This window comes from Humulus lupulus, chromosome X (assembly GCF_963169125.1).
Source record: "Humulus lupulus chromosome X, drHumLupu1.1, whole genome shotgun sequence".
NCBI lineage: Eukaryota > Viridiplantae > Streptophyta > Magnoliopsida > Rosales > Cannabaceae > Humulus > Humulus lupulus.
This window is the reverse complement of record NC_084802.1, coordinates 64,008,933-64,153,111: the sequence shown is the minus strand read 5'-3', so window position 1 is coordinate 64,153,111 and position 144,179 is coordinate 64,008,933. Positions and strand designations below refer to the sequence as shown.

The following is a 144,179-nucleotide window of genomic DNA, read 5'->3' as shown; positions in this document are numbered from 1 at the left end:
GACAATAAAATTATATGGACCCGAGAAACACACTTGGCATCATTTTTCTGGGGTAGGTAATTATCACACTTTTTTGCCTAAGGCCCACAACCTTAGTGAGCATATAAGACCAATTTTCTTTTTTGAATTTTTTACGTGTAAAAATATAATGATTAAAAAAAAGGAATCAGTTTTGCTTTACAATATTGACCAAGTCAGAGTGTGGTGATGTAATATCTACGTCGAAGACTCGGTTGAAGACCGAGAGAGCTGAGGCCGCGCCAAACACGCAGCTAAGGCTCTTTCTAAGCTACTTACAATTTCGGTCATGGATGGTCTGAGTCGACCCTCCAATGTGACACAATCCACAGCCAAGTACCCCACATATACCACTGCCTCTATCTCGAATGGGGTCGGTGGTGGCACGTTTGGATCCAAAACTCTGTGTATCTCATCTTGTATAATAAATGGTACCATAAAATCTACCACATTTCTTGGTACACCATTTTCATTTTTATGAATGGCGTTTAACCCCGAAAGTAATTCAAGTAACAATATCCCAAAACTATAAACGTCACTCTTAGTTGTTAAAATTTGGAGCCGAAAGTACTCGGGATCAATGTACCCTACTGTGCCCGCAGCACGAAGCGAGAGGTGTGACACGTCATCTTCGGGGCCCATCAAGGAGAGACCAAAGTCGGACACCTTGGCAGTCCACGTGGCATCCAATAATATGTTGGATGACTTTATATCACGGTGTATGATTGAAGGGACTGCGTAGTCGTGGAGGTACTGGATCCCCCTGGCGGCGTCCAGCGCCACCCTGATGCGCTCGGACCAGCTGACAAGTGGCGAGTTTTCAGGTGGCCTGTGGAGATGGTCGTGGAGTGAGCCATTGGTCATGTACTCATACACCAGAACTCTCTCCTTGTTGTCCTCGTAAAAACCCAGCAAGCGAACCAAATTCTTGTGGTTTAACCGGGAAAGGAATTCTAGTTCTCTGACGAAAGCGTGATCTCTGTCCTCTTGTCGTTTGGTGGCAGTGGCACCCACAAACGACGAAGATGCCGATGCCTCAGCCCTTTTGATGGCTACTTCCCGGCCATCCTCTAGCTTCCCGTAGTACACCGAACCATAGCTACCGGTTCCAATTTTTCGCTCTTCAGAGAAATTGTCAGTGACTTCAAGGAGGACTTCTAAGGAGAATTCTTCCAAGTGAGTCCCATTATTTCCTAGACTTATCAAATGGCTCAGCCGCTTTTCAAGCACCGGACCAGAGTGGTTATGATGATCATTATTGCGCGGACCACTCTGTTGATGTCTGCTGGAACCGGCTTCTGCTTCTGCTTCAGTTGCATCGTCCAACCGGCCTGAGTCATGAACTCGACTCCCACTAACCTTAGAAAACCTCAACCAAATAAAGAAAAAACAAACTAATAGTAATGCCGATGTTCCAACACAGCCCACCACAAGAAAAGCCACCATTTTCTTGCTCCAATCCGACCTCACCGACTTCCGGGGAGGCTCCGGTGGAGGCTCCGGTGGAGAAGGCATAGAGTCGGGTGTCTCTGGTTTACAAACGCTTAATCCTTGTTGACAATAATTCCCAGAACCTGCTACTGAATGGAGACAATTACTTCTACATGGCCCAGGCAAGACTTTGTCAAACACAAACGTTTTCGAGTCAAGCACTTGGTTACCCCAACAATGCAAAGAGAAGTTCATGGTGAGAACTCCGCAAAAAACGCTGCGCTTCGCTTCGATAGCGATGAAGTCACTCTCCCGTAGAGACTGGGGCAAGGCGAAGTTGTTTTGGCCCCAGCAAATCACCGTTCCGTTCGTTCTCAAACCACAGCTTCGGTTTTCTCCCAAAGCGAGGGACTGGAACTTTTCTTGGGGTTGATTCTCTCTTATATCTCCCCAACATTCCAAGCTTCCGTTCATGGAGATTGCGCAAGCGTGAGAAAACCCAGCAGCTATTTCTTTGTATCTTCCTTTGGGCACACTCCTCACGACGTCATTGTTGCTCCCTAAGCAAGAAACGTTCCAAGTATCTCCCAATATCCCGCACACGAAATTCTCCCCAACTGAGATTTTGGAGAAGTTTAGTTGACTCCCGGAAGAGTTGAATCTGTGCCATTGCCAGCAATCAAGGCGATTAGTCGCGTTGACTATTCCACAAACGTGGGAATCTCCCGCGTCGGTTTCTCTCAGATCTAGACCATGGTAGATTCGCTTGTACTGTAAACCAGAACCATTAATGGTAGAGAACCTCCAGCAAGCCAAGGTCGATCGTTGAGGCGACTTAATCAAACCGCAAAAGAAACCGTTTCCGGAAAAAATTTCCGAAAACGAAGAATTGTTACCGAAAGAGGGAGCTCGAATCCCGGTAGGAACAGTACAATTAAGAGACGTAGGAGAAGATTGGTTGCCGGTGATCGTCAGTGCACAGATTAGAATTTGGTTAGAAGTTTCAGAAATGGAAACAGTAGAGAGTGAGTGAAGGGTTGGCACAAAGAAAAGAAGAAGTGGGAGTAGCAAAGAGAGGAGAGAAGAAGCGGCCATGGAAGCTACGAGTGTTGTTAGAATAGAAATGAGAAAATTTCATGGCGGGAAGGAAAGAGAATAGGATTTTTGAGGAAAGAGGAAGATGTTTTGATGAGGGAAAGGAAGAATGGAATATAAAGGAAGAATAAGCAAGCAAGAGAGAAAGGAAAACGCGGTTTGGGGCTTTTGGATTGGAGAAGAGTTTGTGTTGGGTTGTTTGTTTTAGGACCAAGGAATGAGGACTGAGTCATTTGTTTGACAAGTTTATATATATGGTGGTATTGCGTTTTAACGAGTACACATAACAGAACTAGCCGTGTGGAGGTCAAGCTTACTATCTACTATCTACCATCTACTACTACTACTAAAAAGACAACGTGAAACCGAACTCGTACGTTTGCTCACTCACTTACTCTCAATTCACAACTCCCTTCCATACCTCCTCACGTGTCTAAATAAAGTCCTTCATCCACTAGTGTTTTTATGTCCATAATTATAATCATAATTTTTTTTTATACAAAAGAGTACATTGTAGCTATTTAGTATTTTCTACAATTTATTTTAAAATTTTTAAATAATTTACAAACTGTCTTAAATAAAGTTTAAAAAGTATGTTGTGTATATTTTTTTTTATGTTTTTTTTTATAAGCGTGTGAAACAAACTATTTTTTGATACTGTAAATTATTTAAAATTTTACAAATTATCTTAAATTATTACAATGTACATTGTCATATAAAAAAAACAACACGAAGGTTACACCACTATAAAGGAAAAAAATGGTGAAATACTCATGTAGTTGAGTTTGTAGCACTTAAATGGTTATGTAAAAAAAATCAAAGTGAAATTCGTTGGTCAATAATTTGGTGGGATCATAGTTGTTTGATTGTTAAGTCACCTATGTGGTCATTCATAATTGATTAAAATTATTTTTAAGAATCTACATTATATAAATCAATTAAAAAATCTAAAAATTTAATTATTTTCAACTCAAATTTTTAATTAAATTAAATTTAAATAAAATTAAAATATTAAATAAAACCTAACATATTTAATCAAAAACTTAAACTAAAAAAAAAAAAAAAAAACTTTAACCTAAAAAGTATGGTGGCAGGAGCATGGCATTAGAGTGGGTGATTCGAGGGGAAGGCAATGGGGCTTGGGTTTGAGGGGAAGATGAAGCTAGGTTGGATGCCTCTAGGTCTGACAAGAAGACAAGGATGACACTAATGTTAGAAATGATATAGTAGAAAAGAATGAAATATATATTGATATATTTAATTGAAGAGCAAAAATGCAAAAATACAATAGAAGAATAAACCAAAGCCGAGGTATGCGAAACACGATTTCCTTAAAGCAGATAATTGCCCTCTCTACTTGAACGGTGCTAGAGGATTCGCGAGCAACCACTTCCCAGGATACAACATCTATCAAGCAGGGCGAAAAACACCACCGCGTCTGCTTAGGCGAACTCAAAACAAATATTCCCTCTATTACCAGAAAATAGACCAATACTGTTGTGTGTGATACTATGTATATGTGTGTCTTAGACAGAATTAATCACACTTATTTTGGTAATATCAGCTGTTACCCAAAGTGATTTTATGAAAATCAATCACATAATATTCTGATATCTCAATTTTGACCAAAGTGATTTGCTAAAATCAATCAGAATAAATCACACAATATTCTAATAATCTCATATTTAATCAAAGTGATTTGCTGAATCATTACCATTTTATGCATCAATTTCTTATTCACTCAATTTTTCCAACAACGGATAGGTGCAGACAGGGACTTTGGCTAGGGCATCGATGAATCTGATAACGTCGGCAAGGCGAGGACAACGAGCTTGGATTTGGCCAAACTAGATCCTTGTGAATGTGTGGGCATGCAAGGTGAGGCGGCATGATGCACGTCACAACATGTGGGCTTAGGTCGTCAAAGATGGGGTCTGACGAGATTGAACATGTTTTGGGTTCATTCTTTTGATGTTCTTCAATCCTAACATCTGTTCAAATTTTTATTTGTTAGTTGCATTAATATGTTTGAGCTGAGTTGTGATCCTTTGTGATTTGTATTGATTTGAATTTGAGTAATCCCTCCTAAATATCTATTTGATTGGTATTGATTTGCATACGACTAATAATATGAGATTACTTGGACCAAGATGCTTCTTTCATGTTCTTTTTTTGTAACTTAGCTTCATCCAGTCTCATATGAAACATTAATCCAAATGGTTCGATTTCAATAAACACACAAAATATAAATTTTGATATCAAAGATAAGGACAAATTGAATCTAGATGTTATTGAATTTTGTATTTTTAAGTATGGATTTTTAATTGAGAACAAATTTTAAAATTTATATTATTTTGTTTAAATTTAAATGTTTATTTATATATATTTGAAATAATTTTATAAAAATATTTGAATTTTTAAATATATCATTTATTATTTTTATTTAATTATTTTCGGTTAATCAAAAGCTGCCACGTAGGTCCTAGTCGGACTTAATACTAGAGTTATATTTATTGCAAGTTTATTTTAATACTGTTAGTCCTAAGGATGTTTTTGCATCTAAATAGGAAGTCTGGGACCAATTTGCCAAAAATGTTCATTAGACCAACTTGCCGTGACACATAGTTTGGGATTAACCATACAAATAAGCATTATTTAGTCTCTTTCTATTGATTAAAATTATATATGTAGTATACTAATCTAGGGTGATTCTATTGGCACCCATTTTTTTTCTCTCCTCATCGCTTTCAAATTGGGAAATTTCAGTATCTATGCTTGATAAAATGTACTAATTAAAAAAATACTAGGCATACTAAAGATTTCAAAATAATGCTATTTTTTGGCACTTTACCCAAAATATCATTGTCATTTTTCCCCATCACTTCTTACTTCTCTCTCAGTTCACTATCTCTCTCTCAGTTCACTTTCTCTCACCTCACGACACTACCAACATCACCACCACACTAAATACTGCATTTCGAACAAATCTGAACATGATTTTTGAGTTTTTTTTTTTTTTTCAGATCTGAAACTCTAAAATATGCAGAAAATCGATATTGCTCAATGGTGGTTCGATAGTGCTCGATGCAACCTCGATGAGGCCTTCAAAATCATGATTTTTCATGAAAAAACGACTTTGTTCAATGGTAGTTCGATAGTGCTCAATGCAATTCTTGCAAGAGACATGGTTTTTCACTTGGGTGTCCGTTTGGGGTGATTTTTTTTTTTTGTATTTTTTCAAGATCTACACGTTTGACATATTTATATGCACATTTCTGTAGTGTAACACTTGAAAAAAAATACAAAAATACAAACATACCTCATGTTTAAGACATGTTTTGGTATGTTTTTAAGTTTTAAACTCCTCAAATGTGCAATATGAGCATGTCAAACGTGTAGATCTTAAAAAAAAATACCCAAAATAAAAATAAAAAAAACAAATCATCACAAACGGACACCCGAGTGAAAAATTATATCTCTTGCAGGAATCGCATCGAGCATCATCGAGCCATAATCGAACCACTATCGAGCAAAGTCATTTTTTCATTAAATTTGGATTTTGAAGGCCACATCGAATGGTTGCTCGATGGTGCTCGATGCCAGCTCAATGGGGCCTTCAAAATCAAGATTTGTCATGAAAAAATGACTTTGCTCGATGGTGGCTCAATGATGCTCGATGGTGCTCGATGTGATTCTTGCAAGAGACATAATTTTTCACTCTGGTGTCCATTTGGGGTGATTTTTTTTTATTTTGGGTATTTTTTCAAGATCTACACGTTTGACATACTCATATGCACATTTGGGAAGTTTAAAACTTGAAAACATACCAAAACATGTCTTAAACATGAGGTATGTTTGCATTTTTGTATTTTTTTTTCAAGTGTTACACTTCACAAATGTGCATATTAGCATGTCAAACATGTAGATCTTGAAAAAATACCAAAAAAAAAAAAAAAACTCACCCCAAACGGAAACCCGAGTGAAAAATTATGTCTCTTGCAATAATTGCATCGAACACCATCGAGCCACCATCAAGCAAAGTCATTTTTTCATGAAAAATCATGATTTTGAAGGTCATATCGAGCTGCGCTAGTACAAAAAAGGCTTTCTAGGACTTGTGGGGCGCGAATCCTCTATTTGAGAGCCTTAAAAACTAAGATTTTTTAAGACTCGCAATTACGAGTCCTAAAAAGTTTTATTTTTAATTTTTAAAAAATTAAATGGTAGTCAAAGCTCCCATCGAAGCTCTGACGATGACGGCGACGCCACCACCCCACGGTGGTGGTTTGGTCTGATCCTTTAGTGGCTTTTGAAGCCCAAAGCACAAGTAATGTAGTGGTGGTGGTCATTCGACTCGGGGTGGTCAGAAAATGCCCAAAACGTTTCGGAAACCCTCATGGTCGCCAAAATTTGGAGGCTCCGTTGACTAGGCTAGGGGGCGCGTGAGGCCATGGGCTCACGGGGCTGGGGGTTTTGGAGGCCGGGGAACGCCGTGGGCCGGTGCATGTAGATGGGGGGTGGCTGGAGTAGCGTCGTTCGTGGCTGGGCAGTGGACATGCGTGAGAGAGAGAGAAAGAGAAATGAGGGAAGAGAGCAAGGAGAGAAAGTGAGAGAGAGAGATAGAGAATGGGTTGTTGTTTTTTTTTTTTGTGATTTAATATTGTTGACGCGGTTTTTCACCAACAGTGTATAAATAAATAATAAGGTTGATTAGTGCTTAGTAATAAACCGTAACGAAAGATGAAATGAACTCACAAGAACACAAATCTTTTACGTGGTTCAGTGGTTAAAATCCACCTAGTCCATGAGTCTATATTATTGTTGTTTCTCTCTCTATTTTGATAGAATTTCAGTATTACAGAATAATGGGCCCCTTCCCTATCCAATATTTCCAGTATTTATAGAGAAATTCCATGGACATGTTTGGGAAACTGCGCGAGTCAATCACGGATTTACATATTTATATTACATTTAATATAAACTATTCTCATTTATACCACGATATGATTTGATCACAAAGTAAATGGTCTCCTAATATCTAGGACATTAAATATGACAGGCTGGTCATAAATAATCGTATAAAAATACCCGAGTCTTTGGGGATCTGCGGGTATGCAATATTTTTTAGTTAACACAAGCTAGATATTTCTCCGAGCTCGTACTTTGGCAGCCATTTGAATATCATGAGCTCGTGCTTCACAACCTCTATATCCCTAGCTCGTATAACCAATGTGCAAACTAAGTTGCCCACATGGACAATAAATGGATTCCTTGGTTATTTTTTTCATATATTTATTTGCCAGCTGTACCCGAGCTGAGTGAATGACTAGTGTTGAAATTAGGGTACAACATTTGCCCCCCAAGCTCCTGCTTGTGTATGACGTCATCTTTTTTGACCTACACAGTAGGGGCTTTTAGTCTTCTGTTACACAAAACCATGCTTGCCCACTACTCGAGTACTGGACACGTGGTGTACTGCAATTGGCATCTGTTCGGGTTTCGAGAACTGCAATAATTGTCTTGTCACCTTTTTGCCGTCGTTTTGTCTATTTAACCATGGCCTTTGGATCTTGTACTAACCAAATCGGATGGCCCAAATTAATTTACGCAGTTTATGTATAAATAGGATAGGAAATTTTCAGATTTCACCACCTTTCATTTGAAATTTTTCCTCTTCTGCATTTCCGAATCCCTCTTCTTTCTTAGAAATCTTCAAAAATCATTCACTGTATCCCGTTACTAAGGAGTTTTCCAAGAACCTTCCTCTGCAAAATCTTACGTCTTACCGTCGAAGAACATACTGTAAGTACCTCTGATATCTTGGTTTGAAATTTTTTTTACTAGTCTTTTTTGTTCTTCACCATGCTCATCCGCACTATTCACTGTAATAAATATTAGGCTATTTCCCGAATGCCTTTAGCGAATAGGCCTCGACTTAGGTTCAATGGGTAGGTCCTAAAATATCTTTAGAACTACGACATTCATAAAACTGGGTAATTTCTGGGTAAACTTGGGTAATCTCCATGGTGAATTTAGAAAATACTCATTCAGGATATAGAAGATGAAAAGTTTTAGGGTTCAAACACGGTTGCTTAGGGGTCACGCTTCTTGGGTGGTTTTGCACTGAACCGCCTCCCAAGGAAAGTAGTGGTCTGATTTTCTGACATACGAATCCCTAAATATCAGGGGTCTTGTAACTGTAATGCCCCAAATTTCCTAATAAGGTTTAGGACCTTGATTAGGAGGCCGAGAGGGCCATAATTGATTTATTATGATATTTAATGATTATATGCATGTCTATGTGAATTATATTATTATATGATGGTGAATGCATGCATATGGGCTCATATTTTAAATGCAAGGGCATTTTGGTAATTTGGCCGTTGGGGGCGTGATTGTGTAATTTTATGCATATGGGTAAATTATAATTTTACCACATTATATGTGGATTGGTTCAAGCCATTCGACATGAGACGATCAGGGGAATGCAAGCTTTCGATCTAGTCATAACGGGATTTAGTTCGGGGCTCGGGGTGAGTCTCGGGGTCATTTTGATGATTAGAGCATTACCGGGAATTAAAGGATAATGGGATGTGAATTATTGGCATTTGAGAATGTTGAGAATAGCGGGAATTGGAGAGCATTAATTATAATTAACGATATACGTTGGAAATGACGAATTTACCCTTGGGAGTGTTTAGAAGCTTTTAAATTGGCCTAGGGGCATTATGGTCTTTTGACCTTAAGGATTTATATCAGCTTTTGGGGTTTAGAAAGCTGTGGAAACAGAATAAAAACAGAGCCTATCTTCATCACTTCTCCTTCTCTCCCGTACAAGGTTCCTCCTTCACTTCCCTTTGAATTTTTGAGAGGCCAAATTGAGGAGTTAAGCTAGGAGATCAAAGGTGGGAGCTTAGGAACTTGATTCAGCCATGAAAGGGGATTCAAAATCAAGTTTGAGGTAAGTTCCAGCCATGAGTTTCATGGTATACCCTGTTTTTCTATTAAGTTTTCAGTTGAGGATTTTGATGTGTTAGTTGTGAATTAATGGAAGTTCTTGAGTTTGGAAACTTGGGTTTTGATGAGGGTGAGATTTTGATGATGTTTGGAGGTTTAAATGAGTGTTTGGAAGAGGTTTTGAGTTGATTTGAAGGGCTGGTTTGAGAGGAAAAACGCAGGGGAGTTTGCTGGTGCGTTGCTGGTTTTTGGGCTGATCAGGGTAATGAGCCGCGGCCTGGCTTTAGTGTGCCGCGGCCTAAGGTGGTTTCTGAGGCAATTATGCCTCTGTCAGGGGGATGAGCTGCGGCATGGCTATGGTGAGCCGCGGCCCATCAAGGCAGATTTGGCCAAAAATGGGTTTTTGACTTGGGGATGCTAGCTTAAGGCCTCGGGGTCGATCCCACTACCCGGTTAAGTGGGGATTGATGTCCCGGAGGCTAGATATTGGTTTGGGAACCTATGTTGGTCATTTTTATTAATGGTATCCTATATGTTTGGTTATTGTAATGCCCCAAATTTCCTAATAAGGTTTAGGACCTTGATTAGGAGGCCGGGAGGGCCATAATTGATTTAATATGTTATAAAATGAATATATGCATGTTAATGTGAATTATATTATTATATGATGATAAATGCATGCATATGGGTGTATTTATAATTATAAGGGCATTTTGGTAATTTGGCATGTTGAGGGCATATTTGTAAATTGGGTGCATATTGTAATTTGTGAATGAGATTTAATTATTATGGAGATATATTCGAGCTATTCGACATGAGACGGTCATATATAATGGATTAGCGGTTTTGTCATAACGGGGTCAATTTTGGGGTAATAGAAATGTTTATTTGGTGATAGATTGGGAATATTTGAGATCAGGGTGAAATTCTGGAAGTTTTGACTATAGTGTCCCCGGGGGTGTTTTCGGGACCCCAAGCACTAGGTTTTATTTGAGGTTACTTAAGCTTGAAGTAGCTTGACAGATAAGAACATACGTTAGAAACTTCTCGTTCACTCTCAAAACAGTCCGTTTTACCGTTTGAGCCTTTTTGAGGGAATCTTGAGTTCTGGGAGTCGGAATCAAGCGAGGGTCGAGGCATAGCGATCCTAGGAAGGATTAGAAGCTTCTTAGCCGAAGGATTTGATGAGAAACAACCCAATCAAAGGTAATCTAAGTTTGAAGTTTTAAGTTTTTAAAGTTTCTAAGCTTAGAATTGGACTTTGTTAATTGTTGAGTTTTTGGTCGATTTGAGCTTTGGGTTTTGAGGGTTTTGGAGTATTGGGAAGCTTGGGAACTTTGATTTTATGATTGGGGAATGTTTGGGTATGTTTTTGGAGGATTTGGAGTGCTTGAAACGCATTTGGGAATGGCCCAGGGTTGGGGGCCGCGGCCCTGTTCTTGTGCGCCGCGGCCCTGGTTCGAAGAAGCAGGTGTCTGGAAGAGAGCCTTGCTGGGCGCCGCGGCCCTTGCCTCAGAGAACCCTGGGGGCCGCGGCCCAAGGTGCTAGGGCTGCAGCCCTTGCCCTGTTTTCACCCCGTTTGCTCGTTTTGACCCCGGGAACTTAGCTATGGGCCTCGGGAGTGTCCCTACTACTTGGATTAGTTTGGATTGATCTCTTGGGGGCTAGATATTGGTGTGAAACCTTTGATTATCATGTTATTGATGGTGTTTCATACTTGGTTATGATTAGGTGACCGCTAAGGGCTTAAAGGTTGATCGTTCTCAAGGATCGTTCTTATATTGGTACTAGCTCGAATCTGAGGTAAGAAAACTGCACCCTGTGTATATGTGACATGCATAGCTATTATGGATGCATGTTGGTTGGTTATTGAGCATGACATGCATGGCTATTATGATGCATTTTGATTGGCTATTGAGTATGACATGCATGGCTATGATTGATGCATGTTGGATGTTTAAATGTAAACATTGTTAGCATAATGAATGCTTGGCAAATCTTGCCCATTTGCATATGACTATTGTTGAGGCATGCTGGATAATTAAGTGTGATGCATGTAATGCACGAGAAACATGTGATAGGGCATGCCATGAACGATGAATATGAGATTGGTCAGAGCTTGAGTCTCTGAGTTTGTGCATGATCATGACTGTGCTAGAAACTGTTTAGTAAGCATGCTGAATGCCCTATTCTTGGATAACTGGCATATGATACATATTGATAGCATTGCTTACTTGTGTATGGTACTGACTAACTAGTCAGATCGACAAAAGTGTTAGTATCAGCTGTGACTTACTTGTCAGGTTCGGCAGTGATACTGGACACAGGTCAGGAAGCGCTGACTTACTTGTCAGAACGGCCTTAGCGTGAATCACGCAAGCCAACAGGGATTAGATCTAATCGATTACTAACATTGAATGACTCAAGGAGCATTAATGCCTGACTGACCCTGAGGGTCGATGAATAAACAGAGCTTGAAAGCTAGTGGCTTACCTATCAGCCACTCTCTTGCTAAAAAACAGAGCTTGAAGGCTAGTGGCGTACCTATCAGCCACTCTCTTGCTAGAAAACAGAGCTTGGAGGCTAGTGGCTTACCTAGTAGCCACTCTCCCGCTAGAAAAGAGAGCTTGGAGGCTAGTGGCTTATGTAACAACCACTCTCCCGCTAAAATCATGTGATGTGCACCCATTGGTTTGAAGGCTTTATATTCAGTGTGATTATAATTGTTATCCCCATTTCCTGGAAGGGCTTTGGGCCTTCGCGCTGGCCCGCGGTCAGTGGACCGACTCGGCATTCGGGCCTGGCCCAGGAACTCCAGATTGGGCCCGTTTAGAAGGGTCTGGGATGTCCCTCCGGGTTCATCTTCAGCTTGGAATGTCCCGAGGATGTCCGGGGCGCCCGGGGCGTCGTGGCTTACGCGTCCCCGTCTCGGAGCCTGGAATGATCCGGGCCCGAGGTAAAGGTAGCAGGCCAAAGGTAAACGGACCTGGATCGCCTCCTCCCCAGTTGAAGGGCCGGGCGCCCAGGATCCCGAGACCGCCTCAGTTTGCGTGGGCATTGTCCTCCCACTTTTCGCCTGCAGAAAAGGCAGCATTGGGATTGTCCACTGATGTGTCAGGACTGCGCAACCAAGTACCCTGGCCGGTCTTGTCTCCTGAATCAGCCTCGTGACTCGAAGTGATCAGAACCCAAGCGCCGTTTTGTCGGGCGAAGGCTGGTGTCTCAGGTCAACTAATTGGGCCTTAGCTGGTTTGTATTATGAGCATTGTATATCTTTTTGTATTGGGCCTTCACTAGAAAGGGCCCCTCTACACTTTCCTCTGATGGGCCTGGGTCGGATGCGGCCCAGACCCGATGACCCCCTCAGCTTATAAATATGAGCTGAGGACAACAGGAAAAGGGGGAGGAAAAATAAAAAGGGCAGAGACTCTGTCCAGATATAGCCAGAAAACTCCATTGTAAAAGCTTCTTCTTGCTCTAATATATGGACTCGTGGACTAAGGCTAGTTAATGCCCCAACCACATAAAAACCTCGTGTCGATTTCCCATTTTCATTATTATCACTACAAATAGTATTCATTAATATAGTTGCCGAAAATCTCGGTTAACAGTTTGGTGCTTTCATTGAGAGCAGAAGGAAGCTAGCGCCAACGTCAGGCCTTTTTCTGCGATGGTGAACACGCGTCACACCACCTTCGACCCTACCAACCCAGAGCAAGGTAACGGAGACCCGCTGCCTTCTCAGCACATTCCTCAAGACCTGCCTGAAGACGTGCCCCCTCAGACATCTCACCAAGATGAGTCGCAAGACTACGAGGGCGAGGCAGAGTACGAAGTAGAAAACGAAGAAGAGTACTACGAGGAGGAGAACGAGGGGGAGTATCACGATGAAGCCGCGGACCCCGGGGTCCCTCGCGACGATCAGCAAGACTCGGAGGTGACTAGACTGAGGCAGCAGATTCTGGATCAGGAAGCCAGGATGGCTGAGCAGGCGGAGGCACACCGCCGGGTGCAAGAGTCCCTGCGAGCCCTGCAAGCACTGATGGTCGCACAGGGTCCGGCAGCCAACCCAACAGCTGGCCCACAACCAGAGACGCAACCACCCGCTCCCCAAGCGCAAGCCGGGGGCCCCAGGGGTGCCAGCCCGATCCGTCCCCCAGAGCCTTTTCTCGACACGGCTCCGAAAGTCCCGGACAAGGGGCGATGAACGACTCGGAAAAAGACCACCCCCGTCAATAAAGTCGGGGCACGTTCCCGGCCGTTACCTAGGAAGGAGAAGGCGCGCCTTGTCCCAGGACGACGCCGCCCCATCGATCCGCAGGGAGAGCGGCCGCGGAACGATTAGCCCCGACACGCCCCAGGGGCGAGCGGGCGGGAAAGGTCTTTGCACCCAAGTGCCTCGGTCAACAAGAACCGCCGGGACCGGTCTCGCCACGAGGATCGCCACGCTCTCAGCTCAGGAGACGACACTTCCCGGGTAGATCTACGTGACGGACTGGATGCCCGAAAAGAGCGGGCCCGCAAGGAAAAAATCCTTCCTCGAGACGGCGACCTCAGGAACGACATCAATGACAGGAGGAACGAGAGAAGCCCCCTGGATGATAACACGGCCAAGAGGCTCATGGAGCAAATGGCCGCATTAAAAAAGGTCACTGACCGCTTGGTCCGCAAGCAGGATGGCGCGGATACTGACTCTGACGAAGAGGATAAAGAGTCGTGCGCGAGGCACATCCTGGACGCCGTACTGCCCAAGGGGTTCAAGATGCCAAGCCTCACCGCGTACACTGGAAGCACAGATCCTAGGGACCATCTGTCCCGGTACAACCGACTCATGACCGTGGCCCACGTCAGCGACGACGGAAAATGCCTCTGCTTCTCCATCACGTTGGGCGGTCCCGCCGAAGAGTGGTGGAAAAGGCTTAAACCGGGGTCCATCCAAACGTGGTCCGGGCTACAGTCGGCATTCCGGAAACAATTCGTGGCCGCCATGAGGATGGACATGCAAATCAGCGCCCTCGCCAATATTAAGCAACTACCCGCGGAGACGTTGAGAGCCTATATCTAGCGCTTCACTGAAGAAGCCTCCAAGACCAAGGTCGATGACGGACAGCGCCTGGTGGCACTGCAGTCTGGGATCCGGGCCGGGTCCCCACTCTGGGACGACATGCAGCGCAGTAAAGCCACCACTCTGGAAGAATTCGTCAGGAGATCCCAAGGGTTCATCAACTGGAAGGAGGCTCAGATCCAGGCCTTCGGATGGCCGCCGGCTCCTCACCCCATCCCTCAGACGGTTTCGAGTGGTGCGGGGCAGTTCCCTGCGCAGGCCTATGCAACGCCCCCCATAGTCCCGGGAACGGCCATCGCGCCCGGTACTAGTTACACGCCTACGGTCTACGGCCCTGCTGCTTCGGGATACGCCCCGGCCCAGTCAACGCATTTCTCTGGTTATGGCGTTGCGCCGGCAGGGCACAGTATGGCCCCCATCGTAGCCCAGCAATCGCAGGCCGGAGTAACCGAGGCAAGCGTGAATCCCTCCCGGGGGAAGCGGTCCGGCAAAGGCCAGAACCGGCCGGAGCTGGCCAAAAAAGGGAAGAAGGGATACGAGCCCCAATATTCAGAATACACCAACTTGGTGGACACCCGGGAAAACATCTACCTGGCTACGGAAAGAGCAGTCCACTACCGGAAGCCTAGCCCCATGTTTAAGGGGGGAAGGAATCCCAGAGATACCAGCAAACGGTGTGCCTATCACAAAGGTGTGGGTCACACCACCGATGAGTGTCGGCAGCTCAATGACGAGATTGAGAACCTCATCAAGCTGGGGCGTGGGCGTCTCGGGCGTGTCAGCGATCCTCGGACAATCCGCGGCGCCGGTGCCAACTCGTGCATACCTGCCCCAGGGAGGGTATGCACCAGGACCCTCAGCGCAGGTCCCTCAGGGAACCATCGGCGCGCAGGCCCCCGGCCCTGGCATGCCCTACCCTTCCGGAGCGGCGCCCCCTCGAGTGGACGGGCACGTCGCGACCATATCGGGCGGACCCCACCTAGGAGGACCTTCGAAGAAGAACCAAAAGCGCTATCTGAGCGAGCTGGACCACGACCAAGAAGTTTGCACCCTTGTCCAAGTCTCGGCTCAGCGCCCTAAACTGATGAACCTCCCCATCACGTTCATGGAGGACGACGCCCGCAACGTCCATTTCCCGCACCATGACCCGCTGGTCATAGATGCCCAAATTGCCAACAAGCTGGAATCCTGCGTGTTGGTGGATGACGGAAGCTCCATCAACTTGCTGTTCAAACCAGCATTTGCCGCCATTGGCCTGACGGAGGCCGATTTGGCGTCCTGCCCGACCCAAATCTACGGCTTCAACGAAGACGTGCTCCTCCCCATGGGAAAGGTCCAGCTGCCGGTGACGCTGGGGGATGAGTTGCAGCACTCGTTCAAGTTCTGCACCTTTGTTGTGGTGGATTGCCCAACCGCTTACAACGTCATCTTTGGCCGGCCTGCCCTAGTCGAGTTCGGGGCCATAACCTCCATCCTCCATCTATGCATGAAGTTCCCGTGCAGCAACGGAGGAATAGGGACTGTCCGCGGAGACCAAAAAAACGCTCGGAAGTGTTACCACGTCTCCCGTTTGTATGGTCCGGGAGGAGCCCGTCGAGCCTGCCCTCCGCCCGGTCGAGCGAGTGGTCCAGGATGAGGGCGATCTCGACCCGCGAATAGGAGACGAGCATGTCCTAGAGCCAATGGACGAAGTAGAAGAGGTACGCATCAGCGAAACCGACCCGACCAGGGTCATCCAAGTGGGAAAGAGCCTACCGGCAGATATCCGGGCCACCATTATCGCCCGAGTCCAGGAAAACCAGGATCTTCTGGCGTGGTCCCACTCTGATATGACCGGGATCGACCGCAATGTCATCTGCCACGCATTAAGTATTGACCCAAACGCGACCCCGGTCCGCCAGAAACGCAGACCTTTGGGGATGGAAAGGGTCGAGGCCCTCAAGCTGGAGGTGGAGAAGTTATCTTCCATCAATTTCATCCGCGAAACGATATACCCGGTATGGCTGGCCAACCTGGTCTTGGTGCCGAAACCCAACGGGATCTGGAGAACTTGCATCTACTTCACGGACCTCAACAAAGCGTGCCCGAAGGACTGTTTCCCGCTCCCCCGAATAGACCAAATGGTGGACGCTACGTCCGGTTACGAGATCTTAAGTTTCATGGACGCCTACTCGGGCTACAACCAGATCTCCATGCACGTGGCAGATCAGGAGCACACCAGTTTCCAAACCGACAAGGGCATCTATTGCTACATAGTCATGCCTTTCGGACTCAAAAATGCCGGAGCAACTTACCAGAGGCTCATCAATCGAATGTTTTGGAACCAGCTGGGGCGAAACATGGAAGTGTACATTGACGATATGCTGGTCAAGTCCAAGACGTCGGGGGACCATTCGGAGGATTTGGCGGAGGCTTTTGCAATTATCCGGAAGTACGGGATGAAGCTGAACCCTAAAAAGTTCACTTTCGGCGTAGCTTCCGGGAAATTCCTGGGCTTCATAGTGAGCATCCGAGGAATCGAAGCCAACCCAGAGAAGATCAAGGCACTGATCGACATGGCCTCTCCCCGGAAGCACAAGGACATTCAAAGCCTGACGGGGCGAGTGGCCGCCCTGAGCCGTTTCGTTTCCAAGGCCACGGACAAGTGCGTCCCCTTTTTCAACATCCTTCGGGGAAGCCAGCGGTTCGAGTGGTCACCCGAGTGTGAAGAAGCCTTCCAAAAGCTGAAAGAACACTTGGCCAAGGCCCCCATCCTGGCGAAGCCAGTCGAAGGAGAACCTTTGTACCTATACCTGGCCGTGACCGAGCATGCCATCAGCGCCGTGCTGGTACGAGAAGAGGAAAGGACACAACTCCCAGTATACTACATGAGCAAGCAGTTACTAGACGCCGAATCTAGGTACCCGCTGATCGAAAAGCTGACTTTTTGCCTATTGATGGCATCCCGGAAGCTTCGACCCTATTTCCAGGCTCACGCCATAAAAGTCTTAACCAACCATCCCCTGCGGCAGGTGTTGCAGAAACCTGAGTCGTCGGGAAGACTCCTGAAATGGGCGATGGAGTTGAGCCAATTTGATATATCCTACGTGCCCCGGGTGTCCATTAAGGGACAGGCCCTGGCCGATTTTATCATCGAATGTTCCGAGATCCCCCTAGAAGAGAGTATCCCCGCATCTTCTGCGGCGCCCGTTTGGAAAATCTTCGTGGACGGAGCCTCGAACGAGAACGGGGCCGGCGCCGGGATCATCTTGGTGTCACCTCAGGGGCACCAGCTACAAAATTCCCTCCGTTTCCAGTTCAAAGCCTCAAACAACGAGGCGGAGCATGAAGCTGTCCTAGCCGGCCTGCGTCTGGCCCGGGAAGTAGGGGCCGCGAACCTCGAAATTTACAGTGATTCTCAGCTGGTAGTCAGACAGATTTCAGGGGAATATCAAACCAAGGGAGAACGGATGGCGGCATACGTATCTCAAACGAGGGAGATGCTCCAAATTTTCGCGCCGCATTCCATCCGCCAGATTCCCCGGGAGAAGAACGTGTTTGCGGATACGCTAGCGAAGCTGGCAACCGACGCAGAGGCCGAACTGGCCGGACTGGTTCCCGTCAACCATCTCCCCGTCCCAAGCATCATGGCTCCCACCGTCAATACGGTCGACCACTCCACTTCCTGGATGGGGCCACTGATCTGATACCTGTCCACCGGGGAGGTTCCGAACGATCAAGCCGCGGCCAGGAAACTCCTATACCAAGCCCACCGGTACGTCATGATGGACGGGAAACTCTATCGCCGGGGACTGTCTATGCCTTACCTCAGGTGCGTGTCCGGGACCGAAATGGGAGCCATTATGTATGAGGTCCACGAAGGCTTTTGCGGAGATCACACGGCCGGGCCCAGTTTGTCCATGAAGATTCTGCGCCAAGGATACTTCTAGCCCACCATGAAGAAAGACTTCATAGACTACGTCCGTAAGTGCGAGCAGTGCCAGAGGTACGCGAATATCCCTCGGGCCCCCCCGACAGAGATAACCTTGATGAACAGTCCCTGGCCGTTTGCAGTATGGGGGATCGACCTTGTGGGATCCCTCCAGACCGGAAAGGGAGGGGTAAAGTATGCCATTGTGGCGGTAGACTATTTCACGAAATGGGTCGAGGCGGAGCCCATGAACACGATCACGTCCAAGAAGGCCCTAGATTTCGTCGTCAACAACATAGTGTGTCGATATGGCCTCCCCCACAAAATCGTGTCCGACAACGGGAAGCAATTTGACAGTTTCCACTTCACAGAATTTTGCGAAAGACATGGTATAGTGAAGAGTTTCTCGGCAGTCGCCAGACCGCAAGCGAACGGGCAGGCCGAAGCCGTGAACAAAATCCTAAAAGGGACGTTGAAGAAAAAGCTCCAGGCCTGTAAGAGCAAATGGCCCGAGGAACTCCCACGCGTATTGTGGGCCTACCGGACGACCGAAAGGACGTCAACCGGGCACACCCCCTACTCAATGGTTTATGGATGCGAAGCCGTCATCCCAATTGAAACGACCGTCCCGTCCCATCGACGCAACACGTATGATCCTGCCCAGAACCACACCTTGCTCCAGGAATCGCTGGATCTTATCGAGGAGATCCGGGAGGAATCGCAAGTGCAGTTGAAGATGTACCAGGGCAAGATCGCGCGACATTTCAACTCCAAACTCAAGAACCGCAAGTTCGAAATCGGTGATTAAGTCCTGCGGAGGGTCTTCACCGCCACTCAGGATCCGAGAGTAGGGGTTCTGGGCCCTAATTGGGAAGGGCCGTATGAGATCCAGCACGAGGTCTGCCCCGGAACGTACCGCTTGAAGCGACTCGATGGTTCCGAGGTTTCGCGAGCCTGGAATGCGGAGCATCTCCGCAAATACTACCAGTAGCCCGAGGGCTCGTCCCAGTTTAATGTTTACGTTGTAACATGTACGCCTCAGGGCTAATTCCCTTTTTGAACAATGTAAATGACGTGTGCAAAACGTCATAGAGGGATGTTATTTCCATGAAAACGTGTGCCTCAGGGCGAATCCTTTTCGAATTTCTTTCTCAAGTGACCCCAGACCAATCTCCGCTCACTTGCGGGGGGTGTCATCCCAGGCGCAAATATAACAAAAAGGGAACCGAGCTCAAGGCCGGTCCCACCCCGGACGAGCGACGTCCGGGGGTATGAATAGAGAGAACCGAGCTCAAGGCCGGTCCCACCCCGGATGAACGACGTCCGGGGGTATAAATAAGAGGACCGAGCCCAAGGTCGGTCCCACCCCAGACGAACGACGTCCGGGGGTATGAATAAGGGAACCGAGCTCAAGGCCGGTCCCACCCCGGACGAACGACGTCCGGGGGTATGAATAAGAGGACCGAGCTCAAGGCCGGTCTCACCCCGGACGAACGACGTCCGGGGGTATGAATAAAGGGAACCGAGCTCAAGGCCGGTCCCACCCCGGACGAACGACGTCCGGGGGTATGAATAAAGGGAACCGAGCCCAAGGCCGGTCCCACCCCGGACGAACGACGTCCGGGGGTATGAATAAGAATACCGAGGCCAAGGCCGGTCCCACCCCGGACGAACGACGTCCGGGGGTATAAATAAGAGGACCGAGCTCAAGGCCGGTCCCACCCCGGACGAACGACGTCCGGGGGTATGAATAAGAGGACCGAGCTCAAGGCCGGTCCCACCCCGGACAAACGATGTCCGAGAGTAAAAATAAGAGGACCGAGCCCAAGGCCGGTCCCACCACGGACGAGCGACGTCCGGAGGTATGAATAGAGGGACCGAGCCCAAGGCCGGTCCCACCCCGGACGAACGACGTCTGGGGGTATGGATAAGAGGACCGAGCTCAAGGCCGATCCCACCCCGGACGAACGATGTTCGGGAGTAAAAATAAGAGGACCGAGCTCAAGGCCGGTCCCACCCCGGACGAACGACTTCCGGGGGTATGAATAAGAGGACCGAGCTTAAGGCCGGTCCCACCCCAGACGAACTACGTTCGACCCGGACAGGTCGATCTTTGGAGTACAAAAGCATCCGGTCGACCCTAGGGCAAAGCCAGGACCTAAAATTTAAGGAAAAACATGCTCCGGGTTAAACAAAGTCCCAAGGGCCCCGAGCGGTGCCGAGACTAATCGTTGGGTCCAGTCCTGGCCGTTGGAACCAGGACAAAACCCCTGCAATCAGTTAGTCGCGACAACTTCTTACTGAACGGTGAAAGGAAAGATGTCTTAAAAACCAAAGGAAGAAGCAGTGTCTTAAAATTTAATTACAAGCTAAGAATGTTAACAAAAGAACGAGGCCGGGACAAGGGCCTACAGCGCGTCCGCCCGGAGATCCGCATCTTCCCTCTCCTTGGCCTCATACTCGGACGCTTCGCGTCGGGATCAGGGAAGATGAGGAGGTTCATGTTCTTGTCCTTGCACCAGGCCATATAAATTTCCTCGTCAAAGGTGACATCCACTAAGTTGTCGGCCTCCTCCTTCTCCTGACGGGTGGTTTCGTGCGCCGCCTTCTCCTGAAGAAGGGAGTCGCCCAGCTCAAGGACTCGGGCTTTCAGGATTCGGATCTCCTCCTTGTCCAAGACGGACTGTGCCACGGCCGTCTCCAAGAGAGTCACCCTTTCGTCAGCAACTTTTGTTTTCCGGGACAACTCCTCTTCCAACCCGGTCTTGGCGCGGCTAATTTCCTCGCGCTCCGCCTTCGCGCGGGCCAACTCTTCTTGGAGGTGGGCTGTCTCCCTGCTCAGAGTCTCCTTGACGGCTTCCCTCTGGTTCACGGCCGCCTCTATTTTCAGCTTGGCCGTCTCCATCTTAAGGGCAAGCTCAGCCACCAAGTCGGCACTCCTTTGAGATAGCAAGTCAACCTGGAGCAAACAAAAGTTAAAAAAAGAAATCACCGCCAACAAGTGACCAAGGAACATGAGACGAAAATTACCGTGGTAGCCTGGTGGCGGAGAGCCTGAGAGATAAACAGCACGTCCGGATTGGCTATCGTGGTGTACCTCTTCAGCTAGAGGTTGGACATAGTGCTCCCGACCTGATCAAGCAGGTCAGCAGCCATGGGGCAATGTTCTGGCCCAGCTTGGGGCGGAAGCCCATCTCGGCAGCTAGCCGATCCACGATCGGCTGAGGAGCGCTGAACTCGGCAGGACGATCCGAAAACTCTACCTGACGACGGATCATCAGGGCCTTGTAAGCATCGTCTCTCCAGCTTCGGCCGGTCTCCCAGGTCCGGTTGACCAGCTGGGACTGCTCGTCCCGCAGAGCAGACTCCCCCTCCTCGAGAAGGGTTGGGCGGAGGGGAAGAGCAGGCGGAGCAGGGATCTCCTTCGCGGTTAGCCTGCTCTCCCCATGTGACTCCTCGGTTGTCTCTGACAACGTCGTCCAAGGCCTCTTCCCGAGTTTGCCCTCCCGGGCATCATCTCCCGGGCCTCTCTTCCCTGAGCTCCGGCTTGCGGCTTCGCCCGTTTCCAAATCAATTACTGGAGGCTGGTCCGAGGGGCCGTCTACGGTCGGTTCCACGACCCGAAATGGAACCACGGCCAATGCCTCGCCTAAGCCGGGCGCTGTCCCGGATTTTTCACTGGTGGGGGGGAGCTCCGTGCCGGCCGCGACATTTGACCTCCTGGCCAAATTCAAGGTCGACCTTTCCTTGATGAGCCTCCTCATCTCGCTGGCCGGATCAGACATGTCGGAATCCTCTGCAAAAATCCAGGAAAACGAGGTTAGTATGATAAGCCAGACGGGAAAACACAGCAGTAAAAAAAGAATAGCCCCGGGCGAGACTCAATTCCCTTAAAGCGAATGAGTGTATCCAGTCTCCTACGTCATCCGGGGTTAGAAACCCCCCATACTGGAGGAACCCGGACAGGAACATTAGCGTCCCTGATCCCACAGGGACGGGAGATGAAGGCCTCATCTCCCCATCAGCCCCAAACGCGGGGTCCGGCGGCTCTAGCCTATCCCTAGCCAAGTCCCCGACTTGGGGGGCATAAGTTAAGATTAAAGGGGAGTTACCTCATCCCAATACACTAGCCCCGGGAGTCCCAACGTTTGGTAGGGCGTCTTCGAAAAGCTCCTCCAGCTCTTCCGTGTTGGCCTCTTCCGCCGGAAGCTGATTCTTCTTACGCTGGGCCGCCGTGGCCCGCGCCGCTTTCACCACCTCAGCGATGTGGTCGAGGGCCAACTGCTCCCGGACCTCGTTATCCTTCTCGCATGGGATGCCCCGGAAACTCGGGACGACGATGGTCTGAGTGGCCGCCAGCAACCCTACCAGCCGGAGGTTTTTATCAGTGACATAGCCCCCAACGTCCAGCTCCTCCGCGGTCAGCTTGGCATAGAACCTCCTCCTTTCCAGGAGGAACTCGGTAAGGGGGGTTTGAATGAAAGGACCTGCGACCCGGAAGATACGATAAGAGATGGAAGCAAAAGATGAATAAAAGAAGGGGTTCGGGAGAATACTTACCCACTCGCTGGAAGTCTAGCAGCAGCGTGGGGTTCTCGTCGATAAGGAACCCGGATGTCATGAACCAGTAATGCCTGACATTCGGAGGGTGCTTCCAGGTGCTGGTAGGAGCAGGATAGGCACTCCGCGGCTGAAGCCTGTAAAAGCCGTCCAAGCTCTTGTTTTTAACACTGACTTGCGGCACCAACTTGTAGAAGTATAAGACTTCCGCCGGAGTGGGCTCCGCGATCTCTTTCGCGACACAAAACACCTTCCACCCAGCAAGCAGACGGTACGCTTGCGGCAGCAGTTGGAAGGGTGCGATCCCCACGTATGTCAGGAACCGCACGAAGTAGGCATGAAGGGGAGCGTAGCTCCCACGCTAATGTGTCCGGTGCTCCAAGCCCCGAATCCATCCACGGACGTATGCGCCCGTTCCTCTAGCCTAGCCATGCGATTGTGGAAGAGGCCCGGAGTCGATTCGATGCCCAGCCTCGTCTCCAGGAGCAGCATCATCCGGTAGTTCCGAAACAAGTTGGGCGTCTCGTCCATTTCCCACCTGTTGCCTGCGGGTGTCTTGGATCCTGGAGCGACCACAGGGGCCCTATTGACCTCTTCTTCGGAATGGAGTGTAACACCCGTGGCCATGATTGACGATCTGAGAACAGAGAAAGAAAGACCAAGCAGTCAGTACCTAAACCCAAAGAAGTCAGTCAAGGTACAGAGAGTCTCCTAAGGACTGCTTGGAGTCCCGTCGGACCAGGCCCGGGACCCCAAAAAGCCCCGGGACCTCGATCGGGAGAGAAGGCTACTAAGGTCCACCCCTCATCCAGGAAGCATCCGCGAACGGTGCACCCCGAACCAGACAACTTTCCTAGCAAATTCTAAAGCACAGAGCCTAGGTACATGCGTCTAGAGAGCCTAAATTCACAAAGTTGGCAATAGTATTAAAAGAAATGCTTACTGTGTGGTGTAGACGGTTGAGGCTGGCAGTTGTCCGATCGTAAGGACGGCAGGACCTCGTTCTTGAAGTGGCGCAGCCGGTGCAGCAGTTCGTCGGTGGGGCAAATCCGAGAAGCGCCGTCAGGTCGCAGAACGAAGGTTGAGGCCCTGGGAAACAGGCGGTGGCGCAGAACTAGCAAACGGCGGAGTATTTCGTCGGCGAGGTCGGACATACAAAGCTCTAGCGAGCGTTCTGGTTTTTCTTTTTCTCAAGCTTGTTCGAAAATGGAAAAGTGTCAAACGTTTGTTCTCAGAGTCTTTATATCATCCCCCACATCCTAGCCCCCGATCCAACGGTCAGATGCCTCATCATCCGACGACCGAGGATCGCGCAGAGGACATTTATGAGCCCTTTTTGGTCTGGATCCTCAGCACCTCTAATCTGACGGTCCAGGAGTAGCGGATACCAAAGGACGCCCCATCCTACGATCCACCTCCTTCCAGGGACATTAATGATGACTCCCCCCGTGCGGATGTGACGCCTCGTGACGTGCGCTGATGCCCTAGTCTAGGCCTAGCGACCTTTGGGGGGCCTAGGCGACCCTTCGAGGCCCTTGCAACAATCACATGGCAACACGTGGGTCGCTTTTTCCCATAGCGGGCCAAAGGTAAACGTCCCCGGATCACGGCAAACGACCCGGGCGAAGCCACCTGCCACTGCCACGGCCGTTCGGCCAAGCTTCCTAGTCCGGACAGGAACTGGGGAGATGACTTGGCGAGCATCGCGAGGATGGTGCAACCCTACTCCCGGATAGCCCGGGTGAAGGCTTGGGGGTAAATGTTATCCCCATTTCCTGGAAGGGCTTTGGGCCTTCGCGCTGGCCCGCGGTCAGTGGACCGACTCGGCATTTGGGCCTGGCCCAGGAACTCCAGATTGGGCCCGTTTAGAAGGGTCCGGGATGTCCCTCAGGGTTCATCTTCAGCTTGGAATGTCCCGAGGATGTCTGGGGCGCCCGGGGCGTCGCGGCTTACGCGTCCCCGTCCTGGAGCCTGGAATGATCCGGGCCCGTGGTAAATGTAGCAGGCCAAAGGTAAACGGACCTGGATCGTCTCCTCCCCAGTTGAAGGGTCGGGCGCCCAGGATCCCGAGACCACCTCAGTTCGCGTGGGCATTGTCCCCCCACTTTTCGCCTGTAGAAAAGGCAGCATTGGGATTGTCCACTGATGTGTCAGGACTGCGCAGCCAAGTACCCTGACCGGTCTTGTCTCCTGAATCAGCCTCGTGACTCGAAGTGATTAGAACTCAAGCGCCGTTTTGTCGGGTGAAGGCTGGTGTCTCAGGTCAACTAATTGGGCCTTAGCTGGTTTGTATTATGAGCATTGTATATCTTTTTGTATTGGGCCTTCACTAGAAAGGGCCCCTCTACACTTTCCTCTGATGGGCCTGGGTCGGATGCGGCCCAGACCCGATGACCCCCTCAGCTTATAAATATGAGCTGAGGACAACAGGAAAAGGGGGAGGAAAAAGAAAAAGGGCAGAGACTCTGTCCAGATATAGCCAGAAAACTCCATTGTAAAAGCTTCTTCTTGCTCTAATATATGGACTCGTGGACTAAGGCTAGTTAACGCCCCAACCACGTAAAAACCTCGTGTCGATTTCCCATTTTCATTATTATCACTAGCAAATAGTATTCATTAATATAGTTGCCGAAAATCTCGGTTAACAATAATGATAATCATTTGATAATGTTTATGAAAAGTGTTATGTTTTCTTGCTGGGCTTCGGCTCACGGGTGCTATGTGGTGCAGGTAAAGGCAAGAGGAAGCTAGACCATCCTTGAGTTGGAGGGCTTAGGTGATGACGTGTACATATGCAGCTGCTCGTCCGTCATGGCCGAGGTTTAAAGTGGAACTAGGGTTGAACCCTGTTTTGCCGCTTAGAACGGCCTGTTGTAAATATTTTCTGTAATAAACTCTGAATTGTATTTTCGGGATCCCAAAGTATATGTTAAACTTTCTAGTGAAACGTTATATCTTAACCAACATGTTTAATTCCTAAACCGCTAATCATACTTAGATCACAATTTTGGCCAAATGACTCGATTAGCGAGTTTAGCACTATTTACAAGGCACACCGTAACGGTCCCAGGAGTTGGGGCGTGGCAACTTGGTATCAGAGCGAGCCAAGGTTTATGGTTCCTGAAGACAAGCTGGGCATGTACACTCATCACTGAAGATAGCTTCACTCAAGGAATGGTAATCATTTCCGTAGCTATGTGTTTAGCTGTTTGAATAAAATGTGAATGCTTTACCTGTACATTGTATTAGGGAGCATGAGATTTTGATAGAGCCTGGCTCTTGACTATATGATTATATGCTCCATGAATATTTATATGACTGTGATCATATGTTTGCCTGCTCCATGAATATATAATTGTGTTATTTGCATGCTGGGATTGGAGGCATGGTTTGAGTATTGGAAGAGCAGGGAATATGAGTAAAGTATGAATGCCATGGGCATGTTTGCAGCACTGCAAGTAGACTATGATTGTGGTGTGGTAAGATTTATCCCGTGGGGAAAGCCCTTGATATGGTTATTGTGACTAATGGGTCAAGTTATTGACTGCAGATTGAATCAGCAGGTTTATATTCAAGGCAGGTTACGAGGCCTGGTGATAGTTATACAGGGGCTGGGAGTTACAGCCAGGGTATTAGTTCTTCATCTGCATCTCTGAATGTTCAGCAGACGCTTACAGATTTGCAATTAAGATTGCAGAGGCAGGAGGAAGAGATCAGGTATCTGAAGCACCAGCGGAGTCTTCTGGGGAGTACCTCTTCCTTTGCTATGCCAGGGGTGGCATCAGTTTTAGCTCAGCCTAGGGTTGAGAATAGATGGGAATTTCTCTGTGGAAGATTCCTGAAGTTTTATCCTCCAATCTTTGAGGGAGGCCTAGATCCATTCAGAGCTGAGCAATGGATGGGTATGATCAGCTCCATTCTTGATAGTATGGGGCTGGTAGGTCATGATAGAGTGATCTGTGTTACATGTGTACTGTGGGATGATGCCCGGACATGGTGGGAGGTAGTATCCCAGACACGAGATACAGCTGTGATGGACTGGAAAGAGTTTAGGCAGTTGTTTAATGAGAAGTATTATTGTGATGTAGCTAAGACTGCCAAGATGAATGAGTTTATGAATCTTGTTCAGGGTGGTGCGTCAGTGACTGAATATGCTACTGAATTTGATGAGTTGGCCAAGTTTTCCTTAGACATGGTATCCACAGATATGATTCGGAAGAAAAGGTTTATTCAGGGGTTGAATCCTGGAATAGCTCAGGGCATTAGAGTTGCCCCAGTGCATGAAGTCTCTACCTATGCTCAGGTGGTAGAGAAGGCTCTTGCTGTTGAGAGCATCAGAGATGAGGAAAAGAGTGCCATGAGGCATGGAGCTCAGATAGTGGGACCTCCACTTAGTGGAGCAAGCAAGAAGAAAAGCTGGAAGACTGATATAGTATGCAACCGGTGCAAGAGGCGTCATCTGGGAGAATGCCGAGCAAAAGCATGTTTCCAATGTGACATGGTTGGACATCTCAAGAAGGATTGCTCAAGGCTAAGGGAGCTTGAGCAGATGAGGATAGACAGCTCGACTCCAGCTCGAGTGTTTGTTCCAGGGCAGTCAGAATCTGAGACCGAGACTAGTTCTTCGGGGATGACAGGTCAGACTTTTAGTTCTGAGTTGTGAATTATGCTGTTTGGCTTTGGTGCCATGTTGTTCTTTTGTTGATGTGTATTTGGAGAAAGGTATATGGATGATATATGTGGATCACATGGTTATGTTGCGATGGGAAAAGTAGCACGATATTGGTAACTTAAGGGATAAGTTGAGTTATGGCAAGGACTCATCGTTGGTTTAATGAGTTAGTTATGACTGGCTATGGTTGATCTAAGGTGTGGATTGGTTAAATAATTTTAGAACAGTTTTGAATAGCAAGGAAAGATAGTTGAGTGAGCCACAGACGGGCAAGATTGAATGGAAAGCTTTAGCTGGATTGGCTAAGGGTTGTGTAATGACAGACGTGGATATATGGTGGTATAGAGATCGGACTTGGGATCCGATGGACATTGAGATTAACTGAGAGATTCTGGATGAATCTCATGCTACTTCTTTTGTTCGTTTCATTCAAGCATATGTAAAGTTCTTAACCTGTTAGCAGGTCGAGACAGTGTGTCAGGAAACAGCAAGGCCATTACAGTTTTTGGGTATTTCATAGTGGGGAAATGAGTGAGCAGCGATGAGTTTTGCGGTGGGATTCCCAGGTTGATGGACCAGTGTGAAATGGCATTAAGTCATTGTGGACTGGTAGTTTAAGTGAATTTGTTTCATCAGTAAGGATAGGTGAATAGTACGGTTGATCAATATTTGAGTCTCTTTGTGAGAAGAATAGAGAGCCTTCGTGAACTCAAGGTCTATCTTATCAGATGAAGACTTTAATGTTACTTCCAGGTTATGGAAGGGTGAGAGAAGGCAATGAGTATATAGATAAAATTTTGTACAGACCTTTGTTCTTGGGCTGATCATAATCAGAGGGGGAACTGTTTAGTGTTGAAAGGGTACCTTATGAGATAAGGTATGGTAGAACATGTTCATCACCTGTTCATTGGAATGTGATGGGTGAGGTGTTACATCTGGATCATGAGATGGTTCAGGGGACCATAGAGGTTATTAGAGGTTGGAGAAGGGATGCTCATTTCTCAGATTAAATGGAAAGTGATACTAAATTGAAAAGCAGGAACATGGAGTTCCAGGTAGGAAGTTATGTCTTCCTAAAGAATCAACCATGGTAAGGGGTGATGAGTAAAGGCAAGTTGAGCCTAGATGGGTATAACAGTTTAAGTCCTGGATAAGACTGGTCAGATTATCTTTTGTTGGACCATAGTTTTGATTCCGACGGTTGTACATTGTTTTATGTGTCTCCATGCAGTGGACATGGATTAAAAGAACTCATGAGTTGAGTTACAAGGTTCTGAGGAACAAAGTATACCATGATTCAAAGTATATTGCAGAAACAGTGAGGTTAAGAGAATGACCTGGGAAACTGGAATCGATTGTGCGGAATTCTTATTCCGGGTTGTTCAGATAAATTTCGATGACGAAATTTCTGTGAGGAGGGGCTAGTTGTAATGCCCCAAATTTCCTAATAAGGTTTAGGACCTTGATTAGGAGGCCGGGAGGGCCATAATTGATTTAATATGTTATAAAATGAATATATGCATGTTAATGTGAATTATATTATTATATGATGATAAATGCATGCATATGGGTGTATTTATAATTATAAGGGCATTTTGGTAATTTGGCATGTTGAGGGCATATTTGTAAATTGGGTGCATATTGTAATTTGTGAATGAGATTTAATTATTATGGAGATATATTCGAGCTATTCGACATGAGACGGTCATATATAATGGATTAGCGGTTTTGTCATAACGGGGTCAATTTTGGGGTAATAGAAATGTTTATTTGGTGATAGATTGGGAATATTTGAGATCAGGGTGAAATTCTGGAAGTTTTGACTATAGTGTCCCCGGGGGTGTTTTCGGGACCCCAAGCACTAGGTTTTATTTGAGGTTACTTAAGCTTGAAGTAGCTTGACAGATAAGAACATACGTTAGAAACTTCTCGTTCTCTCTCAAAACAGTCCGTTTTACCGTTTGAGCCTTTTTGAGGGAATCTTGAGTTCTGGGAGTCGGAATCAAGCGAGGGTCGAGGCATAGCGATCCTAGGAAGGATTAGAAGCTTCTTAGCCGAAGGATTTGATGAGAAACAACCCAATCAAAGGTAATCTAAGTTTGAAGTTTTAAGTTTTTAAAGTTTCTAAGCTTAGAATTGGACTTTGTTAATTGTTGAGATTTTGGTCGATTTGAGCTTTGGGTTTTGAGGGTTTTGGAGTATTGGGAAGCTTGGGAACTTTGATTTTATGATTGGGGAATGTTTGGGTATGTTTTTGGAGGATTTGGAGTGCTTTAAACGCGTTTGGGAATGGCCCAGGGTTGGGGGCCGCGGCCCTGTTCTTGTGCGCCGCGGCCCTGGTTCGAAGAAGCAGGTGTCTGGAAGAGAGCCTTGCTGGGCGCCGCGGCCCTTGATGGAGGGCGCCGCGGCCCTTGCCTCAGAGAACCCTGGGGGCCGCGGCCCAAGGTGCTAGGGCTGCAGCCCTTGCCCTGTTTTCACCCCGTTTGCTCGTTTTGACCCCGGGAACTTAGCTATGGGCCTCGGGAGTGTCCCTACTACTTGGATTAGTTTGGATTGATCTCTTGGGGGCTAGATATTGGTGTGAAACCTTTGATTATCATGTTATTGATGGTGTTTCATACTTGGTTATGATTAGGTGACCGCTAAGGGCTTAAAGGTTGATCGTTCTCAAGGATCGTTCTTATATTGGTACTAGCTCGAATCTGAGGTAAGAAAACTGCACCCTGTGTATATGTGACATGCATAGCTATTATGGATGCATGTTGGTTGGTTATTGAGCATGACATGCATGGCTATTATGATGCATTTTGATTGGCTATTGAGTATGACATGCATGGCTATGATTGATGCATGTTGGATGTTTAAATGTAAACATTGTTAGCATAATGAATGCTTGGCAAATCTTGCCCATTTGCATATGACTATTGTTGAGGCATGCTGGATAATTAAGTGTGATGCATGTAATGCACGAGAAACATGTGATAGGGCATGCCATGAACGATGAATATGAGATTGGTCAGAGCTTGAGTCTCTGAGTTTGTGCATGATCATGACTGTGCTAGAAACTGTTTAGTAAGCATGCTGAATGCCCTATTCTTGGATAACTGGCATATGATACATATTGATAGCATTGCTTACTTGTGTATGGTACTGACTAACTAGTCAGATCGACAAAAGTGTTAGTATCAGCTGTGACTTACTTGTCAGGTTCGGCAGTGATACTGGACACAGGTCAGGAAGCGCTGACTTACTTGTCAGAACGGCCTTAGCGTGAATCACGCAAGCCAACAGGGATTAGATCTAATCGATTACTAACATTGAATGACTCAAGGAGCATTAATGCCTGACCGACCCTGAGGGTTGATGAATAAACAGAGCTTGAAAGCTAGTGGCTTACCTATCAGCCACTCTCTTGCTAGAAAATAGAGCTTGAAGGCTAGTGGCTTACCTATCAGCCACTCTCTTGCTAGAAAACAGAGCTTAAAGGCTAGTGGCGTACCTATCAGCCACTCTCTTGCTAGAAAACAGAGCTTGGAGGCTTGTGGCTTACCTAGCAGCCACTCTCCCGCTAAAAAAGAGAGCTTGGAGGCTAGTGGCTTATGTAACAGCCACTCTCCCGCTAAAATCATGTGATGTGCACCCATTGGTTTGAAGGCTTTATATTCAGTGTGATTATAATGATAATCATTTGATAATGTTTATGAAAAGTGTTATGTTTTCTTGCTGGGCTTCGGCTCACGGGTGCTATGTGGTGCAGGTAAAGGCAAGAAAAAGCTAGACCATCCTTGAGTTGGAGGGCTTAGGTGATGACGTGTACATATGCAGCTGCTCGTCCGTCACGGCCGAGGTTTAAAGTGGAACTAGGGTTGAACCCTATTTTGCCGCTTATAACGGCCTGTTGTAAATATTTTCTGTAATAAACTCTGAATTGTATTTTCGGGATCCCAAAGTATATGTTAAACGTTCTAGTGAAACGTTATATCTTAACCAAAATGTTTAATTCCTAAACCGCTAATCATACTTAGATCACGATTTTGGCCAAATGACTCGATTAGCGAGTTTAGCACTATTTACAAGGCACACCGTAACGGTCCCAGGAGTTGGGGGCGTTACAGTTATGACTAGGTGACCACTAAAGGACTAAAAGTTGATCGTTCTCAAAGGTCGTTTCTTTTATTAAGTCTCGCTCGAACCCAAGGTAAGAGAATTGCACCCCATATGTGACATGCATGGTTATGATTGATGCATGTTGGATGTTTAAATGTAAACATGGATAGCATAATGAATTCTTGACAATCTTTCCCATTTGCATATGATTATTGTTGAGGCATGCTGGATGATTAAGTGCGATGCATGTGATGCACGAGAAACATGTGATTAGGGCATGCCATGAATGATGAATATGAGATTGGTTAGAGCTTGAGTCTCTGTGTTTGTGCATGATCATAATTATGCTAGCAACTGTTTAGTAAGCATGCTGAATGCCCTGTTCTTGGATAATTGGCATATGATACCCATTGATAGCATTGCCTACTTGTGCATGGTACTGACTAATTAGTCCGGTTTGGCAAATGTGCTAGTATCAACTGTGAAGCCGTGACTCACTAGTCAGGTTCGGCAGTGGTGTTGGGCACTGGTCATGCACTGACTAATTAGTCAGATTTGGCAAAGGTGTTTGTATCAACTGTGAAGCCGTGACTCACTAGTCAGGTTCGGCAGTGGTGCTGGGCACTGGTCACATTGTGCTAACCCACTAGTCATGACAACCCTAGTGTGTAGTGCAAGCTATGTCGATTGGAACAAATCGACCCTTTGCATTGAATGACTCAAAGAGCATTAATGCAAGACCGACCTCAAGTTCGATGAATATAAACAAGCATTTATCTAGCCAAAGGCTAGTCATGTAGAGCCATTGCAGGAAATGGGCACTAGGCCCCTAGTGACCTGGTTTTCAGTCACTCAGTATGGTTTACCATAACCTCAAGTGATATTCACTCATCTGATCAGAGCTATGAGCTCTGCATGATCATTTTGATCATCATATGCATGGCTTGGGCACTGAGGCCCCAGTGACTTGCTTGTTGGTCACTCAGCATGGTTTATCGAAACCTCTAGTGTTACGACACTCATCTGATTAGGATTGACTTGATAGTCCTCCAATCAGAAGGCCAGGATTTCTTATCCTAGATACCCCAGCATTCGTTGAAATCCATTTGCATGCTGAGTAGAGCTATGATTGCTATGCATGCCAGATATGATTTGATATCATGATATGATTGTTTATGAGCATATGAGTTTTCTTGCTGGGCTTCGGCTCACGGGTGCTTTGTGGTGCAGGTAAAGGAAAAAGGAAGCTGGACCATCCTTGAGTTGGACAGCTTAGGTGATGACGTGTACATATGCAGCTGCTCGACCAATACTTGGGCGAGGTTTGAAAGTGGAACTAGGGCTGAACCCTGTTTTGCCGCTTAGAACGGCCTGTTGTAAACACTTTCTTGTAATAGCCTTTGAAATTATATTTTTGGGATCCCAATGTATACAGTAAACGTTCTAGTGAAACGTTATATCTTAACCAAAATGTTTAATCCCTAAACCGCTAATCATACTTAGTTACACGTTTATGGCCAAACGACTCGATTAGCGAGTTTAGCACTGTTTGCAATGTGCACTGTAGCGGTCCCTGGAGTTGGGGCATTACAGTAACGCCCTACTACCCAGGGACCGTTACAGTGTGCATTTTAAAACAGTGCTAAACTCACTAATCGAGTCATTTGGCCATAATCGTGTAACTAAGTATGATTAACATTTTAGGGTTAAAATTTTTGGTTAAGATACAACGTTTCACTAAAATATTTACTGTATACATTAGGATCCAAAAAAATATAAGTTAAAGGTTAATTACAACAAAATATTTACAACCAGGCAACCTAAGCGGCAAAATAGGGTTTAACCCTAGTTCCTCTTCAAACCCTCGGCTGTGGCGGTTGAGTAGCCGCATATGTACACATCGTCACCTAAGCTCTCCAACTCAAGGATGGTCGAGATTTCTTTTGCCTTTACCAGCACCACATAGCACCCGTGAGCCGAAGCTCAGCAAGAAAACTCAATATGCTCATGAACAGTAATAACATGTTACTAAATCAGTATAGGCACGCCTAGCAATAATAGCCCTATTCATTCATGCAAATAAGTCCAAATAATGATTGTGGGCCCTGCCCTTTGTATAGATCACTTTCAAGTCATAATGAGAATAGATGGCTAATGTGTCCATCTAAATTAAGTGACTCAAATAAGTGACAATTAAGTCACGCACTTGGGCTCTGCACCCTAATCAGATGAGTGAATAACACTTTATGACTTTGATAATCATACTTGTAACGCCCCAAACTCCAGGGACCGTTACGGTGTGCCTTGTAAACAGTGCTAAACTCGCTAATCGAGTCATTTGGGCAAAATCGTGTAACTAAGTATGATTAGCGGTTTAGGGATTAAAATTTTTGGTTAAGATATAACGTTTCATTAGAACGTTTATTGTATACATTGGGATCCCAAAAATATAATTTAAAGGTCTACTACAGGAAAATATTTACAACAGGCTGATCTAGGCGGCAAAATAGGGTTTAATCCTAGTTCCTCTTCAAATCCTATGTAGCACTATAGCGCCCTCTGATGGGCGCTGTAGCGCTACCCCCAGACTGATGCTCCCCTGAAACCTCCTTCTTCGACTCCTTCAATTCTAACTCGATTCCAATGCTTCCAAATCCCCAATTTTGATGCCAAATGAACCCCAAAACCATCCTCACATGCCCCAAGCATCACAACCATAAGAACCCTAGCCAAAACTCCAATCAATTCCCAACTTTCTAACTCAAAAACCAGCTGAAACTTAACGAAGAAAACAAAGCAAAAGCAAGAGTTATAATGGCTAAAAGCTCACCTCAATCTCAGCAACACACCCTCTTCAATGGTGGGGCATAACCTTAGCTTATCCCATCTTGGTTCCTTGGCTTGATTCCTCAAGAAGAGCTTGAAAATTCAAAGAGAAAAAGAAGGAAAAAAGAGGTACGGGAGAAGAGGAAAAGATGCTCTATTTTTAACAAGCTTCTACAGCCTTAATGGCTGATATCTATCCTAGGGGTGAAAAGACCAAAATACCCCTAGGTCAATTAAGGGTTTCTAAAGGCTCCCAAGGAAAAAATTGGTATTTTCCACCTATCTCGTTAATCATAATTAATGCTCTCCAATTCCCGCTACTCTCGATATTCTCAAACACCAATAATTCATATCCCGTTACCCTTTTATTCCTGGCAACGCTCTAATCATTAAAAACACCCCGAGACTCATCCCGAGCCCCGAACTTAAACATGTTATGACTAAACCGCTAATTAATATTCCATGATCGTCTCATGCCGAATAGCTCGAACAAATCCACATTATAATGTGGTCTCAACAATATGTCACCGACATGCATACAAATATACAATTACGCCCTCAACAGGCCAAATTACCAAAACACCCCTGTAACGAAATGTGGACCCACAGGCATGCATTTAACATCATATTATAATATAATTCACATAAACATGCATATGATTACTTAATAACGTAATAAATCAATTATGGCCCTCCCGACCTCCTAATCAAGGTCCTAAACCTTATTAGGGATTTTGGGGCCTTACAATACTGGGGCTTGTAGCCCTAATCAGATGAGTGATTAACACTTTGAGATTCTGGTAATCATGCTGGGGCTTGTAGCCTTAATCAAATGAGTGAGTCACACTTTGGGCTCCGCACCCTAATCAGATAGGTGACTAAAGAGTCACACTTTGAGCTCTGCACCCTAATCAGATAAGTGACTGATGAGTGAGTCACGAACTTGGGCTCAGCACCCATAGCCATGTGACGTTGCAGTCACCTGAGCCTTTTGGCCCTGGCTCTAAGTAACTAGCCTTTAGACTAGACAAGCGCTTTTAGTTTTCATCAAACTTGAGGTCGGCCAAGCATTAATGTTCATGATGATTCATTCAATGCTTATGTCAATTAGATCTAATATTTTCGGCTCTGCATTCATTATGCTTATGCTGCTCTTGACTCATAGGTCAATTCCATATGACCAGTGCTCAGTACTACTGCCGAACTTGACTAATGATTCACAGCTTCACAGTCAATGCTAACACCATTGCCGATTCTGACTATGGAGTCAATTCCACTCACAAGTAAGCAATGCAACCAGGCATATATCATATGTCAAATATCTAAATATAGGGCATTCAACATGCTTACTCAATATTCACTAGGATAATTATGATCATGCACATTTACAGAGACTCAAGCTCAGATCAATCTCATATTCAATATTCATGTCATGCCCTAATGACATGTATCTCATGCATCACACACATCACATACTGGGTGCAATTTTCTTACCTTTGGTCCAAGCACAGGTTACTAATGAATGAGCCACAAGCACGATCCTGATTCCAAGCCCCTAGCGATAACCTAGTCACAACCATAAATGGTGTTTCAATGAGTTCAAGTTCCAAAACCCAATCCCTAGACCAATCCCGCGCTCTCGGGACCTCCAATTCCACCAAAAAAAGGTGGTGGAATCATCCCCCGAGCCCTCGAGTCAAAACCCCAAAAAGTACCCAAAAAAAAACCATTATGAAGACTTTGTAGCGCTACAGGAAGAATTAAAATCCCCCAAAACCGAGCACCTAGCACTGTAGCGCTACAGCGCCCAAACCAGATTTCTGGTTTCTAACTTCGTGTTCTTCGAGCTTCAAAGCTCCAAATCCTACCCCAACCTATCCAAATCTCAAAATTAAAGTTCCAAACATCCTAATCTCCCAAAACCAATAAAATCCAAGCTTCAATTCATCCAAAAACTCATCAAAACACAAAATCCAATCCAAGCTTAAAAACTTTAAAAATTAAGAACTTAAAACTTGAATTACCTCCGATTATGTCGTTCCTCGCTAAATCCTCCGGCTAATAAGCTTTTAATCTTCCCTAGAATCTCTATGCCTTGATCCTTGCTTGAATCTGAGTCCTAGAACTCAAGTTTCCTTCGAAAAGGTGATTGGGTGTCGAAAAGGGAACGGGAGGAAGAGAGAACATTCTGAACGTTCTTTTATAATTCTAACAGGTTACTTCAAGCTTAAGTAGCCTCAAGCAAATCCTAATGCTCGGGGTCCCTGTAGCGTCCCAGAATTTTACTTAGTTAGCTAGATAGTAGTAGTTGTAGTATTTTAAATTCCGTGGATTTTGGTTCAAACCGGGACTTAGTTGGAAACTCATAGAAATAGTTATGAATTTTATAGGTTTAACCTATAGTTTAAGAATATTAATTATAACATAAGGTTTGATTAATATTGCTGGTTATCAATATGATAATTATTATAACCTAAGGTTTAGATAGATCCAATAAGAATATGACACTTGTCATGAGCATGGTTATTCCTAAGGCTTAGATTATGACACTTGTCATATGCATGATTATTAAGGAATTATTAATTTATGATAAAATAAGGGAAATATTAGACTTAGTCTTCACCAGAATCTGTTAGGAGCATGACATTTGTCACAATTTTATTTATTTGTGGATTAGGTAGTTATTTAGATAATTAAATAGATTTTTCGTAACTTTAGGGTATTGTAACTTCTGACCTATTTTGACCTAGTTATGTTATGAATTTCGAAAAATAGTATTTCTAGAAAGTTGTAGATAATTGAATTATCTTTCTAATGGTATAAATATTGTCTAAATAGAAGTGCTACAGCTCCAGTTATGTTGATTTTACTGCAGTTGAGTTTAGAGGTACGAGATTTAGGGAGTTAGAAGTTAAGATTTTATTTCTTTTTATTATTTTTGTTTTTAATTTTAAAAATCAAGCTTTGACTCCTTAAACCTCTCTCTGAACAATTTGACCAAGTCCCATGATGGACCCAAAACGGGTATGTTTTAAATATTTATATTACAAGCGCACGGATCGTTCATACAGAATAGTGATCGTGTAAGCAAGGATGTCGAACCCAAATGAGTTGTCTAAAATCGAAAAGGAAACTATTTTAAACCAAAATAAATAAATTCTAACCTAGCCCCAAAGATTGAAGAGATTTTTGAATAATGAAAATAAAATAAAATGCAATAATATAGAAATTAAAGACAATATATATTACTAATATTAATAATTGTAAACAAGATGGTAAAATAAGATTATTAAGGATTAGAATCCACAAAATATAAGTTCAATAATATTTATAAGTACATTGATTCCCAAGTTTTAGTGATAGTTAAAATAAATCAGACTACCATTTTCCAAATAGATTTATAATTTTAAGCACAAATTACTTCTAAAAAGATAAGATTTTTCTTCACTTTTCAAAATTATAATTTCAAAGCATTTAGTGTAAATCAATCTAATGAAATAACAAATAAATCAATGAACATTATTTATAAGGCAAAACATAATATTTTTGTTCTAAGCATGGATGTGTACAATTTAATGACACATCTTACACAAAGAATATTATGTTTTTGCACTAATGAAGAACAAAGTGTAAATATGTGCTAACAATCTAAAATACATGATATTTAAGATGAAAGAAGATATTTGAAGAAGAAAATTCCATAAACTTTGTTGCACAAAATGAGAAATCAACATACAAAATAAATACTATCTAGTTACATATTGTTTCATCATCACCTTTATAATCTTAAAAAGATTAGAAACTCATAACTAGAATAGAAAATACAAACTAAAAATTACAAACATAAATAGGAAAATTTGGAGGATGAACCCCCAAATTTTTCCTCTAAAAACACATAGACAATTTACAACAAAGAAGAAGAAGAAAATGGAGAGGTCTTGAAAGTGTAGAATGTGTAGTGTGGTAACCTCCCCTCCAAAATATGCCACTAAACTCATTTATTTATAGCAAAAAAAAAAGATATTAAAATAATCAATTTTAATTAATTAAATTGATTAAATTGATTAAATTAATTTAATTAATTATAATATGGCAAATAGGGGTAAATTATAGAGTGTAATAATGATGTTTTGGGGTAAAATGTGTAGAAGATTTTGGTAAAAAATTTGTATTTTTAGACATAGGGGACAAAGGTACATTGTTGGGCTCAAAATGGGAAAAAGTTGGCTGGGCTTTTGGTGTGCCAGGTGGCTGCTTGTGGTGCGTTGGTGCACTGGCTGAGGAAGGGTGCTGGCGGGTTGAGCTGCTGGAGGCAGGGGCATGGGTGCTTGGCGTGATGGGGTGTTGGGCCGGTTGGAGGCAAGCTTCTGGTGCTTGAGCTTGAACGTGGTTGATGGCTGGAGCATCAAATGACTTCGTGGGCCTGGAGTTGAAACCGTGGGCTTCGAGTGAGGCTTGGGCCAGAAGCTTGGGCCTTTAGCTTTTTAGAAATGCCATATTGTCCTTATTTCTTTCAACTTTAATTCTTGAAAATGTCACCTTTCCTTCATTTTTCTTTCTTTTCAAGAGCAAAAATACAATAAATTCCCTACAAAATAAATATAAAATAAATCATAATAAAATATTTTCAATTATAAAATAAATCAATTTAATTATTTGAAAATATTAATTATAACTTAATTTAATTTAACATTTAGTTTCAATAAAACACACATTTTTTTACTTCTAACTAAACACAAATAATTCAAATAATTAACTACAACATTTTACAACTAAATAACTATAAAAACACATAAAAATATATAAAATCAAAATAAACCCAATAAATTTAAAATTACTTAAAAACTTAACAAATCAATTAAAAACTTAAGAATTAAGCAACAATTAGCACATAAAAAAGTGGTAAAATAACTCTATTTTGTAGAGTTATCATCCTAAGTCTTTGACTGACGAATATTCAAATATCTTCAATAAAATTCATTATTTTTATTCAAGCGAAAAATAATATTTTTATTCCTAGAACTCTATAAATAGGACTTAGGACCCAGCCCTTTCACTTACTCTTCAGCTGTGATCAGACTCCAAGGTGCTAGTGAGACCATAAGAGTGATAAACACTTGGGTTGGGAAAAAGCTTTTCTATTCTTAAGCTTTATAAAACACTTTGGGAAGTGAGGTTAGAGTGTTTCGGTATTGGAGTTAGACTAATCCATAAGGTCAATTGAGGTACTCTTATTCTTAAGTTTCATTCAATTTGATTCCTTAGTTTCTTTAGTTTTCATTCAGGTTCTAACTTTTGTTATGGTTTTGTGGTTAGGATTTTAAGTTCTTTGAACTTAAGGTGTCTTTTCGGTAAGTTTCCTCTTGGTGGTTTAGTTCTATTCCTTTCATCTTTATCCTTTAGAAATACTCACTATTTTTATTGCTGGTTTTAGGAGTGTTCCAAGTTCCGCATTTGTTCTCAATTATCCCGGTGTTGGTAAGGAAAATTAGATAGTTTAGTATTATGATCTAGTTTATGTAATGTATGATATAGTTTATGTTTGTATTACCTAACATTTCAGGTACAATAAAGGGGTAAGTGTGTCTGGACCTAAGGTGTCAAATGTTGTATGACGGACTATGTCCGGTAGGCTCGGTTGCCAAAACTTTATGACGGACCTATGTCCGGTGTATGACAGACTTTTGTAAGGGGCTTAATTGCCACCCCTGTATAAGCACTTATCTTTTTATTATATCTGATTTGTTATTTTTTTTAGTTATGATTATGATATATGACCTATGATTTATGATCTATGACTTATGACCTATGACTTATGACTTAGAGTATGATTTATGATTTATGGCTTAGATTATGATTTAAAATTATGACTTAAGATACGATATGATCTAGATGTTGTGTTTGTATGACTTTGGTGAATATATGTTATGTTTGATTATATGACGAACCCTTGTTTGTATTTTCCTTACTCGGCTTAGAAGCTCACTCATTATGATGTTGTTATTTGAGGAAATTACGGATAGAAAGGCCGGTGGTGAGTGGGACCTAAGAGCTTCGTGATGTATTCGTTGGGGACCATATAGTCGAGCAAGATCAAGCGGGCCAAATTATTTATTTATTTATTTATTTTTAAAGTTTGTTTTATTTAAATGTTGCTCATTTTTATGTTAAAGACAAGTATTTTATTTTTATAAAACCATGGATCCATGTATTTATTTTTAAGTTTTTATTAAATAAAATAGCAATATTTACGATTATGACCCAACGCTGTGTTCTCGGTAATCTATGAGAAATTAGGGTGTTACAGGTGGTATCAGAGCCCACGGCTATATTGGTCTTGAACGTTCCCACGAAATACACACGATAGCTACAAATGACCTACTCGTTACCAAGTAAGTATATACATTGTTTTCCAAATATGTTTGTAATGCTTTTCTTGTGTTATTTTCAGAAATTAGCCCAATGGACAAAGGTTAAAGTTATAAGAAAAATACCAAACCCTGAGTATGATGATGGATCCAATGTGGAAGATTAGACGCATATAAAAACACATCGTTAAATTTTATTATATGTTGTTAGTTGTTTTTTTTTACATGTTATTTGCTTTTATTATTGTTTCATTGTTTAGTAAGTGTTAAGAAAACTTTGGATTCAATTGAAAGTGTAAAGTTTAAATTCCTCTCTTATGGGTTAGCCCATTTGTGAAGGCCCACTTGCTTTGCATTATTAGATTGGATCCAATTTCAAATAAATAACAATTAATAAAGCAAGGGTTCAAATTCCTGTCTTTTGGGTCCAAGTGGAAGTTAGGGGTCCTTAGTAGTGGGTACGATATACTGAACCCAGCCCTCCTCCATGGAAGATTCAATTGTTAAGGCCCATTTACCCGAGTTGGAATTAATTGTAATAGGGTAGTTTTTATAGATAGATGGACCTAATAGACAGTAGTGCAATAGGCTTAGTTGTACCCTCTTTTGTTTTGTTTGTCTTAGTTTTTCAATTCTTTTCTCTTTTGGGGAAGCAGAGAAGACACATGGAGCAGGAACCAAGAAGATCTGAAAGACTAAATGGTCATGGAAGAGGCTGAGGCAGAGGCCGAGGAAGGGGAAGGGGCGAGGAAGAGGAGTAGCCGCCACCCCTTTATATGGAGAATTTCCAGCAACCCTGGGAGTGCCAGAAGCACCCAATGTAGTGGAAGAGCCGGCAGCTGCTACTACTCGAATAAATTTGGAAAGAGAAAATGCCCGTCTTAGGGCAGAGCTAAGGAGAATGGAAGAAGAATTCCAAATAAATTCAGGGCAACAACAAGTGGTGCAACAAGTCATTCCTCTAGCACAATTACTACAGTTGGCAGAACTTCGCTACAAGGCAGTGTATGAACGCTTTAGGAAGCAGCAACCATCGAACTTCGACGGCGGGTCAAATCCAATAGAAGCAGAAGAATGGCTTCGATCGATGGAGTCCATACTAGAACACATGTGATTGGGGAACGAGGACCGAGTCTCATGCGCTTCGAGTTTACTAAAGAAAGATGCCCGCATATGGTGGGATATAGTGAAACAGACTAGAGATGTGAACGTTATGACTTGGGATGAGTTTATCCAAGTGTTCAACAAGAAATACTACAATCCTGCGATTCTAGCCACAAGGGTGGACGAATTCATCACGCTTACTCAAGGGAATTCGTCTGTGACAGAGTACGCCAGGAAGTTTGATAGGCTGGCTAAGTTCGCGGCGGATATGGTACCCACTGAGACGCTAAGAATTCAAAGATTTGTGAAGGGACTAAAACCTATGATAGCCCTTGATGTGAAGTTGATTCGGGGGATAACCACTTATGCGTAAACATTAGAGGTAGCTTTGGAAGTTGAGCAGGCTGAAGAAAGGATTTGGAAAGAAGGCGTGGCCAAAAGGGACGCCAAAAGGAATAACAATGACCAGAATGACCACAAACGAAAACATGGCGGTAGTCAAAATCAAAAGGCCGATAAAAAGAATAAGACTGCGTCAGAAAGTAATGGGAATAAAAAATCCTATGTGGAATATCCCCAGTGCCCTATCTGCAAGAGGAAGCATTCAGGAGAATGCAGATATAAGACGAAAGGTTGTTTCAACTGCGAAGAAGAAGGACACATTAAAAAGGATTGCCCAAAGTTGAAGGATCAAAAGAAAGATGACAAGCTTGTGCCAGCCAGAGTTTTTACTCTTACTAGAGGTGAAGCAGAAACTAGTAATACTGTGGTAACAGGTCAGGTTACTATCTCTGGTAAACTATGCAATGTATTATTCGATTTAGGAGCCACACATTCTTTTGTATCTATAAATATGATCGATAGCTTAGATAGACCATGCAAACTTTTTAGAGATAAGTTTGTCATGGAGTTACCCTCGGGAGAAAGAATGCTATCTGGTAGAGGGGTGTGTAACGTGGTAGTTAGAATCGAAGGAAAAGAACTACCAGTAGATTTGATCGAGTTAGACCTTAAGGATTATGATGTAATTTTAGGCATGGATTGGTTAGCAAAACATGGGGCAACAATAGATTCTAAGGGTAAGACAGTCAACTTTCAACCAGAAGGTGGAGAGTAGTTCACTTTCAAAGGAGAAGTTTCTCGAACTCGCACACCGATAGTCTCAGCTCTCAAAGCTCAGCGATTAATCAATAGTGGTTGCCAGGCATTTCTAGCTAGTGTGGTGGACAAGTCACGAGAGATGCAGCTCGAACCAAAGGATGTACTTATTGTATGCGAATTTCCAGAGGTGTTTTTGTAATGCCCCGAATTTCCTAATAAGGGTTAGGACCTTAATTAGGAGACCGGGAGGGCCATAATTGAGTTATGATGCTATTTAATGATCATATGCATGTTTATGTGAATTATATTATTATATGATGGTAAATGCATGCATATGGGTGTATTTATGATTATAAGGGTATTTTGGTAATTTGGCCTTTGTGGGCGTAATTGTGTATTTTGGGTGCATGGTTGTGATTAATTAATATAGCCACATTATAAGGTGGATTGGTTCGAGCTATTTGGCATGAGATGATCATGAAATGTAAGTGTTCGGTCTAGTCATAACAGGTTTAAGTTCGGGGCTCGGGGTGAGTCTCGGGGTCATTTCGATGATTAGAACATTACCAGGAATTAAAGGGTAATGGGATATGATTTATTGGCATTTGAGAATATTGAGAATAGCAGGAATTTGAGGGTGTTAATTATAATTAACGAGATAGGCGGGAAAAGACGATTTTACCCTTGGGAGTCTTTAGAAGCCTTTATTTGACCTAGGGGCAAAATAGTCTTTTCACCCCTAAGATTTATATAAACTCAAGGCTGTAGAAGAACAGAACAAAAACAAAGCCTCATCATCCTTATCTTTCTCCCTCACCCGTGCACCATTTTCCCTCTTTCACTCTTTGGAATTTTGAAGCCAAATTGAAGGGGCAAGCTAGGAGATCAAAGGTGGGAGCTTAGAAACTTAGTTCAACCATTGAAGAGGGTTTAATCTCGAGTTTGAGGTAAGTTTCAACCATGGAATCTCTGGTTTTACTCTGTTTTTGGTTAAGTTTTCAGTTTGTGATTTCTTGGTGGATAGTTGGAATTAATGGAAGCTAGGTTGGTGTTTAACTTGGGTTTTGATGATGGTTAGTTGTAGATGAAGTTTAGTGGTTGAATTGGGTGTTAGGTTGATGTTTGGTACTGGTTTGAAGGGTTGGTTTCAAGGAAAAACGGAGGGGAAGAAAACTGGTTCTTGCTGTTTTGTGTAAAGGGCCGCGACACGGCTATGGTGAGCTGCGGCCTGCGTTGCTTTCTGGGGGAGATGAGCCTCTATCTGAGGTGTGAGCCGCGGCGTGGCTAGGGAAGGCCACGGCCCATAGAGGCATTTTTGGCCAGAAATAGGTTTTTGACTTGGGGATGCTAGCCTTAGGCCTCGGGGTCGATCCTACTACTTGGTTTAGTTTGGATTGATGTCCCGGAGGCTAGATATTGGTTTGGGAACCTATATTAATCATTTTTATTAATGGTGTCCCGTATTTGGTTATGACTAGGTGACCGCTAAATGACTAAAAGTTGATTGTTCTCAAGGGTCATTCTTTTAATCATTCTAGCTCGAATCTGAGGTAAGAAAACTACACCCTGTCTATATGTGACATGCAGGACTATTCTTGATGCATGTTGGTTGATTATTAAATGTGACATGCATGGCTATTCTTGATGCATGTTGGTTGATTATTAAATGTGACATGCATGGCTATTATCGATGCATGTTGGATTGTTAAGTATAATGCATACGATGCACGAGAAACATGTGATTAGGACATGCTTTATATACTGAGTATGATATCGTTCAGAGCTTGAGCCTCTGTGTTTATGCATGATCCTAATTGTACTAGTACTTGTTGAGTAAGCATGCTGAATACCTTGTATATGGATATTGGACATGTGATATATGTTTGGTGGCATGGTTTACTTGTGTATGGCACTGACTTATTAGTCAGATTCAGCAACGGTGTTAGATCCATCTGTGAAGCTGTGATTTATTAGTCAAGTTCACAATGAGTTGAACACTAGTCGTGTTTTACTGACCTAAGAGTCAGAGATGGCATAGCGTCATGAACGCTGAGCCAAATGAAGATTAGATCTAATCGATATCAGCATTGAATGACTCATATGGGGTATTAATGCTGGACCGACTAGAAGGTCGATGAAAATTATAAGCGCTTGGCTAGTCTGAGACTAGTTATTCAGAGCCAGGGCATATGGCCCCGGTGACTGTTTGTCACATGGCTAGGGAACGATGTTCCACAATTATGACTCTAGAGTCAGGAGGAAGGTTATGTTGGTGACTAATCACCATGCACATATCCTGTTAAAGCTAGTGAGATGCTCACTTATTTGTTAAGCCCTGGTGATCCTATCGTCACATGGCTAAAGGGTGTTGTCCCCATATTTGTGACTTTTTGTGATAGTCACCTATTTGTTTGGACTGTTGGTCTTGAATAATTAATACCATCACTGTTGATATTATATCATGTTATATTGTGTTTTCTTGCTGGGCTTCGGCTCACGGGTGCTATGTGGTGCAGGTAAAGGCAAAAGAAAGTTGGACCACCCTTGAGATTGGAGAGCTTAGGTGATGACGTGTACATATGCAGCTGCTCGTTCGCCACGACCGAGGTTTAAAGAGGAACTAGGGTTAAACCCTGTTTTGCCGCATAGAACGGCCTGTTGTAAATATTTTCTTGTAGAAGACTCTAAAATTATAATTTTGGGATCCCAATATATATATTAAACGTTCTAATGAAACGTTACTTCTTAACCAAAATTTTTAATCCCTAAACCTCTAATCATACTTAGTTACACGATTTTGCCCAAATGACTCGATTAGCGAGTTTAGCACTGTTTACAAGGCACACCGTAACGATCCCTAGAGTTGGGGTGTTACAGTTTCCATAAGATCTACCGGGATTACCTTCGAGTAGGGAAATTGAGTTTGAAATAGAATTGGCACCTGAAACGACACCAATCTCGAAAGCTCCCTATAGAATGGCGCCTACTGAGCTAAAGGAGTTAAAGATACAGCTGCAGGAGCTTTTAGACAAGGGTTTCATAAGACCGAGCTATTCGGAGCACCAGTGCTTTTTGTCAAAAAGAAGGATGGGAGTATGAGGATGTGCATCGCCTATCGATAACTTAATAAAGTGACGATCAAGAACAAATACCCTTTACCTCAAATAGACGATCTTTTTGATCAACTACAAGGATCTACTTTATTCTCGAAGATAGATTTGAGGTCAGGGTATCATCAGCTAAGAGTATGAAAAGAAGATATCCCAAAGACGGCTTTTCGGACTAGATATGGACACTACAAGTTTCTGATAATGTCTTTTGGCTTAACAAACGCACCAGCAGCGTTCATGGATCTTATGAACCGTGTATTTAAGGACTATCTGGATAAGTTCGTTGTGGTGTTTATATTCGACATATTGATCTACTCAAAAATGAAAGTCGAGCATGAAGAGCACCTGCGACTGACGTTGGGACAACTCAAAGGTCATCAATTATACGCTAAGTTTGATAAATGTGAATTCTGGTTAGAGAAGGTGGCATTTCTAGGACACATTGTGTCTAAAAATGATGTGGAAGTAGATCCATCCAAGATCGAAGCAGTGAAGGATTGGCCCAAACCCAAGACTGCCACAGAGGTGAGAAGTTTTCTGGGATTGACAGGATACTATAGGCGATTTGTTGAAGGGTTCTCCAGAATAGCTACAACCTTAACAAATTTGACACGGAAGCAACAAAAATTTGTTTGGACGGAGAAATGCGAAGAAAGCTTCCAAACGTTAAAGGACAAGCTTATATCAGCCCCAGTTCCATGCGTCCCAAACGATAAGGGAAAGTTTGTAGTATATTGCAACGCGTCGAAACAGGGACTTGGATGTGTTTTGATGCAAGACGAAAGAGTGGTCGCCTATGCCTCGAGACAACTAAAGGAGTACGAGCATCGGTATCCGACCCATGACTTAGAGTTAGCAGCGGTAGTTTTTGCTTTAAAGATTTGGAGGCACTATCTGTATGGAGAAAAGTGTGAAATCTATACGGACCACAAAAGTCTAAAGTATTTCTTTACGCAGAAGGAGCTCAATATGAGGCAACGAAGATGGCTGGAGTTAGTAAAGGACTATGATTGTGAGATCTTATATCATCCGGGAAAGGCTAACGTCGTGGCAGACGCACTTAGTAGGTGGAGTTACGGAAGCTTTTCAACACTTAAGGGGATAGCTCAACACTTACAAGATGATATTAAGAGGTCCGGAATTGAGCTAATAACTGGACAACTAGCTGACCTCACGATCAAGTCAACTCTAATGGAGGAAATAAAGGAGAAACAACAAGAAGACGAGTTTCTTCTTAAGATGAAGGTAGCACTACAAAGCTCAGAGAATGTTGATTTTTCCTTGACAAAAGAAGGCATGCTACGATATAAGAATCGGATATGTGTGCCCGATAATGGTGAATTAAGAGAAAGTATTATGAAGGAAGCGCACACTACTCCATATTCACTTCACCCAGGATCGACCAAGATGTACAACGATGTCAAGACAATGTACTGGTGGCCGGGGATGAAGAAAGACATAGTAAAATTTGTAGCGAAATGCCTTACATGTCAACAAGTTAAAGCCGAACATCAAAGACCCGCTGGAACTTTGCAACCATTGGAGATTCCCGAATGGAAATGGGAAGATATAGCGATGGACTTCGTGACGGATTACCAAGGACCACCAAACAGCATGACTCTGTTTGGGTGATAGTAGATAGACTCACAAAATCTGCTCACTTCTTACCAGTAAGAACAGTTTATAATGTTGAGCAGTACGCAGAGCTTTATGTGGCAGAGATAGTGAGATTACATGGAGTTCCAAAGACGATAGTTTCTGATAGAGGATCAGTTTTCACATCAAAGTTCTAGGAAGGTTTACATCGTGCAATGGGCACTAAGTTAAAGTTCGGCATTTCACCCTCAAACTGATGGTCAGTCAGAACGCACCATATGAATATTAGAAGATATGCTGAGAGCGTGTGCTTTAGACTTCTCAGGATCATGGAGCAAGTATCTTCCATTAATAGAATTCTCTTACAACAATAGTTATCAAGCGATGATAGGCATGGCACCTTATGAGATGCTATATGGACGAAAGTGCCAATCACCACTTCATTGGGATGAGGTGGGTGAAAGACGATACTTAGGACCCGAGGCTGTAAGAGAAGCAACAGAGGTAGTAGAAAAGATAAGACAACGAATGGTTGCCGCTCAAAGTCGCCAGAAATGCTATGTCGACGCGAAGAGAGGAAATGTTGAGTTTTCAGTAGGCGACCAAGTCTTTCTCAAAATTTCTCCGATGAAGGGGATTATGCATTTCGGAAAGAAAGGAAAGTTAAGCCCGAGGTTTATAGTTCCTTTTGAGATATTGGACAAAGTAGGGCATGTAGCATATCGGTTGGCTTTAACGCCATCATTAGTTGAAACGCATAACGTTTTTCATGTATCGATGTTGAGAAAATACATATCAGATCCATCCCATGTGCTTGATTACCAGGCTCTAGAGTTAAAACAAGATTTCAGTTATGAAGAACGGCCAGTACGCGTTCTAGAACGGGGAACTAAGAAGTTAAGGTCCAAAAGTGTTCCTATAGTTAAAATCTTGTGGAGCAATAACACAGAAAGAGAGGCCACATGGGAATTGGATGAATGTATAAGGGAGCGGGATCCCGAGATGTTTGGTAAGCAAATTTCGAGGACGAAATTCTTTTAAGTAGGGGAGAATTGTAGCATCCCGGAATTTTACTTAGTTAGCTAGATAGTAGTAGTTGTAGTATTTTAGATTCCGTGGATTTTGGTTCAAACCGGGACTTAGTTGGAAACTCATAGCAATAGTTATAAATTTTATAAGTTTAACCTATAGTTTAAGAATATTAATTATAACATAAGGTTTGATTAATATTGCTGGTTATTAATATGATAATTATTATAACCTAAGGTTTAGATAGATCCAATAAGAATATGACACTTGTCATGAGCATGGTTATTCCTAAGGTTTAGATAGAGCCAATAGGATTATAACACTTGTCATATGCATGATTATTAAGGAATTATTATTTTAATGATAAAATAAGGGAAATATAAGACTTAGTCTTCACCAGACCAGAATCTGTTAGGAGCATGACATTTGTCACAATTTTATTTATTTGTGGATTAGGTTGTTATTTAGATAATTAAATAGATTTTCCGTAACTTTAGGGTACTGTAACTTCCAACCTATTTTTTACCTAGTTATGTTATGAATTTTGAAAAATAGTATTTCTAGAAAGTTGTAGATAATTGAATCATCTTTCTAACGGTATAAAGATAATCTAAATCGGAGTCCTAAAGCTCCAATTATATTGATTTTGCTGCAGATGAGTTTAGAGTTACGAGATTTAGGGAGTTAGAAGTTAAGATTCTATTTGTTTTTATTATTTTTGTTTTTAATTTTAAAAATCAAGCTTTGACTCCTTAAACCTCTCTCTTAACAATTTGACTAAGTCCTAAGCCTTTCACTGACGAATATTCAAATATCTTCAATAAAATTCATTATTTTTATTCAAGCCAAAAAGAAATTTTTTATTCCTAGAACTCTATAAATAGGACTTAGGACCCAGCCCTTTCACTTACTCTTCAGCTGTGATCAGACTCCAAGGTGCTAGTGAGACCATAAGAGTGATAAATACTTGGGTTGGGAAAAAGCTTTTCTATTCTTAAGCTTTATAAAACACTTTGGGAAGTGAGGTTAGAGTGTTTCGGTATTGGAGTTAGGCTAATTCATAAGGTCAACTGAGGTACTCTTATTCTAAAGTTTCATTCAGTTTGATTCCTTAGTTTCTTTAGTTTTCATTCAAGTTCTAACTTTTGTTATGGTTTTGTGGTTTGGATTTTAAGTTCTTTGAACTTAAGGTGTCTTTTTGGTAAGTTTCCTCTTGGTGGTTTAGTTCTATTCCTTTCATCTCCGTCCTTTAGAAATACTCACTATTTTTATTGCTGGTTTTAGGAGTGTTCCAAGTTTCGCATTTGTTCTCAATTATCCCGGTGTTGGTAAGGAAAATTAGATAGTTTAGTATTATGATCTAGTTTATGTAATGTATGATATAGTTTATGTTTGTATGACCTAACATTTCAGGTGCAATAAAGAGGTAAGTGTGTAACGCCCCAAACTCCAGGGACCGTTACGGTGTGCCTTGTAAACAGTGCTAAACTCGTTAATCGAGTCATTTGGCCAAAATCGTGAACTAAGTATGATTAGCGGTTTAGGGATTAAACATTTTGGTTAAGACGTAACGTTTCACTAGAACGTTTAATATATACATTGGGATCCCGAAAATAAAGCTTCAGAGTTTATTACAGAAAATATTTACAGCAGGCCGTTCTAAGCGGCAAAACAGGGTTCAACCCTAGTTTCACTTTAAACCTCGGCCGTGGCGGACGAGCAGCTGCATATGTACACATCATCACCTAAGCTCTCCAACTCAAGGATGGTCCAGCTTCCTCTTGCCTTTACCTGCACCACGTAGCACCCGTGAGCCAAAGCCCAGCAAGAAAACACAATATAACATGATATGATATCAACAATAACCATAGTAACCATTCGGAACCAACGGTCCATACAGATAGGTGACAATAGCCAAAAGTCACAATAATGAGCATCGCTCCCTCTAGCCATGTGACGATAGGGTCACCAGGGCTCAACTGATAAGTGATTCTTTCATAAGCTCGATTAGGACAGGTGCAAGGTGATTAGTCACCAACATAACCTTCCTCACGACTCTAGAGTCGAAACTGTGGACAACGTCCCTTAGCCATGTGACAAACGGTCACCGGGGTCATATACCTTGGCTGAAATCATCTGGTCTTAGACCAGGCAAGCGCTTATAGTTCTCATTGACCTTCCGATCGGTCCAGCATTAATACCCCATATGAGTCATTCAATGCCGGCCTTGATTAGATCTAATCTTTAATCGGCCTGGCGTTCACAACACACTGCCACTTCTGACCCTTGGGTCGGTAAAACGCGACCAGTGCTCAGCCCGTGGTGAACTTAACTGATAAGTCACAGCTTCACAGACGGATCTGACACCATTTTCGATTCTGACTAATAAGTCAGCGCCATACACAGGTAAGCCATGCCACCAAACATATATCACATGTTCAATATCCATAAACAAGGTATTTAGCATGCTTACTAAATAGATACCAGTACAATTAGGACCATGTACAACCACAGAGGCTCAAGCTCTGAACAATATCATACCCAGTATACAAAGCATGTCCTAATCACATGTTTCTCAAGCATCATATGCAATATATCCAGCAATCTAACATGCACCAATAACAGCCATGCATGTCACGTTTATTAGTCAACCAACATGCATCAAGAATAGCCATGCATGTCATACATAATAATCAACCGACATGCATCAATAATAACCATGCATGTCATACCCATAAATCAACCAACATGCGTCATAATAGCCATGCATGTCACATATACACAGGGTGCAGTTTTCTTACCTCAAAGTCGAGCTAGAATGACCCTTGAGAACGATCAACTTTTAGTCCTTTAGCGGTCACCTAGTCATAACCAAATATAAGGTATCATCAATAAAAATGATCAAAATAAGTTCCCAAATCAATATCTAGCCTTCGGGACATCAATCCCCACTTAACCGGGTACTAGGTTCGACCCCGAGGCCTAAGGCTTGAATCCCCAAGCTAAAAAGATGTTTTTGGTCAAAATGGCCTTAAGGGCCGCGGCCCTCCCCTGCTGCGCCGCGGCACGCCCTCAAACAGAGAGGGCTCTCCCTCTGCCAGACGCCAAGGGCCGCGGCGCTCCCCTGTTGCGCCGCGGCGCTTAGCCCAGACCAGCAACCGACCACACACGAACCAGTTTTTCCCCCTGTGTTCTTTCCTCTCAAACCAGTCCCTCAAACCATCCCTAAACCTCCTCCAAACATATAATTAAACCCCCAAATAACACCCTTAGCTCACTCTCATCAAAACCCAATCATACCATCAATCAAAACCCCTTTAAATCCATACTTCCATCAAGAATCAAAGGCTGAGAATTTGAAGATCAAAACAGAGCATAACCTGAAACAAGTGACTAAAACTCACCTTGAAACCAGTTTGAACCTTCCTTAATAGCTAAACCAGGTCCACAACTTCAGCCCTTTGAATTCCTAGCTCAAAACCTCAAGATGGCCTCAAGAACACCAAGGGAGATAATGGAGAAAATTGTGTACGGGAAGGGAGAAGAAATGGCTCTGTTTTATTCTGTTCTTCTACAGCCCTCCTAAGTTATATATATCCAAAACCCCCAATAACCAAAATACCCTTAAGCCATCAAAAGCTTCTCAAACTATTCTAAGGGTAAAATTGGTACCTTCCACCTATCCCGTTAATCATAATTAACGCTTTTCAATTCCCGATAATCTCAATATCCTCAAATTCCAATAATTCATATCCCATTACCCTTTAATTCCCGGTATTGCTCTAACCATTAAATTCACCCCGAGACTCACCCCGAGCCCCGAACTTAAACCCGTTATGACTAGACCGAACACTTACACCCCATGATCGTCTCATGTCGATAAGCTCGAACCAATCCACCTTATAGTGTGGCTATATTAATTAATCACAATCATGCACCCAAAACATACAATTACGCCCACAGTGGCCAAATTACCAAATTACCCTCATAATTAACATATGAGCCCGTATGCATGAATTCACCATCATATAATAATTTAATTCACGTAAACATGCATATAATCATTAAATACTATAATAAATCAATTATGGCCTTCCCGGCCTCCTAACCAAGGTTCTAAACCTTATTAGGAAATTTGGGGCATTACAAAGTGTGTCTGGACCTAAGGTGTCCAATGATGTATGACGGACTATGTCCGGTAGGCTCAGTTGCCAAAACTTTTTGATAGACCTATGTTTGGTGTATAACGGACTTTTGTCCGGGGCTTAATTACCACCCCTGTATAAGCACTTATCTTTTTATTATATCTGATTTGTTATTTTTTATAGTTATGATTATGATATATGACCTATAGTTATGATTTATGACCTATGATTTATGATCTATGACCTATGACTTATGACTTAGAGTATGATTTATGGCTTAGATTATGATTTAGAATTATGACTTAAGATATGATATGATCTAGATGTTGTGTTTGTATGACTTTGGTGAATATATGTTATGTTTGATTATATGACTAACCCTTGTTTGTATTTTCCTTACTGGTCTTAGAAGCTCACTCCTTATGATGTTGTTATTTCGGGAAATTAAGGATAGAAAGGCCGGTGGCGAGTGGGACCTAAGAGCTTCATGATGTATTCGTTGGGGACCATATAGTTGAGCAAGATCAAGCGGGCCAAATTATTTATTTATTTATTTATTTTTAAAGTTTGTTTTATTTAAATGTTGCTCATTTTTATGTTAAAGACAAGTATTTTATTTTTATAAAACCATGGATTCATGTATTTATTTTTAAGTTTTTATTAAATAAAAGAGCAATATTTACGATTATGACTCAACGCTGTGTTCTCGGTAATCTATGAGAAATTAGGGCGTTACAGTCCCGAAAACGCCCCCAGGGGTAAATATAGTCAAAATTTCCAGAATTTCCCCCTAATCTCAATAACTCCCAATTTATCATCAAATATTTATTCCCATTACCCAATATCCCGGTAATGTGCTAAATACCCCATTGACTCACTCCGAGTCAAGTATAAATCTCGTTGTGACTTTACCACTAGCTTACCTCCTAGGATCGTCTCATGCTGAGTAAGCCTAACATAACCAAATAATAATAAATCACTACACATAAACCACATATACGCCAAATATGCCCGAAATGGCCAAAATATGAAAATTGCCCAATTGAACAGAAATGGGTTCACATGCATATTTAATATACCTAAATATGTATATAATCATTTAATTGCATAATAAATCAACTATGGCCCTCCCGGCCTCCTAATCAAGGCCCTAAGCCTTATTAGGAAATTTGGGTCATTACAAGTCTGTTAGGAAACCGAGGCGCGAAACTTAGGGTAGCGCGTGGCATCACGCGATGGGGCCGAGGCTAACTCAGCTCGTACATCAAAAGTAAACCATTCCCCCTCCGTACTTCCACATCATAACCTTTAAATCCTCTTAGGTCGCCTACTAATTAGGTCGTTCTATTCGTTATGCGATCTGATGGCTCCCAAGAAGAACACACCCAAGAAGAACGCAACCAGCTCGTCCTCTCAGCAAAAGAAAAAGGGGAAGGAGGTCGCCCCTGAGTCTCCGGTGGTGGAAGAGGAGGTAGTGGTTGACCCCAATGCCTTCTTCGAGGCTAAACACATTGCATCCAAGATTACGACCCAGGGGAGGGTGAACAAGATCATGCTGAGCCACAATATTGAGGTCGAGACCAGAGTTCTCATTGCCCGACCTGCTTTTGAAGTGGAACGGAGCTGTTCCCCTCTCCAGGACAACTTCGCGGCCTGGAGTGACGAACACCTGAAGGCAGGAGCCTTTCTCCCCTTGGACCAATACTTCGCAGACTTTCTGAACTTCGTGAAGTTGGCTCCATTTCAGCTCCCCCCAAATTCTTATAGGCTTTTGGTGGGGCTGAAATATTTATTTTTGAAGCATGAGTGGGAGGTCCCCACTCCAGCAGACATCCTCTATTTTTTTTGCCTCAAGGCTAGCCCGGAACAAAGAGGTCGAGGTGACGAGTTCTACTATCTCACCAAATTCCCCAACTCTGCTCCCGTCATCGAGCTTCCCAGCCACCCTAATGGCTATAAATACTTGTTCTTTATGTCGAATGGGTTCCGGAATTGCGAACACAGATACTTCAACCATCCTCATGAGTTATTTATTCTCTTACCTCAGCTCGTGAAATTTTATTCTTTCCAAGATATTTCCCTTGTTCTTGTATTAATTGAGTTTATTTCTCGTGCAACCATATTTGAGAGGACAGCGAAGTTCGCGACCCTTGGGGGTCAGTATGAGAAATTGTCTGGGATGCCCTTAGTGAGAAAGACTACCGCCAGATCATGAATGACATCACGATACTGGCGTGTCAGTTGATTGGCGAAGGCCAGACGTTGTCCTTAAGGACCCGGGCTACCCTCCCGGTAATCCACGAGCTTCCATCCTTTCAAGAGGAGGCCTTGCCAGCCACCGAAGGCGAGGATGAGGAAGAGGACGAGGTGCCTTTTGTGCAGAAAAGGCGAGTTCCTGAGGCTATTCAGGAACCTAATTTAGATTGTTGCGTTAGGGGCAGCAACCGACCCCTCCGGCCAAGGTAACCAATGCCCCTATAGGGAACTAGATAGGGTTGTTGCTGATTTTAGGTTAGTTAGGTTTTTTCAAATCAGCTTGTCCATCATCATTCATAAACCAGATCGTAACATAACCCTGCTTCAATGTGTAGGCCACCTAGTGGTGCGTCATGAAAATAGTTACCCAAGGGGGATAGTTGTTGTCGACAATTCCTTAAATTTTAGGTCCACCATTTTTTAGGAGTATGAGACTAGCCGTAGGTCCTGGTCTTCTCTGCTCCAGGGTGCCTTTGCCCCTGGATTTAAAAAATATGTAGAGGAATCTAGTCCCGAGGAGAAACTTGAGCCTGAACCTCCTAAGATCCCAGAAATACTAGTCGTAGACTCTCCCTCTCCTCTAGTAGTCCCAAGGCCGGAGGTCGTGATTATGGACTCCTCCCCCAGCCCGGAGGGTAGGATCTTCATTTACTTTCTTTCCTTGTATATATTTTTGACTTTATTTGTGAACTTCCCCTTTTTGTTCTTTTCAGGCGAAGAGATGGAACAAACCAGAGCTCCTGATCTCCATACTGCCTTCTAGGCCAGGAAAACCAGCTCGGGCCCTGTTGTGAAGAGGCCCAGATTTACGAAGAAGGCCCCTCCAGCAGCGGGAAATGCCTCAAAATCCCCTGCTAAGGGGAAAGGCACGAGCTCGACAGCTCTGACGTCTACTATTACCGCTAGGGTTCCTCCTCCTCTTCCTCCACCTCGATTCGCGCCTCCTCGGGACCAAGTAATACAAGTTGATCCTCCAGCTCCCTCTGTCCCAGCTGCGACCGTCCAAATACCAGTAGATCCTCAGGATCTAGAGAAAATCCCTGAAGCCTATCGGGGGATCATTTACGAGACGACGGGCCATATGGTGGGGCACACCTATAAGGCCAACTCGAGGGACTTGAGGACTATTGAGGAGCGGAGCCCAAAGAACGTCCTAGAGTCAGCCATGGGGATGAACCTTACTATAAGTTATCCATCCTTGGTGACATCTTTCTTGTTATTGCATTTAAGGATATGTCTGACTTGCATTGTTATTTTGCAGTTTGTCTTGGCTCAATATCGTAGTATAGCCCACGATAGGGCTAGAAATGATGAGCTCTGGGCCAAAGTAAACGCCACCAATAATGCCTTGATAGCCGCTCAAGAAGCCAAGCAGGTCGCCAAAACTACCTTGGCAGCTACTCATAAAAACGAACACGAGGCCAAGGCTGCCCTTGCCTCGTCCCAAGAAAGCGAGCTGGCTGTGAAGACCTCCTTGACTGCTCTCCATGCTCAAAATGCACAACTTCAGGCTGAGGTTGATGGAGCCAAAGCTAAACTGCTCGAGGCCGAGGCCGCAGTCAAAGAAGAGAAGGCGGCCTCATTGTCATCCATGGAGGATATTTTGTACCATTGCTGGGCCTTTAACCAGGATGGGAACTTTTCTTTCATGGTTCCCGCGCTATGGGATTCGTACCTTGAAAAATTCAAGGCTCGAATTTTGCAAGAACCGTCAGAAATGGGAGATGCTTCTGCGACAGGCGAGCAGGATGGTGAGGAGGTTACATCCTCAGACCGACTTGGAGGAGCTCAGTGACAATATTTTTCCTTTAGTTTTTGTTTTTTGTTTTTTATATTTGTTTGTAAACAATTGTCTTTGGGCTCAGTTCGAGGTTTTTCTCCTAGGGACAATTTTATTTTCAATTTATATATCTAACTTTTTATCTATTTATCTTTCCATTATTATCTCTCATGTTTATGACTTCTTAGACTTGTACATTCGAGATTTTAGGAATCGATTTTTAGATTGGGATATATATTTTGAGCTCGGTTATATCCAAACTTTATGTATTGATTTATATCATACCTGTTAAGAATCAAGCCTTGAACCCGGTTATATCTGGGATTTTAAATAATTTATACTTAGTTCGTGTTAGGTTAATTGATAATTCGTGCTTTAAAAAGCCCTTGATTTTAAGCAATTTTCCTAACTTTCCAAGTTTTGGACCTGGTTGTATCCAGGATTTTAAATGATTAAAACTGAGTTCATGCTAGGTTTATTGACATCTCGAGCTCTTAAAAAGCCATCGAATACTCAATTTTCCAAGCTTCTAAGTTTCGAACCTGGTTGTATCCAGGGTTGTAAGTAGTTTAAACTTAGTTCGTGCTAGGTTTATTGACATCTCGAGCTCTTAAAAAGCCGTCGAGTAATCAATTTTCCAAGCTTCTAAGTTTCAGACCAGGTTGTATCCAGGGTTTTAAGTAATTTCAACTTATCCAGCGATCTTACTCTGACCCATCTTGGGTTATATGCCCCCCAAGTAACCAGAATGTAGAAACATTCTCGGTTGCTTTTACAAACATTAAATACACGAGCTGATACAACCTTAACAAGAACAATTATTAAAAAAAATCCATCTATTATTTAATCAAATGGCTTTTATACTTAAGCCTTGCATGGATGATGGTACTACTGATAATACGTTTTTAAATGCATGGCGTTCCAGGTCCGTGGGACTATCTCCCCATTCAGTCGAGCTATGTTGAAGGTTCCTTCACACAGAATTTCCATGAACTGATACGGTCTTTCCCAGTTCGGGCCCAAGACACCGTCCTTGGGATCCTTATTCGTTAGAAAGACCCTTCGAAGAACCAGGTCGCCCAATCCGAACCCACGCATCTTGACTTTAGAATTAAAGTAAAGAGTGATTTTTTTGTTGATAATGGGCGAGCTGTAACTGCGAATCCTCTCGTTTCTCATCAATCAGGTCAAGAGATGCATTAAGTAATTCATCATTCCGTTCCTGGCTAAATGTCCTTTGCCTGTGAGTGCTTACCATGGCTTCGACTGGAAGGATGACCTCCCTTCCAAAAGTTAAGGAGAAAGGAGTGTGTCCCGTGGAGGTTCTGTGAGAAGTTCGGTATACCCAAAGTACTTGCGGGAGCTGTTCAGGCCATACTTCTTTGGCCTCGTCTAACATCTTCTTAAGGCTTGCCTTTAGGGTTTTGTTCACAGCTTCAACCTGTCCATTGGCCTGCGGATACGATACTGAGGAGAAGCTTTTAATAACGCCGTATTTTTCATAGAAGTTAGTGAAGAGATCACTGTCGAATTGTGTCCCATTGTCTGACACGATCTTTTTAGGAAGCCCAAACCGACATACAATATTCTTCACCACAAAGTCCAGGACTCTCTTTTGAAGTGATGGTTGCTAAAGGCTCGGCCTCTACCCACTTCGTGAAATAGTCGATTGCCACCACCGCGTAACGAACTCTTCCCTTTCCCATAGGTAAGGATCCTATTAGGTTGATTCCCTAGACCGCAAATGGGCACAGGGATGAGATCATCGTTAACTCGACTGAAGCAGCTCGGGCAACTATGGTGAAGCACTGGCATTTGTCGCATTTCTGAATATATGAGATGGAGTCGTTTATTAAAGTGGGCCAAAAATAGCCCTGCCTCAATATTTTCAATGCTAGGTTTTGCCCCCCAGCATGATCTCCACAAAAGCCTTCATACACTTCCTACAAAATGGTTTTAGCCTCCTCAGGCAGAACACACCGTAGGAGAGGCAATGAATGACCACGTCGGTACAATGTTCCATCCACTATCACATACGTAGGAGCTTGATATATTTTTTCCTTGTATCATTTCTTTCCTCGGGTAGCCTTCCTGTTGTGAGGTATTCCATTATGGGGTTCATCCAGGTCGGTCTTGTGTCGATCATCTCGACCTCTACCATTTTTTCAGTCATGCTCGGATTCTCCAAAAACTCTACTGGCACTACATTCAAGGTGTCGGCTTCTTTGGTGGTGGCAAGCCTTGCCAAAGCGCCAGCATTAGAATTCTGCTCGCGAGGTATCTGTTCAACAATACTGTACTCAAATTCGGATAGCTCCCCCTTCACCTTAGCTAGGCAAGCCGCCATCTTGGTGCCTCGAGCTTGATATTATCCAAACACCTAATTAACCACGAGCTGAGAATCTCTATAACACTGGACGGCCTTTGCTTTGAGGTCCTTCGCCACTCTCAGTCCAGCCAGTAAGGCCTCATATTCAGCTTCGTTGTTAAATGCTTCGAATATGAATCTCAGAGCTGTATGGAATCGATGCCCCTCTGGGGAGATTAATATGATCCCAGCTCCTGATTCATTCTCGTTCGATGATCCATCTACGAATATTTTCCACAACTCTTGCACCAGTTCCTTCGAAAGCTCCTCTTGAAATCCAGTGCATTCAGCCACAAAATCAGCAAGGGTCTGACTTTTGATTGAGGTCTGTGGTACGTACAATATTTTGAACTGGCTGAGTTCAACTGCCCATTTTAAAAGATGTCCCGACGTTTCAGGTTTTTACAACACCTGCCTTAAAGGTTGGTTGGTCATGACGTTGATTGAATGGGACTGGAAATATGTCGGAGCTTCCTGGAAGCCAATATCAGGCAGAATGCCATCTTTTCTATCAGTGGATACCGTGATTCAGCTCTGAGAAGTCTCTTGCTTATATAATACACCAGTTTTTTAGCACGGTCTTCTTCTCGAACTAACACGGCACTGACTGCATTTTCTGTCACGACCAAATAAAGGAATAGAAGTTCTCCAGACATAGGCTTAGAAAATATTGAGGGTTCGGCCAAGTGCGTTTTTAGGTCGAGGAATTCCTGCTCTCACTCCTTAGTCCATTCAAATTTCTTGTTACCTCTTAGCAAGTTGTAGAATGGCAAGCACCTGTCAGTGGATTTCGAAATAAAACGATTCAAAGTTGCCACCCTTCCAGTCAGGCTTTGAACTTCTTTGCGCGACTTGGGCGAGGGCATTTCTAACAATGATTTGATTTTATCAGGATTCGCCTCTATTCCCTTCATATTGACTATGAATCCCAGAAATTTTCCCGATGCCACTCCGAAAGTACACTTCTGGGGATTCAGCCTCATATCATACCTCCTTAAGATTTCAAAACATTCTTTCAGATCAGATACATGGTTATCAGCTGTCTTGGATTCGACAAGTATATCATCGACATACACTTCCATATTTCTCCCAATCTGATCTGCAAACATTTTGTGGACTAATTGCTGATATGTAGCTCTGGCATTTTTCAGCCCGAATGGCATGACTTTATAACAATATATGTTAGTTAGGGACATGAAGCTAGTATGCTCTTGGTCTGCAGGATTCATCGCGATCTGGTTATATCTAGAATACGCATCCATGAAGGACATGAGCTCGTGACCTACCGTGGCATCTACCAACTGATCAATCCTTGGCATAGGAAAGTAATCCTTGGGGCAAGCTTTGTTCAGGTCAGAGAAATCGATGCAGGTCCTCCATTTCTCATTTGGCTTTGGGACCAGCACGGGATTGGCAACCCAAAGTGTGTAAATATAAATACTTAGATTTTTTTTTATTTTTATGGTATAAGATTAAGTTGAACTGGTCAGAACTAATATCTAATTATTCAATCATTGTAATTTAATAGTTGAGATAAAAATTAAATTTCGAATTGTTCCAATTGTTTTTTCTCACTCCTTCAATCAAAACTTACTTGATGGATGAGCTATTTCTTCAATCATATGTATGGATCTCGGAGAAGGGACCGCCACGTGAAGCTTTGAATAATCATAAGAAAGGTTGAATCATCGTTATGAAGAATTCGTCCTCACAAACCAACATTTTTGGTATTTTAGCGAAAAGGCCAACAGTTCTGTACACACTTTGATTCATATGCCATATAATATATTGGGTAATTCTATGGTTCATACCGGTACATATCTTTCGTGAATTTTTGTGTTTCTTAATTCGTGAATAATTTTCAGCGTGATTCTTTTTATGATTGTATTTATTGTAATTATTTAGATCATCCTACAAATTTTCAGGAAATTCTGAATAATTTACAATGCCGAAAACTAGGTTCAAACAATACTGTTTTCCATGCGTATAAAAAAAATTAATCATGAGTGCAACAACCTATTTGAACCTACTTTTTGGCATTGTAAATTATTCGAAAGTTCTTGAAAATTTGCAGGATACTCTAAATAACTACAATAAACAGTCATAAAAAAAATCGCGCCGAAACTATTCACGAGTCGAGAAGCACAAAAAGTCACAAAAGGTATGCACCAATTGATACATTTTCATGTATGCACTATAGAATTACCTTTTATATATATATATTAAATTATTATTATTTTATACTAGTTTCGTACCCTACACTTTTCATTTTTCTCATTTTTTCCCTTACTTTCGTGTTTTATATGTATTAATATAAAAAAGAAAATTTTCATTTTTTATGTTTTGTATATATATTAATATATATATATATATACTAGTTTTTTTTTCCGTGGAACCATTTTTATGATAAAATAAAATGTTAAAACTTAAGTAATTGAAAGTAAAATATTATTTTAATTATTCATAAAAATTTAAATATTTATTGCATATTTTATAGGGCTAATATTTTTATGACTATATAGTTTGTCTTATTATCTGTTTGAATCATGTATTTTGATAAATTATTTTTGTGTTCAAATAGAGTCTTGACACATAATTAAACAAAAAATTGAATATAACAACAGATTTACTAGGCAGAATAATTATATTTTTATTTTGAATTGTTAATTTGGTAAATTATTTATAACATTTTTTTTCTGTCTTTTTATTGAAAAAAAAATTATATAACCTATAATAAGACAAAATAGTTGATGGTGCTATTTTAATTTTTTTAAATTAAAAAAATATTTACACTTTCACTTAAAAATAATAAATAATTTATAATATGATGCGCTCTTTGAAGTAACTGTTAATTGAATTTTGAATTAATTTAATAGAAATATTGCTCTTGTACTATTATCAATATATGTGTATCCCTAAAATGGGACACATCGATGCACCCGCTTTCTAGTTTTTAGTTCAAGAAGTATTTTCGATGCAATTTTTTTTATGCTCATGTATATTGTAGTTATTTAGAACTTCTTGCAAATTTTCAAGAAATTTCGAATAATTTATAGTGCCAAAAAATAAAATTCAAATAGTTTGTTGCACACGTGGCTTTTTTTTATGCGCGTTGAAGGTAACTTGTTTTAACTTTATTTTCAGCACTGTAAATTATTCGGAATTTTCTGAAAATTTGCAGGATACTCTAAATAACTACAATATACACGATCATAAAAAATTCGCCGAAAATACTTTCAGAGCCAAAAAACACCAAGTGGGTGTATCGGTGTGCCTTTTTTTGGGGTACACCGGAGAATACTCCTAAAATATAAATGTAGAAACAATAGTATTTATAAAGTAGAATATTACTACATATAAGTAAATGTATAATATATTTTTTAAAAGAGGAGCCGAATTAAAAACAACATTCTTTATTGCCACTATAATATTCAAGTCCAAATAGTAATTATATTAAAAATAATCAATATAAAGGAAATATAACCAAACAAAATATGAATCTTTCTTTTTTCTCTCATATGTCAAAATATGTATATATTATTGTGTTGTTTAATGTAGCAAGTTACATGTAAAATCTATTAAGGAAAAATAAATATTATATATATGTATATAGTTTTGTTTATGTACAACACTAAAAGAAGTGAGAAATTTTTTGTCAAAAAAAAGTTAGTAAATTAGAAAAAGGAAATGTGGCCCGGCTAGGCCCACATTTTCGTGCCTCTGAATAATTCGAGCCGGGTCAAGCCCGACCCATATTCAAATTTGTGTCGGGCCGGGTCGGCCCATTGGCACGACTCATGTCGTGTCGGACCCAAATCATGATAGCCTACTTTCCTTATTTGGGCCCAAATTCGAGCCAACTTTTAGGCTCATTTTATTATTGTCAAAGGGAAATTTGGGTATATATGCATAATGTAGGTGCATATATATCAATAAAAAATACTATTTCAAAATAATGCTACTATTTGTTTAGTTTCCAAAAATACCCTTATCATTTTTTTAACTCCATCTCTCTTCTCTCTCTCTCGGGTCACCTTTATTCTTTGGAGTTATGGCAGCCACCACCATCAAATTTCTTTGAAAAAACGTCTACAACTTTGGCATCCCCTCTATTTTTTTCTTCTCTTAAAGTGTCTATGGAGACTAAAATAAAATGCCCCATGATAGTTTTTGATGATATAAAACTTAAACCTACTAAAAGTTCAATTAAGACACTAATTTATGCATTTCGAATAGATCTGTACATGATTGTTTGGTTTTTTACAATTTTTTAGATCTGAAACGTAAAAATTTGTAGAAAATTCGATATACCTCGATGCCCAGCTCGATGGACCCTTAAAAATCATGATTTTTATGAAAAAAAACCACTTGCCTCGATAGACCTCGATGCAAATCAATGCAATTAATAGAAAGTGCATAACTTTTCACTTGGGTGTCCGTTTGAGGTGATTTTTTTTTAATTTGGGTATTTTCTTGAGATCTACACGTTTGAGATGTGTACACACACATTTGGAAAGTTTAAAGCATACCAAACTTTAAAAATATAAGGGTGTTGCTCTAAACTTTGGTGTGTTTTCAAGCTTTCAACTTCCCAAATGTGTATGTACACATCTTAGATGTGTAGATCTCAAGAAAATACCAAAATCCAAAAAAAAAAATCAACTCAAACGGACACCCGAGTAAAAAATTATGCACATTCTATGAATTGGATCGAGGTGTGTCGATGCCTATCGAGGTGTGTCGAGGCATATGGTTTTTTTCTCATAAAAATCATGATTTTTAAGATATACCTCGATGTACCTCAATGCCCAGCTCGATGGACCCTTAAAAATCATGATTTCTATGAAAAAAAAAATCACTTGCCTCGATAGGTCTCGATATGCTTCAATGCAAATCAATACAATTAATAGAAAGTACATAACCTTTCACTTGGGTGTTCGTTTAAGGTGATTTTTTTAATTTGGGTATTTTCTTGAGATCTACACGTCTAGGATGTGTATGTACACATTTGGGAAGTTAAAAGTTTGAAAACATACTCAATTTTGAAAATATAAGTGTATTATTTTGAACTTTGGTGTGTTTTCAAGCTTTCAACTTCCCAAATGTGTGTGTACACATCCAAAAAGTGTAGATCTCAAGAAAATACCTAAATTAAAAAAAAATCACCTCAAATGGACACTCAAGTGAAAAGTTATGTACTTTCTAATAATTTCATTGATTTGCATCGAGATATGTCGAGGCCTATCGAGGCAAGTAATTTTTTCTTGAAAATCATGATTTTTAATAGCCCATCGAACTGAGCATCGAGGCATATCTTAAAAATCATGAGTTTTATGAAGAAAAAAAAACATATGTCTCGACACACCTCGATAGGCCTCGACAAACATCGATGCAATCCATAGCAAGTGCATAATTTTTCACTCGGGTGTCCATTTGAGGTGATTTTTTTTTTAATTTGAGTATTTTCTTAAGATCTACACATCTTAAATATGTACACACACATTGTAAGAAGTTGAAAGCTTGAAAACACACCAAATTTCAAAGTAATACCCTTATATTTTCAAAGTTGGGTATGTTTTCAAACTTTCAACTTCCCAAATGTGTGTGCACATCCCAGACTTGCAGATCTCAAGAAAATACTCAAATTCAACAAAAAAAAAAATCACCTCAAACGGGCATCCAAGTGAAAATTTATGCAATTTCTATTAATTGTATTGATTTACATCGAAGCATATTGAGGCAAGTAGTTTTTTTTTCATGAAAATCATTATTTTTAAAGGTCCATCGAGCTGGGCATCGAGGTATATCGAGTTTTTTTTTATAAATTTTTACATTTTAGATCTAAAAAATTGTGAAAAAAAATTATAAAAAAAACCAAAAAATCATACACAGATCTATTCGAAATGCATAAATTAGTGTATTAATTGAACTTTTAGTATGTTTAAGTTTTATATCATAAAAAATTATCATGGTGCATTTTATTTTAGTCTCCATGGACACTTTAAGAGAGAGAAGAAAACAATAGAAGAGGATGCCAAAATTGTAGACGTTTTTTCAAAGAAATTTGGTAGTGATGATGGTTTAGTGGTGGCTGTCATAACTCCAAAGAATAAATGTGACCCGAGAGAGAGAGAGAGAGGAGTAGAGAAATGGAAGCTAAGAAAATGATAAGGATGTTTTTAGAAACCAAAAAATTAGTAGTATTATTTTAGAATGGTGTTAAATAATAATATTTTCTTTGATATATGCACCTACATTATGTATAAATATCCAAATTTCCCTTGCCAAAAAATATAAAGATGAAGAATTAAATCCCCACCTACTCTTTATCAATCAATAGACTCACCATCAATCCAAATAAATTTCTTTATTTAAATTATAGTTTAAAATATTTTTATATAATTTTCAATAATACTTTATACAAAATTATATCAAAGATAATTATTAAAATTTAAAAACCTATTAATAAATACTAAAAATTTTAACTCACAAATCTTAAAATAAATTAATATAATTATAAAAATAATAAACTTTTATTATAATTATAATTTATAAATAATTGACAAATAAAAATTTATTATCATTATTAATGTTAAAATATCGAGTTTTTTTATCGTGCGTGCTTTCCGACTAGTTCGTTCGTGCTTTCGTATCGTGCCTTCAGACTTGTCGTATCGTATCATGCTCAGGTCTATGTTGTGTCGTGTCTGGCCTAAACCTATATTTTTTCGTATCGTGTTGTAATGCTAAAAAGTCCGACTCTTATTTACAGCTTTAGATAATGAACATGATTTGGTGTTAAAAGAGAAGTTACACATGTACAAAACTACAAATGACTAAACACGTGAGGTCATGTTTTTGAGGAAATTGATTTTTAAATTATAATAAATTAAATAAAGTAGATCTAAAGTGTTGAAGAGAGAATATTGTGAATAAAGCCTTTTAAGGAAAAAAAAACTATAGAAAATGACAAAATAGTTGAGGGAACCACCCCATTATTCATGTTTCTATATGTTTAATAGATAATAAACTTCCTACATACATGAAAGTGAATGAGGCATTTCACATCAAAGTATGAAGCATACAAATGCCACAAGATAATATATTGAGACAAATGAGAATCAGTTTCTAAGATATTTGATTATTGATCCAAATAGATAATTAATACCAATTAGTTTTATGAGGATAAGAAAGTAAATTGAAATTGAAAGAGGTAATTTGATCAAATACTTTGCAAGCAATTAAACAGAGAAGAGAAACAAGAGACGAATGGTAATTGATCAAAAAAAATATTGAACCAGTCAATCTCACTCCACAAAAATGAGAAACAGAGCAATTTATTACCAAAACTGCAAATAGAAATCTAAAAAATAAAATGCAAGAGATTTTTAATATCTAGGGGAAACACAAACCAATTGGAGAGTCAATTTTGGGGCTTTTGGAAATCAAAAAGGGAAACAGCACTATATACCAATAATTGTAGCTCAAAACAAATAAGTTACCCATTGTAATTTCTAGGATTCAAATTCATGATTTATAAGGGCAAAAAAGAAAACAACTGCTGAAACAAATACCTTTTGAATACCATGAAAATATTGATTAAAGATCCGATGTTGAAGGCTCACACAAACACGAGAGAAAAGCCTATGAATCACTCTCCAACAGTCGTGAAAGAGAAAAACCCTCTCAAAATCGATTGCTCTTTGTGTTCTTTCAAGCTTCTGAATAAATAGAGAATAGAGAAGAGGGAGAGAAGAAAGCGAGTTAGCTAGAGAGAGCAAGGGAGAGAAGCAAAAATAGAAAAGATGAGTAAGCATTTGATGATGGTGGTGAGAACAACACGTGGTTGGGAGTGAAAAGGCAGAATTGATATTGAAAAATACAAAAAAGCCCTCGTGTCAAAAACTGAAATAGAAGGATATGCTTCTTTTGAGGAGAACAAGGCTTTTAGTATTAGCGTAATAAGTAATCTTAGCAGTATTTTGTTTTTTTTTAATTTTAACGTAATATTTTTATATTTCACAGTAAATTGTAAATATAATTTAAATTTAAAATAAATTAAAATAAGATATTTTTTAAATATTTTACAATGACAATTATTTAAAATTAATAAAACAATACTTTTTATAACAAAAGTAAAATTTAATTAAATTTAAACTTAAACTTAAACTTCACGTATTATAAACATAAAACATAATATAATATACTATCCTTAGTATATTATATTAACATCTACATAAATTTCAACAAAAATAAATAAATAAATAAATTAAAATATGATATTTTAAAAATATTTTATAATAATTTAAACAATTAAATCATATTTATTTAAAAATAATAAAGTCATACATATCATTTTTTTTATCTTATAAATTTATGTGATAGTTTATTTTTTATCAAGTAATTGTAGCTCTTTTTCTTCATCAAATTCACCAAAGGATATTACGAATTACATTAGAAACTAAAAATAGTTGATACATATATACTACTCTACATTATGACTTTTTCTATTATTATTTTATTCTACTATTAATTTCTTTTTAAATATTATATATATGTTACGTAGTCATGTAAATATATATATATGTCAATGTTGTGTTCAGATGTCATATATATATATATATAGATTATTGATATAAATATTTATATATACTATAGAACGGTAATTCATTCTATTATATATTGAAGAAAAAAAGTGATCTGATTTTTTATTAAAATTATAGACAATGTTTTGTTCTAATTTTTTAATACATTTATATCATATATTATATTAAACATATTTTATTTATTTTTATGATATTGTTTATTTATTTAAAATTTATATGATAATTAAAAAATAATAAAAATAAATACATGTTTGAATAAACATATTTATAATTTTAAAACTAAACAAACGTGACACGTTATTTTTACATAGTATATAAATATATATGACTAGGAAACACAATTATTCTTCCAGTTTAGACTTCTTTCTTTTTTCTAGAAAAGAAAATATATGTCTAGAATAATAATAATATTATTATTATTTTTTTATAATTATTTATAATAATATTATTATTTTTATATAAATATTCTCCCATAAATCAAATATATTTATATATAGATATATTATCTGAAAAAGTTCAAGAGATAATACAAATTTTATAAATTTCAATTATACTGCAAAAATTAAATATATAAATAATATATTAAATATTGATATAAATTTAATGAACTAAAAAAATATAACTACTTTAGTAATATTGAGTTAAGTCAATTACTTATATAAGAAAAAAAATACTAATGTTTCGATAAATCAATGTGAATGAATAGTACCTTATTTATATTCTAAAAGTATAACACCTATAATAGTTTGTAAACCACGTGAGTCTATAGAGATTCTTTTTAGTAGTTAATTATTTTTTTAAATAAAAAATTAGAAAAAATAACAAATTAGAGTAAGGACTATTAAATATTTTTTTATGTAAAAATTAATTATTTCTTTAAATGAAAAAATTAGAAAAAAAAAAACAAATTAGAGCAAATAGAAGGAGAGGATGCCAACTCATCTTCTCAAATGTCTTATTTAAATAAGTCTTATTTAAATAAATATCTCATATATAAAAAAAATACTGATGTTTGAACAAATTAATGTAAATAAATAGTACTTTATTTATAGACTAAAAGTATAACACTCGCAATAGTTTGTAAACCATGTGGGACTATATAGAGATGTTTTATAATTAAATACATATTTTTTAAAAATAAATATTAAATATAAAATTAAAAAAAAACTACAAATTAGAGAAAATAGAAGAATAGAAAGAGAGGGTGTCACCTCATTTTCTCAAAATTTTCATTTATATAAATACTAGGAAATGAAACAACTCATCCAGCGACTCTTCAAATTTTATTTATTTTTAAATAAAAAACAATATACTGTATTTCTTATATAATAATAACTTATTATAGAACAATAAATATAACAAACTACAAAACAAATACACTCAAATATTTAAATAGCATTATTGATTGTCATTATATTATTAATTAATTTGATCCAAATAATCGTTATTATTATTATCAGCATCATGTATATATATACATAATAACTATTTATGTAAGTATAATTTTGTAATACAAATGGTTAATTATTAGTACTCTATCCCTCGCTACAAGAAAAATGTCTTTCAATGGCATTGCTAAAACGCTGTCTATTTAAATAGATAGCGTTAAATCTAACGCTATGTCATCTGATGTTATTAAAAGTCCCACTCTTTTGATAGCGTTTTTAACATGTCATGCAACCTTGTTATAAAACCGTATACTATAGCATTTTATAAATATTATCGTAAAATCTCATTACATTTTCTGTATGTCATTACCACTTATGTGTAGACCACAAATGCTTATTTACAATAACGTTTTTAATTGTTATCTTTAACACTTTTAATAACATTTGTTGAACGCAATCTACACTATTTTACAACAATTTTTATTTGTCATATAAGTTAATACTGTGGAATTTGCAAAACATTTTCTAATAGTGTTGATGACATTTTTTAAAAGTAATGTCAATCATTTGACTACACAATTTGCATTGGGTAAAATCATATATCATGACATTTAGAAAACCTTAATGATATAACTATGTATTTTCTTATTATATTCATTCGAGAACAAGTTCACCATAACACAAATTCAAATTAAGTTGAAACATATTATTTTGCATTCCTATAATTTAGCTACTTAAAAGCTAAAATATTAATATCCAAAAAGTATTACAGTCTTGAATACACTAATTCAGCAAATTTATTCAAACAAATTGTGTCACTGTTTCATGATGAGCATCCATCCAAAATAATGCACCTCATTCTTCAGTTGTGCACCTGAAAAAATATAAAGTATATCCAAAAACTTTAAACAACAAACAAAAATTAAAGACAAAATAAGTAGAACATGAATATAGTTAACTAAGTAGAGAGAAAATAATTAAACAAGGAAAACAGATTCAACACTTACTATCCACCAGCCTCAACAACTTCAATAGTACCATTGTAGAAAGTGTTCTAATAAGGATGCTGGTCTATCTCATAAATAATGGGTACCAATAAGATCAAAGAATTGAGGCTGCAGTCCAAAAAAAAGTCTAGGTCATCCATATAGAAGTGATTTAAGAAACTGAAAATTCATGACATTGCCAATACAGTTCATGTATCTGCAAGTACTTGGCAGTCTAGCTAACTCTAAGCATACACAAGAAAGCATCAATTGGAATTCTAGCTACTTCATAATTAATAGGCACTAATATTGTTATTATAAATAAATAAACAGCCTAATTAAACTTTAAGAAGTAGCAGGTTGAAACAATACAGCTTTGAATTGACTTAACAAGCTAATGGGCCTATTTTTATTTTAACTAAGCTTGATCGATCCTAATGCATTTATATTTGTTCTTTTTTTATGTTAAGAAGATTTAATACCATATACAAACTTGGGACAGAAGTTTGCTATGTCTACAATAGCTCCTGATTTGTCTATACCGATGTGTGAGCCCTCATCTTATTATTCTCTTGTTCTTTAAATCTTGTTCTCTATAAAGATGTAAGAAATATAAAACAAAACAACAACAAATAAGAAATTGTACTGGTAAGTGTAGAATATTTGCCAGGAGAAATGTAGAGGTGTGAAATGAATAACAAAACAAAGGAATAGAGTAAATAAAGAATTATTACTGGTAAGTGTAATTTTTGTTAGGAGAAATGACAAACAGAGTAAACAAACTAACTACTGCATTTTCTTTTGTGGCATCTTGAAATCATTTAAATACTCATGTTAGAGCAAACAAACTACTGAAAATTTAAAAATTCAAAAAATAAGGCAACTTTTCTAGTTTCAGATTAATCAAACTAAACTAAAAAAAAAATATTAGATTGTATACCAAAAATGAGTTTCATGCAACTTTCTTGAAAAAATTCTTTTGTGGCATCTAAAAATCATTTAAATACACATGTTAGAGCAAAAAAACAACTGAAAATTAAAAATTTAAAAATGTGGCAAGTTTTCAAGTTTCAGCATAATAATCAAACTAAAAAAATCAGATTGTATATCAAAAATGAGTTTCATGCAACTTTCTTGAATGAGAGCACACCAACTGCAACTTTCATGTAACTCAAAAATCCAAAAAAAATGGCGAGTTTTCAAGTTTCAGCATGATGAAACTAATAAAATCAGATTAGTGCATTGAATGAGGGCACACCAGCTGCATTTGAAAACAAAATGCCGTAAAAAAATTTAAACCTGTTGGACTTGCTGCATCAGGGGATCCGTAAAAAGTTTAAACAGTATAAGCTTCAATAATAATAACAAAAAATATGAAAAGAAAAAACCATTGACAAAGAAAACACAATCCAAAATTAGAATCAATGTGCATAGAAAACAGACCCGAAATCAAAATCAAACTCAAAATAATGAGAAGCTAGATCATTAAAATCAACCCAAAAATGATTTCAGATTCTTTATCTTACTAAATGTAAAAACATGAGGCTTAAAATTACTTAATCGTTGATAGAAGCTTATTAAAACCTTCTCTTATGAACAACTTCTTATCTGAAATCATCTTCCTTTTGGTAGTCAACATTCTTAGCTCTTTTCGATACTAAACAGACACATTTTGTAGTTTATATAAGATACAAAAACTTAGGCATTAAGATAAAAAAAATCAGCCTTGTTATAATAATCAAGTGACAGAAATTAAGTACCAGAAGCAGCAGCTCCACAAACTACTCCCCAAATTTAAGGAGGCCAAGTTACAGGCTTTGTCACTAGAAGTCGAATCTTCCATTTGTTCTGAACATTCAAATTCACAAGTTAATGATCTAACACAATACTCTACCTAGAACAATTTCAAAAACTAAAAGCTTTTCAACATATTACATACCCAACCATACCAAGCTAAATAAACTATATGTATAAAACTCAAATCAACTAACTAAAATATGTATGTTGGCAACTTAAAAAATGAATAGCTTTCTGAATATTGGAAACAATACATTAAAGGGTCACATATCTTAAAATTGCATCAACAAATGATTATACTGCAAACAACAAATGTTTTAGTAAACTAAAACATTCACAGCTTCATGTTAGAGCAAATGCACAAAGAATTAAATTAAGAGCACCAAGAAGACCAATAAGGCTATTATTCAACAAAAAATTACAAAACAACATGCAACCATAGCCATCTTCCAAAAAAAACTTATTTAAAAAAGATCTTGTCTTTTTACAGAACATGCCATCTTTTTCCTTCTTATTTTAATTATTAATATTTAAACTTCCAGAGATTTTTTTTAAAAAAAAAAAGGTAATTGAAATTGTAAGAAACTCATTCAAAATGTTGAATATTGGTTTATGTCAACAAGCCCTTCTTGTGCCATCTATGATGTTAGAACTTAGCAACACAATCAACTACAAGTCATGTACAAATCCAATAGTCAAACTATACCATAGTTGTCATTCTCTACAGTTATTGAGCCATCATCTTCACTTATTGTCTGTCTGAAGAAGAAAGAGCTGCAATCACCTCTTGTAGAGAATGGCCTATCAATTTCTGTACAATCTGAAGAGCACACAAGGTTAATCAACTAAGCAGTTATTGCACCTAGCTCTTGGCAGCAGAAGTGAAAGTCCAAGTGCACTTAATTACATCATGATGAATTCGAATCTCAGAGATTAGACTACCATCAACATAAGTAGCAGTTATAGTTGAATATGAAAGTAATAAGGCTACTTCAGAAGCAAGACAAGAGAAAAGAATTTAAATACGTTGCATAAAAAAGTTTGCTTTATGCTCATCTATAAGGCATGAGCTCATCTATAAAAAAGTTTTCTTTCTTTTTTTACTTTCTGACATATATGTTAGGCAATGTGCATTTTCTAGTTTTATAAATACTTATATCACCTATTCAAATCAAGATTATTGAAAGACCATATCCAAAATGAGAACAACACATTAATAGTTTCTATTGCAACTATTATCAAACATTTCATATGCAATAATTTTTTAAAAAACTTTATGATAACATGAATAATAATAATTAAAAATAAGGTTCTCATGATAAAATACAAAGAACAATAGATTTTTACAAGCCACACTTTATAAATACGAAAGCTTTTCAGTATAAAATAATCAAAGAGTGAAAGAAACATGTATATGTAAACCAATATCTGGAAGGTATTATACTTTGTATCAAAGCCAACCAAAACAAAAATAATTTGAAGAAAGATGTTAGAAAATTACAGAACGTACCCAAAATGGGGAGTATTGTTTGCCATGCTGAGCCCTCACTTGTAAATCAAAATCAGATCTAAGAGTCTACAAAATGAAATCATTCAAGCATATCTAAAACTCATAAAAAACAATCAAAGAGAAGTGCCCTTCCATTTTTGTCCCCGCCAATCTCAAAATGTTTGCATCGCTGCAAAATTCCACAAAGATCAAACAATCATCTAATACAATAACCATAATAAAATATAATCCACTACAATGCAATGTACCATATATTCTATTCCTTATCAATTTGGTTTACGAAACAAATTACAATCATTAATTGCTCACAATATTTTATAATAACTCTAACTAGAAAGACAATATATGTAGTTTCTTTTTTATTAATCTAAGAATCCCACAACATCACAACAAAATATTAACCTTTATGGTCATTAAAAATCTTGCTTAAGAAATACTTAAAACAAATTCAGTAGCTCAATTTATTCGGTAGAAATCAATACCCATTTCCCAATCTTCAACTATTAAAAGGTCATAGACCTCAACAATAGCTCTCAAGCCACGTACCTTTGGCACCCCACAAGAGGGCCCTATTGGCATCCTCCAACTAATTACTACAAACCAACTCCTCTGCCACAACTAACTAAGCATAAATCATACCAAAGCCCCACCCAATGTTAGTTTTCAAATTTTCTTATTGCATAAAATATAGTTTTCGATACATTTAAGTTATTTACCATATCAATATGTGCAAATAATAAGATTTATGAACAATTTTAAATCTAACACGCATTTTTAAATAAAACCCACTTGCTAGAATGCTGCTAAGACTCTTCTTAACTGCTTTGCCGCGAATATCATTGTTTGCTTAATCCATTTCCATTCTTTTCATCTCCCAAAATCTATTTTAAAAATAATAAGAAAAAAGAAATCATTCATTTTAAATCCATAAATCATTCCAATAAACTGGTGTCGCAAATTGAAAGGGACCATAAACCAATTGGCAAAAATTACAAACAATATCAATAAAAATGCTCCCTTTACCCTAATTTGTACATTATCCTCACATATTACATCAACCTCAGAATCGGCAAAAATAGGAGAAAGCATATCAATTTGTTACAAAGGTAATCATTAACAAATTTGATTCAATATGTTGCATTAATAAATGAAAATGTCAATATCAAGAGAAAGGCAATAATATTAAGTGAACTGATCTACATAAAAAATGAATAAAACATATTATTTGCAAAATAGCCCCGTCCAAATCGAAGTCGAGCCCATCTTCCCTGAAAGCTTCGCCAACATTTCCCACTTCCCGTTTTCGTAACCACAAGAGAACTGTAACAGATAGAGAGAGAGAGAGAGAGAGGGAGTGAGATAGTATCAGTGAGATGGGGAGAGATAGAGATGAGAGGGAGGGAGTGAGGAATTTTAGGGTTATTCATGACAAAACACAAGAGAAAATATATAAAATCAAACACTTGAGAGAATAAAGAGAGAAAGAGAGACACCTTATCTCCCGCTGCCTCGCAAGAACCTAGCACCATCAAAGAACTGACGATGACTTCGACAATCTAAGGGTTCGATCCTTGAGAGGGTTTTGAACCTAAAGAAGAGCTGAATCCAACCGTGCAACTGGCTCCATAAATGGAGGACGGAGTTGGCCGGAAAACTCCTCGAATCTCACAGAGGCGCACGACTTCGACAAGCAACCAGCGGTGGAGGATGGTGCGTTCATAGGCGTGGATATGGAGAAAGGGTTTTGGTGGCCGCGCTTCCTTGTGGTGTGGTATGGTGTGGCGCGTGCGGCTCCCTAACAGACAGAAAGTGGTCAACTGGCTTGGGCAGAGACGTGCGAGAGGGAGAGAAAGGAAAAGTGTGCTATGCGTATATTGAAAAATGACAAACAACTTAGAGCTTCTTTCGTTTAGAAAGAGAAAAGGCGGGGATTATTTCCTCAAAAATTATTTCGTTTCAAGCACATTTTTTTCACACTTCTCATTTTCTTTTAATGACATTTTTTTAAAAATGTCCAAATTCAATGTTATTATTACTCCAGCTTTTTCTTGTAGTGCCTCCACCATTCAAAACTATTAAACAAAAATATAATAGTTCAATGGACAATGAAAAGGATCGTGAGAAAGATGCGGAAGAAAATACAGAGGTTCAAAGAAATTTCATGAGAATAATAAAAAGAGTACCTGAGGCATATAATTTGTAAAAACTAATTAATTTATTATAATATAATTTATAAAAATGGCTCTAAATTATTATTATTATTATTATTATCATTATTTATAAACCACATTAAATCAACATTAATTAAAAAATGTAACATACAATTTGGAAAAAATATTATCAACATTCTCATTAATGAAAATCATATCCACTTTTATTATTAATATTTAATTTAAAAAAAATATAACAAACCAATTATTATTATTAATAATATTTTATTTAGAGAAAAGAATGATTTCATTAAGGCAAACAAGCCAAAGAGTCATACAAAGATGGATCTACAAATCATGCCACATCTAAATTGGTAAACCTGGCCACCAAACCTTGGTCTCTTTCCATGGACAGGGCAGTTGTGCCAGAGAGTGAAAGACACTATTATGGAGTCAATTACAATATCTAATAGAAAAGGATTCCAGTTTACCACTCAAAAACCATGATGTCTTGAAGGAGCATTCCAAACTCTGAGACACACTTAGAGTTATTACTGATTGCCTGACACACCCTAAGACAGTCTGATCTGGAAATTACCTTAGTATAACCTAAGTGTAGGCACAAAGAGAGGCCCTGAAGCACAACATAAGCCTCAGCCAAGTGTGGTTCCATTGTGGAGGAAAGAGGCGAGGCCGAAGATGCTAGCACCCTTTCATCCTTATCGTACAAGACAGCTCCCAATCCCACCTTCATTCGCTTACTGTCCATTCCAGCATCAACAAATAAACAAACGGTATCATCCTCCATTTGACTAGCTTGAGTCTCGACATGCTCAAGGTTAACATTTATGATGTCCACGTTGTTGCTCAGTCCATGGGTCATTCGAAATCTGCTTAGAAAGTCAAGCGACCAATTCAAAACAAACTCATCCTTGATCCAAAGGTGATCATGAATGAACTTGTTTCAGCGGTACCATATCCTCCACCACAAAGTTAAGAGTTGTTCCATTTCCTGTCTAGGTAGTATGCTCATACAATCCAGAATCAAAGTATACAAATCGTGACAATCTTTAAGCTTGTCCAGACCTTTAGTTGGCCATTCTACTTTTATGGACTTCAACTTCGAACACTCCCAAAGGACATGCATGGTAGTCTCAGGTGCCTTGTGACAGATTGGGAATGGGTCTCAAATTGAATTCCATGTCTAGTGAGATTACAGGAGGTTGGAATGAAGTTAAGTGAGGCTTTCCATGCAAATATTTTCACCTTGGGGGATGCACAAGGACCATAAATACCTCCACCACTTTGATTAACCAGATGAGGAGGAGGCTTTTCCAAGACCCAACTCACGAACCGCAAACCAATACTCACTTTTAACAGAATAAATTCCAGAATCATTATGGTGCCACGCAAGTCTGTCAGGTCCCTATGTCAAAGGAATAAGGATAGAGAGAATGGCTCGTGCTTCCTCAAAGCCAAAGGATTGACATATGAGATCCACCTTCCACTCTTCAGAAGCCTTTTTCAGAGAGCTAACTTGGCTAAGGTTCAGCGACCCAATAAAAGAGCAAGACCACCCACCCTCTTTCTTTGGGATCCAACAATCCTGAGTAATATTGAAAGATTTCCCATCATTCACAATCCATCTAGTCCCTTTTTCAAAGAGATCTCTTCCCCACAAGATGCTCCACCATAGATACGAAGCTCTTTGTGTACACTTAGTGGTGATGATTGAGGAGGCGGGATAGTAGAATCCTTTCATGACTCTGGCAACCAAAGATTAGGGAAAATTGTATATGCGAGCAACTTGTTTAGCAAGGAGAGCCTAGTTGAACAGAAAGAAGTTCTGAAAACCTAAACCCCCATCGGATTTGTGCCAACATAAGCGCTCCCAAGTACACCAATGAATTTTCCTTTTCTTATCATCACCACCCCACCAAAAGCGAGCACACAACTATGTATTTCATGTATTCGAGACATTGGCAACTTGAACAAATTCATAGCATAAGTGGGAATGACCTGGATTCTGACTTCAAGAGCATTTTCCTTCCACCAGCTGAGAAAAGTTTTGATTTCCATCCAAAGAGTTTGCTCCAAATTCTATCTTTTACGGATTAGAATAGTCCACTCTTGCTTTTGCCAGCAAAACAGGGAAGGCCTGAGTACTTCTCATGGGAAGGCACTAAGGCGATCCCAAGAGCATTCACAAGATCGTCACAAGCCTGGTCACTCAATTGAGGGGAAAAGCAAGCCCACGATTTATTGAGATTAACCAACTGTCCAGAAGCATTCTCATAGTAACCTAGAATTTCTTTGAACCTGAGGCAACCTGTCATATAAGCTTCAAGAAAGAAGAAGCTATCATTAGCAAAGAACAAGTGTGAGACTAAGGGGCCACTTTTACCACATTTCAACCCTGCTAGCCGCCCATGCAAAATCTCATGTTTCAACAGCGCTGACAAGCCTTCTGCACAGAGAAGGAATAGAAAATGAGATAGAGGGTCCCCTTGTCTGAGTCCACGAGTTGGGATGATATTACCAATAATAGCACCATTAACATTCATAGAGTATGTGACAGAGGAGACACACTTTCGAATCAAAGCTATCCAAACAGGGTCAAAACCCAACTTTTCCATGATACTCCACAGGAAGGTCTAGTCAACTCTATCATATGCCTTCGCCATGCCCGCTTTGAAAGCACAAAACCTTGTCTTCCTTTTTTTATGAAATTTTATTACATTTAAGCATTTGAAACCCACCGTTGCATTGTCTGTAATAATCCTCCCAGTATTGAAAGTGCTTTGTTCTTCTGATATTATATGCCCCATCACCTCCCTTAGCCTATTAGTTAGCATCTTTGCAATAATCTTATACAAAACATTGTGCAGACTAATAGGATGATAATCAATAGTATGAGTGGGGCTCTTTACCTTCGGAATCAGAGTGATGATAGTTTCATTAATGCACCCAACATACCCTATTCCATCGATGAAAGCCAGACATGCCTTACACACATCCCTGCCCACCACATCCCGAAATTTCTGATAGAACCCCGCTCCCATGCCATCCTTATCAGGGCTCTTTCGAGGATTAACAAAGCATGCCACACATCATCATTTGTAAACCCAAGCAGGATCTGTTTGTTCATACTCTGATTGACACGGAAAGGAACAACATTCAAAACGTGGTCAAGCGAGTTCTGCAAGGGTTGGTGAGAAGTGAACAATTGTCCATAATAAACCTCGAACACACTAGAAATCCCTTTCGGATCCGTTACGCAATCCTCATTCTGATCAAAGATGCCTGCGATAAGATTCTTCTTTCAATGTTGAGATGCGCTTTGATGAAAGAAAGCAGAATTCCTATCTCCTAGCTTGAGCCAGGAGTCTTTTGCTCTAGAGGCCCAATATTCTCATCTTTGTACATTAACACATCCAACTCTTGCTCCACTTTTCGATACTCATCCCAAGAGTGGTCATCTAATCTTCTATCCAAAACTGCCATCTCCACTTCCTTTTTTTAATGGCCAAACAGGTTCTTTTGTAAGACAAGGAGTTCCATTCTGTCAAGACGTTGGACGCCCTAGCTACTTTGCCTTTAACCTCCTCTATGCCATTCACTGTATGCATACCCCAAGCCTTTTCCACTAACTGCCTACAATCCTCTTCATCTGCCTAAGCTAATTCGAAGTAGAACATAGAGGAAAGCTTCGGCAGTTCCCTATGGTCCTCACTTCTAAGAATTCTAGTGAGTAGTGGACGATGGTCTGAACCCCAAAGCTTAAGGTGTGTCACAAAAGTAACGTACCCCACTCGTCATTGCACAACATTCTGTCCAGTCTAGCTTGAGTGAAAGTACCGTTAACATGTCGATTGCACCAAGTATATGTTGGAAAACCAATCAGAGCACACAGCGAAAACTTGTGTGTGGTGGGCCCATTGTTGTTTTATTCTTATTATGAAACAACATACAAAAAATTTCAATAATCATATAAATAATTTATATGACCAAGATTACAATCCAGAAACATTATCATACAATACTATTAATCATGCAACAAATATACACACATATATATAAATATAAAATATATTTATATATATAATAATAAACAAAAAAATCAAGAACATAAATTTTTACCTCTTGAAGCCTATCAAGTGTCCTTGAGTCTTTTCGTATTTTTATCAATCTTCCTATCCAAAGATTTGAGCACTAAAACCACGATCTTCTGGAGTATTCTCTACACCTCAAGATGTGTGTGGGCACATAGAGAACATGAGTTTGTATTTTAGGAATCTCAAGTATTTCTCAACACATGAGAACTTGGATTATGGTGTGAGAATGACTAGAATAAAGAAGAATAAATAGAGTGTTTTTGTCTAACAAAAACCTCAGGAAACTATTATGAATTGTGTATTGTTGTATCTGATGTATATTTCTCTTATTCTTCTATATCATATATATAGAGATTTATATTACCTTATTATTCCAAATAATTATAATAATAATATATAATAATGATGATAGGATTTGATTTTAGGTAAATGTCTAACTTACCATATTTGAAAAAACTATTTTTAAATTGTTAAATGATTAAATAAACAAAATAAAAAACTACACGAATACAATATCTGTATAGTGGTACATGCATGACATAGTCCTTGGACTCGATATTCCCTTTTTAGAGATTTTGCATTTTTTATTTAATTATTCAACTAAATCAATCTCCCACAAAATAATGTATTTATCTTTTTAAGAAAAAGATGACAACCATGTTTCAAAATTTAAATTCAAAATTCAAAATTCAAAATTAAATTGATGATCATCATCTTTTAAAATTCACTAAATCAAAAACTATTTTTTGACTTACCAATTTTATTTTCTCCCACTCAAATAAAATAATTAATTTCAAAAATTAATTAATTTATTTATATATATGAAATTCGAAATTTTATATATTTAAATTAATAAATATATTTTCAAAATTTAATAATTAATTCTAAATTAATTATTCAACCTCAATTATCATATAATTGTATACTTGACCCAAAGAGTAAAATTCTTTTCAAATTCTCAAATTATAGTTATACCCTTGTATCAACTCTTACCTTGATATGGTACTGATAGAGCCACCCAGGAGACCTATGGACCTATGATATCAAGCTCCAATAAATATTACATTATTAATCAAAGCTCTTTGATTAAATAATCATATTTATTAATCTCATTATTACTCCACTAAAAATATGAGATTGAACTCTTAATAATTATAAAAATATATTTATTGAGTACTTTATTAAGAATAAAGTGTCAATTGATATAATCATTACATACAGTGTTAATCCTCTATTAATGGTTCATAATTAAAAGGGAATAAAATGACTATTTTACCCTTTTAGTTATATCTTGTTTCTAGAGTACCATTGACTTTACTAGTGAAGGTTGTGTCACAACAAGTTTGCGACGTGAGCGCTCATAAGATTTTCAGTTCCAAAAGTCAACCCAATAGGGAACCATTATTCAATCTATAAGAAGGTATAGATTCCATATCTGTTAAACTATATCCCCAGCCATATACATCATTGAGTCCCCACAACAATTGTTCTTAGCCTGATCATTCTAACAAACCTTAACGCATGAATCAAATGATCAAATGACATATATAGGAGTTCATAGTAATCTCAAGATTAAGATCATCGTGTATATAATCATTGTTTGATGTGTTTGATTAATACTCACTACAAAAAATTTGATATACAATGACTCCCTACAATGTCTTACACCATTGGTGTAAGACATTAAAACTTATCAGGGGTTTTAAATGTCTAATGGTGTAAGACATTGAAAGTGTATATTAATGGCTACAATTGGAAGACATTAAAAATGGTGGAAGACGTTGGAAATAGGTTGGGGTAGTGTTTATGGGTACATCCAACGTCTCCCACTGGGAGACGTGGGACACGTGGCACGTCTCCTAGTGGGAGACGTTGGATGTCTCCCTTTTATAAAAGCCATCTTCTTCCTCTTCCTCACAATTACACCAACCCGAGAGCATGCACAAACCAGAGAGACGAATTGGGGCTGCGATTTTAGGGTTCTAAGGTAAGTTTTTATTTTATTTTATTGATTTTTAGTTAATTATTTTACAAATAAATCATAGGTTTTGCATTAGGATGAGTACTATACATGATTTTGTGTTAGTTTTACATTTTTATGCATTTTTTTATATACATTGTAGGATTTTGTGGTTTTTCCATGGAAGTTTTTAGGGATTTATGATTTTTTAGTTTTTTTTTTTAATTTAACCTATCACATTGTATAGATTTCATTAGAGTATATATGTTCATGATTTTTTTAAATTTTTATCATTTTTTATTTCGAAATTTAGATATATTTTTGTATATTTGATTTTTTTTTTTAAATTGTAACTATTTTGTTATATATATAGTTATGTTAAAATAAATTTATTAAATAATTTATAAAATATAAATATATGAAAATTTTTATGTTTTTGTTTATTATTAAGTTTTTAGGTTATGAAATTTTATATTGATTTTTTGTTGAGGTTATAATTAGTGGCACATTGAGATTTTTTTTATTTGTTTACCAATATCATTTACTATTATTAGATATTTAGTGATATTTGTTTAGTAATGTTTAACATATTAATTAATTTAATTTCATAGGTTGTGATTTTTGTGGTGAGATTTTAGAGAGTATTTTGCATCAAAATTCCTATATCAATCACACATTTGAGGTAATTAAGTTTCTAAAATTACAATAATACGTTATATATTGCTAGATATTTAGTGATGTTTTATTTATTATTTATTAATTTAATTTTATTGGTTTGTGGATTTAATAACGAATTTGATTACTAAGTGAAGTAATTTTGCTAGCTTTTGGATTAAAGATTGCAAGAGGTACATATTAATTCTCTTACTTCTACTTTTAATATTATTAAACAAATGTTAGAGGAGTTTGAATATCTTAAATATTCATCCATAGTGAAGTAGGTTCTGAGATTAAAATTGTGTGCTGCGGTGATAACGGAAGGTTGAGAACTTGTGTGTATTAGTGAAGTAAGTTCTGAGAAATTTGACTGTGTGCTGCGGAGCTATAAGGAAGAAACTTATTGTATGTTGTTTGAATTGTTTGTTTTGCTATTCACATGCAGATGGTTAGGTCACTAATATAGGGGAAATGCTGCCCGATTTTATCTAGGATAATAAACAATTAGTTTTATATAGACATTCTATAAGGAATAAACTTATTGTATGTTGTTTGAATTGTTTGTTTTGATATTCACATGCAGATGGTTAGGTCACTATTATAGGAGAAATGTTGCCCGATTTTATCTAGGATAATAAAAAATTAGTTTTATATAGACATACAACTTTATCACGTGCTTATTTAGTGTTGTTTCTTTTCTTTTCCATAGACATAGGAGAATATATGGATAAACAGTGGATGTCAGCGAATAGGTTAATAATAAATTACTCATATTTTTAAATAATTAGTGTCCACACCAACCGGACAATGTGGCATGTGGATACTACTTAATGATGATGTTGAAGGATTTGATTGAACATGCGAGTCCCGGGCATTACTTGAGAACGGTATTATTAATTAAAATTTACAAATTATTTTTGAAACTATAAATGAAATCAAATAATTAATTAATATATTTTACTTTATATTTCTTGCAGCTAACAAGCACATCATATACAGAGGCACAAATTGATGAGTTGCGACAAGAATGAGCGACATATATGTTGCTGATAATCCAAAGTTACCGACCTCGTTGATAGGTTTTTTTTTTTTTTTTTTAACTCTTTCTTCATACACAATGCAATATTTGTTCATTTTGAATATTTCTAACAAATATTGTATTTCTTGTATATGTCTAACAAATATATTTTTTTCTTTCAATTTAATTGATTATTAAAATAATTTCAATTTAAATTTAGATTAAAATAATTTCAATTTAAATTAATATTATTTTAATTTGATTTAATTAATTATTAAATCAAATTAAAATAATATTAATTATAAATTTATTTGATATATTTTTTTTAAATGTGAGAGACTTTCAATGTCTCCCATTGGGAGAGGTGGGAGACTTCCCACGTCTCCCAATGGGAGAGGTGGAAAGTCAAACATTGACTTTCTACCTCTCCCACTGGGAGACGTGGGAAGTGACTCACCTCTCCCAATGAGAGACGTGGGATGTCTCCTAGGGACTTTCCACGTCTCCCATTGGGAGAGGTGAGTCACTTCCCACGTCTCCCAGTGGGAGAGGTGGAAAGTCAATGTTTGACTTTCCACCTCTCCCATTGGGAGACGTGGGAAGTGAGGCACGTCTCCCAATGGGAGACGTGGGATATATACCTACAATGACCCTAGCAACAACGTCTTCCCAATTGGGAGACATTGTAGACTTCCAATGTCTCCCAATTAAAGTCATAAAACCTCTATTTTGTTGTAGTGACTATTAAACAATGTTTAAACAAGTATTAACAAATCACATCTGGTCCAATTCTACATACTCTCAGCATGCAAAGTATCTCCACTAAAGTGTCCTACTACACTAGTAACCTGGATCTAGGTCACATGTATTCATAATACTAGTGGACTGTACTAGTAGTAATTAATCTAAATATTCCATAACTTTATTTTACTGCGAACTATTTAAGTTTATTATCTTAATCTCGATCCTCCCATACCAATATGAGATTAAGACCACATAGATAAACTTTGGAATTTTCTGATATTCACTTAATATTATCATATAATATCAGACATAATCTATATATATAATAATTCAATTCAATTATTTATTTCATTAAAAGTATTTGTCAACTACAATTGCTTTAATGGCACTATTCCCAACAATCTCCCACCTGCCCTAAAGCAAATTGAGGCATCTCTTTTGATATGTCAATCATATTCTCATGACCGATTTTGTCTAACAAAGTCTTTGTAACCGTTTTGTAAGAAACTGTTTTGAAGTTATCTTCAAGATTATTACATCAATTATGTAAAATGATACTTTATTTCATGTGCTTTACCCTCTCATGATTTCTAGTTCTTCTAGAATAGTTGTACCTCCATTGCTTTCGCAATGAGATACTAGCTGTTTATTATAGTCTGAAAGCCTTTCCAGAATGTCAAAGAACTTAACTAAATCAAATAGCCTATTTAACTGCCCGTAGCTGTTATATATCGGCTTTTGTGGTGAAACATATAAATTTGAAATGTCCAACATATTTCTAGATTAATGTGATTCCTCCATAGTTATGGAATATGATTCTGATATCGATCTTGAATAATTAATATCAGATCATCCATTGGGATTTTAGGTCTCTACCTAAATGCATGTACATATAATCTCTATTTTATTTAAGATACTCAAAACTAAGTCCTTATAATTATTTAATGACTCAATCCATAATGGATTGACAACTGCTGACTATTCCCACTGTTTAGCAAATGTTAATTCAAAAATTTGACATTCGATACATTAAACAGTTTATCACTGAGTTGTAGGAATGTTGTCTCATGTCCTCTTTTCTAGTAAAAGAATAAATGGACATTTATTATTTTAAATAATACATCTGTCTTACCGGGAAGGAAAAAAGCCTTTCTTGGATTTTGTAAACTAAATTATTTTAAGCGTCTTATCAATATAAGTTGCTTGAGACAGGGCCTAAGGATTATTCTTTCAATCTCTACAGGATTGAATGTATAGAACATTCTTTGCTTTTCTAAATCCAATATTTAGAAATGTTCAGCTAATTATTTCTTTTCTATTGACAATTTCTCTACATCATTCATAATGATTAGAACGTTTGTCAATATCAAGAATAAGAATCACAACAAAATCTTTTTCTGGTCGAAATCTTCAAATGATTTTGTCATGTCAGCCATTCTAGTATAAAATACTTAGACATTCATGTAAATTAATCTCATAATCCGTGCACAAAGTAATGGATAAAAGCCTGTAGATAGATTCAAGTTTGGTTGCAGTAAAAGACATTTATTCAAGCAATAAATTCTTCTTTCTGTTCATAGCCTTTGGCTATTAACTTAACTTAGAAAAGTCTGTACTTTCCTCTGTTCTCCCCTTCATCTTGAATATCCTGTTTCAAACTGAAGTTCAATGAACTTTAGTTGGATGTTCAAGAGTCTAGATGTCATAGAATTCCAAATTTCATTTCTTGATTCATGGTGTTTCAACCATTGTTTTCTGTAAAAACTTTTTCATTTCATATACTAGTATGTGAATGAAGTATAATTAGATTGTGCTACACACAATTTAACTATCTTTACATTTGTAATGGAGTAGTTACTAACTAACGTTCCCACTACAACTATGCTTTACAGAATTTATGATATTCTTTGGTTTTATCATTGTTAATTATCAGTAACTCGCTTACTTGACTTGCAATCATTATTTCTAGCACAACTTATCTAGAAAATATAGTGATTATTGTTGACGTGGTTTTTTGCCAACAGTGAATCAAGAAAATAACAAGGTTGAATTAGTGCTTGATGGTAAACCGAAGTAAGAAAATTACTCTCAAGAACACTAGTCTTTTTACGTGGTTCAGTGGTTAAAATCCACCTAGTCCACGATTCTATATTATTACTGTTTTTCTCTCTCTATTTTGACAGAGTCTTGGTATTTCAAAATAATCATTCTTCTTTTTTGTCCAATATTCTCAACATTTATAGAGAAATTCATTGGGCAGGTTTGGGTAACCGTGTGAGTCAATCACATATTTGCGTATATATTACATTTATTATTAAATATTCCCATTTATACTAGGATATGATCTGATCATGAAATAAATAATCTCCTAATATCTGGGACATTAACTATCACAGGCTGGCCATATATGATCGTATAAAGTATCCGAGTCTTTGGGGATCCGTGGACACGCCATATCTCTAAGTTACCACGAGCTAAATGCACCGTCGAGCTCGTATCATGGAGGTTGTTCCTTATAAATATTACAAGCTTGCGCTTTTCAATTTATGCATCCCTAGCTCGTGCAATCGTCATGAGAACCGTGCTGTCAACGTGTAGAATACCTAGACTTATAGGCTCTTCCTTCCATGCAGTTACCTACCAGTTGTACACGATCTGAATAAAAGACTCGTGCTAAAATTAGGATACACATTTGCCCCCCAAGTCCCTGCTCGTGGTTTACGATGTCATCTTCTGACCTACACAGTAGGGACTTTTAGACTTCTATTGTAATTTCCCATACTTGTCCACTACTCGAGTACTGGACACGTGGAACGCTACCATTGGCGTCTGTTCAGATTTCGAGGACTGCGATAATGGTCTTGTCAACTTTTGCCACTGTTTTGTCCTTTGAAACACTATCCTCAGATCTTGTACTGATCAAATCAGATGGCTCACATTGATTTATGCCGTTTACATATAAATAGGATAGACAATTATCACAGTTCATCACCTTTTATTCGAAAACTTTCTGTATCTTCTCTCTTCTGTGCTTTTCCAACCTTCTTCTTTCTCAGAGAAAATAAACCCCAAAAACTCTTCGTTGCAAGATCTCTTCGACATCCAGTTGTTCAATTACTCAAAAGTGAGTCTTCTAGGCCTTGCGAAATATACTTCTTCAACCAACGAACACACTGTAAGTCTTGTCATTTCAAATAAACTCTTTCTTTATGGATTTTTGTGTTTTATTTACCATGCTCATCCATCCTTTGCCGTAGTTGATACTAGGGTGTTTTCTCGATGTTTTTGGCACTTAGGTTTCAACTTTAGGTTTATTGAGAAGTTTTAGAATATCTCTTAAAAACTATGAAATTCACGAAACTGGGTATTTTCTAGGTAAATTTTTTAGGAAATACCCATTCGGGGTATAGAAGATGAAAGGTTAGGGTTCAAAAACCAGATTGCTTAGGGAACACGTTTCTTGGGTGGTTTTTCTCTAAACCGCCCCCTAGGACAGTAGTGGCCGGATTTTCTGACACACGAATCCCTAAAGATCAGGGGTTTGCTAGGGAAACCGAGGCGCGTAGCGTAGGGTAGCGCGTGACATCACGCAATGGGTTGAGACTAACTCACCTCGTATATCAGAGACACAATTTTCCTTTGTACTTCTGTGTCTTTACCTTTACAAAATCTTAGGTCGCCTACTAAGCGACTCGTCATTCTTGTTCGTTAGGTGATCTAATGGCACCCAAGAAGAGCGTACCCAAGAAGAATGCACCTGGCCCATCTAATCAACAAACCAATAAGGGAAAATAGATCGCCTCCGAATCTCCTCTTCCTCATTTCGGCCCTATGATGGAGAAGGAGATCGTGATTGAACCTAACACATTCTTCAAGGCAGAGAGAATTGTCTCCAAGATCACGACCCAAGGAAGGGTTAATAAAATAATGCTAAGTCACAATATAGAGGTCCGGTCCGGTGTCCTCATTGCCTGACCTCTGTTCGAAGGGGAACAGAGCTGTGCGCCCCTTCAGGAAGACTTCGCGGCCTGGAGTGATGAGCACTTAAAGGCGGGGGTCTTCCTTCCCCTAGATCAATATTTTGCTAACTTCCTTAACTACGTGAAGTTGACACCGTTTCAGCTCCCCCCAAATTCATACCGACTTCTGGCGGGGCTGAAATACCTCTCTTTTAAACACCAGTGGGAGGTCCCCACTCCAGCAGATATCCTCAACTTCTTCTGCCTTAAGGCCAACCCGGAGCAAAGAGCGCGAGGTGATGGGTTCTACTACCTCACCAGATTCCCAAACTCAGCCTCAGTTATCGAGCTCCCTAGCCACCCCAACGACTACAAGGATTAATTCTTTATGTCGAATGGGTTCCGCAACTGCGAACATCGATACTTCAATCGTCATCGTAAGTCTTCTTTCTTTTCTCAGCTTGCGAAATCTCTCTCTCTCTTTTTAATAGACATACTTCTTCTATTTATACTAATTGAGTTTACTATTTTTTTATGTAGCCATATTCGCGAGGACGGAGAAGTCTGCGACCCACGGGGATCAGTATGACACATTATCTGGGCTTCCGGCTCGCGAGAAGGATTATCGCCAGCTCGATACTGATGTCACAATGCTGGTGTGCAAATTGATTGGTGAAGGCCAGACTTTGGCCTTAAGAAGGACACGAGCTACCCTTCTGGTAGTCCACGAGCTCCCGCCTCCCCAAGAATGAGACCCTGAGGCCGCTGAAGAGGAGGAACAAGAAGAAGATGAAGTGCCTCTTGTGCGAAAGAGGCAGGCTCCTGAGGTTGCTCGGGGCCCTGACCTAGAATGAGCTGCATTGGGGGCAGCAGCCGGCCCCTTCGGCCAAGGTAACCCGTACCCTTATAGGGAATTAGATATGGTTGTCACTGATTTTAGGCTAGTTAGATTTAACCCAAACCAGCTTATCCACTGTCACCCTAGCAATCCAGACCGTAACATAACCCTGCTCCAGTGCGTGGACCATCTAGTGTTGCACCATGATATGGGTTATCGTAAGGGCACTGTTGTTGTAGATAACACCTCAACCTTTAGGTTAGCCATTTTTGAGGAGTATGGGACCAATCGTAGGCCGTGGCCTTCTTTGCTCCAGGGCGCCTTTGCCCCTGGATTTAGGCAATATGTAGATGAGTCTAGCCCCGAGGTAAAACTTGAGCATGAACCTCCTATAATCTAAGAAATTTTAGACTTAGACTCCCCATCTCCTCCAGTAATCCCAAGGCCGGAGGTCGTGATAATAGACTCCTCCCCAGCCCGGAGGGTAGGACTTTCATTTATTTCTTTCATGTAAATTTATGACTTTACTTGTGTATTAACTCCCTTCTTATTCTTTTCAGGCGAAGAGATGGAACGATTAGGAGCTCCCGACCTCCGCACAACTTTCAAGGGGGGAAAAACCAGCTCGAGTCCTGCCATAAAAAAGCCTCAGTTTACAAAGAAAACGCCTTCTGCGGCAAGAAACACCTCCAAATATCTTGCTAAGGGGAAAGGTACGAGCTCAGTAGCTCCGACTTCCATCGTGATGGATAAAAGGATTCCTCCTCCTCCACCTCCTCCTCGATTTCCACCTGCTCCTGCTCGGGATCAAGTTATACAAGCTGATCCCTCAGCTCCTTTTGTCCCCACCTCCACTGTCTGCATCCAAGTCAATCGTCAGGATTTGGAGAAGATCCCCGATACTTTTTGGGGGACTCTCTACGAGACGGCGAACCACATGGTGGAGCACGTATATAAAGCCAACCCGAGGGATTTGAGGACGATAGAAGAGCGGAGCCCGGAGAACGTCCTGGAGTTAGCCTTGGGGATGACCCTCACGGTAAGATATCGTTCCTTAGTGAATTTATTATTGTCATTTTGTCCAAGTATCGCGTCTAACTTGTCTCTTTATTTTGCAGTCGGCCCTGGCTCAGCACCGCAGTATAGCCCGGGCTAGGGCTAGGAATGATGAACTACAGACTGAGCTCCAGGCTTCCAAGATCGCCCTAACCGCTGCTCAAAAGGCGAGCAAGTTGCCAAAGCTGCCCTCACAGCTGCTCAAAAAGGCGAGCACGATGCCAAGGCTGCCCTTGCATCATCTCAAGAAAGCGAGCAGGCCGTAAAGGTTGCCTTGGCTGCTCTTCAGGTCGAGGTTGCTGAGGCAAAAGCCAAGCAGCTAGAGGCTGAGGTCGCTGTTAAGGAGGAGAAAGCGGCCTCACTATCCTCCATGGAAGGCGTGATGTACCATTGCTGGGCATTTAACCAGGATGGCAACTTCTCTTTCATGGCTCCCGAGCTATGGGATCCATACCTCGAGAAATTTGATCTATGAAAATTAACACGCAAGTATACGTGATCGAATCAAGTAATATATGATAAGTAGAGTGTCGATCACACGAAGACTGCTTTCCAAATACCACTAATTGTTCTTTAACTTTCTATTTGGCGAATTAAAATTATGATAAAAAGAATAAAATTAAAGTGAATACTCTAACTTATGAACATAATTTAAATAACTGGAAACAAAACAATGAATCAATTGATCAAAAATCAATAATAAAAAGCCTAGGAATTAATTTCATCAACTGTTCATTCTATTAATTTTAATAATCAATTCTAAATCTCTTCTTTCTATTCTAATAGCAAGTTAATATAATCGATTCCTATTCTTTTTCAAGATATAAGATCTCAATCTATATGCAGGTTTTCTACATTTCTGTGATAAACTTGAACATATAGAAGGCATTAAACATGGAAACCTAATTACTACACAAGTCATATAGGTACTTTCGTCCAATATGCAACCTATGTCTATACAATGATAGCATATTCAATTCTTATCTTTCGAATTTTGAATCAAAACCATTAAATCAAGTAAATATTGATCAAGTATTTACTAGCATTAAACAAACATCATATAGATTAGAATAGATAAGAAGTATCAATAGAATATCATAATAAATTAAATAGAAATCTCATTGACTACATTAATCCCTAGATAAAAGAAATTAGTTCATAGATAACACGAGGAAAATAAACTTCAAATAGTTGTTCATAAAAATTAACCTAAAGAATTCAGATGAAAAAGAAAACTAAATTACAGTAGCCTCTTCTAAATCTAGGGTTTTTTAAAAACTAAAACTCTTTTCAAAATCGCAGAATAATGTTCCTTAAATAGTCTTCCAAGATTCCCAAGTGAAAAGACCATTTTGCCCTTCAAAAAGTGGTTTAAAATCTGAAAAATGTGTTGCTAGTGCTGTAGCGCCATGTCTTGAGCGTTGTAGCGCTATAGTCAGAATCAAATTTCCTCAATAATTAGTGCACTAGTGTTGTCGCGCCCTTCATGCAGCGCTGGGGTGCTTATTTGGTCTTGATAGCACTAGCTTTTTAGCGCTGGGGCTCTACTTATAGATTCAACATCCCTTCATATCCTTCCTAGCGCTATGGCGCTCCTTTGATAGTGCTGTAGCGCTATTGACAGCATCAAAACTCGCACATATCGACCCCGAAAAACACAATTTTCTCCAACTTAACTATATTTTCTTCCACTTTCACTCATTTTCACTATTTTCACCAACTTAGCATGGAAAACTTGAAACATGAACAAACGGGCATAATTCTGCAATAAAATAATCCTAAACTAACAAAAACTAACCTAAAACTAGACCATAAACGAGCCTAAAACTCGTTTATCAAAATTCAAAGCCCGAATCTTGCAAGAGCAGTCGGAGACTGGGGATGCTTTCACTGCAGGCGAGTAGGAGATTGAGGAGGTCACGTCCTCAGAACACCCTAGAGAGGCTTGATGAAGCCTTTTTTATTTTTATGTGTTTGTAAACAATCGCCCTTGGGCCAGTTCGAGGTTTTTTTTCCTCGGGACAACTTGAATTTTAATTCATATATCTAATTTTTAATCTATTTGTCTTTTCTTTGATTATCCCTCATGTTTATGCTTTCTTATACTTGCACATTCAGGATTTTAGGAATAGATCATTAGATCGGCATAGATATTTTGAGTTTGGTTATTTCCAAATTAAATGTGTTGATTTATATCGTACATGTTATGTGTCAGGCCTTGGACCCAGTTATATCCGGGGTTTTAAATATTTCAAACTTAGTTCGCGTTAGGTTTATTGACATCTTGAGCTTTTAGGAAAGCCATCGAATATTCAATTTTTGCTAACTTCTAAGTTTTGGGCCTGGTTGTATCCAGGGTTTTAAGTAATTTGAGCTTAGTTCGTGCTAGGTTTATTGACACCTCGTGCTCTTAAGAAGCCGTCAGATAATCATTTTTCCAAGCTTCTATGTTTCTGACCTGGTTATATCTAGGATATTTTTGTACCTGGTTGTATCCAGGATTTTAAATTTTAAATCGGCAACCTTGCTCTGATTCATCTCGGGTTATATGCCCCCCAAGTAACCAAAATGTGAAGACTTTCTTGGTTGTTTTTACAAATATTAATACACGAACTAATTTATGAATAACCTTATTAGGGAAAAATATTTAAAACCATATGAATAGGAAACATTATATAACAATCCCTCATTATTTAATTAAATGGCTTTTATAACTAAGCCTTACATAGATGGTTAGTAATATTATTGATAATACTTCTTTAAGTGCATCACGTTCCAGGTCCGTGGGACTATTTCTCCACTAAGCCGTGCTAACTTGAAAGTTCCCTCACGCAAAATTTCCACGATCTGATAGGGTCCTTCCCAGTTTGGACCTAAAGCGCTGTCTTTAGGGTCCTTGTTTGCCAAGAAGATCCTTCAGAGAACTAGATCGCCCAAACCAAAATTATGTCTTTTGACCTTGGAATTAAAATAACGAGTGATTTTCTGTTGGTAATGTGCGAGCTGTAGTTGTGAATTCTCTCGTTTCTCATCAATCAGGTTGAGAGACGCATTAAGCAACTCATCATTCCGCTCATAGCTGAATGTTCGTAACCTGTGCGTGGCTACCTTTGCTTCAACGGGAAGGACGACCTCACTTCCGAAAGTCAAGGAGAAAGGAGTGTGCCTTGTGGAGGTCCTGTGGGAAGTTCGGTATGCCTAGAGTACCTGCGGGAGCTGCTCAGGCCAGACCCCTTTGGCCTCGCCTAACCTTTTCTTAAGGCTCTCCTTTATGGTCTTATTCACAGCCTCGACCTGCCCATTGGCCTATGGATATGCAACCAAAGAAAACCTTTTAATTACGCCATGCCTTTCATAGAAATCAGTGAAGAGATCGCTGTCAAACTAGGTTCCATTATCTAACACGATCTTTTTAGGAAGCCCAAACCGGCACACAATGTTTTTAACCACAAAGTTGAGGACTCTCTTTGAAGTGATGGTTGCCAAAGGCTCGGCCTCTACCCACTTCGTGAAATAGTCAATAGCCACCACCACATAACGAACTCCTCCATTTCCCATAGGTAAAGATCCTATTAAATAAATTCCCCATACTGCAAATGGCCATAGGGATGAGATCATCGTCAGCTCAACTAGAGCAGCCCGGGCGATTGTGGCAAAGCGCTGGAATTTGTCACATTTATGAACATGGGAGATGGAATCTTTTGTTAAAGTGGACCAAAAATAACCTTGCCTTAATATTTTCAAGGCTAGGTTTTGCCCCCCATCATGATCTCCACAAAAGTCTTCATGTACCTCTTGCAGAATGGTATTAGCCTCCTCAGGCAGAACACATCGTAGAAGAGGTAGTGAATGACTAGGTCGATATAACGTTCCATCTATTATCACATATCTCGGAGCTTGATAGAGTATCTTTCTCGCGTCCTTTCTTTCCTCAGGTAGCCTTCCTGTTGTAAGCTATTCCACTATGGGGGTCATCCAGGTCAGCCTTGTGTCAATCATATCGACCTCTATCACTTTTTTTGCCACACTTGGACTCTCCAAGAATTCCACCGGTACTACGTTCAAAGTCTCAGCTTCCTTTGTGGTGGCAAGCCTTACTAAAGCGTCAGCATTAGTGTTCTGCTCGCGAGGGATCTATTCGGCAGTACCGTATTCAAATTCTAACTGCTCTTTCTTCATCTTAGCTAGGTAAGCTGCCATCTTGGTACCACATGCTTGATATTCCCCCAACACTTGATTAACCACGAGTTGGGAATCGCTATAAAACTGGAGGACCCTTGCTTTCAATTCCCTTGCCACTCTGAGTTCGGCTAACGAAGCCTCATACTCGACTTCGTTGTTTGATGCTTCGAATCCGAATCTCAGCGCAGTATGGAATCGATGCCCCTCTGGAGAGATCAATATGATCCCAGCTCCGGATCAATTCTCGTTAGAAGAGCCGTCCACAAATATTTTCCACAACTCCTACATCGGCTCCTTCAAAAGCTCTTCTTAAAATCCGGTGCATTCAGCCACAAAATCAGCAAGGGCCTGGCTCTTGATTGAGGTTTGCGGTGTGTATAGTATCTCGAATTGGCTGAGTTCTATTGCCCATTTTAAAAGACGTCCCGACACTTCAGGTTTTTGTAATACCCTCCTTAGAGGTTGGTCGGTCATGAAGTGGATTGAATGGGACTGGAAGTATGGTCTAAGCTCCCTAGAAGCCAATATCAGGCAGAATGCTATCTTTTCTATTAGTGGGTACCGGGATTCAGCCTTAATAAGTCTTTTGCTTATATAGTACACCAATTTTTGAGCTCGGTCTTCTTCCCGAACTAACACGGCACTGGCTATATTTTCTGTTACGGCCAAATATAGGAACAGGGATTCTCTAGATATAGGCTTAGACAATACTGGGGGTTCGGCCAAATGCGTCTTTAGGGAGAGGAATGCCAACTCGCACTCCTCAGTCCATTCAAATTTCTTATTTCCTCTGAGCAAGTTGTAAAAGGGCAAACACTTGTCAGTGGATTTTGAAATAAATTGGTTAGCGCCGCCACTTTTCCAGTCTAGCTTTGAACTTCTTTTCGCGAGCTGGGCGAAGGCATCTCCAACAGTGATCTGATTTTCTCTAGGTTCGCCTCTATCCCCCTTGTATTGACTACGAATCCCAGAAACTTTCCCGACGCTACTCCAAAAGTACATTTCTGGGAATTTAGCCTCATATTATATTTCCTCAAGATTTCAAAACATTCTTTCAGATCGGAAACATGGTTATCGACAGTCTTTGACTTGACTAGCATATCATCGACATACACTTCCAGTTTTTCCTGATCTGATCAACGAACATTTTGTTGACTAATCATTGGTAGGTAGCCCCATCATTCTTCAGCCCGAAGGGCATAACTTTATAACAGTATACATTCATTGGAGTCATAAAGCTAGTATGCTCCTGGTCTGCAGGATTCATTGCAATCTCATTATATCCAGAGTATGCATCCATAAAGGACATGAGCTTGTGTCCCGCGATGGCATCTACCAACTGATCAATCCTTGGCAATGGGAAGCAATCCTTAGGACAAGCTTTATTCAGATCAGAGAAATCGATGCAGGTCCGCCACTTTCCATTCGGCTTCGGTACCAGGACAGGATTCGCTACCCAGATCGGGTATTTTTCTTCACGAATGAATCTGCACTTTAATAACTGAGCTACTTCTTCTTTCAATGCCTCAGCTCGGACTGTTCCCAAACATCTCTGTTTAGGGTGTGCATGATCACACTTGGGCTTATTCCCACCATGTCTTCATGAGACCAGGCGAAAACATCCAGATTCCCTTGCAAGAATTTAACCAACTCCTTTTTCCTATCATCACCAAGATTTTTTCCAATCTTAACGATTCTTGTAGCCTCTTTGGGATCTATATTTACTTCCTCGAGCTCCTCAATAGCTTGGAGCTCTGACCTGTCTTCGCCCATTTGTGGATTGATGTCATCACTTGGGACGATGCCTCTATCCTTTGTTTATTGAGGTTCTCCCGTCCCAAAGGAAACTTCCACCTCCTAGGACTCCTTACTCCTGTCATTTATGGCCATTGCTTGCTATCCGGGTTGTAATTTTCCCTTCATGGAAATGCTATAGCATTCCCTGGCAGCGAGCTGATCGCCTCTGACAGTGCATATTCCCGCAGAAGAGGGGAATTTGATTGCTAGGTGACATATAGAGGTTATGGCTTCGAAGGCCATTAACGCAGGTCGGCCCAAAATTGCATTGTATGCGGCTGGAAAATCGATGACCACGAACTCGAGAAGCTTGGAGACAATTCGTGGACCTTCACCCAATGTTACCACTAACTCGATTGTTCCTATAGTTGCCGACCCTTCACCAGAAAACCCATATAGAATCATGGAGGTGGCCTTCAGCTCGGTTACAGACAATCCCATTTTTTCTAAGGTGGACCTAAATAGTTGATTCACGGAACTTCCATTATCTACTAGCGTCCTCCTAACTCTTGGTTGGTGAGCTGAACGGTTATCACCAGAGGATCGTTATGTGGGAACTGAACATGGCTGGCATCTTCCTCTGTAAAACTGATTGGCTGTTTTTCCAATCGCTGCTGCTTTGACAACCATTGCTCTGGGACAAACTTGACTCCGTTATGGGATTTCAACTAGTTGATATACCTCTTCTGGGCACCTCTGCTCGTGCCTGCCAAATAAGGTCCTCCCAAAATGGTGGCTATATCTCCTCCTGTTATCGAAGGAGGATTGTCCTGATTCACTTGAGCTTCGGTTTGATTCATTGGAGCTTCCGGAACTGATGGATTGTTTTGTCCAGCGGGCTGACTGGGAGTTGTTCGATTCCGGGCATACTGAGCCAAAGGTCCCGCCTTGATGAAAGTCTTGATTTCATCTTTCAGGTGTCTACAATCATCAGTATTATGACCGATATCATTGTGGAATTGACAGAATTTTGAAGGGTCTCTCTTCGCCCTTTGATTCTTTAACAGTTCTGGTTTCCTCCACGGAAGGCGAGCAGAATTTGCCAAGAAGATGTGTTCTCTAGTATCCATGAGATCGGTATATGCTGCATAGACCGGTTTAAATTTCTCCTCGGACTTGTTTTTCTTTGTTCCACTTTGGTCGCCCTCACCATTTCCCTTTCTCTTGTTATTCCCCCCTTGGTTATTCTGGGCAACGGTTTAAGCCGCAGCCGCTACATCCGTTACTTCTCCAGTGGGCTGGACAGGGACTTGGCTGGTTCCTACGACGGAAGCTCGCGCCTCTTCTAGATTAACCCACCTTGGAGCTCAGCTCAAGAACTCATCAACGATACTAACTCCTTTCCTCTGAAGCTCTTGCCACAGGTCACCTCCAACAAGAATTCCCGTTCTCATTGACATGAGCTTAGAACTCTCGTCGGCGACTCTAGCTCGCGCGACAACATTGGCAGACCTACTTAGGTATGCTTTCAATGGTTCACCGGGCTGTTGCTTTACATTTTCTAGAGAGTCAGCTTTAATCCTAGCTGCTTAAGAAGCCCTGAATGCTCTTTTGAAATCAGCGGAAAAGTTTTTCCACGAGCTGATTGAATGCCTTTTGTACTGTTTGAACCATTGTCTAGCTGGCCCAATCAAAGTTGAGGGGAATATTAGGCATCTTAGCTCGGGCCCGATGTTGCGGGCCATCATCATAGTGTTGAACATCCCCAAGTGTTCAGACGAATCTCCATCTTCGTCAAACTTTGACAAATGTGGCATCATGAAACCCTGTGGATATGCAGTCGCAGCAATATTTGGGGCGAAAAGCTCAAGCTCATCCTCTGAATCGCACTCATCTTTCTCTTTTTTCGACAGGAGCCTTTTCATCAGCTCCTCCATCTAGGCTAACCGTTCGAGGGTTTGGTCCCTAGTTCCTTGGTTATTCTAGGGCTGTTCAACAGCTCTCGTCCTATCGTACGCGTTCGGCGGGTTGTTGTCCCTCCAAGTTCGGGCTTGGTTTTGTGGGACATTCCCGTTATCATGTACCTCAGAAGGACCTCCCCCGTGATGAGTGTAACTAAATCCTTCATTTCGAGCTAAATTTCTTCTATGTGAGTTTAAACGATCTCGCAGGTCAGGCTGTGGATCGAATCGAGGATTCTTAGCCGAACTCAGGTCATTTCTCAAATTGCCTTCCAACCTGCCACTTCAATGGCTCTCAGTCCAATAACTTCTATTAGTGAAGCTCATTGCTCACAGTTGAGGTGGAGGATCTAGACTATTGACACAGCTCCACGGGCATAAGTAGGGGCAGACGGAGGAGGATCTCTCTTGTTGTCCCCATAAGCAGGAATGTCCCGCACAGATGGAGGAGGATTCCTCCTGCTGTTTCCATGAACAGGAATGTCTTGTGCAGAACGAGGCGGTGTCGAATGTCTTATGGGTGATGGGGGATGCTTGACTAGCGAGGCAATTCTTGTCCCATCAGGGCGAAATAAATTAGCCCGCGGTTGCTCCGCCCCACCATTTCTAGCTCGTTGTACCTGGCGATTCGATCACGATCGGATTGATCAGAACATTTTGTCTCTGTGAGCCTGCTTCAACTCCTCCTCATGGGTTGCCATGGGTATTTCCATGTGCATGCGACTGTGGTACTGAGCTTGGGGTTGCAATTCTGACTAACCGACTAATTTGTTGATGACCCCTCGGAGGGCCACTATGTTGAGCAGTTCGGCAATCTTGTGCTATGGGCACAGAAATTGGGGGTGGCAGTTCTGACTGACCGACTTGGCTTGGATCGGTTATTCCTGTGGGACTTATGAGACCCACTTTGCCTCTTTATGAAATTAATGTCAGTTGCAAGAGGGGGTAACCGAGCCAAAACCTCCTCGATTTGCCTATTTGCCCTAGCAAGATGGCTCCTTAGCTGCGTGTTTTCGATTTCCACCGCAGTTAAGTAGTCTGGGTTTGGATTCGGTGGCAATGACGCTGAACTCCCAATATACCCATGGCCCACCGATTTCTTTCCCGGTCGTTTCTGAACTTCAGGGCCATGCTCATTTGGAACAGCAGTATGGTGGGCCTCCTGCCCGCCAGACTGCTCCATCTCATTATCGTGCATTGAGCGAGTGACCACCATGGTAAGATTTGATTGGAAATTTAATGAAAGCACTAATCTCAACTCTCAATGAAAGCACCAATCTATTGACGCAGTTTTTCGCCAACAGTGAATCAAGAAAATAACAAGGTTGAATTAGTGCTTGATGGTAAACCGAAGTATGAAAATTACTCTAAAGAACACTAGTCTTTTTATGTGGTTCAGTGGTGTTTAACGCCCAAAATGTGACAACCACTAAGCGGTGGTTGTAGTATAATCGGGCGGTCGATCCACAAGGAGGTAACCTAAAATCAAAAGGTTAGTAGAAAATGACACAAAAAGTTAGTAACAAGAAGGAAATAAATTATGAATGGAAAGAGGTATGAGATTTTGGTATTGTATTTTTGATAAAGTGGTGAAATGAGATAAGTGAAATAAATGTAAAATGTAATCAAGAGTTTGAGAAAATGAAAGGTTTCAAGAATCATCCATATGCTTGTTTAGTTACTTGGTTACTTGATTTACAAAAATACACAAGTAAATAGTTCACATCCCAACATTTACTTGGAAAATCTAACATTAAAGTCCATAGTTTTTTCTAACAAAAGTTCATTTGAGTTATAAAGTTCTTTACTTTAAAAAACACAATGTTAATCTTATGAAAAATCTAAAAATGACAAAATACCCAAGGGCAATAATGCAATAGAAGATTAGACATAAAATTATGTATCATTATTACTTTTACTAATTAGAAGCACATAGAAAGAGCATGACTAATCCTATATACTATTAGCATAAGTAAATAAAGATAACAAAATAAAGATAGAGATGAAAGAACATAAATAACTCAAATATATTACATTAAGAACATAGTAAATCAAAGTAGCAAAATAACATCACTTGCATATGGAATCATCCCTAACCTTCCTAGGAAGATTAGGCCATTATGCTCATGATTCTCACAAAATTCTAAGAAAATATGAGAAGAAAGTGAGTGAAAATTTTGCTATAGTTTCTCTCTCTAAAAATTACATACCAAATGTGAAGAAAGTGTCCCTATTTATAGATGGGGAAAAGGACTAAAATGAAATTAAATAACAATTTGGGGTTTACAAAATAAATCTGAAATATTAATAATAAAATATGATTTTGAAAAATCAAATCTTATTATAAATATTAACCTAGTTATTTTGGTGTATGGTCAAATCTGCCTTTTTCAAAAACACCAAAAAAAAAGATGAACTTTAAAGCTTAAAGTGGTAAGTTGCAAAGCCCAAAGTGCACAAAATATGGGCTGAAAGGTGGCTGTGGCAGATGAGGGTTTTGACCCATTCCCAGCCAATGGGATTGCGCCACGTAGGCGGCTGGGAATGCTGGGGAGGCACGTTGGGCCTGTTGGAAGAAAACTTGGGTCAGAATGTGCTGAAGCTGCATTGGGCCTTGAGGACTTGGGCTTTTGTTGGGATGGCCTGCACTGGGAGCTTGCTGAAGGAGGCTTCTTCGGATGTGATAGACGTTGGAGGTGTTGCTTGGGTGCATGGCTGAAGGGAAATTAAATATGCATATAAATGCTGGAAATGGCTAACATGGGTGGCTTGCGTTGGGCCTCAGCAAAAGAAGGCAAGGTTACATGATATATGATATGCATATATGTGTATGGTGGTCAATGCAGGTGTTGAAGGAGGAGCTGGGACGCGTGGCAGGCGGTGGCGGTGACACGTGGCAGCTGGGCAAAGAGAAGGGAGAGCTTGTGCTGGGCTTGGGCCAACGGGCCTGAGCTTCATTTCTTCCAAAAATACCACTTTCTTCCTTTTCTTTTTCAGTTTTAATTATTTCTCTATTCTCCATTTTTATTAGTGTCCAAATGCAATTTATTTCCTGAAAATTAAATATAAATTAAATTAAAATTAATATTTTCAATTATAAAATATATTACAATAAATTCATGAAAATATTAATAAAAAATTAATTTATTTTACACTTTAAAACTAATAAATTTGCATTTTTGAGCACTAATCAAGTGGTTAAAATCCACCTAGTCCACGAGTCTATATTATTACTATTTTTCTTTCTCTATTTTGACAGAGTCTCGGTATTTCAGAATAATTGTTCTTCTTTTCTGTCCAATATTCTCAACATGTATAGAGAAATTCCTTGGACAGATTTGGGCAACCACGTGAGTCAATCACAGATTTGCGTATATATTACATTTATTATGAAATATTCTCATTTATACTAGGATATGATCTGATCATGAAATAAATAATTTCCTAATATCTGGGACATTAACTATCACAGGCTGGCCATAAATGATCGTATAAAGTATTCGAGTCTTCGGGGACCGTGGATACGCCATATCTCCAAGTTACCACGAGCTGAATGCATAGTCGAGCTCGTATCATGGAGGTCGTGCCTTATAAATATTACAAGCTCGCGCTTTTCAATTTATGCATCCCTAGCTCGTGCAATCATCATGAGAACCGTGTTGTCAACGTGGAGAATACCTGGACTTATAGGCTATTCCTTCTATGCAGTTACCTGCCAGCTGTACACGATCTGAATAAAAGACTCGTGCTGAAATTAGGATATACAATTATAATAGTCATGCTTCATTAAAGTATCATTTAAAGAGATACAAACTCTTTTGTAATCTTTTATGATTATTAAATTGTTTCACTAAATGACTTCATTGAAAAATTTCAATTTTTCATTCACACAACCACTTGTGAATCCCAACTTCTAAGTATTTGATGTTGTACAATCAAACATGTACAGAGTATAACAAGTGTTAAAATTATAGAAGTAATAAAGACGATAATGATTACTCATTATCTATTTAATCTTATCTAATATGATTATATTCCATTTCTAAAATACTAATTATGCTTAGCATTCTAGTTGTATGTGAGTTGGGTTTGAATTCCAAGTTCACATGCAAACTACTTGAATTCCAAATTCAAGTTTAGACTTTCTTTTGATCAGATCAAACAAGTCTCTAAGTGACTTTACTTTGAATGTTGCATGAAAAATGTCTAGAAATTTTCTTTGCATTTGATCAAAGTTAAACATATCTAAAATAAATGTCAATCAATATTGACTTACTATTTATTATCTCCTTTAGCTTTGAACATTAAAATGTTCAACATGCATCTCTATGTAGTAGCTAAACAATTGTGTGGTTTTTGAGCCTTTATTAGAGAAAAGGTCTTTTGGTTTAACTTTAATTAACATATTATATAAATAGGGAGAGAACCATTGAATGGTTGCAATAAAAGACTATCTTTTATTTGTCTTGTGAGTCTAATTAATTATAAACCAATAAAAAATAATTCACATATGTGTTTCACTTAATTGGGGCTAGAATAAAATGTCTTATTAAATCTATGATTTGCACAATAATGAATAATAAATAATTATCATTTATACTCATTGATGAAATAGGTGGAACAATTATATTTAAAAAAAAATAAGAACTGAATTTATTATTCAAAATAAATACTAATCTTGTTCATTCATCAAATAAAAGAATCTAAAAAACATAGTTTCTAGAAAAAGAATTTATTAATTTCTTTCATAATGAAAATCAACTATTTCAAAATGAAAAAAATTAAATTGTTTTAAACTAAACAAAATAAATTTCTAAACTAATCTTTTCTTTATTCAATTGTCTTCATCATTTCTTCTTCGCTTTGGTTTCAGTGCAACTACATTTTTCTCAAAAGATTTCTGCATCCCTGAAAACAAGAACATATGAAAAATATTATTAGTGGCATAATTTTAAATCAAGTATTCAAAAAATATTAAATAAGAGTTTTTGAGTAAATCGAATTTACCCCGTATTTCAAAATTTGAGCATGTTCTATAACATCTTCCTTTATCATGGCCCACATCCCTTATGCAGTTTCAATAACCATATATCTTTCTTTAATGTCGCCATGCATGGTCGATAACATGCATTGACGTGCGAGGTGATTCGATCTCATCCATTCACCATATTTTTCATGTTCATCAAAGCTAGATGAAAAACTTTGTTCCTCTGGTGGTAGATCATAGATCGCTCCATACAAGTTTTGTGTTCTGAAGACAACGCAAATCCCACGTACCAACTTCTCATGTGGTTAAGGTTAAATGGAATCCTTTCCGAGAGTTTGTCAGTGATGTAGGTTTGATTTCCCAAGTTTTCAAGTACAAGATCAGGATTAAGAGGATTAACCATTGTTGCTGGAAATAAATAAATAAAATATAATGAATTAAAACATATAATAAATATCATGTTTTATTTGGAAAAGTAAATATAATGCATGAATGCAACATATAAAAACACATAAAAAATATATTAATCCACGATAAATTAATTTGACAATTTAATGGACCGCTTTAGGGTAGGTCAGACTAACCCCAAATTAATTTTGAGACAAATCTCAATTTCATAAGTGAAAACTTAAAAATGCATTTTTCTCTTTTGACTTATGAACTACCATTAGTTTGGTCAAGATGTACTAGTCGTGCTCGAAAGCCTAGATACACCTTTGGAGTGTAACCCATTATTTTCAATTAATGACTTAACTTAAGAGTGTGCCTTAGGGTTAGTCAAACTTGAAATACATCACTAATTATATTCTCATAAGAGAAGTCAACCTTGAGATAAAATAAACATATTTGGAAGCCTTTCCTTAGGGAGGCCGCAAACAGAGGCGACACGAGCCCTTTCCTATGCCTCTCGGTGTTCAACCAATAATGGAGATCATGGGACTTATTGTCATAACTCCCTCTCCCACTTACTATTTTGGAAAAGTGTGTTTTTCACAAAATCAATATTTTTTTTAATTTAGTTGTAAAAATATATTTAATTATTTTTACCAAATGATATTCTATTAATTACTAATCAAATTAAGCAAAAAATTAAAATTGTGCCCTTAATTCTAATTCTAATTTTGTTTTAATTAAGAGAATATCATTTTTATTTTAATAAAATATTTTTATTAAAACAATAAATTAAACATCTGTAATTTTGATTTACTATCTTAACTAATTAAGACTAAATTTATTATTATACGAATTATCACATATAAATATATAACAAATAATATAGGACGCTCCTAATAACATGTTTCTACACGAATGTAATGCATACTAGTTGCATACTGTGTGGGTATATGAATGACATGTTATAATGCATGACAATATATTAGATAATTTAATCACATTCAAACATTTATAATAAATAAATCAAATAAAAGCGGGTATGGTAACTTTTGGGTATTTCTAGAAAAAAATACAACACTTGCAAAAATATGCATGAAAAATGTAACCTAGACAAACTAAGGTTTGATGAAGAGCACTCTGATCTTCAACCTTGAGATGTAGTCTTTTGAGCTAAATACCACCCCTTTTTCTATATCCATTTTGAATTATACAACTATTTAATTATTTTAAACAAACTTTTAAAATAATTAAACTTTGAGTTTTAACACCCAAAAGTTTCTATGGCCCAATTTGAATTTGAGTGATTTAATTCAAAAGATAAAATTAAACAATTTAATTTTAATAAATTAAAATTCAAGATTGTTGACGCCGTTTTTCGTCAACTTAAAAAAGAGAGCAATTAAACAAGAATATATCAGGGAAAGTGAAATAATATGATCAAAACAAGATGTTTTTACGTGGTTCAGCAGTTAAAAATCTGCCTAGTCCATGAGTCTATATTATTAGTTCTTTGGAGTTTCCTGGAAACTTTCAGAGAATAGTTGCTCAGAGTTTTCTCTCGAAATCTCAATCTTTCGGTCCTTTACAAATGGAGTTTCATTCTCTATTTATAGAGAAGGTCAGAATTCGTTCCCACATATTTCGGGAAGATATTCTGTGAATCAAATAATATAATGCAAATAAATACATTATTTACTACGTACGCGGTAACATCCCATAAAATGTGGGATTTAATAACAATATCACATTAGATCCCTTAAACATTGGGAAGTTATAACAATAAATACATTCAAACGTAACCGACTAGCTTAGATACTGGGTTTATTATGCCTTCGAGATTATTTGCCAATCACGAGGTCGCCATTCTTGCTTTGCCTTCATTCTCAACAAGTTATTGATGGAGTCATCATATTCTAGCTTATGCTTATCGAGCTCGGATCATCTTGCCCGAGGGCAAGAGATACATTAGGAAATATATACAAGTGTTTAACCCTTTGCTGTTGCGAGCTTACCTCATACACTCGAAGCATCTTTGAGGCTACATACGGCTCAAGCTCACGAGATCGTCATCTACAGTGAAACTATCTGACTGGAGGATCATATGAGGACTGTGCATATTTCGAGCTTACACCTAACGAGCCTAGATTTCGAGATCATAATTCCTCATGCTCAAAATCTGGGTGTAACATTTTTCCCCCTCGAAAGTATCAGTTCGAATCCTATGAGAAGGAAACTTTTGAACTGCCCTCCTTAGACAATGTACCGTCTAATGTACTTAAGAGTGGACACGCGTTAGCCAGGGGTTGCTTAACTGGAGTACTTGAGTGCTTTCGTACCATGCCCATGTCTATTCGCCTGCCAACTTTATGCCGCCATCACCACATTTTTACCCGATCGTCAGATCAGATACCGAATCTGGCCAATGGCTCAGATTAGCCCGACCTTTGACCTCCTCTTGGGATTTAAATATATGTAGCCTCATCTCCTCTTCTTCTTCACTTTCATTTTCAAGTTTCAAGTTTCAGAGAGGAAAGAAAGAATCAGAGCTGAAAACTTCACTTTCATCTTTGCATGTTCTCCAAACAGAAGAAACATAACTCCCTCGGCATTTACGACTCCGTGAAAACTTTCTTGCAACCACTCCTTCAATCGTCGATCTCTCAGTATCCGCCAGCCACTGTGTGTAAGTTTTTGTTCTTGATCCCATGTGTTTATATATATATATTTTCCATTTTTACATTTATGTGTCCCTGTTGCACCGTGAGTATATTTGCTAGTTTTTTACTAGGATATTTGTAGCAATTAGTAATTTCAACCACATAGTTTAGTTGATACTGCACAATCTTTGGGTTCAAAAAATTTATGAGATCATGGGTTTCAAACCCAGATATAGTGTAGAGGATGCGAATGTATCATCTAGAATTTATCAAACCCAGATATGGCTCGGGGGTTCCTTTGAATTTATCCCGTTCCTTCGAGATTTCGATCTCGACTGAGCTTATTCCGTAATTTCAAGCCATCGAGCTCGCATCATCTAGAATTTTATTCTTTATTCCTTGTGTGCCTGGCCCTCACCTTTTTCTTTCTTGCTAGATGTCGTAGAATCTTGAGAAATGGTGGGGGTCAGTGCTTGCAACTCCCTATTCTCCGACAACTCCAAGCCCTAAATCGCCCTTCACCCAAAATCAGCGGCTAATTCATGAGCACAAAGTGAGGTGTGAACAAGAATATATTCGAGCTCACTTTCGACGTCAAATCGACGAGGTTGAGGAGAGGAAAAGGAAAAAACTTTGGGTCGCTATCTATCCAGACCCAGACTCCGAGCTTAGACCGATCCCTCTTGACCCTACACTCAAAGTAACCGTTGCCTTCAAGCCTGGTGACCTTGTATTCTCACTGATGGAGGGGTCATCAAATCATCCATTCAACTCGCAGACAACCGCCATTCCTTCCTCAAAGGAGGAATTTTTTGAGGCTGAGCATTATTGGAGCTCGGTTTCTTCATTAGGACAAATCACCGACATCCAGGTTCGTCACGGCCTAGGATTGTCAGACTCGCTAAGGTTTCGAGCTCCTACCTCCAACGAACAAAGCTACTGTGCTCTGGGAGATGGTCTTCCCGATAATAAACTGAGGCTTGGGACTTGGAGTCGCGAGCATATGAAGGCAGGGGCTTTACTACCCTTGAAGTCCTTTTTTAAGAACTTTCTGGATTTTGTTGAGCTCGCGCCCTTCCAACTCTAGACCAATTCATACAGGGTCTTGTCAGCCCTAAGGTCGCTGTACCACGAACTGAAGTGGGAAGGACCTTCGCCAAGGGAGAACCTGTATCTCTTCTACCTAAAAAGCAACCCATCCTGAGCTCAGAGAGGAGATGGCTCTATTACTTGTTGAGCTATCCCAAGAAGAAGAATATTTTTGAGGATATGTCGTACCATCCCCCTAACTTCAAGCTAGCCTTCTTTTGGAAAGACGGCCTGGCTCCCTCAAAGTTCTATTCATTAAGACAAATTCGTAAGTATATGACCCCCTTCCTTTCATGCTCGACTAACGTTTAGGCTCGAACTAATTATAATGTATTCGATTCTTCAGCCAATTATCACTGTCCTACCCCTATGGATGCAATGAAGGAACACAAGGAAGTTCTGCTCTAGCTGCCATATGGTAGGCACTCCCTGTCTTATCTTCTTCATGAAGATAAGCTTCGAGCCTATGATCTTCTGGAGCAGGGCCAGTCAACGGATGACACCACCTATCGGAAGTACACAATGTGGGAGCATGTACCACTCCCTACTGAAAAACTTCCTCCGAGGCAGAGGCCAACGAGCTCGAGGGCCTGATCCCCAGCCCGCCATCACCGGAGTCCATGCTCGGGGAATGATGCCAACGATGAGGCTTCGAGCTCGAGTGATAGAGGTAAAGTCATCCTTAGCTCGGCCTTGTGGTCGCCTTCCCTTCTAAAATATAGACCCGACACCCTGATCCTATTCCCGAATTATAGGGATAATTTCCATGTATGGTCTTGGGTAGATGATAGGGTCCATAGGTTCGATAGCTGGCTGGGGAAATACCAAACAATGTATAGTTTGAATAAAGTTTGGGATGGGGTAGCCGTTCAACATGGAACAAATGACTATAGGGACCTTTCGAGGTTAACTTCCACGTATAGGGAAGGGACTCCCCCAGCCTCCTCTGAAGATAGGGGAATTACCTGGTCACCGAGCATGAGCTCAGGGGAGAGTTCCAGTTAGTTTTCTTGTTACTTGTCTATTTGTTTCCATTAGTTGTTTGGTTTACATTTACTTTAGCATTTTAAGCTCGTTTACTAATGTGATTTGACTATGCATGCAATATGGACTTTGACCTCGAAACCATGCTCAATAGCCGCTTGAGAGCCAAGCAAAGCTAGCGCCCGAGAGCATCACAAAAAACTGGTCGGCCTGCCAAAGTCCCTAGAAGGACCGAGGTGACTCCTCCTCCCCCGAGCCCTCAAGGCCTAAGCTAGGTTGTGACCTCGGATCCTCAGGTTGGGGTTCCTGTGGAAGCTGCTCCTCCTATACCTCCTACTACCCAAGCCCTCCAAATGACCGCACCAACTCCGAAGAAGCCAGTTCTAACTCAGGAGCACCTGTTGTCGATTTCTACTCATTCTAATGAGTATGTCATTGACAGTGCTACAGGGACTCACAGAGCCACTCTTGGCTCGGATGTCCTGTCTTGAGTGGGCCAAAGCTTCAGCGATCTTAGGGCTCCTCAGTGGCAGTTCCTGGTCAACGCTCAGGACTCCAGTGTCCTTTACGACAAGAGTATCGAGCTCATCTCCTCAGTAATTTTTCCTTACTTTGTTATTTCTTCGAGTTTTACTTGGAACATGTTTTGGCTTAATTTGTTTGTGTACTAAGCTCTCGCTGCAGTTGCTCAGCTAAATTACAAGTTGAACAATGAGGTTCATGCGAGCATGAGTTATGCTCAAGAGTCGAAGGATCTCCAGCTCAAGCTCACTGACGAGTTTAAGGCTGCCAAGTCAAAGCTGGAGGCTGAGCTCGAAGAGAGGAACTTGAGGATCAAAGAGCTCAAGGAGAAGAGTTCCAGGGTCGAGGAGATTGAAAAGCTAAATGCCAAGCTCGAAGAGGAGAAAAAGGCCACCTTTGAGATAATGGAGGGTGAAAAGGCTCGCCTCCTCGAAGAGTTCAAGCAGAGGAAGGATCGAGCAGTTGACATAGCCATGTACAGGATCTGGGCCAACAATGCTGATCTCGATACGAGCTTCTTGGGAACCATGGAGGACGAACTCCTGGCTAAGTGGCAAGCTCGACTGGAGGCGGAGGAAGCCGAGGAGGAGGCTGAGAAGGCTAAGGAGGGGTTCAATGCTGCCAAAGGGGATGCTTTTGCTTCCTAGAGACTCGATCATGGGCTGCGTCCCATTTAAATATTTTTTGTAAAAGTTAGAACTTTCTTTTTTTTTCATGCCCTTGAGGCCGAAACAATTTACAGCTCACAAAAGAGCTATATATATTTTTTATTCACGCTTACACTTGGTATTTTTAATGTTATGCTCGACTTTACTTTAATATTTTTGCCTTACATTTCTCAGATCGAAATATTTTGAGTAATTTATATTAAATTTTTGCCTTTTATGCTTGTTCATTCATACAAACATCTGTTGGATTTCAGCTCGAGTTTCGATGCATTCATGCATAGTTTGCTCGATGTATCCCTATCTGATCTCCTTTTTGTGTCAAGGTCGGATCTTACTTTCACCACACACTTGAAAGTACTTAAGTGGTATGTAAGCTAGGTAGTTTAGTCATATTTTGCTTTTTATAGTCACTTTTCCTCTTACTCGGATAGTTCCTTGAGGTTATGAGGTCGAAACTTTTGTTGCAAAATACTCCAGCGTTGGTATCGACTTAGCTCGAAGTAGGTTTATCTTTTTCCCACTTATGTCGATCAGTTTTAGCTGGTTTGTTCCAAACCTATTTAAGTCGTGTTTGGTTTGTAATCCATACACTTATATTCTTTTAATCTAGTTACGTCTAGATCATATTAGGTCGTGTATCTGGTTATGTCTAGACACTCATTGTTAAATAATTTGGTTACATCCAAATTGTCTTTAACTCACGCATCTGGTTATATCCAGACACTTATGTCCAAATTATCTTAACTCATGTATCTTGTTATATCCAAACACTTATTTTTAAATGTTATTTATTTTTTCAAACTTATGGTAAGTATACCACTGCTGCCCCCTTAATATCCTATGAGTGTGACCATAGGTTATTAAATCAAGAGAGTTTGCAAAAAATACAACATATAAAACAAGAATGAGATTTGATCAAAAAAGAATATTTTATTAATAAAAATGTTGTAAAAACAAACATGCTTGGTTACAATGAGACATCACTCCTACACTATTGATAGTAAGGTCGTAGATGCTTGCCATTCCAAGCCCGCGGTACCAACTCTCTGTTTAATCTCACCAGTTTATAGACTGCAGGTCGAATGATTGACTCGATCTGGTAAGGTCCTTCCTAATTAGGTCCAAGTACACCAGCAGCTGGGTCTCTTGTAGCTAGGAACACACACCTTAACACTAAGTCTCCCAATCCGAACTTCCTATCTCAAACTTTTTTATTAAAATATCGGGTAGCTCGCTGCTGATATGCTGCATTTTTTAGTTGAGATTCATTTCTCCTTTCTTCAATAAGGTCCAAACTTACTTCAAGCTGGGATTGGTTCGAGGCTTGATCATAAGCATGGCTACGAATCGTGGGTACTTCAACTTCGATTGGTAACATGGTCTCGAACCCATACGCCAGGGAAAAAGGGGCATGCCCTGTTGAAGTGCGAGCTGTAGTTTGATATGCCCACAAAACTTGGGGTAACTCTTCGGGCCATTTCCCCTTAGCTTCTTCTAACCGCTTCTTCATAGAGCTTTTGAAAGTTTTATTTACCGCTTCGACCTGGCCGTTTGCTTAGGGATGGGCAACGGATGAAAAGCTTTTTATTATTCCATTTTTTTTCACAAAAATGGGTAAATAATTCACTGTCGAATTGAGTACCATTATCTGATACTATTTTCCTTGGCATTCCGTATCGGTAGATGATGTTTTTTTACCACAAAGTCTAGGAATTTTTTCGAGGTAATCGTTGCCAGAGGTTCGGCCTCGGTCCATTTTGTAAAATAATCGACCGCGACCACAACATATTTTACTTCACCTTTGTCGGTTGGCAATGATCCTATGAGATCGATTCCCCATACCGCAAATGGCCATGGGGAGGTCATCATGGTTAGCTCAGATGGTGGAGCTCGCGAAATTATAGAGAATCGCTGACATTTATCACATTTCTTGACATACTCGAATGCATCTGCTTTGACAGTGGGCCAGAAGTATCCTTGTCCTATAATTTTATTTGATAGGCTATGCCCCCCAGTGTGGTCTCCACAAAACCCCTCATGAATTTCTTCTAGGATTTTATTTGCCTCTGGTGGAGTCACACATCAAAGTAACGGCATGGAATATCCTCTCCGATATAACCTCTCCTCCACAATAGTATATCTCGAGTTTTGATACATCAATTTCCGAGCTTTGTTCCGTTCTGCTGGGAGAATGCCAGTTTCAAGGTAATGAACTATTGGGGTCATCTAGGTTGGTTCAGAGTCTATCATGCATACGTCTTCCCCTTCAGGCTCGCTGATATTGGGAGTCGACAGGTACTCCATTGGTACTATGTTTAGCGTGTCGGCTTCGTTGGATGTGGCGAGCCTGGCTAAGGCGTCCGCATTTGAGTTTTGTTCTTAGGGAACTTTCTCTATGGCATAGAACTCGAAATGTTCGAGTGCGGCCTTAGCTTTTTCTAAATACGCAGCCATTCTCATGCCACGAGCCTAATATTCCCCTAGAATTTGGTTAACTACCAACAGTGAGTCACTGTAGCAGTGTATTGCTTTGGCCTTGAGTTCCTTGGCTATTCGGAGTCCTGCCAATAGAGCTTTGTACTCAGCCTCGTTATTAGATGCTTTGAAGCTAAACCTTAAGGCGGAGTGAAATCGATTTCCTGTTGGAGTGATCAATATGATTCCTGCCCCTGATCCATTTTCATTGGAAGATCCATCGACATAAAGGCTTGCGGGCTGGGGTTGTAACTTCGTCAATGGATACTCCAGCACATTCCACGATGAAGTCTGCCAGAGCCTGCCCATTTATGGTCATTCTCGGATGATAAGTGATCTCAAACTGTCTGAGTTCAACAACCCATTTCAATAATCTGCCCGAGGCCTCTGGTTTGGACAGGACTTGTCGCAGTGGTTGGTCATTTAACACATGGATGAGGTGTGCTTGGAAGTAAGGTCGAAGCTTTCGAGATGAGTGGATCAGGCTAAGGGCCAGTTTTTCCATTAAAGGGTATCTCGATTCTGCCCCCAGTAACCTCTTGCTAACATAATACACTGGTTTTTGTACCTTCTTGTCTTCTCAGACGAGCAAAGCACTGATGGCGTGCTCGGTTGTAGCGAGATATAAGTATAAGACTTCTCCTGTGATAGGTTTTGATAAGATTAGAGGTTCCGTGAGGTGTTTCTTTAGATCCTGGAACGCGAGCTCACATTCTTCTGTCCATTCAAATTTTTTACCTCCTCTCAAAAGGTTGAAGAATGGAAGACAACGGTCTGTAGATTTAGAAACAAACCTACTTAATGCCGCCATCCGTCCAGTTAAACTCTGGACATGCTTTTGAGGTGAAGACATGTGAATTAACGCCTGGATCTTGTCAGGATTAACCTCTATTCCTCGCGCGTTTACTATGAAGCCCAGAAACTTCCCCGAAGATACTCCAAAAGAGCATTTTTGGGGGTTGAGTTTCATGTTGTACTTCTGTAATATGAAAAAGCATTCTTCGAGGTCGTCTACATGGTTATCATTATGTTTAGATTTGACTCACATATCGTCAACATAAACTTCCATGTTATTACCTATCTGCTCGAAGAACATTCTATTCATGAGTCTTTGGTATGTTGCTCTAGCATTTTTAAGCCCAAAGGGCATAACATTATAATAGTACAACCCTTTATCGGTTACAAAGCTCGTATGCTCTTGGTCCGGTGCATGCATGGCGATCTGGTTATATCCAGAATAAGCATCCATGAATGACATAAGACCGTGCCCAGCTGTGGCATCTACGAGCTGATCGATTCGAGGTAGGGGAAAGCAATCCTTTGGGCATGCCTTGTTGAGGTCGGAGTAATCGATGCAAGTTCGCCACGTTCCATTGGGTTTTGGAACCAATACAGGATTGGCGATCCAATCAAGATAGAAGGCATATCGTATTAGCCGGTTTGCCTTTAACTTGACGACCTCTTCCTTTAAGGCTTTCTTTCTATCATCGTCCAGGAGTCTTCATTTTTGCTGCTTCAGGGGATGCTCTTGTCAACATTGAGTGCATGGCTTATCACATTTGGACTTATACCTACCATGTCCAAATGTGACCACCCGAAAACATCCTGGTTTTTCTTTAAGAAGAAAATTAATTGCTACTTCGCTTTTTCTAAAAGATTTTTCCCCACCTTCACAGTCTTTGGGGGATCAACCTCTTCGAGCTTGACCTCTTTGAGCTCCTCCAAGAGCTCGAGGTCAACTCTTTCCTCTACTCTAGGGTCAATTTCTTCGTCGATTTCAAAGATCGTGCCATCCTCATTTCGAATTATGACAAGTGCCTGTGCACTTGTTTGTTTTTTCCCTATAACGGAAATGCTATAGCATTCCCTCCCCACGAGCTGGTCCCCTTTTAGAGTCCCGATGCCACTAGAAGTCAGGAACTTGATGGCCAGATGCCTAACGAACAAAACTGCCCCCAGCCCTACTAGTGTGGGTCTCCCAAGTAGTACGTTATAGGCCGATGGAAGATCCACCACCACGAACTCCATCATCCTGGTTATAGAGACCGGGTTGTCTCCCAAGGTCTCAGGAAGTTCGATGGATCCCATGCAGGCACTCCCTTCTCCTGAAAAGTCATGCAACGTAGTTGCACAGGCTTTTAGGTTGCGAAGCGCGAGTCCCATCTTTTCTAAAGTAGCCTTATAGAGGATATTCATCAAGCTCCCATTGTCAATTAGGATCGGTGTACCCTCTTGTTCGCAAGCTGAAGGGTGATGACCAGAGGGTCATTATGGGGGAACTGCACATGAGACGCGTCGTCTTCAGTGAAAGTTATAGGTTGAGTCTCAACGCTTTGTTGTTTCAGAGCTCTGGGTTCGGGTTCGTAGGGAGATCCGTCACCAGTCTTTAACTCATTCACATATCTTTCTGGGCATTCCTGCCCGATCCCGCAATATGGGGTCCCCTTGAGATGGTTATAACATCTTCTCCATCAATCGAAGGGGGTCGTTCATCTTCCCAAGCTCGGGAGTTATTGTTCTGGGCAAGTGGTGCAGCTATCGCCCTCTGGCTGGTGGAAGCCTGATTGGGGTTTCGGTTTCTTACATACTGACCGAAATACCCCCTCGAGATCAATCCTTCGATCTCATCCTTTAATTGTCTACACTCATTGGTTATATGTACGACATCTCTGTGGAATCTACAATATTTGCTAGAATCCCTTTTCGCCTTTTGGTTCCTCATGGGATCAGGTCGTCTGAAAGGGACCTGGTTTTCATTAGTCAGGTAGATATTCTCTCGAGACTCATTGAGCTCGGTATACACCTTGTATACGGAGAAGTATCTTTTCCCTTTCTTTTTCTTTCCTCCATCCGCCTCGGGGTTATTTCCTTCATTTTTCTTTCTCTTAGAAGGGTTGTCCATAGGGGTTTTTGAAGTTGTAGGGTCCGCCGAGGTCGAGGCAGAGTTTGCGTTTGTTGTTGTAGTTATGGGCTGGGAGGTCATATTTAATGTTGACCTCACCTCCTCTACATTATCAAACCTCTGAGCTCTTCGATTAAACTCGGTTAAGGACCTAACAGGCTTCTTTTGCAAGTCTTCACAGAGAGGACTTCCAGGCATCTACAACAAAATTGTCTGACTGGAGGATCATATGAGAACTGTGCATATTTCGAGCTTACACCTAACGAGCCTAGATTTCGGGATCATAATTCCTCATGCTCGAAATCTTGGTGTAGCAAAGATAAATTTAAATTTGGATATTTTAATTAAAACAATTCTAATTATGGAAGGTAACAATTAAAATATTTTTAATTTGGGTAAATAATCACCATTATTTCAATTAAAGAAATTACCAAATTAAAATTATTTTAATTCAATTTCTGATTTATAATAAAATGAATAATTAAAAATATGTTTATGGTAATGACACATTAGGTGTTGTACCGAGGGTGGTGGTCAGGGGTGGTCCGGCGTGGGAGTGGGGTGGCCCGCGTCTGAGGTGCGATGGATGGGCAGTAGGGAGGCATGTACAAGGGTCGCGGCAGGGGCACATGGGCGCAGTTGCTGGGCGCAGGGGCGTGTCTGGCTGGGCGTGCAATTGGAGTGCAACCATTAGCTTGGGCTCAGGCTTGGGACAAAATTTTATAACCCATAATTTTTACACAAAAAATTACAAAAATCCTATGCCCCAAAATGGCTTACACATTTCATCTAGAAATTTTAAGAACAATTCCTAAAGCCAAAAATACCATAATAAACAACCTTTAAGAATCTATTATCATGAAAACAAACAACCATCCATTCAAACATATATCACATATAATATAAAAAAGCACATGATCCCACACAAAAATTAGTAATATGTATAGATTAATGACCTGCTCTGATACCAATTTTTGGAAAACCAATCAGAGCACGCAGCAAAAACTTGTGCGTGGTGGGCCCATTGTTGTTTTATTCTTATTATGAAACAACAAAACAACAACATACAAAAAATTTCAATAACCATATAAACAATTTATATGACCAAGAAAACAATTCAGAAACATTATAATACAATACTATTAATCATGCAACAAATATATATAAATATACAATATATTTATATATAATATATATAAACACAAAAAAAAAAATCAAGAACATAAACTTTTACCTCTTGAAGCCTATCAAGTGTCCTTGAATCTTTTCGTATTTTTATCGATCTTCCTATCCAAATCTTTGAGCACTCAAACCACGATCTTTCGAAGTGTTCTCTACAACTCATGATGTGTGTGGGCACATAGAGAACATGGGTTTGTATTTTAGGAATCACAAGTATTTCTCAACACATGAGAACTTGGATTATTGTGTGAGAATGGCTAGAATAAAGAAGAAGAAATAGAGAGTGTTTTTGTCTAACAAAAACCTCTGAGAACTATTCTGAATTGTGTATTATTGTATCTGATGTATATTTCTCTTCTTCTTCTATATCATTGTTGACGCAGTTTTTCACAACAGTGTATTACGAAATTAAACAGGTAGATTAGTGCTAGATTATAAACCACAATGAAGTAATAAACACTCTCTTGAACACGCACAACTTTTACGTGGTTCAATGGTTAAAATCCACCTAGTCCACGAGTCAATAATATTACTTTTCTCTCTCAATTTCTGCAAAGTTTTAGCAATACAAAAATGACCCTCCCTTCCCTGTCCAATATTCCTAGTATTTATAGGGTAATTCCATGGACATGTTTGGGTAACCGCGTGAATAAATAAGGTATATAATTAATACAAATCATATCCCATTTACATCGGTATATGATTTGATAACATAATAGAATATATTCCTGCTATCTCGGATAATAAATAATAGATATGTGATACAACTTGGGCATTAATGAGCGTATAAAGAGTCTCCGAATCTCTTGGGATCCTTCAGTATGCGTTCTGTCCAGGTTTCCATGAGCTGGATATCTCACCCAAGCAGATGGTCAACAACTATCTGAACCCTAGCTCGTAGTAAGCTGAGAGTGCCCAAAGTTGTATCTGGCAGTTATGAGTTCTGAACTTAACTGTTATCCTGAGAGGCGGTCTGATAATGAACTGTGTATCGTGTTGTCAAATCCCCAAACTCGAGCTGTTCACATCATTGTTAACCAGATACTCTACTTGGCTATTTTTCCACACATTCATTTGCCAGCTGTACCCGAGCTGAGTAATTGAACTCGTGCTAATTTCAAGGTACAACATTTGCCCCCAAGCTCCTGCTCGTGCTTGATGTCGTCACTTTCTGACATGCATAGTAAGGGATTTTAGGCTTCTACCATGTAAAATCGTGCATGCCCACTACTCAAGTATTGGACACGTGGCTTCCTGCAATTAGCATTCGTTCAGGTTTTGAGGACTGTGACAACTATCCTGTCAACATTTTGCCGTCGTATGGTTCATTTAATCTTGGCCTTCGGATCTCGAACTAACCCAATCGAATGACCCAAATTAATTCCTGTATTTTACTTATAAATAGGATGATTAGACCAAAAACTTCACCACCTTTGCATTCAAAAAATTTCCTTTTCAAAAACCCAAGTTTCCCTTTTCCTTCTCCAAAGTCTTCCAAAAACCCTCCATCGCCTTTCAGACTTTCAGAAGCTTTCAAGGAGCTTCCTGTGGAGATATCAACATCTTCTTTGAACGAGCATATAATCTATAAGTATTTCCTCACATGGTTTGAATTTTTTCAACTCTTTATTTTCCAGTGAGTCTTTTACTCTGAAAAATGTCCTTTGCTCAATATCGTTTATGCTATGTCTGAGTGTAAATAGGAAATAGAGTTCAGTTTAGGCTAAATGAATGAAATCAGACTTGTTTATAAATAAGGTACTCATAAAACTTGGCATATTTTCTGGATTTTTCTAAGAAAATTCTAATGGCAAATCAATTTGTATACCTGTTTGGGGTGTAGAAGCTGAAGGGGTTTTAGGTTTAATCCTAGGTAGCTAAAATGTTACGATTCCTTAGGTGGTTTTGCATTAAACCACTTTAAAAAGGAAAGTAGTGGGTCTGATGGATCTGACACGCGAATCCCGAAGTATCTAGGAATTTCAAGAAATCGAGGCGCGTGGCCTAGGACCACGCGTTGAGGCTTGGGCAAAGCTTAGCTCGTATAATTTTTCAAATCTCGAAAGTAAACCACTTAAACCTTTGATCTTCTGTATCTCTACAGCCGTAGCTAGAAACCATCTTAGGTCGCCTACTAATAGGCCGCTTTGTCATCAGGCGATCTGAATCATGGCACCCGCGAAGAAAGCTTCTGCAAGCTCCTCTGTTCATAACCAAGATAAAGGCAAGCAGATCGCCTCTGAGTCTCCCATCCCTCACTTTGGTCCTGTGGTGGAGAGAGAGATTATGGTCAACCCCAACACGTTCTTTGAGGCTGGGCATATAGTCTCCCAGATAACGACTTAGAGGAAAGTGAACAAGATCTTGCTGAGTCACGGGATTGAGATGGGAGATAACAGTCTTGTTGCCCGACCTGCGCTGGAGGGAGAATGGAGCTACGCCCCTCTCCAAGATGACTACGAGGCTTGGAGTGATGACCACCTGAAGGCTGGTGCCTTTCTCCTGTTGGACCAGTATTTCGTAGAATTTTTGAACTACGTAAAACTGGCTCCATTCCAGCTCCCCCTAAGTTCATATAGGCTTTTGGCGGGGCTAAAGTATTTGTTTCTGAGGCATGAGTGGGAGGTCCCCACTCCGGTAGACATCCTGTACTTCTTCTGCCTCAAGGCCAGTCTCGACTAGAAGGGGCGAGGTGATGGATTTTACTACCTTACTCGTTTCCCAAAATCCACCTTTATCATCGACCTCCCCAACCACCCAAATGACTATAAATATTTATTCTTTATGTTAAATGGGTTCAAGAACTATGACCATTGATACTTTAGCCGTTCTCGTAAGTCTTCTTTCTTTGTGAATTCAGCACATGAACTTTTATCACTTGTGCATTATATATATATTTAAAGATTCTGACGAAGTTCACTCTTTGTACAGCTATATTCACGAGGACAAAGCGGTCTGTGACCCTTGGGGGTCAGTATGAGACCTTGTCTAGTCTTCCTCCCAGGGAGAAAGACAATCATCAGATTGTGAACGATGCCACCATGGTGGCTTGCAAACTGATTAGTAAGGGCCAGACTTTAGCTCTAAGGACCCAAGCTCCCCCCTTCTCAAGAGGCCTTGCCAGCAAACGAGGACGTAGGGGAGGAGGAAAACGTGGCATCGCTGGTGCGTAAAAGGCGAGCTCTTAAAGATAATCAGGGGCTCAATCCTAAGCGACCCGCGTCCGGGGCAGCAACCAGCCCCTCCGGCCAAGGTAACCCATACCCTTACAGAGAGTTAGATTGGGCTGCTGCCAGTTATAGGCCAATTCGATTCAACCCTAACCAGCTCGTTAGTCGTCACCCTACTAACCCAGACCTAAACACAACCCTCCTCCAATGCGTGGATCATTTGGTGGTACGCTATGATAATAGCTATCTCAAATGAACCATCATAATTGACAACACTTTACATTTTAGATCCACCATTTTTTAGGAGTATGGAACAAACCTTAAGTCCTGGGCTTCCCTGCTTCAGGGTGCGTATGCCCCTGGTTTTAGGCAGTATGTAGATGAGTTTAGCCTTTGAGGAAGGACCTGAACCCCCTAGGATCCAGGAGGTCACAACTTTAGATTCTCCCCTAGCCCAGAGGGTAGGATTCTTGCTCTTTTTCTTGTGTATAATATATTTTTTTAAATAATTACTTCTGTAAACTGAATCATCTGCTCGCTTTCTTTCAGGTGAAGAGATGGAACTTCCAGGAGCTCCGGATTTAAGGGGTGCTTTTAAAGCCGGCGGGACCGGAGCTGGTCCCATGGTGAAAAGGCCTAGGGTGACCAAGAAAACAACTCTGAAGACGGGGGGTACCACCAAATCCTCGGCTAAGGACAAGGATGCCAGCACCGCTCGTGAGCAACACCAAAGAGAACTTCCCCTAGCTCTAGTAACAACGGTTAATGTCCAACAAGATCCCCCTCCTCCAACTCGACACATACCTCCCTCAAATCCTTAAGTGATCCAAGGCGAGGCTCCTACTTTCCGGATCCCGGTTGAGCCACACGACCTAGACAAGATCTCTGAGGCCTTTCAGGGTATTGTGTATGAGACAGCAAGCCACATGGTGGGCCATGCCTACAAAGCTAGTGCAAGGAATTTGAGGGCTATATAGGAGCACGGTCCTGAAGACGTCCTTGAATTTGCTATAGGGATGAACCTTACCTTGAGTGCCTTTAACTCTCCTAACCTTTTATTTTTCTTTAGGTTTATTTTTAATAAAAAAAATTATTATTGACTTGCTTCATTCTTCTGCAGTTTGTCTTGGCCCAATATCAAAGTATAGCTCGCGTTAAAGCTAGGAATGAAGAACTCCGAGCTACCCTGAGTGTCGTTCAAGAGAGCGAGAAAGCCGTCAAAGCTGCCCTGACTTCTTTTCAGGAGGGCGAGTAGTCTGCAAAGGCCGCTCTGTCCACCTCTCAGGCTCAGGTCATGGAGGCGAGTCATTGTGCAGATCAGTTTCAAGCCGAATTTGAAGAACTCAAGAAGAAGTTGATCGAGGCCGAGGCTAAGGCCAAGGAGGAAGTTGTGGTGTCCTCATCTCAAATGGAAGAGATGCTTTACTGTTGCTGGGCCTTCAACCAGGACAGGAACTTCTCTTTCATACAGCCTGAGTTGTGGGATCCGTATCTTGCTAGTTTCAAGATTCGGTTCTCACAGGAACCTTCAGAGATTGGCAAAGCTTCTAGAGTTGCAGAGGGGGATGGTGATGAGGTGACCTCGCTGGAGCGTGCTGACAGAGCTTAGTGATTTTATTTCACCCTTTGTATTATTATTATTATTTTCTAATTTTTGTAACAGTCCCTTGGGACCAAAACAATTGCCTTCGGGCTTAGTTCTAGGTTTTTTCTCCTCGAGATGGCAATATACTTTTGAATATACACCTAACTTGTAATCTATTTGTGTCTCCCTCATTTTATTATTTTCTCATGTTTATGAATCCTTAGACTCTTGTACATTCGAAATCTTAGGGATTGACTTTTAGATCGAGATAGATTTAATCGATATCTTAGTTATATCCAAGATTTTGCTTGCTTATTTGCATCATACCTGTTAAGAATCAAGCCTCAGACCTGGTTATGTCCAGGGTTTTAATAAACTTAATATCATTATATCTGTTAGAAATCAATCCTCGAACTTGGTTATGTCCAGGGTTTTAGTGAATTTTCAAACTTAGTTCGCATTAGGTTTATTGAAAACTCGAGCTTTAAAAGGCCATTGAATAATCAATTTCTCCAAACTCCCAAGTTTTTAATCCTTATCTGAGTAATTTGAACTTTCTCATAAACTTTCCTCGGTTATGTGCCCCCCAAGTAACCAGAACATATAAACGTTCTTGGTTGCTTTTACAATGTAAGCTCGTAATAATAAAACAAAGAAGTGGTTATTTAATAATCAAACTGTTACAGAATTAAAATGGCTTTTATAAATAAGCCTTACATAAATGTTAACACTATTGATAATACTTTTTTAAATGAAGGGCATTCCAGGTTTGTGGGATTATTTCCCCACTTATTCAGGCTAGCTTAAAAGTTCCTTCTCATAGGACTTCTACAATCTAATACGGTCCTTCCTAGTTCAGGTCTAACACACCATCCTTGGGATCTTTATTTGCCAAAAAGACCCTACAGAGAACTAGATCGTCTAATCCAAGTCTGCGTCCCTTGACCTTTGAATTGAAGTAACGCCCTACTTCCTTAGAGTCGTTAGTAAGTGAGTTTTAAACGTGCAATCAACTCGCTAGTCGAGGTTTTAGGTTAAAAGTGTAGCTAAACTGTAGTAAAAGTCATATAATTTGAAAATGTAATCATTCATTGAAATTATAAAGCGTTACACATTTGGGATCCTAAAATACTGTTTAGAAATATTTACAACTCAAAAATATGATTAAAGTCGACTAAATGATAAAACTTAGAATAATACATAAAATCTCCCAAAATACCCCTGGCCGTGGCAGCCAGGCAGGCGAAATAAGTACACGTCGCTCCATGCTCTCTGTACTCATGGTTGGTCGACCCTTCCCTTGCCCTTACCTGCACCATAGAGCACCCGTGAGCCGAAGCCAAGCAAGAAAACTCAACACAAAAAAACAACATATGCATAGCTATCAATTAACATATAACAAGGCAGCCAACAGACTAAACACATAGCGACCATATTGTCCCAGGCGCTTTACCAGGCCCTGGGTTTGCGGTCTACACCGTGAGGATGTCTCAAGCATCCGCGAAGGGTCTCACCCTGGCGATGTGCACTCCGCATGCTTAACATTGCTCCCGGACCCCTGCCGTACTCGGCCTTCACTGTTCCCGGCCCTTACCGTTCTCGGCCTTCATCGTTCCTGGCCCTTGCCGTACATTTATAGATATGCAACACATAACATAAACTTAACAAATACTTAAACACATAAAAACATAATTAATAGGGCTACGCCCTGTAACACAATCACATAGGGCCATGCCTTGCAATACAAACTATAGGGCCATACCCTGCTCTACGGGTACAACAGTTTTCTTACCTGTGCCCCAAGCTTTCCGAGCACCGGTATCCTAAGCATAGTCCCCTAGTCTGAGCCTCGCTGAAAACCTAGTCACAACGTGTCAACAACATCCATCCATCAAGTTCTAATCTATTAAATAACTTTGGGTTATAGTTCTAGTGTCCAGGACCTTGAACTCTATCAATCTGGGTGATAAAATCCATCTCGAGCCTTAACTTTTGGATTCTCGAGCGAAAAACCTTCTCGGGGTCCAAAAACCCCTCAAGCGTCGTGACCCCAAGGCCTTGTGCCATGGCCCACCTCAACCAGAGGCTCAACCTCCCATTTATGCATATGTGCGCCGCGACCCACCCCTCTTCCTGGCCTCCCTTCTTCTCTAGAGGGTCGTGGCTTACCAAGAACAATGCCGCGGCCCGACCCTTCGAACCCAGAAAAATCCCCCATTTTCACAACCAAAACCCAGCCAATTGAGCCCAGAAACAATTCCACAACTCATTTTAATCACCACAATAGTTCTAGAATAGTCCCAGCAACAAAACCTACAAAAAGCTAGCTTAAAACCTCATCAAATCCCCAAATCAATCTTCAACTTCAAAAACCCAAGAAAGTTAAAACTCAGCCAAGAACTACATAAATTAATGGCTAAAATCACAATTCAAAGCTTACCTTAACCTCAGTTTGAATCCACAAGTTGAGTCTGAGCTAATCCTCAAGTATAGAGCCTTAATTCCTTGCTTAAGCTTCAATGTCTCCCTTAGAAAAGTCTAGAGAAAACAAGAGGGAGAGAGAAGATGATAGGGTCGGTTTGGGAAAATTCTAAATGTTTCTCTGCTTTGTCTTACTTAGCCTAAGTGACTTACCTCCAAGGCTCGCGGAACCAAAAACGTCCCCGAGGGAAAAATGATAAATTTCCCCGATATTCCCCCCTAAACGTTCTAACTTCAAATATATCTCCAAATATTTATTTTCATAACCCGATAATCCAATTAAATGTCTAATGCCCAGAATACCCCTTAACTCGCCCCAGTCAGGTATCGGGCCCCATTGTGACTTCCTAGCTAAACCGCTCCCAAGGACTGTCTCGGGTCGTGCATCTCAAATATATCACCACTCACACGTGGTAAAGATCACAATAATCACAAATATTGCATTTATACCCTCAACAGGCTAAACTTACAAACATGCCCCTAATAACCAAATGGGGCCCACATGCATATTTAATTCATCTAAACATGCATTTCTAATCACATACTCATCAAATTCACATATTAATGTAATAAATCACTTATTGCCTCCAGGCATGCTAATCAAGACCCTAAGCCTTATTAGCAAATTTGGGATGCTACACGAGCTATAACTGCGATGCCTCTCATTTTTCTTCAATCAGATCGAGGGATGCACTAAGTAGCTCGTTGTTATGATCTTGATCAAATGTCATTTGTCTGTGAGTAGCCACCATTGCCTCAATTGGAAGCATGGCCTCGCTTTTGAAGGTTAGGGAAAATGGGGTATGTCCCATGGAGGTTCTATACGAGGTCTGGTAGGCCCAGAGTACTTGTGGGAGTTGCTCGGGCCATAATCATTTTACTTCATCCAACCTTTTCATCACGCTTGCCTTCAGGGTCTTATTTACAGCCTCGACCTACTCATTGGCTTATGGGTATGCTACCGACGAGAAACTCTTGGTTATGCCATATTTTTCACAAAAGTTTGTGAAGAGATCATTATCGAATTGTGTTCCATTGTCTGACACAATCTTTTTAGGGAGTCCAAATCGACATATGATATTCTTCACAATGAAATCCACGATTCTCTTTGAGGTGATGGTTGCAAGAGGTTCAGCCTCTACCCACTTCATGGGAATTGTGTGGGAATTGGACGTGGCTAGTATCCTCTTTCGTGAAAATGATTGGTTGTTTTTCCAACCTCTGTTGCTTCGATAACCACTGCTCCGGGACAAACTCTACATCGTTATGAGCCTTCAACTCATTGATATACCTCTTTTGGGCCCCGCTGCTCGTGCCCGCCAAATGAGGTCCTTCAGAAATAATGGTTATATCTCCTCCTACTATTGGGGGAGAGTCGACCTGATTCGTCTGAGCTCTAGGTTGACCTATCGAAGCTTCTGGAACTGATTGAGGATTCATCCTGGCAAGCTGATTAGGAACTACCCAATTTCAGGCGTATTGGGCCAATGGTCTAGCTCGAATGAGAGTCTCAATTTCATCCTTCAGTTGTCGACAATCATCAGTGTTATGACCGATGTCATTGTGGAATCGACAAAACTTTGAAGGATCTCACTTCGCCCTCTGGTGCCTTAAATGCTTTAGATTTTTCCATGGGAGGCGATTAGAATTAGCTAGGAAGATACGCTCTCAGGTGTCTGTTAGGTCGGTATAGGTGGTGTAAATGGGCTTGAATTTCTCCACATACTTGTTCTTCTTCATCCCGTTCTGGTTGTCCTCACCATTCCCCTTCCTCTTGTTATTTCCCACTTGGTTATTCTGGGTAATGGGTTTAGCCATAGTTGCAACATTCGTCACCGCTCCAATGAGTTGGACAGAGGCCTGGCTAGTTCCTGCGACAGAAGCTCGTGCCTCCTCCAGGTTGATCCACTCCTGAGCTCGGGCCAGAAATTCGTCTACGCTTTTAACTCATTTTCTTTGGAGTTCTTGCCACAAGTCACCTCCCACCAGGATTCCCGTTCTCATTGCCATGAGCTTGGAGCTGTCATCAATGTCCCTAGCTCGTGCAGCAACATTGACAAATCTGCTCAGGTATGCTTTTAGTGTCTCACCAGGTTGCTGTAATGCCCCGAATTCTCCGATGTGTTTAACGACATGAATAGTAGGCCGGGAGGGCCATACTTGCTTAATTATGTTATTAATTGATTAAATGCATGTATATGTTGATTATATTATGATATGATGTGAAATGCATGCATGTGAGTCCATATTTCTTATTACAAGGGTGTGATGATAATTTGGCCGTTGATGGTAATTTGTGTACTTGGGTGCATAACTTGGTTTGTGAATGAGATTCCATTATTATGGAGATATATTCGAGCTATTTGACAAGAGACGGTCATTTTTAGTGGATTAGCGGTTTTGTCATAACGGGGTCAATTTTGGGGTAATAGAAATGTTCATTTGATGATAAATTGGGAATATTTGAGATCAGGGTGGAATTCTGGAGGTTTTGACTATAATGTCCCCAAGGGTGTTTTTGGGACCCCGAGCATTAGGTTTTATTTGAGGTTACTTAAGGTTGAAGTAGCTTATCAGATAGAACATACGATAAGAAAACCTTTCGTTCTCCCTTTTCAAAGTCCGTTTTACCGTTTGAGCCTTTTTGAGGAAATCTTGAGTTCTAGGAGTCGGAATCGAGGCATAGCGATCCTAGGAAAGATTAGAAGCTTCTTAACCGAAGGATTCGACAGAAAACAACCCAATTGAAGGTAATCGAATTTTAAGTTTTGAGTTTTTCCGAGTTTCTAAGCTTTGAATTGATTTTGTGAATTGTTGAGTTTCTGATCCGTTTAAACCTTGGGTTTTGAGGGTTTTGATGCATGGGGAAGCTTGGGAACTTTGTTTTGATGATTGGGGAATGTTTAGGTATGTTTTTGGAGGCTTTGGAGTGTTAGAAACGCGGTTGGGAATGGCCCAGGGTGGAGCGCCGCGGCCCTGTTCTTGGGGCGCCGCGGCCTTTCTTTGAAGAAGCAGGTGGAGCCTTTGTGCTCGCTGGGCGCCGCGGCCCTTGATGAAGGGTGCTGCGGCCCTTGCCTCTAGGAACCCTGGGGGCCGCAGCCCTTGCCCTGTTTTCGCCCCGTTTGCTCGTTTTGGCCCCGGGAACCTAGTTTTAGGCCTCAGGAGTGTCCTTACTACTTGGATTAGTTTGGATTGATTTCTTGGAGGCTAGATAATGGTTTGAGAACCCTTGATTATCTTGATTATTGATGGTATCCCATATGTGTTGTGATTAGGTAACCGCTAAAGGACTAAAAGCTAAACCGTTCTCAAAGGTCGTTCTTTTGCTCATTCTAGCTCGAACCAGAGGTAAGAAAACTGCACCCAAAGTGTGACATGCATGGATATTTGTGAGGCATGTTGGTTGTATAAATATGGACATGGATTGAGTACAGAATGTTTAGCATATGTTGATCACTTGTGCATGGTACTGACTCATTAGTCAGATTTGACAAAAGGTGCTAGTATCAACTGTGAAGTTGTGACTCATTAGTCAGGTTCGGCAGTGGTACTGGGCACTGGTCATGTTGCACTGACTCATCAGTCAGAATCGAAAAAAGTGTTAGTGTTAACTGTGAAGCTGTGACCCATTAGTCAGGTTCGGCAGTGATACTGGACACAGGTCAGGTAGCGCTGACTCATTAGTCAGAACTGCTTTGGCGTGGATCACGCAAGCCAACAGAGATTAGATCTAATCGACTATTAGCATTGAATGACTCAAGGAGCATTAATGCCTGATCGACCCTGAGGGTCGATGAATGAGATAAGAGCTTGGAGGCTAGTGGCTTACCTAACAGCCACTCTCCCGCTAGAATCATGTGATGTTCATTCGCTTGTTTGAAAGCTTTATGTTCAGTGTGATTATAATGATAATCATTTGATAATGTTTATGAAAAGTGTTATGTTTTCTTGCTGGGCTTTGGCTCATGGGTGCTATGTGGTGCAGGTAAAGGGATAGAAAAGCTCACCTAGCCTTGAGTGGAGAGATGATGTGGTGTTGTGTACATATGCGGCCGCTTGACCACCACGACCAAGGAGTTCTCAGAGGAACTAGGGGACTTACCCTATTTTTGCCGCTTAGGTCGGCGGGAATGTAAACTTAAAAGAGTAATGACCATTTTGTACTGAGAACCACTTGTAAATGTTTTGTTTAGCTCTGCAGAGCAGTTTGTAATGAAAATATTCATTTCCTTTTTATTGGTTTTATGCCTTAACCTGATAATTACACTTAGAGCACGTTTTTGACCAAAGGACTCAGGTAGCGAGTCAAATTTCCGGTCCACCGTTCACCGTAACTGTTATGGGGTAGCCAGGGCGTTACAGTTGCTACGTTAGGTTGGCCAATAAATCGGCTTCAACATGAGCTGCCTATGAAGCTCGAAATGCTCTTTTAAAATCGAAGGAAAATTTCTTCCACGAGCTTATCGAATGACTCTTGTGTTATTTGAACCACTGCCTGGCAGGTCCGACTAGAGTTGCATGGAACAAGATACATCTTAGATCGAGCCCGACATTGTGGGCCATCACCATTGTGTTAAACATCCCGAGGTGATTAGACGGATCTGCATTTCCATCAAACGTCTGCATGTGCGGCATCCTAAAGCCAATAGGATATGTTGCTGCTACAATGTTCAGAGCAAAAGGTTCGAGCTCCTCATCTGAGTCGCAATCTTCCTTTCCTTTCCCATATAAGTTTTTTTTTTTCATTTTATCTTCCATCAAAGTTAATCTTTCAAGGGTTTGGTCCCTAGTCCCTAGGTTAGTTGGGGGCTATTCAACAGCTCCCATCCTATTATACAAGTTTGATGGGTTGTTTTCCCTCCAAGTTCGAGCTTGGTTAGGTGGGACATTCCCATTGTCGCGTACAATGGACGCACCTCCCTCATGCCGAGTATACCTAACATCCTCATTCTGAGTTGGATACCTTCTTTGTGAGTTCAAATGATCGCGCAGATTGGGCTGTGGATCATATCGAGGATTTTGTGCTGAACTCAAGTGATTTCTCAGGCCGCTCTCGGACCTGCCTCCATGCTGGCTCTCCGTCTAGTAACTTTCGTTTGTGAAACTTACGGCTCGCGGTTGAGATTGAGGACTTGGATTCTCAGCACGCGTCCATGGGGCGTAAGTATTTATAGACGGGGGAGGATTTCTCCTACTGTTCCCACGAGCTGGAGCATCTCGTTGAGGGTGAGGTGGTGTTGGATGTCTTACTGGTGACGGAGGATGCCTTATTGGCGAGGCTATCCTCATTCCATCAGGATGAACTAAATTAGCCTGCCTCGATTCAATTCCAATGTCCCTAGTTCTCTGTGCCTGGGGCTCTGACCGTGGCACAAAGGGATTCGTTGGAGCATTTTTCCTTCGTGAGCTTGTCCCAGCCCCTCCCCGCGGGTTATTATGGGCATTTATGGGAATTTGTGAAGAAGGCACAGAGCTGGGGGTCGCAGTCCTGACCAACCGACTGGCATGCTAATGATGACCCCTGTGATGACCAGTGGGCTGAGCACTCTGGTGGTTTCACTCTGTAGGCAGAGAACTTGGAGTGGCGGTTTTGACAGAACGACTCGGTTTAGATCGGTTATTCCTGTGGACTTATGAGACCCACTTTGCCTCTTTCCGACATTAGCGTCAGTTGCAAGAGGGGGTAACCGAGTCAAGACCTCTTCAATCTGCCTGTTTGCCCTAGCGAGATGGATCCTTAACTGGGCGTTTTCCATCTTGATGGTAATCAAGTATCATGGATTAGGATTTGGTGGGAGTGACGCTGAACTTCCAGCATCGTCCTGGCCCACCGGTTGTTTCCCAAGACGTTGTTGAACATCTGGGCCCCTTTCATTGGGAATAGCGACATGATGGGCCTTTTGCCCACCAGTCTGTTCCATCTCATTATCATGCATCGATCAAGTGAGCACCATGATGAAAGTCAACTGACACTTGTGAAGCACTAATTTCCTCTCAATGAAAGCACCAAACTGTTGACACGATTTTTTGCCAACAGTGTATTAAGAAATTAAACAGGTAGATTAGTGCTACATTATAAACCACAATGAAGTAATAAACACTCTCTCGAACACACATAACTTTTACGTGGTTCAGTGGTTAAAATCCCCCTATTCCACGAGTCAATATTATTACTTTTCTCTCTCAATTTCTGCAGAGTTTTAGCAATACAAAAATGGCCCTCCCTTCCCTGTCCAATATTCCTAGTATTTATAGGGGAATTCCATGGACAAGTTTGGGTAACCGCGTGAATAAATAAGGTATATAATTAATACAAATCATATCCCATTTACATTGGGATATAATTTGATAACATAATAGAATAAACTCCTGCTATCTCGGATAATAAATGATAAATATGTGATACAATCTGGGCATTAATGAGTGTATAAAGAGTCTCCAAATTTCTTGGGATCCTTCAATATGCGTTATGTCCAGGTTTCCACAAGCTGGATATTTAACCCGAGCAGATGTTCAACAACTATATGAACCCTAGCTCGTAGTAAGCTCAGAGCGCCCAAAGTTGGATCTAGCCATTATAAGTTTCGAACTTAACTATTATCCTAAGAGGTGGTCTGATAATGAACTGTGTATCATGTTGTCAAACCCCCAAACTCAAGTTGTTCACATCATTGTTAACCATATATTCTACTTGGCTATTTTTCCACACATTCATCTGCTAGTTGTACCTGAGCTAAGTAATTGAACTCGTGCTAATTTCAAGGTACAACAATCATATATATTAAGATTTATATTACCTTATTGTTCCAAATAATAATAATATAATATAATATAATAATGATGATAAGATTTGATTTTAGGTAAATGTCTAACTTACCATATTTGAAAAAACTATTTTTAAATTTTTTATAATTAAATAAACAAAATAAAAAACTACACAGATACAATATCTGTATAGTGGTACACGCATGGCATAGTTCTTGGACTGTGTCAGGCGTGTACTATTATTCCCTTTACAGGGATTTTGCATTTTTTTTTATTTAATTATTCAAGTAAATCAATCTCCCACAAAATAAGGTATTTATCTTTTTAAGGAAACGATGACAGCCATATTTCAAAATTTAAATTGATGATCATCATTATCATTATCTTTTAAAATTTAATAAATCAAAAATTATTTTTGACTTACCAATTTTATTTTCTCCCACTCAAATAAAATAATTAATTTAAAAAATTTATTTATTTATTTATATATATGAAATTCAAAATTTTATATATTGAAATTAATAAATATATTTTCAAAATTGAATAATTAATTCTAAATTAATTATTCAACCTCAATTATCATATAATTATATACTTGACCCGAAGAATAAAATTCTTCTCAAATTCTCAAATTACAGTTATACCCTTGTATAAACTCTTACCTTGATATGGTACTGATAGAGCCACCCAGGGGACCGTGAACCTATAATATCAAGCTCCAATAAATATTACATTATTAATCAAAGCTCTTTGATTAAATAATCATATTTATTAATCTCATGATTACTCCACTAAAAATATGAGATTGAACTCTTAATAATTATAAACATATATTTATTTCGTACTTTATTAAGAATAAAGTATCAATTGATATAATCATTACATACAGTGTTAATCCTCTATTAATGGTTCATAATTAAAAGAGAATACAATTATTGTTTTACCCTTTTAGCTATATCTTGTTCCTAGAGTACCATTGACTTTACTAGTGAATGTTGTGTCACAACAAGTTTGCGACGTGAGCGCTCATAAGCTTTTCAGTTCCAAAAGTTAACCAAATAAGGAACCATTATTCAATCTATAAGAATGTATAGATTCCATATCTGTTAAACTATGTCCCCAGCCATATACATCATTGGTTCCCCAAAACAATTATTCTTAGCCTGGTCATTCTGACAAACTTTAACGCATGAATTAAATGATCAGATGACATATATATGAGTTCATAGTAACCTCAGGATTAAGATCACCATTTATATGATCATCGTTTGATGTGTATGATAAATACTATGAAACAGTGTTTAAACAAGTATTAACAAGTATTAACAATTCACATTTGGTCCAGTTTGAAATTCCGTTTTTAGTAATTACAAAATTAATTAAGCCAAGTAAATTAATTAAAGTGCGGAATGGTAATTAACTATTTACACAGATTACAGTTCTGTCGGGACAGAAACCAAACTTGTCACGACAGAAACTGAACACAATAAAAAGACAGTGCAAAACAATAAAGAACACAGCGAATTTTTACAAGGTTCAGAAACCCTTTCGGATAACCTACTCCTTGGGGCCACGCCCAGAGAATAAAACCAATTAATAAAGAATCACAAGTACAAAAACATTGACTTAAACAAAACAAGACTCCCTCTTGAGATTTTCCGCAACATGTTGTACTTCTCTTCACTAATCTGATCTTGATTGAAACGCTCAACCACTTGAACTCCCTTCAATGGTCAGCGAGTGCTTGCATCCTCCCGACGCAAGGCTTGTAAAAAATCTTCTCCCGAAGACTACAAATGCTGTGTTCAAATTACAATGTGTATTCACTCATGAACATGGTATAAGCTCACCACTAAAATCTAGACACACATAATTCTACAAGATCACGTGTATACTTATGATCTTGAATACAAAGAGAAACTGTCACAAATATTACAATAAAGCTCACGAATAATGCACCAAAGAGTTCACTTTTCTCACTGCCTTTAGAGCCCTATTTATAGAGTCTTTTTCGTGCTCACAAAGGCAGAGAAAGAATTCTTCTAATAAAGGCAAGAATCACAGAAGATATTCTTGATTGACAAAGAGTTGCCTTATTTAGAAGATGTTGATCCGACAGATGCGATATCGGTGGGGACAGCTCAGACCTGTGTCGGATCAAAACAAGCTCAAAAAGGAAACAATAATTAATGATATTAAGAACCAGTTTCCTGATTGTAATCCTTGAGCTGCACGAAAATACATCAGCAAATAATCCAAAAATAACTTTGGGTAAGTACAGAATATTTGCAATAAACTTTTGTTTCCTTTATAAAACAAAATGAGACAATATATGCTAAATAAGGAAGCATATTATTGACCAAAAAACACACAAAAGGAAAGAGGGTTTCCGAAAATTGAAATAAAGGAAACCAAATATTTCCAAACAAATCCGAACAATATAATAAAGGAAAAACATCTATTTTTTGAAAAGTATAATAAAAAGAAAACAAATATTTCCGAAAATTATAATAAATGGAAAACAAATATTTCCGAAAATTATAATAAAAGGAAACAATTAAATCAACCAATTTCTCTTTTAAGAAAAAAAGATATTTCTATAAAAATGCCAATTATAGGATTTACAATCTCCCCCTTTGGCAATTTTATAGACAAGGAATATCTATTTTTAAAAGATCCCTGCAAAACACAAGTAAGTGCTTCAAATCATAAGAGTCACAAAATAATCAAGAAATAATCAAAAAATGACTCCCCCTGCGAAAGATAACCAAAGCACAGTTAACAAAGGAAACCAAAAATAACCAGCGGGTTAACATAATCAAAGTACGAAAAATAGAGTCACTCTCTCCCCCTCATTGTCTGAAAAAATGCCAAAGAACAAGTAAATGAAACCAAAAGAAAGACACATGAAGTATTCTTTTACAAGTAACAAAAGAAAAAAAAATCAAAGGTACTGAGAACATCATGGGGCAGGAGAGCTGGATGCATTAAGAGAGGCCAATGAAGCAAGAATTTGGCGCTGAGTTGCCTCCATGAGAGTGAACCGGACAGAAAGACTGGTAATTCCTGTCTGGACAGCACCAAGATCAGTCGGGACAGCAGGAGGGTCAGTCACAACATTGCCAGAAGCAGGACTAGCCAGATTAATTCCTTTGACTTTTCGAGCGGTGGACGGAGCAAGATCATCTTTGACAGTATAGGTGGGACCAACCAAAGGAGAAGTCAAGGTCTCATGAGACTTCTTCAAGGGACGTTGAGAGTCCAAAAGCTTGTAAATGACCTGAGGAAACATCAAGTGTTGCCCCTTATGTTTGGCACCACTTAGAGACATGATTTGGTCAAAAATAATAGCTCCAAGATCTTGAGTGATGGTGGAGGAATGTGTGGTAGGCATCCAGTCCCAATTTTGAACAACAGGAAGGCCATATCTTGAGTGATGGTGGAGGAATGTGTGGTAGGCATCCAATTAAACATAGCAAATTTGAAAAGAGCACCATAGAAATGAGTGAGATCGGTGACTCGAAGAGAGGTGCTTGGTTCCCACACCATAGCCTGACCAACCAGTTCAGACAAAACTTGATCCTTTGCAAATTCAATAGAATCATCAATCTCCACAGGGACGAGATTGAGAGCCTTAGCAATTTCGGACGGGCTAAAATTATACCAATGACCCCTAACATAAACTTTATGGAACATGAAGGAAGATTGGTCTAATAACTCATCATTCAAATTTGCATAAAATTCTTTAACAACCCGAGGCACAAACCCATCAAACCCAGACAAGGATCGCAACCACCCTTTTTCCTCTAAAGTAAGCAATACCCCAAAAACACGATGAGGAGCAAAAAGAAAATTTCGCTCACTAATAAAATGGCGATGGTCATAGAATTGCATGTTCTTCTCATTATCATTAAAACAGAATGTAAGAGAGTGGGCTTTGAAAGAACCTGAGTTACGGGCAGGAGCACCTTTTTGCTGCGCAAGTTTGGATGACAATTCAGGAAATGCCAATGGAGTGGTGCCTTTTGGGTCCGATGCAACTGGAGAGACTTCAGATGGGTCTTCTTCAGAGTCAGTCTCCTCAGCCAAATCATCAAGTGGAACTTCAGGATTGGGCTCGGTCAAAGAAGGGTCCAACTCAGGCTGAGAGTCTTCCGTCTCGGGTGAGACATCCTCCGATGAGGTGCATGGGGGAGGATTGATTTTGGCCTTTAATTTAAAACGAGATAAAGGAGATGAATTAGAGATGGAGCTGGTGCCTTTAGATTTAGCCACTTTGGCCTTTTTCCCTTTCTTTGACCCAACAGCTTTGGACTTACGTTTGTCCTTTGCCTTGGGTGTCAACACATCAGGTGATAGTGAGGATTCAGAGTCATGATCAGATGGAGCAGATACATCTTCAGTGGAAATTGATTTGGACTGACTAGTTCCCAAGGCCGGTTTGGCTTTTATTTGACCTTCGGGAGAGGCGAGTGAAACCGCCGAGGCAGTAATTTGCTCAGCATCCAAATTCGGGAACGTAACTCCTTTGCTAGAAGCACCAAGAACAGATGAACTGATAGGACCCGAAAGAGCAAGATCCTTCTTTCTTGCTGTGGTTTTAGAACGACGACCTTTAGTAGGAGAGACAGCAGGAATTGATGCTGGGACCGAGGGAGTGGCAGTGGGAACAGATTCAGGAAGTGTCTCCTGCTGAGACTTCACGGACTTGGAAGAGGAACCACGGCCTCGAGTCTTCATGGCTGCTAAGAGAGAAACAAGTGAAACACACAAAGAAAGAAACCCTAAACACTTCGGTTATATGTGAGAGATTTAATAAGAAAACACTGATTATAAAACAACCAAAGGGACTCCGAATATATAAAGTATTCGGAACACAAATGAGGCAAGTTCAAGATTGGGTAACCGGATTTTTAGTGATAAATGCCAAAATATCTCCCTTTTTAAAACAAATTCTGTCACACCTCAAAATTGGAAACTTTTGAGTATTTTTAGAATATATTGAGATAAAACAAATAAATTGCATATATTAATTTTTCAAACCCCCTTTTTTTTTTTTAAATACACGGTAGATAACAGATTTTATTTTTCAAAATTTTTATTATTTTTTAATACAAAATTGCCGAAAATAAAGTGTAAATTGCCATACCATATGTGTCCATGTAAATCCCAAGTCCTGTTCAGAAGAAACAAGATAACCATATTTTTCACAAATTAGAGAAATGAGTTATACTTCAAATACTAAGAGACCATAATTCTAAAAACATACCACACACAAAACATATTTGAGTCAATTCATTATATGTATGAGTCTTACAACCATCTTACACAGTCTAGAACAGGCATATGTGTGTGCAAGTGTAAGCAATTTGGCGTTTCTTTTTGGCCTTTTAAAGCTAGGGTCATTGCCCATATTTGGCGATTTTTAGCCTTTTTCCAATTGTAACCATAATGGAGGCTATAACTCTTATACTGATGGTAGCCCTTTACGCTGGTAGAGTATCCTCCAATATAATTGCTAATTACCTGGTACCAACTTACTCAGTGTCGGCTTTCACACATCAGTATAGGTAGCTCTTTTCCAAAATGGAGCCTGAAAAAGAAACTGGATTAGGAATGCTCATACAAAGATAATGATTTGATCCAATATAAATTGTATGATCTATAATTTTTCAAATATGGTTTTGTATTCCAACAAAGTATAGGACTTATAACGATCATTCTCTAAAATACAAAAAAAATATGCTCATCAAATTTCTTCCAATCAGGACAAGAGATTTTCAAAAACACATATGCAAGGCAAGATAATCAAATTATTGGCAATTTCAAATAAAACAAACCCCCAAGGACTTCCTGAGGGAATCAAATCTGACCGTGTCTAAGGCTTTAGTAAAGATATCTGCAATTTGTTTGTTAGTCTCAACATATTCTAAAATCAATGTTTTGTTTTCAACAAGTTCCCTAATAAAATGATGACGAATGTCAATATGTTTGGTGCGAGAGTGCTGAACAAGATTTTTGGAGATATTAATAGCACTTGTATTATCACAAAAAATGGTTAATGTTTTAACATCAAACCCATAGTCTGCCAACATTTGTTTCATCCACAAAAGTTGAGTACAACAGCTTCCAGCAGCAATGTACTCAGCTTCGGCTGTTGACAAGGAGATGGAGTTTTGTTTTTTACTATGCCAGGAGACCAAATTGTTTCCTAAGTAAAAACAACCACCACTTGTGCTTTTTCGATCATCAGTGTTTCCTGCCCAATCTGCATCACTATAACACACAAGGTTAGAATTTGTTTCTTTGGAGTACCAAATGCCTAAATCAAGAGTACTATTGATGTAACGAATAGTTCTTTTTACAACAGTCACATGAGACTCCATGGGGTTCCCTTGGAAACGAGCACACACTCCAACACTGTAACTTATGTCAGGGCGACTTGCAGTTAAGTAAAGGTGACTCCCAATCATATTCCTGTAAAGAGTTGGATCAACTTTCTTCCCATTTTCATCTTTAGACAATTTGACCGTGGTACCCATGGGAGTTTTAGCAGGTTTAGATGCATCGAGTCTAAATCTTTTCACAAGACTTCTTGCATACTTGCTTTGTGAAATGAAAATTCCTTCATCAGACTGCTTTACTTGAAGTCCTAGGAAGAAATTGAGTTCTCCTACCATGCTCATCTCAAACTCTTCCTGCATTTGTTTCACAAATTCCTGCACTAGAGAATCATTAGTAGAATCGAACACTATATCATCAACATAAATTTGTGCTATCATAATATTTTCATCAACATTTTTGATAAACAGTGTTTTGTCTACTCCCCCTCTCTTGTATCCCTTTGAGACCAAAAATTGAGTTAGTCTCTCATACCAAGCCCGTGGGGCTTGTTTCAGCCCATACAAAGCTTTTTGCAATTTAAAAACATGATTAGGATTGTAAGGATCCTCAAACCCTTTGGGCTGTTCCACATAAGCTTCCTCATTCAAAAGACCATTTAGAAATGCGGATTTTACATCCATTTGGAACAATTTAAAACCAAGAACACATGAAATAGCTAGTAATAATCTTATGGATTCAAGTCTTGCAACAGGGGCAAATGTCTCATCAAAATCAATTCCTTCAACTTGAGTGTACCCCTGTGCAACTAATCTAGCTTTATTTCTTATTATGGTCCCAAGTTCATCAATTTTGTTTTTAAATATCCACTTTGTACCTATAACATTGGTATGACTCGGTCTAGGGACAAGAATCCATACCTCATTCCTTGTGAATTGATCTAACTCTTCTTGCATAGCATTGATCCATGATTCATCATTTAAGGCCTCCTTCACATTTTTAGGTTCCAAAGTGGAAGTAAAACAAACAAATTGAACCAAATTTACATACCTCTTTCGAGTGACCATACTCTCTTCAAGATTTCCCAGAATAAGGTCAGAAGGGTGATTCTTTTTTACTCTGGTTGATGGTTCTTTTTGAACAGAGTCAGAGGAAGTAACTGGATTTTCCTTCTCTGTTTGCCCAGTTGTTGTTTCGACAGACTTGTCATTTGATACGTCAGCAGTGGCTGTTGTCCCCTCCGAAAGTTGTGCTGTCGGATCCGCCATACCTATGAGCCTGCCAATTTCCTCCTCATGGGAGTACTCAGAAAAATCTTTAAAATCATCTACAACCACATTAGCTGATTCCATAATAGTTTGGGTTCTCATATTATAGACACGATAAGCCCTACTATTAGTGGAATAACCAAGAAAAACTCCCATATCACTCTTAACATCAAATTTGCCTAGATTCTCACGATCTCTAAGAATATAGCATAGACACCCAAAAACATGAAAGTAGTTAACATTGGGTTTTCTACCTTTCCAGATTTCATAAGGACTTTTGTTTGTACCTGGGCGTAGAAAAACACGATTAATTGTGTAACAAGCTGTATTAATAGCTTCAGCCCACAATTTCTTTGTGAGTTTTTTGCCGTTAAGCATAACTCTGGCCATTTCCTGCAAGGTACGATTTTTCCGTTCCACTACCCCATTTTGTTAAGGGGTTTTGGGAGCAGAAAATTCATGCAAAATTCCAAATGTTTTACAATAATCATCATAAACATAATTTTCGAACTCCTTACCATGATCACTCCTTATTCGTACAATCTTTCCAATGTTACAATTTTTTTCAACTCTCAATCTTGTACATAGAGTTTGAAAAGCTTCAAAAGTATCTGATTTCTCTCTTAAAAAATCTACCCAAGTAAATCTAGAAAAATCATCCACACAAACAAAAATGTATCTCTTGCCATTAATACTTTCAACTTGAATAGGACCCATAAGATCCATATGCAATAATTCTAACACATTTGAAGTATTAACATCAGACAATGCTTTATGGGAAATTTTCAACTGTTTTCCCAATTGGCATGATTCACACTTACCAAGCGATTCTTTACCCAACTTGGGTATACCACGGATGAGACCTGCATTAGCAATCTTTTTCAAGTTTTTGAAATTTATATGACCAAGTTTTTCATGCCACAAGTCAGTGGTATTAAAGCTTGATGAAGATGCATGTCATGTGAATTTTTGTGTGAGAGTGTAGCAATTATCCAAAGAACGAGAGCCTTTGAGAATAATATCACCATTTTGATTTAAAACATTACACTCATCATGTGAAAAATTAACATAAATTCCTTGGTCACAAATTTGACTTATGCTAATTAAGTTGGCTTTCAGCCCATCAACAAGAAGCACATTTTTCAGTTTCGGTAACCCTTCAATGTTTAGAGTACCTTTACCCAGAATATTTCCTGTCATTCCATCCCCAAAAGTTACTACTCCACACTTCAAGGATTTGAAGTTGGTAAGTATGTTGGCATTACCTGTCATATGTCTCGAACAACCGCTATCAAAGTACCATGAACTAGATGCATGCATTTTGTGACAGGTAAAAGTAGCCAAGCAAACAGAGTTAACTTTCTTGACCCATACTGTTTTTGATTTTGAATTTCTTTTGGTCAAGAATTGATTCATACCACCAAAATGTTTATCATAATTCTTTTTGAACAAGTTTAACAGAGAAAAACACTTAGGTCTTATGTGACCTTTCATCCCACAAAAATGACAAACTGGTACAAAATGTTCAATGTTTCTTTTTGGAGAAATTTTCTTCAGTTGTAGATCTATTGCAACAGATGGAAACTCTGTCCTCTCAGCATCGTGACTTGTTCCTGCAACACGGTTAGTTGACACAACAGACGGACAATTCATAGATTTTACAAAAACCGTTTTTCTTGAGGACTCAAATCCATTAGATCCTAATCCACTGTAGTCACCAACCTTTTTTCCTACAGAAAGAATACCATCCAAAATTCCAGATCTAAGATTAAGCATTTTGACACCTTTTTGCAAAAACTCAATTTCTTTATTCAAAGAAACAATTTCATCATTTTTGGAAGCAATAATCATCTCAATATTTTCAATTTTTTTAACAAAATTTTTATTATTGCCAGCCATTAGACGATTCTCAGAACATACTTTCAGCAATTGATCATACATTATTATATAAGACTCTTTTAATGACTCCTCATCTAAATCAGAACCATCAGAATCACTATCTGAATTCTCATTGTTTTGAACAGAATTATTAAGGCATAATACATCCTTGTAATAAAAAACAATACCTTTGTGAACAGAGGTTAAGGCAACACTATTTTCCTCCTCATCACTCTGTTCAGAGTCTTGATTAGTCCATGTGGCTGTCATGACTTTCTTTTTCTTTAAGGTATTTGCACACTCAGATTGAATATGTCCAAATCCTTCACATTCCCTGCACTGAATACCCTTTTTATTAGTCTCAAAGGGTTTAGAAAAATTACCTTTTGGGTTTTTGGATATGGCCTTTTTGTTTCCCAATTTCTTTATGTATTTTTGGAAATTTTTTGTCAACAGAGCCATCTCATCATCCTCATCATCCGAACTTTCCTTCTTTTCTTTAGAGGATTTCAAGGCAATAGATTTTTCCTTGATTTCCTCTGTCTTACCTTTTTGTCTAATTTTTTGGTTTAGCTCAAAAGTTCGAAGTGAACCCATCAGTTCCTCTACTTTCATTTTGTCCAGATCTTTTGCTTCTTCAATTGCAGTTAGCTTTGTCTGAAACCTGTCAGGGAGAACTCTAACAATTTTTCGAACCAAAACATTTTCTTCAAGTTTTTCACCAAGAGCAAAATATTCGTTAGCAATATCTGACAATTTCTCATAAAATTCAGTGAGGGTTTCATTTTCAAATTTTCAAATTTTGTTGTGAGCATAACAAGCCTAGAACGCTTGACATCAGCAGTTCTGTAACGACCCCAAATTCAGTATTAAGGCTTAAGGGCCTGGAGTAGTGTGCCTGGAGGGCATAATGGAATTCTGTGTGTGACTTTTATGAGTTTAATGCATGAATATGGTTTAATGCACGTTATATGACTATTTGATTAATTGTGATGCATGACTATGTGAATTAGTATGCATGTAAACCTGATTGAGCGTATTTGTAATTTGGCCATGTTGGGCCTGACTATGTTGTTACCTGTGATCTATGACTCGAGACGATCCTAGAATGAGCGGGATTGCGGAAAATCAAAGCGGGAACCTGTACCCGGCCTGGGTTAAGCCTGGGGAGTTTAATTGAGAATCTGGGAATATATTTGATGATTAATCGGGTATTGGGTAGCGAGCGGGAATTATTAGGAACACTTGAGGAATTAGTGGGAATTTGGGTAATATGACTAAAATGCCCCTTTATGGACATAAAGGTTTAGATTTAGTAAGGAAGGGCATTTTGGTCATTAGGCTTGCAAGAGATAAAATAAAGAAGGTCTTTACACTTAGTGGATTTAGTAGAGAAAAGTTATAGGCTGAAAAGAAAGAAAGAAGAAGAGAAAAGAAAAGAGAGGGAAAGCTGAAGGGTTTGGCTTTGAAGATTCGGTTTGTGGCTCTCCCAACCATTTCCCTTGATTTTTCTTGAGGTTAAGCTCAGTGGGAAGCTAGGGTTAGCTGAGCATCAAGGATCCTAAGCTAGGCTTGAGGATTGGCAAGGGATTAGCAAGATCACATCAGAGATTTGAGGTAAGTTCTTGAGGTTTTCGGTTTTAGGGTTTATCTGGTTTTGAGCTGTGTTTTTGAGCTAAATGGATGGGGTTTTTGGGGAAAACAGGTCAAGGTTGTGAAGGTGCAAGCCAAGGAGGCCTAGGGTTCAGTTCAAGGTTGAAATTCCACCCACGGTATGATTTCTAAGACCCTATCCTTGTTGTTTGAGTAATTTTCTGGTTTTTGGGTTCATTGAGTTAGATTTTGAGTTGTGGGTTGCTTGAGCTTGAGATTGAGTTCATGGGGTGCTTGGGGTGAGTGTGAGGTGTTTATAAGTTTGTTTTTGGGCTTGGAAAAGAGTTGGACAAGTTTGGGGTTGAAATGGGGGAAGAAAATCGCAAGATGCGATTTTTGGTTTTGGTCTGCTGCAACTAGCGCTACAGCGCTAGTCAGGGGGCGTTGTAGCGCTAGCCCTGTTCTGGTGAGGGTGGTTCTACTTGTAGCGCTACAGCGCCCTCTTTTGAGCGCTGTAGCGCTGCACTGTTCACAGAGGGGATTTTTGGGCTTTTGTGAAGGGATTTTTACCTAGGGTTTGGGGCTTGATTCCGCCACTTTGTTTTGGGGATCTAGGACTTCCCGGGGGCTCGGGATTAGTCCCGAGGCTAGGTTATGGACTTGAGGATTGGTGATGACTTGGACTTGTGGATTTTTCTTAGGTAAGCGCTAAGGCTCGGGTAAGATCGTGCTCAAGGAGTCAGGTTGATCAAGGCTACTGAATCTAAAGGTAAGAAAACCGTAACACCCGAGAATAGGGCATGGCCCCACTGTGTGATTTCAGGGCATGGCCCCAGATTGTATTATGTGCAAATGTTTAACCTTAAATGAATCATAATGTGTGTGAATGATTATTTCGAATGTACTATATGTGTGATTATAATGAAATGAACGGCAAGGGCCGAGTGCGGCGTAGGCTGGGTACGGCCGTGGGGCCGAAAGTAACACACAGCACATGGGATTCTTATATTCAGGGTGGGACCCAAGGGATACATGAGTTATCCTCGCGGTGAGAACTGAAACCCCAAGCTTTGGTAAGGCCTCTGGGGCGGCATGGCCGTACTTGTTTATTATGATGGTTTTTCCTATTTATCAGTAAATTATGCCAGCTATATGATTTGCATATGTTATGTACTATTTGGGTTTTCTTGCTGGGCTTCGGCTCACGGGTGCTCCGTGTGGCAGGTAAAAGAAAGGAGTCAGTCAACCGGCCATGAGTATGGAGAGCGTGGGGGCGGCGTGTACATGTTCGGCCTGCCCGACTGCTTTGGTTGGGGGCACTTTTGTATATGGCTGTATTAAACCATTCTTTTGATAACTGATCAAGTGTAAATCTATTTTTGAGTGTAAATATTTTGTAAGCCTTATTTTGGGATCCCGGACGTTTTACATTTAACGTTTTCAATGAAACTAATCATTTTCGAAGAGTACAGCCTTAAACTCTGATTTATTTACACTTTTGGTTTTAGAAACCACTTAGAGTCAATTAAATGCACAGTTTCTGTTTTAAACTCACTTAGTAACGACTCTAAGGTAGTAGGGCGTTACAAGTTCCTTCAAATTGAGTTTGAAGAATTTGCCAAGCATCTTTGGCCGAAACACATGAAGAAATCAATTTAATGTAACCTTCACCAACACCATTAAAAATGGCATGTAATGCTTTATTGTTGTAACTGGACAGTTTATCTTCAGCATCAGTCCATTCAAGTTCAGATTTTACCTTAGTTATATCATCGCTTTCTGCTGGAGGAGTCCAACCACTTAAAACAGCTCTCCAAGCCTTTTCATCTTGAGATTTGATAAAGGCTCTCATTCGAACTTTCCAATATGGATAGTTTGAATCATTGAGTAAAGGGGGGCGAGTTATGTAACCTCCTTCTGTGAAAAAAGATATTGCAAGAACAAGAACAACAAACGGAATAAACCAAGATCACACTCAGAAATGAGTGACCCGCTCTGATACCAATTGAAATTCCGTTTTTAGTAATTACCAAATTAATTAAGCCAAGTAAATTAATTAAAATGCGGAATGGTAATTAACTGTTTACACAGATTACAGTTCTGTCGGGACAGAAACCAAACTTGTCACGACAGAAACTGAACACTATAAAAAGACAGTGCAAAACAATAAAGAACACAGCGAATTTTTACAAGGTTCAGAAACCCTTTCGGATAACCTACTCCTTGGGGCCACGCCCAGAGAATAAAACCAATTAATAAAGAATCACAAGTACAAAAACATTGACTTAAACAAAACAAGACTCCCTCTTGAGATTTGCCGCAACTTGTTGTACTTCTCTTCACTAATCTGATCTTGATTGAAACGCTCAACCACTTGAACTCCCTTCAATGGTCAGCGAGTGCTTGCATCCTCCCGACGCAAGGCTTGTAAAAAATCTTCTCCCGAAGACTACAAATGCTGTGTTCAAATTACAATGTGTATTCACTCATGAACATGGTATAAGCTCACCACTAAAATCTAGACACACATAATTCTACAAGATCACGTGAATACTTATGATCTTGAATACAAAGAGAAACTCTCACAAATATTACAATAAAGCTCACGAATAATGCACCAAAGAGTTCACTTTTCTCACTACCTTTAGAGCCCTATTTATAGAGTCTTTTTCGTGCTCACAAAGGCAGATAAAGAATTCTTCTAATAAAGGCAAGAATCACAGAAGATATTCTTGATTGACAAAGAGTTGCCTTATTTAGAAGATGTTGATCCGACAGATGCGATATCGGTGGGGACAGCTCAGACCTGTGTCGGATCAAAACAAGCTCAAAAAGGAAACAATAATTAATGATATTAAGAACCAGTTTCCTGATTGTAATCCTTGAGCTGCACGAAAATACATCAGCAAATAATCCAAAAATAACTTTGGGTAAGTACAGAATATTTGCAATAAACTTTTGTTTCCTTTATAAAACAAAATGAGACAATATATGCTAAATAAGGAAGTATATTATTGACCAAAAAACACACAAAAGGAAAGAGGGTTTCCGAAAATTGAAATAAAGGAAACCAAAT

The 144,179-nt window shown here is 39.9% G+C and overlaps 1 protein-coding gene and 2 long non-coding RNA genes across 4 annotated transcripts; all 3 read right to left on the bottom strand.

Annotated features, from left to right (window-relative positions):
- Window positions 1-104: 104 nt before the first annotated feature.
- On the bottom strand, window positions 105-2,755 carry LOC133805268 (serine/threonine-protein kinase-like protein CCR4). The gene has a single exon (XM_062243400.1). It carries the CDS (start codon window positions 2,542-2,544, stop codon window positions 217-219), a length of 2,328 nt encoding a protein of 775 aa, XP_062099384.1. The 5' UTR covers window positions 2,545-2,755; the 3' UTR covers window positions 105-216.
- Window positions 2,756-50,517: 47,762 nt separating this feature from the next.
- LOC133803722 (uncharacterized) lies at window positions 50,518-67,343 on the bottom strand. Its single transcript, XR_009878115.1, has 2 exons — window positions 67,073-67,343; window positions 50,518-50,740 (listed from the first exon to the last, which is right to left on the bottom strand). It is a non-coding gene; the product is annotated as an uncharacterized LOC133803722 (long non-coding RNA).
- A 2,840-nt stretch (window positions 67,344-70,183) lies between these two features.
- Window positions 70,184-75,659, bottom strand: LOC133803439 (uncharacterized). 2 transcript variants are annotated; one of them, XR_009877943.1, is made up of 7 exons: window positions 75,279-75,659; window positions 74,575-75,105; window positions 73,786-73,954; window positions 72,982-73,095; window positions 72,239-72,326; window positions 70,500-70,607; window positions 70,184-70,366 (listed from the first exon to the last, which is right to left on the bottom strand). It is a non-coding gene; the product is annotated as an uncharacterized LOC133803439 (long non-coding RNA). The 2 variants fall into 2 exon arrangements; XR_009877942.1 differs by having other exon boundaries at window positions 73,786-75,105.
- Between the last annotated feature and the right edge of the window lie 68,520 nt (window positions 75,660-144,179).

Bases quoted from the DNA above. Each gene is read 5' to 3' on its own strand.
- LOC133805268 (XM_062243400.1), bottom strand. From the start codon at position 2,544: ATGGCCGCTTCTTCTCTCCTCTCTTTGCTACTCCCACTTCTTCTTTTC.